The sequence below is a fragment of the Syngnathus typhle genome, linkage group LG1 (assembly GCF_033458585.1).
Source record: "Syngnathus typhle isolate RoL2023-S1 ecotype Sweden linkage group LG1, RoL_Styp_1.0, whole genome shotgun sequence".
Classification (NCBI taxonomy): Eukaryota; Metazoa; Chordata; class Actinopteri; order Syngnathiformes; family Syngnathidae; genus Syngnathus; species Syngnathus typhle.
In genome coordinates this window covers 10,228,791-10,349,543 of record NC_083738.1, presented here as the reverse complement: position 1 = coordinate 10,349,543, position 120,753 = coordinate 10,228,791, and the positions used below count along the sequence as shown (strand labels likewise).

The following is a 120,753-nucleotide window of genomic DNA, read 5'->3' as shown; positions in this document are numbered from 1 at the left end:
ATTAATCAGTGAAGCACTGCGGCATACCAGGACCAAGACGGCCCCCCCGGTGCTGGAGGGGAACTGGAGGCGAGGGTTATCAAAGAGCGACGGGGCCTGTGGATCTAAAGGCGAAGTGGCAGCACATCAAACAGCAACAAGACAAGAGGCGGGCTGTGGTGTGCTGGTAGATGGCAGGTTTGCCCTGTGAGGGGTCATTTGGGTCCCAAAGGCGAGAAGGACTCAGAGCAAGGAAGCAAGATGAAGAGAGGAGTTTCATTGTGGTATGTTTGAGAATGAAACTCTTGAAGATCTTTTTGGGTGTGTGAAAAATGAGGAAAGTATTTGCATATGCAGCATAGTGTCTTCAATTAGGATTTCAAATTAGGTGTTCAAGTGAGGTTTGAGGTTTAAAGTTTGGCTTTCACATCGTGGTTTTAAGCAAATATTTGGTTCCTAAGCAAAAGTTAGATTTACAAATCTCAAACCGGGGTCACGATTTCAAATGTATGCCAGATGCCGAGATGAGAAATTGCATTATGGATAAACAACTCCACTGACAACTCTTATTTAGTAGAAGGGAAGTTAGTGGTGTTTGGGGGGTTGGTGTTGTGCGGTGGGTGCATCCAGCCTACCAAGGAGTGCAAGTGCGTGTCTGTGCATGAACACAGCAGGACTGCACGTAAGCCAACTTTCTCCCAGGGGGCTGTTGTTTGTTTCCTTGCTGTCACATCCGATATGAGCAAATACTCCAAAGGGATGCAGACAGACACCTCGTTGATGACGCTCAACTTCTGAGGTCACACCGCTTCTGTGGGGGATGGAGAAAGGAAACAAAAACAATGTTTAGATGTTATGCTAAATAGCTGATTATTCATATTAGTTGTTCTATGTCCAAAGCTTTCCCTGCAGTGATTGACTGATATGGTGGTGAATTGTGCAGGTGAAAAATGGATTTCCATCCATTCACACATGAGGCGACAGACGCCCACGCGCGCCTCCCGAGTCCCGATGCTGTTGAGGGAATCTCTCCGGGAGACGTTGGGCATGCAAATGAGGACGTTGGGCTAATAGCATTTTATGACCTGCTACGTTTGTGGAATGACAATCAGCTCCACTGTTGACTGTGAATGAGGAAGGTTTCTTAATGAAAGTAACTAAACATGCCACAAGGCAGTCAGGGAAGGTTTTAAGCTGGAGTTGGGCTTTGGCTATTAGGGCTCCAAGACAGGCTTTGGGTTTTAAAGGCAAACTAAGAGAATTAGGGCTAACTTCTGTGAAATTAAAAGTTCAAGCAAGGAGTAATGTTTCCAATTTGTGATTCAAGCCAGGGATAAATGTTCAATTCATTTTTCAAAACAGCTTTTAGGTTTTCAGGCTCATCTTAATTTAGTTTAGGTTTGAAGCCAAAATTACGATTTCACCGGGAGGTTTAAACCAAGGGCAGTTCTTGAGTCTGTGGTGTTGACGTACTGAATTCCCATGACTGTCTATCAGTGGAAGGCGGTACCCTTTGTAGCTGGTGCACTCAAAGTCCAGTCGGGAACAGTTGGAACGATTGGTTGGGATGGAACAAATCATTTTTCAGGCAAAGGGGTTGCTGTGTTTTTGTCATTAAAATATAATAACGTTTGAACCTAGAATGGTACATTTTTCTAGCCTGTTTACAAAGGATACACATTAGTAATAAAGACATAAATTAATAACATTTAAAATTTTAGGGGCGCTAGTGGTTGATTTAGGAGTGTGGTCCCACAAATTAGCTAAAGATGCTAATGGTCTCAAGCCAGGGTTACAAACCAGGCTCAAGTTAGGGTTTCAAATTTGGGTTTCAGATAGGGTTACGATTTCAAAGGATCGGGTCAGGATTGGAATTTGAAGTTAGTGTTTCATTTTTCCATATACACCGCTGCTTTCCAAATGCTGTGAACTATTTATCCAACCAAACCATCCATCCAAACCAATCCATCCAACCCAATCATCCATCCAGCCCACCCATCCATCCATCCATCCATCCATCCATCCAGTTAAAAAATGGATTTCCACCCATTTGCACATGAGGTGACAAAAGCCCACGCAGTCCATGAGATGCTTTTTCAAGCATCTTGCTGAGAGTCGTTGCGCATACAAATGACTATGACGACGTTGGACTAATAGCATTTTATGACCTGCTACATTCGCAGAATGATAATCAGTGAGGAATGTTTAATCATTAAAGTAACACACTGCCCAATGATGTTCTTCTGAGGCAAATAATGAGTTTACAGGAGCATTACTGAAGATTGAGTTCTTTATTGATCCTTAATGGTACTAATGGTGATGAATGTACAGGTTAAGAGTCATGAAGCCCTCAAAATGTTTCTCGGGTTTTCTCCCGGATTTACCAAATCCAATGAAAGACCTGTTTTTTTACACATTTATCAGTGAATTTTAGACCAGATGACAATGTTAAAGCCTAAAAATACACTGCAGTCTGAATATTTCTTACACGTTCAATAGACAAAAGCTATTCGATTATTTCTGAGGTTGGAGTTGAGTCAGCTGAGGTCTCAATGAGTACAATACAACAATATACACTAACTAACCAACTAACCAACTAACTAGTAAGTGTCATTTTTACTTATTAAAGCTATACAATTGCAACAAAAGAAGGATGATTTTATCTTGGGCGAGATGTGCGAAGGGCGGCGTTGCTTACAAACAAATAGGTCGATTCGATGGTCAAAATTTACAGGATTTCTGTCAGACACAGGTTGCAACCCTTCTTAAAATACAATTCATAAAATACATGTTCAATGTTCAAAACGCATTCACAGAATGAAAGCATCTTCCTGTTTCTTAATGTCAACAGTAAAGTTAAGTGGAGTGGCCTGCCTTCATTTTCTACTCTCCTTTCAATTTAGTCTTTATTCTTGCAGCGTCTATGTTGTTTTCAAAGATCCGTCCGGCTCACCTTGGGAAATGAAAAGATGTTTCACTCGCACATAGACAGGACTACACGAGGTAAACAGTGACAGTCTACTACAGTCTACTTCCTGTCTGAGGGCTGCATGAAAGCAGCTGATTTATTTATTATTTATCCTCCTTCTCAACTCCGAATCACATCTGAAGATGAATGAGATGTGCTTGTGCTGCCGACCGGACACATCTAAATCGCAGATGAGTCCAATGCTCGGAGGAGACAGATGTCTTCTTGCGACCCTGTCGCTAGCTGAGCCACACAAACATGCACGCATTCGCAAAATGCGACTTATACTCCGGAGCGACCTATATATGTTTTTTTTCACGTTATTGTTCATTTTATGGCTAATGCGACCTATATTCCGGAGCGACTTTTAGTCCGAAAAATACGGTAATAATATTCAAAATAATGATTAAACGTTTAACAAATAATAGTATACAAGATAATGATTACAGATCAACAACCCACAACATAATGCAAGGAAAACTGTTAAATACAAACACACACATGAAACATTCTCACAACCAATCACTCACACCTAATGTTCCCCTGAGGCATTACAGGTGTATGAAATATGACATCAATGTCTTACAGTAGAAGTCCATATCACAAATATGACGGCACCATCGTACTTTAAGGGTGAAAATCTGATTTGAATGTGTTAGCCATTGCAGAGGACAAGGCATGATGGCATCAGCCTTTCCTGACAACATCAAATACAAATCTGCTTCCTCTTTAATTGCCGTCTTTTGCAATTATGGAGATTGTCAACAATGAATCTCCCTGAAGAGCTATCTTCACCCATCTTCTGGCACATTGATGTTGAATATCCCGCGGAGGTCGAAGCAACACCTTTGTCAGCTGCAATCAGGAACTTTCACCAGAGAATACAGCAATTGCCGCAACATTTCAGCCTCGGTCGGTGCTCTATTGGCCATTCTTTTTAAAGATGGTTTGAATTATGACACGCACTTGAATGGAGCACAATAGACTGGCAGAGTGGCACTATAATGGATCGACTACTTGTCAGTACTCTTCACGCTGTCATTCTCCTTCTATGCAGACTGAGCACATGTATAATTCGCAGTAGTGCTGTCACTTCGTTGCTGGGAAAACATGAATGCCGACTGACACCGCCAATGGCAGTTCGTCACTGAATTACTCCCTGGGCGAGACTTCTTCCAAGCGCTCCCCCACCACCGTAAAACAACACTCACTTTATTTCACACAGACATTTTCTTTCTTAGAACAGTATGTGTGGCAAAATATTTTAACAGCCCCTGTAAATGGAATTGCAATTGAACTAGATATACCACAATGTAACTCATATACAAAACATCCCTCCATGAATTATAAATTTAAATAAACATGCCTTTACACGCTAACTATATTCCTGTAAGTGTCATTATAATGTAAAGAATAATTTAACCATTCATCCATTCATTATCTGTACCGCTCCTCTGCATCTGTCCTCACGGAGGTCGTGAGAGGAATAATTTGATAAATAAAGATAATAATAAATATTAATGTAGTAAATGTCATAAATGACATTACTCTGTCTTTCAAGGAAAGACAAACGATTAGCTCCAATGTAATGTCAGCACACCCCTCCACCCTTAACAACCCCTCGCCAGTGGTGGGTGGGCTAATCCCCATTGTGCTAATTGAGAGAGTCACCTGTGAGATGGCACCATAATAACTAGTCGGAAAATCTAATGACTAATCTTTACAGGCACAACGATGAAGTGATTTCCAATGATTTCCTCTTAAATGTTCTTATTTATAAGGCCACAGACATGGGAAAATAAAAAACATAATACAAAAATGTAAATTAAGTTATGTAAGTCTCAAAGGGCTTCACATGTACAAAATTGACAACATCCCCTGTTCTTAACTGAAGAACCGTTTTGCCAGTGAATTATTTGAGCTTTTTTCACAACCATGGCAACAACAAACACCATTTTTTAAATGCGTCAACCCGCACCTCTTTGCAAGCTTCTGTGAAAATGCCAATACTTAGTCTATTTCTTCTCTGCACAGATTTAGACTGTGTCTTGCGCCAGACTTCTACTGTGCATGAAAATAGCCGCTTTAGTCTCTCCAGTGTGTGCTGGGTCTTACCTGGCACATGTTCAGAGAAACCTCAACTGGTAGATAATGTGATGCCCGAGTCACCTCGTCTAGCTTGTTTGTTCAATATGAAAAAGCAGCGGCTCAACTTTGACCACCTCCCAGATGACCGAAATTCTCACCTCACCTCTAAAGCCCCCACGGCACTGAGGGGGAAACACTTGTGACTGTTGGCTAAGGAAGAGAATGCAAGTTTGTATCAGGGTTCGTTCAAGGTGGCAAACCTTCACCAGACGTTCATCATCCTTTTTAGTGTTAGAGTTTAAAGTCGCGTTAGAAGAACAAAAAGGCCAGCACACGTTTTTCATCCCAAGATGCCGTTGCCTCCAGGAAAAATGTGTTTTGGAGGGTTTGGCATTTAAAGCAAACAGAAGTCTCAGGGACTCCTGTGGGATGATTATTGTTTCAATGGGTTGGGGGTTGAAAGGAGAAAAGTAGGGGCTGACATGTTGACTGAATCTTTCCCAGAGGAACTGGGTGGTAAGAAGACATGTTTGCTGCCAGTCCTTTCCACCACCACAGCAATATTAGTGTGAATCAATCAATAGTGAGCAAAAATAGCGTTGGCACCAGATTTCTTTTTGTCGGGGAAAATGTTCTCGTCACCACAGGTGATGCCACAAGATCGAGTATTTTTTTTACTATTTTCTGTGAGGATGCCCTAGTACTGAAACGCTAAGTCCACACTTTGTCACAATTCCATTCTCAATGACTTACAAGTTTTAATTTCAGATAGTTCTCCACCAGATTATGCTATTTCCTCCCTTCAAAGCATGTTTTTTTTTCCAACACCAAAACGCTATTACAATGTGCTTTTAATGGCCATAATTTCTCTTCATTGAAAATCATGCGGCAAAATGCCGCAACTTGAATTCTTTGGAAGCCTTTGCCAATGAAATGATAAAAGCTTTATGGATAAACAACGATGTCAATGTTCATGTAAAGAACGATATCAATGTTTTATTATAGTGTCATTGAATGAATGAATGTGATTGTGTCCAGCGAGGAGATTTTTCATCTGGGATAATGTGGAAAAAAAAGCTCAGTTAAGCTAATATACTTGACTCTCCATTCTGAATCATGTCAGGCCTTTTACCATTTTTGACAGGGTGCCGCTTTATTGAAATGATCATTTCACTTTGGAGTCCACACACTTTGTCATGAAATTCTCTTTTTGTGGATCTTTTTTATTATAAATATGCATCCCCCCAGCCCAACTGAGTCCCTAAAGTGTGAGAAAAACAAAGAGAAACAAAGAGAAATGAACAATTCACAGTGACAGCCAGTATTTGCAGTTAATAAAACTTTCACTTGTTAAATTGACAAAACTGTCAAATCCGTAATTGGCCCATGACTAAACCTAAGATTGCCTTAAACCTAACCCTTACATTCCTACTAACCTTACTCCCATTTCTTGTGTTTCATTTCTGAAACAATTTTGTACATGTTTTGTCTTCAAGAACTCATGCTATGTTTTGTCTTATGTTGCAAGATGGAAGCTGGTAAATCAAGTCAAAAAATTTACACTGCCATGTTCTAAGCGCCCCCATTTGCTAAACACGGTATGTAATTGAAATATGAATTAAACAAAAAAGTCCACCCATTTTTCTCCATCTCAGACGGCTGCCATTTTGCCCTGCGCTGCCACTTGCTGTCAACTAACCATTACATCTCAGTGTCACAGGGCTCAGACAACAACCATCACGGCTCACCAGTTTTCTGGTTTTGCTCACGTGACATTGGTTTGGTTTAGCGGTAAAGTGGTCGTCTCGACCCAGAGGAAGTGTCCCTGTGAAAGACATTGAACCCCCAGTTGCTCCTAATGTTATGACATTAGAGGTTGAATGAGGAAGCTGTGAGTACGCAAGGTGCCCCAGTACGACAATTGAATTGCGGTGTTTTTACGCCAAGCGCCGTATGCTTTCTGTGACCATACTTTCTGGTGCATCAGGGGAGTGGCAGCTCCATGCACCGTAACGGCCAGTGTGGTGCATGATGGTGCCAAACACGCTACACCTAATGTGCCCCGGCACCAGAATGAGGACGCAACCGTTTTTACAACCGAGCGCAGGGGCACCTGTCTACCGAAAGAGGGGCCCTGCATGTCAGGTGCAGTGGCCTAAATGTTGACAGGCCTGTGACTGACAGTCAATCCCACTGCTCTCACTCATTCTTTTTCCCCACCAAATCAGATGGGATTAGCCCACTGCGAGCCCGTCTGGAATATAACAGACGGATGCGAGCGCAGAGAGAGCGGATAGGACACCTTGGCCCTTCTGTCTCGTGTAATTTAAGCCTAAATGAATGGACCGGCGGTGCCAACGGCATCCGGCATACTAATAATAACGCCGGTGTCTCGTCGGACGCTGGGCCAGGGGAACGTCGTGATGTCATGCATTATGCATGTATGCAAATAGAAGGAAATGGATTACATGAAAAGGCACGTATGGTTCCCTAGCTTGAAGGTATGTGCAACAGGGGAAACGAAACCGACGTCCTTAAGGCACAACACGCCTACCGATTGTTCTATGAGTCAAAAAGTTGGTGACGCCACCAAAAAGCACAGCGGACTCGGCGTAACAAGGTTTTCACAAGGTCAAAGGGTGTGCCCAATTAGGTAGTGAGAAAAGGAAATATTAGTATTTCAAGCAGTATCTCAATTTTACGGTTTCAATATAAGGTTTAAAGACATAGTAGTTAGCGTTTCGAGACATGAGGGTTAGGATTTCAAATAGTCTGGGTTAGGGTTTCAAGCTAGGATTAGGGTCTCAATGTATGGTTTAAAAACACGGTTACTTTACAAAAACTCCAATTAAAATTGCATGCAATTAATGGAAATTTCCTATTCTAATCTCTAGTTGCTGATTATAAATGACCACAAGATATGATACTTGTTCGTCTGTTCTGTTGCTTTTGCACCAGACTGTATCTGGATGACCACTTCATGTCTTGTGATCACTGTAACCATGACAACCACACAATCCTGTTTGATGTTGACCAAGAAGACATGACAAGTCATGATGCACGTAACCTATTTTACTATGTCCTTTTCGTAGTTATACTGAGTTTCAGGAAGGAGTTAGGGTTTCAAGGCAAGGTTAGAGTTTCAATTGTAGGATTTCAAGACAGGGTTAGAATTTCAAAGCAGGGATTTGCGTGAGGTCAGGGCTTCAAATTACGTATTGTTACAAAACAAGGATGTTTCAGTCTGGAGTTTCAACTTTGTAACTTGGGTTCTCGGTTGCAATACTTATTCAAGTCCTACCATTGGTCTAAATTTGAAGATGACAATATTTTGAGGTGAAATATTAGAATTATTATAACATACTTCAAAGGTCAGCATTGTGTCCATGACCAACCCATTCATTGACATTATAATTATTTACCTCTGAAAGATCAGGCAAATTTGTTATTTCTTTTGTGTGAATCAATACCCAAGAAGATGGTTTTTGAAACAGGGTTCAAAGGAAGCATTGGGGTTTCAAAATAGTGGGTCAAGCCAGAGTTAGAATTTGAAATTAAGTGTTCTGAAATAGTTGGGGTTTCAAGTCCTCATTATGGTTTCAGTTCAGGGTTTCAAACCTTGGTTAGGGATTCCAAATTTGAGTTTGCGGCAAAAGTAGCAGCCCTCACAGAGAAGCCATCTTGGGTGTACGATGGAATGTACACGGTGCTTCTCAAAATTATTTGGTAGTGCCGTCCCCCAATGTCGACTAGCCACACCTCCGAGTCATCCCATTGTATCTGGACCAACTTTATGCAGTGAGTCTCATCCTGGAAGTTGGCGTCAACTCTTTGAATTCTCTCAAACTATTACCGTTAACATTCGAAATGCGTACTATTTATCCACTGTGTCCTCAGCCGCTTTTCTCACCACCTTGTCGGTATGTACTTTGCACTGTTGTGCGTGTTCCTTTTACAGTGATTGCACCAGTGTTTGCGCGGACATGCCCTGGCAATGTGCTACCATATTTGTAACACACAACGTTTTGATTCTTGCTGCCCTTTACTCCATCTGGCTTTGCGACAGATTACACTCTTGCCGTCATCATGTTATCTTCAGACGCAGTCGCGTGCATGTTGTGTTTGTGTGCGTGTTTTGGAGTTGTTTTTTTCAATCCGAGACAAATATATCTGCTCAAATTCCATATTCAGTTAGATTCTCTGTGGGCGACTTTTGCAGTCAGCTCTGAGTACAGGTTAATCATTCAAGATTTCCCTCTCCCACCATAGTGCCCTCGAAGAATCTTCAGGGCCTGGCGTCTGGCACGTCACACATGACAGGCTCTTGTCATCTAGAAATTGAATGAACACTGCGTAGGCCTGAGCCTTTTTCTCCCCATTATCGTCCTCATCCTCTGCAGCGGGTTCGTTCGGGATGGTGTCCTTAAGCCCCTTCTGGCAAACTAGGTCACCCATAGTTCATAATTTCTCTTGTCACCATCAAACACGAGTCTCGCCCAGCAGCTACTTGGCACAGCGCCGTTGTCCTCGTTACCCTTGTTGGTGGATTGCTCTCTCCTCACTTAGTTCTCAGGTGCACGCTGTGGACGTTGCGTCTTTCACCTGGCAAGCCGATTAAACTCACTGTGTGTCAAGAGTCTGGGCCCATAACTTGCCAGCAGAGTCGACTTTAGCACAGCGACACAACAGCGCCCGTCTTTGCTCTTTGCGTGAACACCCGATTCCACAGGTACACGCGTTTTATCGTCGTCGGTGGGATTCATTTCACAGATGCAATGTATTCAGTCATTGATGAGCTCACGTGACAGTGACTACCAGGTTGCCATAGTAACAAACAATGGTGGGACAAACCAATGTGAACAAATAATAAGAGCAAAAGAGCACAAGAGTTTCAGGATAGCATTACTGTTTGAAATTAAGGTTTCAAACCAGAACCAAATTGGATTTTCAAAAATTGTGTTTAATATTTCAAATTAGGATTTCAAAGAAGGCTTAATGTTTTTAAATTAGGTTTTTAAATTTAGCTTGGAGTTTTATCATGACAGAGTCAGAATTTCAAGACAGAGATGTAAAATTTAGTTTTAGTTCGTTTTATGTATTGAAGTAGGATTTCAAGCCAGGGTTAGAATTTGAAGCATTTTGTGCCACAGGTCTGGTTTCAAATGAGGGTTTTAAATCAGGCTTTCAAATGAACGTTTAGGGCTCACTTGTGTGACAACTCACATTTAATTCAAAGATCTATGTTTGTCTTTTTCTGTTTAGCGCTCAGTGAAGCTAACACACTTTTCATGTTTTTGTTGCAAGTCTTAACATCTCCTGGGGATGACTAAAGAAAGCAACGCCTTCTTGCTTGTGTGTTGCTTTAAACAAACACACTGCCTTTTTCTTCTATGGAGTATAAGTCCATCTTTTTAGTTGTGCTCAGGCCTGGGGGAAATGAAGGTGATCTATGTACCTGCCTCCTTTTCATCCTACACATTCCCCCGCTCTGCTCCCAGTGTCTGGTGTAGGAACGTGGACAAAAGCTGACGTCGTTCACTCATCCCTCCGGTAGAGGTGCATTCCAGTTTAGCAGTGGAGACCCTGGAGACTGAAGCTGAGATTTTAAGAAACAGCTACACGTGTGAGGTATAACAAACAAAAAACAGGGGTAGGGTTGGGGGAGGTAAGTCAGCCATCTTCTCGCTGACCCTGTCAACTTCACGCTCGGACTGTGCAAATCAAGATGGGTATTGAACACGTTGGCAAGCAGACAGCCCACGGCCTACAGGTGTTTTCATCCACCTGTTGTTTACTTGCCTCTTTGTGGGCCGAGATGCAGACTTTAACACCCACCATCACAATTTCTTGTGTCGAAAATTACCTTTTCAATACCAATCATCAAGTTTTTCATACTAAACATAATATTTGTATCAAATGTCCAATTTCCAGACCAAACATTACACTTTTTACACAATTTGTTTTGGTACGAAACACATTTCATGCCAGACATCACAGTTACCAATCATCACCATTTTCAAAGCAAATGTAAAACGTTTTACACTAGACATCAGTTTTTGTACCAAATGTCAAAACTTCCTCAACCAAACGTAAATAAATACACAGAATATATACGATAGGCCTCATGTTCAAAGATTGTCTATCTACCACATGGCAGGAAGTTTTGATTTAAAGCAAACATTATTTTGACCTGGTTTTGAACAAGTTTATTTTTCGGCTCTGATATCACACTTCTGCACCACACTTCAGGCGAACCAGGTATAGCTTGTGTGAATTCATCACACCTATGCTGAAAACCACAAGCACATGCGCGAACATCCTTTGCTATCGCTGCAGAAATTGAAGTGTTTATTATGTCTTCCTTTCTTTCCTCGATCTATGTTCTTGTTTTGAGTCACTGGCTCATAGCACCTGGAGATGTCCATTTCCTCTCCATTTTTGGCATGACTTTTTCTATTGAATTACTTTATCTCAGGCAAAGTCCATCCCTGGCCTATCGGGTGGAGCTTCTCCTGATAAACTTTCATGTAGAGTGGTAATAAAATAGACATGTGATGTCTCCTTTTTAAATAATTGCGCCATTGTATATTCCCCAGAAGCGACATTACGTGGTGCATAAATGCAGGTGTGCGTGCATATGTCCTTGCATGTGTGTGAGAGCGGTGTGAGGTGACTGGCTGAGATTGCTATCGCCATGATGGATTGCTAAGTGTAGCTCTAAGCTAAGCGTGGCGAAACGATGTCCCACACTGTATTCCTGCTCTGTGTCTGCACTACTTTTGCTTTAAATGAGACGAGGGAGGGTGTAATCGTTGTGTACCACTTGGCCATGGAGGTCGAGTATTTCCATACTCAACATTTGATACATCTGTACAATCTAATGGCTTTCAGTCGGGAAGCTACAAGACATGGAGGGAGGAATTAACATTTGTGTTACTGTGACTAAAATTTGTAGTCGTGTAATGCACCATTTTTCACAATAAATGTTTGCTATGAAAAGGGGGCCACCCAAAATGCTTGGGGCCCATAATTGTGATTGTGAGTGCGAATGGTTGGCCGTCGATGTGTGCCCTGCGATTGGCTATCAACCAGTGCAGGGTGTCCCCCGCCTATCGCCTTAAGACAGCTGGGATAGGCCAGGCTCCAGTATGGCCGCAAACCTCGTGAAGAGAACCAGTTCCATTTGTTAGGAATTAGGTTAATGTCTAGAATGAAAAATGACAATAGTACGAAAAAGCTTATTTATTCATCCTTTATAAATGAATTGTGTTAAAAATGTGTTGAAAATTATCAACTGGTTTGGTAGAGCTCTTTGTCACAACTCACTAACAAAAAGTGGCAATTAAACAGCGTCAATGCCACATAAAAGATGTCAACTTTGAAATCACATTACACGGCATGTGTGTTTTATTATCATTCTTAGCAGCTACATTGTGTGCAATCCAAAAGGGACAAAATGGGATTTAGCAAGTGAACGCTGCGATAAAAGGCGGCGGTGCAGCGAGGAGCACTCGTAGTGCCCGAGATAAGGCCGGCATCTTAAAGGCCGCCGAGAAGAGCACAGATAAGCTTAATGAGCAAGAAGCAGAAGCACATTTAAACTCGACGCCTCGCCTCCGACATCAATATATGAGATGCTACGCAACATTCATCATTCATGTCACAGCCCCGCTATGTTGACTGAAAGAAAAACAAATGGGAATGCAAGTGCCTGCATGATATCACCATGAAAGACCTCAAAGTTCTGCCAGACTTTCATCATATTTGTAATCGTTTCTTTCAAAGTGCAAACTCTCACAAAACATCTATTACTTGTGCATACAATACTTTAATTCAATATTTTTTTATTATTATAATTAATGAGGCGGCTCGGTGATGCACTGGGTAGCACGTCCGCCTCGCAGTTAGGAGGGTGCGGGTTCGATTCCAACTCCGGCCCTCCCTGTGTGGAGTTTGCATGTTCTCCCCGGGCCCGCGTGGGTTTTCTCCGGGCACTCCGGTTTCCTCCGTCATCCCAAAAACATGCTTGGTAGGCTGATTGAAGACTCCAAATTGTCCCTAGGTGTGAGTGCGAGTGCAAATGATTGTTTGTCTCTGTGTGCCCTGCAATTGGCTGGCAACCAGTTCAGGGTGTCCCCCGCCTACTGCCTGATGACACCTGGGTTAGGCTCCAGCGCGCCCGCGACCCCCGTGGGGACTAAGCGGTTCAGAAAATGGATAGATGGATATAAGTAATGAAAGTAGTTAAGTGGTCAAATAGTTGACGTGTAAGTATAAGGCATTTCAAACATGTACAAATGTGTTATGTGTGGTATGAATCAAAGCAAACAGTTTGACGTTTGGTGCAAAAAGTATGAAATCAAGTACAAAAAGCTTACAATAAAAATGTGTTATTTGGTGCAAACGTTAAGAGATTTGGCATGGAAAAAAGATGAAGCTTGGACTCAAGCGTGTGATGTTTAGTTTTAGATGTCTGCGGTTTAGTACGACAACAAAGTTTGATATTTGGTATGACATAATTTGGATCTTTGAAAATATGAAAACAAATAGTTTTGTGTCTTAAAAATGAAATGTTCAAATTGTTGTACATTAATTGTAGGGCTTGATCATTTTAGAATTGATTATTCAATCGATTATTCCAGCGATTACTAATATTGAGATACGATTTTATTTGTATTAAAGTGCAAAAGGTCTTTTGCTAAGTAACCAATTCATGTTGTTTGTTTGGTATTATTTAATAATGTAAGAAAAACAACTAAACAATGATTAAGCAAGATCACACAAGAAAGATGTATGGTCATTTATTGTGATGTTGGGTATGGAGTGGTGTGATATTAGGTAGCCAAAGTTGAATGTTTTATAAATTTGATATTTTGTATGCAAAAAGGTGACATTTCTAACGAATAGTGTGGTGTTGGTACGGAAAGGTCGAAGTTTTGCGTTGAAAATGCTGGATTGAAAAATGTTTGGTGATTTGACGATTTTAAAGTGGGACATTTGCTACTAAAGTGTGACATAAATCTCTTTTTTTTTTTATTCATTTTGTATGTCATAGTTTTGTTACTTACAAAGTAAAAAAGTTAAATTCAGCGCAACATGCACCAGTTTGGTCCTGAAAGCCCTCACGCATTGGGATATATTTTGTAACATTTAATTTGCCGTCCAAATTGGTGACACACACAGTGCAGCCCTACATAAGAATCTATCAGTGTTCAACACGGGGCCTAATTTTCTTTGGTATCTCTAGAGAACATATGGGCAAGGCTTTGTGTGGCTTACATGTGTTCGAACTTCTCTTCATGTTGCTCTTCTAATAATCCAGCAGATAAGGGCATGCTTTTGTTGTGCTAAAAAATATATAATGAGCAACACACAAGAGTAGCAAAAAAAAGTTAATGACTTTTTTTTTGTGAAGGCAGACGTTCCCTTAGCACCCCTGTCATTAAACGGGAAATAAACTGTTGTTGGGATTTCAATTGGCGAGACCAGTTGCAAAGGCAATGTGAAAATAAGCAACAAATGTGGTTGATTGTGCCGCTATCCAAACTGGTGCACGACTTTACAATAAGTGAACCCTCCCAAAGGGTTCATACAGGACCTTTAAAGAGATTATTAATGATTTTATAAGATATTTATAAAATACGACTACAATTTTTAATACTGATAAAAATTGTGAAACTTTACCTACTGAACGTAATTTTTGTTGTCAAAGCAAATGTTATGTTTGTACAACAAATGTAAAACACTTTGTGCTACACAGACAATTCTTCAATTTTGTACAAAACTTTTAGTTTTTGTAATGTGAAACTAAAATTTTTCACACAGATTGTCAAACCTTTCCTTCTGAACCTCAAACCTTTTGTGTAGTATCAATCTTTTTGTATCAAATACAAAACCTTTTATACCAAAGGTTAAACTTTTCAGAGTGAATGTCTGCAAAGAAAAAACAGAAGCTGAATGTTTTGTTTTATTGTTGAACTTTTCATTTTGAATGTCAAACATTTGGTGCTTTTCTGACTTCATGCAGAAAATCAAAGTTTTAGTACCAATCAAACTTACTCAGACCTACTGAACCTAAAAATATTCCTATCAAACATGAAACATTTCAAGATGAAAGTCCAACTTTACAGACAAAACATAAAATTTCCCATACTAAGCGTCAGACTTTTGGTATTAAACAACTTTGGTAGTGACTGTCAAACCTTCCCGACCTCCCTTCGTAAAAAATGTTACGCTTGGTTTTGTATCGAATGTCACATATTTTTAGACAAAACTTGGTGTACAACATACTTGAGTTAACCCCTAAATGAAAACCATACCATCACTACATCTTTCTAAGACAGATGTGATTCTACTAGTACAACGCCTTAGTGACTATCAATGGCACTAACGAGTCACCCAAATGTTTGTAGTCTCTTCTCTTCTTGCTTCCTTCACGAGCACTCAATGGCAGTTGACTTGTGTGAACACGCTTATCGGCCACCCTCAGGCCACCCACCCTTGTTAATCCCACAAAAATAAAAAAGTTGTCATGAAATGGAAGCACAGCAAAGGATTATAGGAAGGGAATTGGCATCATCCACTATGTCTGAGAAGCGAGAAAATATTTTTGCTCAGGTGAGAATTGAAAATAGTAGCAGTGTATGAATTACCAATCACGGTAAAGGCCAAACCGAACGAGAAATGGTTTTAATATTAAACACATAGCAACATGATCCATGTTGAGTTTGGTGGGCGAGTTTTCCCACAGCAGTCATCCTCGCACACAGTGTTTTAACTCGTCCCGCACGGGAGGCATCTACTGTCTTAATGCCACCCCTGTGAAACACTGGCTTTCCAGGTTCACACCGAATGCTTTTGGTACTGGGAATTTTCCATCCATCTTAATGGGAATACTCTGAGGCTTTGAAAAAGAAAAAAAGCTGCACTCATTCTTGCCAAACTAAAGTAGAACTTTTTTATTAGTCCCATATTTTCAAAAATTTGATTTGAAATGTTTATTTGACCGTGTTAGCTACTTCTTCAACGGCAACTATTTTCAAGCTAAAGGAAACCTTCCGTCCACCTTTTGCTGTTCTTGATGTTAAAAGGAAGAATATTTGTGTTCTCTGAGGACATGAAATAGTAACAAATGCAAAATAACTTTTTTCCCAACATTTAAAGGGACAGTGTGCAGATTTTTTTTCCATCTTGGGCTGAACTAATAGAACACAACAACCTAAGGTTGAAGAGCGTGCATTTTGACCCACATGGTGCACAACGTTGTCTCAGAGCAACCACACTTTGCAAGCCTACCACCAATTTCCTCAGCACAGGTGAACGCAAATTGTCATCACAAAAGACTTTTAGTATTTTTCTCAAGGGATGAAGTACTTTGCATTTGTTACACATGCTGTAGCCATTGATCCAGCAAATCCATGATCATCTGATTATTTCCTTTGCGTATTCGAAGCAGAAACTCAGCATCCTAAACTCAGCTATTACTGGAGGTACCTTTATATTTAAAAAAAAATGTACACTGATGTGATACAAATGTGTTTGGTAGATTATTCAAATTTATAGTAGGTTTTTCAAATTAATGACCATTAAAAAATCAAAACATTTTACACACTGTCCCTTTAATACCACACTTTTCATCCCAAATGTAAAAATGTTCAAACAAATGTCATGTTTTGCAAAATGATAATACTTTTTATATTAAATATCACACTTTTCTAACCAAATGGCAAACTTCTCATAACAAACATCAAAATATTGGGTATGACATTGCCGTACCCAATACATAACATTTTTTATCTGTATCCCAGTCTGTACTCATCCGCAACCAAATTTAATTTGATGCATCCAGTTGGCGAGAAATTTCAGGGTTCATACATGCCGGACATGTTGCAGATAAATCAATGGCCCAAATATGACAAGGACACAGATGGTAGATAGGAAGTGACAGTCTGATCTTTTCACTGAGGGTAAGTGCATTTTAACATGGTCAGCAGCCTAACTTGTAACCCTCTTACAGTGTTGGAACTGTCTGGACAATCCAAACAATTAGTGGATATTCTTTAAAAGGAAGCTCCTTCAGTAAGCAACTTCTACTTTGGAATTTCCTCTCAAATGAGACATCAAAATGTCTAAAGGTCTGATGCTCATTCAGAGAATTTGCCATGGATACAAGAGTTTTTTTCGCCCTGCACTTACATACCATTATTCCGACTGCCGGAACCTGGAGGCAATTCATAACCCGTCTACCACTGAATACTACCTAATGGACTGAAACGCTTGCGTTGTTAAATATTGCTCTGCTTCCCCTTTTTCCTCTTAATTGCGCATTAATGGCAGGCGTGCTGAGCGGGTCTGTAAATAATGAGTCTTTTGGGAGAGGAAGTTCACGGCAGGCTGGCCAATCGATTTCACCTCGAGTCGAGGAGAGGGCGGGAGTGGGGAACTGCCCTTTGTCAGGTTTCTGCTGGTGATTGTTCACCGGGCTAAATGTTAGTATGACTGAATGCGAGGCCAATGAGAGAAACAGGCTAATCAAAGTGGGTCGTGTTATTTGTACAATGGGCCGAGATGAGCCCTGTTTTGGTGATGACAAAGTATTTCTGGAGTCTTATCACGGACCTAATTTCAGCCAATGTCAAAGGATAACTTCGTGGTATACATTAGAGGTGTACGGATATTAAATACCATGTCAGTATGGTGCATTTGAGGTACATAGTACATCAAATATAACGGAATAACAGCTCATATGTTGAAAAAGAAGGACGTTGCTCATATCTCAAAGCGTACGTTTTAGCTTCCTGATAACACCCCCGCAAGCAGTTTTCACTTTCTTTGGCGCCATACCGAGGGCTAGTTTTCGCGTGTCCGGTGTGAGGTCAGACCAGCGGGAGGGGGAATCATGCTCCATTCGTTCTCACAAGCTTCTTTGTGCCGTCTCTCAGGAAATAGGCAAGTTTGTAAAACAGGTTTCCACTGTAATAATCCGCCCGTTTGAAGCGGAAGAGGGCAGCCGGGTGGCTCGTGTTGCGGTTTACTCGACAGGGAGGTCGAGCCTCTGATGTCAGCGGGGGCCCATCCAGGTGGTGGGTCCACCACGGTCTCCTCATCAAGCAAGTCACGTCGACAACATGAATGGAATCAAAAAGAGGTCGACTCGGGATGTCTCTGCCACTTTCCATATCGAGTACTATCGGGAGGTTTACAGAATCCCACGTGTTCCTAGTAGCTCACATGTATCTTTCTTATGCAGACCCCTTTCTTTGGAGGTGGGGGGGCGCTGGCCTCCAGCTCAGCTTGTCTGATGCAATCTCTTCCCAAACATGTCTCCAGAGTGGCATCTAAGAGCAGATTTCCAGGTGTATTACAAGCATGCATACAATTGCTGGAATTGGTAAGTGAAGCGGTGTATGTGACAATCTCTGCTGAAAATCATTTTTTTGCTTCATTAGTAGCTATGTTGTTGCCATAGGCAAGCTTGGATCGCCGTTTCAACAACACAGTCAATAGTCTATCATCAGCTTCAATAGCGTTTGTGTTGTTCCTATGGCAACCCCAGATAACCCATTTATTGACCACCTTCATATAAGGCAGTGCTTCTCAAATAGTGGGGCGCGCCCCCCTTGGGGGGCGCCGTGCTATACCTGGGGGGGGCGCGTGTGACCCTGGGGAACAGGCTTTTTTTTTTGCAGTACTAGAATAAAGTGTAATTGCGCATCTTCCCAGCAGGGGGCAGTGGCGCTCTCATTGTTACTTCTGTGACGTTTGCGACAGTGCAACATTTTACGACTTACAAGACAAGTTAGGATAGTCACGGTGGGGAGGGGGGGGCGCGAATAGTTTTCTTCTTGCTAAGGGGGGGCGTAACAGAAAATAATTGAGAAGCACTGATATAAGGGGAACCGTCTGGACACATCTTGTGTGACTTCATAACTACTTTGATCATTAAATCTGACTTGGTGATTATGTTGGAATTCTTTCGGTGAACCTGATGCTTGAATAGCATCTCTGTTGGTGCCATGGTAACCTCAGCTTACTACTTAACTTGTTTTGCGCACCATAAGGTGCTTCACGTTAAAAGCCGCAGGGGCATTTTCTGTATTTAATCAACGCAAAGGGCGCTCCGCATTATAGGGCACATGCATGCCATGACTTTTGGTAAACAAAGAAAAACATCACGGGAGCAAGACTGAGTTCGTTGGACTTCATTCTACTATTTAACCATGTACTCTACTGCACTCACATTATTGTTAATCAATAGTTATACGCAAATCTGTCAAAGTCTTTATCTTCTGTATCCGAATTAAACAGGTTTGCCCTTAAACATGCCAAGTTCCCTCTTGCCATTGTCTCATAATTGTCATGCTGCTCTCCGGCAATGATCCCGCCTTTCCAGAAAGGTTGAATTGTGCCTCGTAAGCATGTCTTTTTCTCGATGCCATTTTAGAGGGTTCTTATGCTGTTTGCGTTGCACAAACTGATAGTATTTATTTATCAATCGTGGCAGAGGTACGTGCTCTAAATATTCCATACAGTCCTCTGATTGGTTCACCGTCCCGGTCCATGTCTTTTACATACAACGTAATCTCCTCTGATTGGATCACCGGGTCTACATATAATGCCTACATATTATGTCCCTGTGTGGTGGCAGCTACACAACAACATTTACAGATTTCAAAATTTGGCCCACACAAAAGGCGTACCTTGGTAAAAGATGTTTTTTGAGAAAATTAAAGGCTTTTAAGTGCACCTTATGTTACGGGAAATACGGTTCCTACTTCTTAACCCTCTTTTATACTGACTGTACCAGCCTGGACGTATCTCATTTTACAGGTCCCACGCACCAATGTTTTTTGTAAAAGCTTCTTTACAATCTTTGATGTCCTTTTATCGGGTTTGCAAGATAAACTAGATTGGAAATGTGCAGGATGCCCCTTTTCATGCTATTTTTGTTGACTAAAAATGAGCAGGATGCCCCTTTTCAAGCTATTTTTGTTGGCCGGAAATGCCTATTATGCGAACAAGTCCATATCAAATATTCAAAAGTATTTCTCCAATCCTCCAATTGGGTCAGTTTTCCTCTAAATTTGTTCGGAATAACAGTTTTCCTCAGATGGGTTGGTTCCCTATATTTGAATATCTTGTGGCCACGTGTCTCTTCATTGTGTTGACTCAGTTGAAGTTTTGTCCGGGGAACTGCAGCCAGCCACAGTGCACTCTGAGTCGACTACAGCAGCGCACAGGCCCAGGGTCTCCTTGAGGAAAATTTGTCCTCTTTTATTTTTTTATACATCTGTCTCCATGCCGTGACCAACCAGCCACCCAGCGACCCCTTTGACTCGAGGTTGACTGATCACGAAGCCACACTCTCCATAGTATGGTTCTCAGTCATGCTTTTCTTTAAATATTCCTCCATGGTGAAGCCACACAACCTTATGGCTGCCCGAGAGCACACTAATTGATTTGTCTCATTTAAAAACCGGAAATGTACTTGTAGCATGTCCCAAAGCTACGTTACGATGTTGAAGCCGTCCTCCACAAAATGAGGTCAAACACAGCACAATCCTGGTTCCGAAATGCTTCGGAAATTATCTCAAAATCAACTGAAGCAAGATATTCAAAATGTTAGCTTTGCTCAAGGCGCAGGTGCTATGTCCTTCAAAAAAAAATTGTGTTTACTTGGCAACCATATTGGAAAGAAATATTATATTATATATATATATAAATATTACTTTGCAAAGAACACCTGCTATATCCCTCCTGAATAAGAGTGGACTAACCTGGATAACACAAGTGTTAAAAGTAATCTTGCCTTCTGGCTATATTGCTCATGGAAACACTTTTGGTCAGAATTGATGTTGAAATCCTTTTGATGGTCATGATGCTTGTCTGGTCTCTGTTGCCACCATGAAAACCCCTAGATCCACTGCTTTTTAGCCCTCTATAATATTACTAAATGAGCCTGCCATGGACATCTTATATTGAAGTTAATTAATATTAACTTCATTTTATTACTACGTTGGTCATGAAAGCTGATTTGGGTCCAAAAGATTTGAGAGCCCCTGTTGCTGTCGCTAGGACAGTATGTACAATACAATGATCAACTTGGTGGCATGGTTGACATAGAAAACAGAATGGAAGTTGGATGTTAATTTTCGCGAGCGAGTACAAAGACGCCTTTTCCCATATAGCAGACCTGTGACAAAGCTGTTTCCGTTCAAAGAAGTTCAAAAGAGTTCCACGTACTGGAAGCAAATAAAGAAGCACACGCGCAAGCTATTATAGCCATCCACAATGAGGAATTGTTAATGGCCACCGTAGAATGGTCACCTTCCTCTTCCTCCGGGTGTGTGCGACACTTCATTTTACGCATGAGCTCTCATGGCAAGACAGATGATGTTACGGCAGAGCTCCAGTCAAAAAAAGTCCCGCTGATCAACATTAAAATGGGTGTACATGACTGTCATGTCATGATGCAGGAAAAAAATCAAACAAAATTAACATTTTGGTTTGAAATGGCTTTTCAAGTACTCCTGGAAACTAGGAAAAATTCGCCCCAAACACCAGTTTCACAAACAAAAATGAAATTGCACGATCATATCATTCATATAAGGGAGCACAAAAAATGTTACAATAAAAAAAGGTGACAACAATACAAGTAAATCCACTGTTTTAACCAATATTTAATGTTTTCTGTTTTGTTTTTTAGCCTCAGCAATACACTGTGCGTAAATTGTTTTTTCTTTCATTTGTGCGGCTCTCGGCGGCCTGGTACGAGGTGCCCCGGGGCCCGGTACCGGTCCACCGCCCGGTGGTTGGAGACTACTGATTTAAGGAATTGGCCATGATGTCAGCAGTGAGACGGATAGCAAATAGCCGCGGCATATCCAATGATGCACTAGCAGAGCTCTAAGCATCACAGTGTCCTTTTGCCGGGGACACCCTCATGTCAACTGTGACTGAACACCTTCGTTCCCCAGAATTCTCCGCACAAGTCAGCAGAAAATACGTAAGCAGGATTATTTGTCAGAGCCTGTGTTCATCTGCAAAGCAGACGGCGTGACGGTTCCTCCATTCGCAGGAATTAAATGCCTGCAGACTATGCTCACTTCGTTCCATCTAATCCACAGACTTGGCGGCGGTATCTCATGAATGCAGAGTGACAATTTGTAAACAGTTAGGTCAATAAAAATGTCATTAGCGCCCTATTAGTTGTCACGCTGGTGTTTGTTGAGTCACTTAGTTTGCGTAAACATCAGACTTTCCACTGCAGAGCGGTTTCACGGTGGGATTGTCACAGTTGGGAACGACGTACGTATATAAGATCAACCTGCTATTACTTTCAATGTTATTGTATGTTTAGACTTATATTTAGGGCAAGTGGTCGTATTTATGTTTCCCTTAGCAACAGAAAATTTGGTAGGCGTGTTAATCATTAGTAAATTTAGTAAAAATCCGGAAGCCATGGTCAACAAGACACAGGAAGGATGCTGGATTAAATTGGGCCATTTTAAATGGTAAATGGACTGCACTTTTATAGCGCTTTTTCTACACCACATGGTGCCCAAAGCGCTTTACAATGCCTTACATTTACCTATTCACACATCAATGGGAAGCAACTGTCATGCAAGCCACTGCCAGGTGCACACTGGGAGCAATTTGGGGTTCAGTGTCTTGCTCAAAGACACGTCGACATAAGGATTGATCCCACAACAAGTTGAGAGGCGAACACTCTACCACTGAGCCCCCTTTTAGTGAATATTTGCCATTTCCAGTAGTCTATCAAAGACAAACATGCTACAAAATGTGAGCCTTACATACTAGGCAGACACATAAATGGGGACAATTTGAAGTTCTTATCTGAGTGTTGTTGGAGCATGATGAGGAAAACCCGAACAAGAAGCCGAGTCCAAGCCCCTGGAATTTATCGGGAAATTCAGCCCCAGTAGCTAAAAAATGCAATTTCGTAGGCTTGTCTAGAATTATCAATATACCAACTAAAAAAGCTCAAGAGGCCATGAACAAAAAGACACGAGACGTTTGACATATTGGTTTGAATTAAAGAGACTCTTTTAGCACCATTTTCTGGGATCTCATCCTAAAGTACTCAAATTAAAGCAAAGCCTAAATATTTTAAAGATAACATAAAAGCCAACGTGACCTCAAAGGGAAAACGTTTGCATTAAAAAAAAATAAAAAATTCAAGTATCCCACATTCACTTATTACTATGCTGCTTTGAAGACTAATCCATCATGTCGCAATGCCTTAAGGCAGTGCTTCTCAAATAGTGGGGCGCGCCCCCCTTTTTTTGGCAGTACTAGAATAAAGTGTAATTGCGCGTTTACTACAGCAGGGGGCAGTGGCGCTCTCATTGTTACTTCTGTCACGTTTGCGACAGTGCAACATTTTACGACTTACAAGACAAGTTAGGATAGTCACGGTGGGGAGGGGGGGCGCGAATAGTTTTCTTCTTGCTAGGGGGGGGCGTAACAGAAAACAATTGAGAAGCACTGCCTTAAGGAGTGGTTCCATAAAAATATATGTTCTGTATATTGGCCCGCATACACATTACTAATCTCAGTAATCTCATTTGAATATTGAGGTCGGCTATAACAAACACATTGAATTGAAGTTAGATAATAAGTTAAACATATTCTTGTGCTCAAGGGCACATGCAGATCACCTAGGCATCATCAGCAGAAATAAACAACATAGATTTAACAAAAATAATCACCTCACAATACGTGATTATATCCCGAGGCGAGCACGGGCAGCTAATAAGTTTCCGGCCTGTGTTCTGGACGTCTTTGTTATATTTGCACCTAATTATCTATTGCGTATCCATTTTTGTTGTTACATTTTCTTCCCTAGATAATATTAGTTTTGTCATTAATAACGACCATTTTTAAAATACATTTTCAATTATTTAAAAATAAGAAGTAATTTTTGTGCTGAATGTATGAATGTCTTTTATATTTGAATACTTGCTTTTATTTTATAAGAGTTAAGATAAACAACACTTAAAAATTAACTGTCAATAATTGACAGAATCTTTAGGATTAAAATTAGAGGAAAATTACCCCATTTTGAATGAATGAATGAATGAATGAATGAATGAATGAATGAATGAATGAATGAATGAATGAATGAATGAATGAACAGGCTGACGCAACCAACTTCCCTTAGCAATAGGAAATTTTATCAGTATTTCTGTCATGAGCAGGCCCACAAAAAAAGGTCCCAATAAGCCATGTCTGGAAAAACACAGCAAGTCTGCCATTTCATTTCAAAGCAGCCATTTTGGGGATGTTTTGACCGTTCATTTAAAATTTGCAAATGATCCCCCTATAACTAGTTTCCCTTTGCAACATGTACTGTAATTTGGTAAACATGTCTAGCCTCAGTTGGCTCATATAAAGTCTCAAATATCCATGTCACAAAAGAGACAGGAAGTTTGCCAGTTTTGTTTGTACCTTCTTCGTATTTGGATCTTTTGCAGGGTTTATTCAATGACCAAGTCCTCCTAGATATTTGGTGCCCCCTACTGACAAAATGTGTACTTATCAAACCTCTTCTTTGCTGCTTGTTTTTAAATGAATCTTAAATCGAATCCCAAAGACAAAGGTGTTTGGACTGCGATATCGATCATGGGAGGTGACATCTTCCCAGACAATCATCGCGCGGGTGGTCGCACTTTGAGTTTCCTTGCTATTCCAGCATCAGGAGATGACTCACCGTAGGCAAGATGAAGAGCTTTTTCACTCCGTATGGCACCACCACTTTGTTTCTGTCAGCGACAAGGACCAGCATATCATGGCTGCTCAATAAATCAAGGCCCACCTATTTAGAGTAGGTACTCCACCATTATCTGGTACTAGGCTCATGGCAGCATGGCAGGGGTGGCATTAAATGACTTCTGGATGGGGGGCATCTCTGTTGAGGAGGGCGGATTCTGTTGTCAAGGAGAAGTTGGCCTGACTGTGTTTTAAATTTTCCAAATCAGTTCTGTGCTGGCATTTGTTCATGGAGCAAATGTAGGGCTTATTGATCAGGGCAGCCAACAAGCGGTAATGATGTGTTATTAGATTTGACAGCTGTTTGGATTTAGACCACGACTGCACTAAAGACTTTTTTTTTAATCTCAGTCCTTTTTCTTCTAAATCATTCTATTCGGCCAAAAAACAACAACCTAAATTTGATTTTAAAAAATTGCATTTTATGTAAAATAAGAAACCATTCCTTCATTCTCCCCACGAGGGTCACGGGCGTGCTGGAGCTTATCCCAGCAGTCATCGGGCAGTAGGCGGGGGACACCCTGAACCGGTGGCCAGCCGATTGCAGGGTACACAGAGACAAACAACCACTCACACTCACACCTAGGGGCAATTTGGAGTGCTCAATTGGCCTACCAAGCATGTTTTGGGGATGTGGGAGGAAACCGGAGTGCCCGAAGAAAACCCACGCAGGCACAGGGAGAACATGCAAACTCCACACAGGAAGGCTGGAGCCGGAATCAAACCCTGCAGTTCTGAACTGTGAGGCAGATGTGCTAACCAGTGCTCCACCATGCTCTGTCTCCCCCTAAATGGCATTAGCTCATTCTAGTTCTCATACTCAGGTATTTTATTTCTGATTACATTTTATTTTTAATCTTTACATTTGGAAATAGAGCTGTACTTTCTATTCTTTACCTTATCAAATTGAGATCATTGTGTTTTTGGAATGATGACATGTTTGAAGCCAAAAATAGAAAGTGGAAAGTCAAAACAGACTTTGAGTTTGGTTGAGATTTAATTGGTTGGTTGGTTGGTTGGTTGGTTGGTCGGTCGGTTGGTTTGTGATATAAAATCACTTGTAATAATTTGCTTTTTTTTCTTTGCAATGTGTGCGTGTGTGCGTGCGTGCGTCCGTGCATGTGCGTGTGTGCGTGTGCGTGTGCGTGTGCGTGTGCGTGTGCGTGTGCGTGTGTGTGTGTGTGTGTGTGTGTGTGTGTGTATGCAAGTTGTGAGAGAAACACTCATGCTCACTGTCAGCCTCATTAGCCTGTTTATTTGTGATGCAGGGCCACGTAATACACTGCTGCCATCTATTGTGCTCTCAACCTCTTTTCCTAGCCAACAAAAAGCATTTATTTTAACTGGTGCAAGGTTTTTTATTTATTTTTCTGTACTATTTTAAAATGTAATTTTAAATACTAAATGCCAATAATTTACTAATAATAATTTGTTCAGTAATATATAATAAAATACATTAGATTTAAAAACTGTTATTTTTAATAAACGGACACAGATACAGCTATATATAGAGAGAGAAAGAGAGAGAGATTTTTTTTTCAAAATTATATTCATTCTGATAATTAGATAGACTAATGTTTTTTTACATTATAAATACGTAAATCCTTTCATGATGAAATTAAATGAAAAATAGCAACGGTTTTCATTTAAAAGTACAGTATGACAATAACTGATGGAAAAAGACATTTCAAAGAGATATAATAGTAATAAAGGTCAAAGGTATTACAAAACGCCAATAATACATTTTTAAAACTCAAAAATTCAAAATAAAATATTTGATAACCGTTAAACGAAGCACAATATTTCAGATAAAATCAAACACATTTTAAAATTACTTTTTAAGTAGATTCAATAAAAAAAATTTGTATTAAAGTCCAATAGATCAACAAAATGGCTGCATTTAGAAGTTTGTTATCACTTTGACCTCTTCCAACTATTGCTCCCCTCTATTCATTTTTCAGGAATGTTTTCTTTGCTGCTGTTATTCGAGCATGAAGGAAAATTGCCTTTATCAGACTTCCTCCCTCATCTTCAACTCTGCCCTCTCCACTCTTTTCATACTCCCCACCACAAAACTCTCTCCCTAACAGCTCCAGTTCCAGATTGCTGTACTGTAATTCTTTTCATCCATCGCACTTTCATCATGCCTAGGTGGTTAATTTGGCCAAGAGCTCCCAAGGTTCCTCTACTACTTATGTAATGTTGGTTACAAACAGGGCCACAGGAGCACTTTCGGGGGGGAGCAACCCGCCCCCATTGGGCCATTCAGAGATATGTATGCTCGTCGTATTAGCCATACAATCTGAAAATATGATCTGTATATTACTCTCTTGCTCTCTCTCTGTCCTCTCGCTCTCTGTCCGTTTATTCATTCATTCATTTATTTTTTGGTTCATTTGTATTTTTGTGTATGTCAACTGAAAATATTGTTGACCTTGACAATAATGGAGAATATAAAATATAAGAAATAGAAAATAACAAAATACATTCATAACACTATAATACAAGTACATTAATTTAAACTAATTACATCCTCAAATAAATTTACTACAATAATAATAATTATACCATTACATTAATTTTAAACTTTAATTAATTTAAACTAATTACATCCTCAAATATTGTATTTTATTCATATAAAAGCTATACAATTAATATTGATGAAATTGAATATGAAATAAATAATGAGTAATGTCAGAAGGAAAATTTAAATGTAAAATATAATTTAGTATATCGAGTCACACTGCATGTATATATAATTAATGTGCATTTGCAACATTCGCTCACTAGAAGACGCTATTGGTTTATAATATACTGACTGGTCGTTCTGCACAAATATCTCAGCAGACAGTGACTGCTTTTACATAGTCAACAACATAAAGCTCGTTGTGGTTGCCTTGGGAACCAACAGATGGCCTGAAATGGCAAGGACACACATGCCAGTTATAACTCAACGAGACAGATTTGGCAAATGCATGATACAATTTATTATTAATGTTTTTTCTTGGTTTTTTTTTCCTGTTCTTTTTTGGGACCAGGTCTTGGGTAGTGATGTTAAAGGCATGATCATACAAATGAAAAGCTTTCGATCAGTTTTTTTTTTTTTTAAACTAAATCATATCCAGAGTTCATATAATCCCATGTCCAACAGATTCATATGTAAATCCATATAATACGCACATTTAGACGGCTGCAAGTATTGTAATACATCCTGAATTTAAGTTATAGTAACAGATTCACAACTAACTTAATAGATACACAATTTAAACCAATCAGAACCTGTTAAGATCCAGATTTTAGATCGATCCCAGGATTGGCTCATGTGCAGCAGATGCATAGCTACAGTAACTGGATGCAAATTTTAGACTGATCCCATTCACAACAGATCCATAAATCATTAATTAAATCCAAAATTTAGACTGATCCTGTATGAAGTGGAGTTTACGCAGATATCTTGTGTACAGCAGCAGGTTCAGAATTAGTATTTCTCATTCAATACATAACAGATTCAAGTCAAGTTTATTTATATAGGCCTAAATCACAGACAAGTCTCAAAAGGCTTCACACGTATGTACATATTCATACAGATTCACGTACAGATTCATAATTTATTAGGTTTACAGTTTAGACAAATATCTCCCCCCAGACTGCGTATATTTTACCAAAGTGTGTAACTCACACAATTATGTCGATGCGAGAATCTGTGCAGCCCAAACAGCCTTTTCTGATATACCCAGGAGAATATCCCCCTGAGTGCAGAGTCTGAGTCAAGCCTTAAAGGCTTTTTGCTCCAGCATTCTGACACATGATTTGGCTCCACTGTGAGGTCATTGAAAGAACAGGAGTATAATATTCAAGTGTGCGCATGTACCTAATGTTATGTCCAGCTAAGGTATGTACACAATCTCTCACACACACACACACAAACACGAACGCATGCGTTCTTGCAGAGACTTTGTAAGTGCGATCAAATATGGCGGCCGCCATCTGTTCTCACCAGTCAAGCTGTCCTAGCAGCCCCTCAGGCTGACACTCCATCAACACACACACACACACACACACACACAAATGCACGTACACACACACATATCCCACCACCAAAATATGCACGCCAGCCCACTGAGACGTTATCATTGGCACTCAGCAAACAAAGTTGTAATTCTAAACTTCTAAACCTACTTTTGCAACACAGGAACTTGAAAACATTGTTCTGCGTATGTCACATGACTGAGCACTCACGGTACAGCAATTCTAAACTATGCACAAAATGTAACCTACTTTATGTTCAAATGAATGATGGTACTCTTCATTTGATAATTTTTCACTTGGATCACATTTGTTTCTTGTTGCTTCTTGACATCAGATATATGATGATGAGTTGCACATGCAGTTGCACATGCAGGCCAGGATCATTTAGTAGGCTCTGGGTCCATCCCCCGTGAATAAAGTGGGTGTCGATCAAATGTAGTATGTGAATTGTGTCATTTGTGGTTGTGAAACTTTATCACCCCTCACAAGGATTTTACCTGGGACCCCCCTCATGATCCTAACTGCAAATAAGCATTCACTACCACGTAGGAATTCATAAATTCATTTTCTAACCCAAACCCCGTCTCACAGTTTGGAGAGTGCAGGTTTGATTCCACCTCTGGCTCTCCCTGTGTGGAGTTTGCATGTTCTCCCCTGCATGGGTTTTCTCCGGGTCCTCCGGTTTCCTCCCACATCCCAAAAACAAGCTTTGTCGGCCGATTGGGCACTCCAAATTGCCCCAAGGTGTGAGTGTGGATGGATGGATGGATGGATGGATGGATGGATGGATGGATGGATGGATGGATGGATGGATGGATGGATGGATGGATGGATGGATGGATGGATGGATGGATGGATGGATGGATGGATGGATGGATGGATGGATGGAAGGAAGGACGGAATTTGTCCCAAATTTGTATCCATGCTTGCAGTATTACAATTTCAAGTCCTTTTCTGAAGACTACCAAGGCAGGAATTAAAAAAAGCCAAACGAGATGAATGAAGGAGGGATTAACCTTGTCGCGAAGCCATCTGCAGTTATGTTATGGAGGTCAAACGGCCAATAGAGAGCGGGTAATGAGTCTGGTTTCATTATCAGTTTAATACCATGGTGTGTCTTCAAAGTGTCTGTGGTCTGTCACCAGATGATTTATGGTACGCGCCAAACAAGAAGACGTGGACGGATCTTATAGGTCGTGCCTGATGACGTAGTTTTTTTTTTTTATTGTTCTCCTTCTCAACTTGTTTCATCAAAAAACAGTGAACCCCCCCATCCCTCCTCGATATTTGTAAGGCGTAAACACCAACATGTGCCCTCCTCAACAATGTTGAAATGAAAATGTTTGACTTTGTGAATTGTTTGGAAAAAATGCACTGGAAGTGCACTGTATGTTGCCTTGGCAACCCAGAAAATACACTTGCGCTTTTTAGTAATAGCCACTAAGCAAAGCGAAAAGTCATATTGCAAAGACTCTCCGTTAACAACCCGGGCTAAATTTAGCCTCTCTATAGATCTCAGAATTAAGATTTCAAGTTCTCGTTTCAAATTAAGGGTTCAAAGATTCAAGGATTTTAACAAGTAAGGTTTCAAATCACGGTTTCAAGACTAGGTTAGTGCTTCAAATTAACGTTTCAAAGCTTTGGTTACGGCAAGGATTACGATTTCATATTAGGGTTTCAAGCCAGGATAAGGGTTTCAAATGAGGTGAGTTTTTCAAATCAGGGTTTCAAGTTTTAGATTCACAAAGTAGAGTTTCATGCGGGGTGATGGTTTCAAACCACAGAGACAGTTTCAAGTCATATTAAGATTTTCAAAGATAGCGTTTCCAAGCCAAGGTTAGGTTTTCAAATTGGGGTTCACGATTGTAACGAGCTCTTTAATGACCGCCTCGGCGTGTCGTAACCTTGCTCGTCCTTGCGCTTGCTCCTCCTGCTAGATGCACCATGTGGAATCTCTTTCTACTCATCTGTCTTCCCTCCGCCGCCTCTTCCATATTCCACTTTTATCTCTCGGTTCATGAGGAGACTTGCTGCGGGATCTCAGATAGCCCTCAGATAAATCCTGCCTTCAACACACAGAAGTGGCTTTAATTTAGCGTATAAAGAAACTGTAGATAGGGTTAGGCTCTAATCCTAACTGTAAGGGTTTCAAATAAGCAGCCAGGGCTTGCCCTAGGGCACAATATGTTACCTATCCGACATCATGCTTTTATTCTCCCTTTTCTATGTACCCTTACGTTGTGTTGGCCCCACAAATAAGAAAACAAACAAAAATGCTCTTAGATTCCGACGTGAAGTCTTATTTGACTTTGGGATCGTTGGAAGTTTGCACTGTCCTGTTTTGTGAGTAGCTGTTTGTGACAACCGTGAACAAACACACACACATGCACGCACATGCACACACCCTCTCACACACAGACCTGTACCTCATTAATTTTCCAATTTACGTCTGTCCTCATGGGTGCCCTCGGCATCCGTCAGCCAATTCTCCACCCGGATTGGTCAGGCCCGACCGTAACAGGTGGACACTTTCTGTTGAGTTTCTTGCTCAAAGTCATTATGACTCCTCTTGTTGTTGCATGCCATGTTGTCATGTTGAGCTTCTTCTTCACTTTTCAATGTTAAGCCATCGTGTATTTTTATGTCTTTTTATTTTTATTTTAACCTTTATTTATCCAGGCGGGACTACTGAGAACAAATTCAAATTTGCAATGCTGATTTGGCATGGTGATTCATTTACAGAGCCCCAGACATGACATGGGAGAAAAAGAATTAGAACTATGGCTTCAACATATACTGTACAACACACCTGCAATGTATTTATTTTTTATAATTTTTGATTTAATATTTCACTAGCACTATTTGTCATCCTACAGAAACAAGGTTGATATGCATACATTTTAATCATTATTTTACATTTGTAGTGTTGGGTTTATGTTTTCAAACAAAACAGTGGTGCTGATCTTTTTTCCATTAATTCTATTTAAAATCATTTCAATAGTGAAAGTCACACAAGTAAAAGGAGTTCCATGTTTGGTCACAAATTACGTAAAGCTACCACTCTATTTTATTTTTGGGCTTATGTTTGATACTTTGTTCCAACTGTTAGTCTATTAGGTGACATCTTGCCTGATTTCTAAACTTTTCATTCTCGTCCTAGCGATGGTTTTGTTGTGCTAATGTGTGGCCGTAAAATTATTCAATTCTTTTTGTGTCACGTCTGGGGCTCATAACTAAATGACCAAGAGCTGGAGAGCATGTGAAATGAAATGACAACTCAGTCTCTCTGTCTCTCTTTCTCCGGAGGGCGCCGCCATCTGTCCCCTCAACACATGGAATATGTATGATTGCCCTTCTCCGCACCCACTTCCGTTCCAGCAAGTGCACTATTTCTTTCCTGTCCATCATCATCAGGGTCAGTGATGCTCTAAAAAAAGACGGACATAGATATATGGAGTCAAATGGCATCGTTAACGTTAATCTACGTAAACGGAGGAATAATGCATCAAAGTTTGAGAACCCTGGTACTCATTTCAAAACATATACGTAACTGCCCAATTTCCCATTGGAAAACAAAATAATTTATTGAATATCAGAAAAACAGCTCTGCAGGCTATGCAGAATTTCCCCTCATGGCAAATAAGCTTGGAATCCTGTCAAAGAAACATTGGGTTGACACGCCGATGAAAAAAACATTTTTTATCTATTTTTCAAAAGTCAAAGTTGGCAAGTATGGCAGACCATTACAATTTAAACCAATGTGAAGCATAGGATGTGTTATCTTTAACATACAGTACTACTACCATTCCGGTGAGCAGGAGGCAACTTCTGGTCACATCATCGTCATCAGCATCTACATCATCATCATTAGCAGCAGCAGCAACTTTGAAGTGACGTGAACTTGCATAACTGCCGCAGCACTATTTTGATGCCATAAGCATTTGTCCCGGGGTTGCTTTTCTGAGGGGATTTTCATCTAAATGATGACACAAATCTTCCCGTTTAGCCGTGCTGCTTCTTTTTTCAGTGCTTTTATCTTTTTTTAAACTCCTTCTGTCAACACAGAAATCTAAAGCTCAAAATCCGGTTGAATTTGCAGAGCCAAATGTGTGAAGAAACTAACAATAAGTATCCATTTATTTTGCTTCCTTTGAGTTTATTTCGATCAACCTGTCTGTCTGTCTGCCTGCCTGCCTGCCTGCCTGCCTGCCTGCCTGCCTGCCTGCCTGCCTGCCTGCCTGCCTGCCTGCCTGCCTGTCCGTCTGTCTGTCTGTCTGTCTGTCTATTAAAGCCCTGATTTGAAGCCTTAAATCCAGACTTGAAACTAACTTGAAACCCTAACCCAGGTTGTAAACAGTCATATAAAACCTTGGATTGAAACCCAAATTTAAAACCTAACCTAATATGATTTTAAAGTATTCACCACTACTTGAAACCCTTACTTGAGAAACCTTAACTGTGATGAAAACCATATCCTGATTTGAAACTGCTCAAAATTCTAACACAGGCTTGGCTTTTTGTATATTTTTGTGTAAAATCCCCAACCATTGTTTAATACCTCAACATATCTTGAAACCCTAATTTGAAATCCAAATTCTGTCTCTGTTTGTGTCTATGTATGTCTATGTTTTTAAAACCTAACTCTTTTTGAAACAAAACCCAAATCTGAAATCCTAACTGCAATACCTAATCCTCACTTGAATCTTTCACCTCAAATCCTAACCCTTGGCCAGAAGCCTAACTTTGAAACCCTAACCCTCATCTTTGTATCTATCACTGTTCTGTCAAAACAAGCATGGAAAGATTTGGAATGGGATTCAGCCAGGGTTAAGAGAGACAATTTGATATACCATCAAACGGGAGGAATACATAGTGTTATTTCATGAGAGGACTTTACGAAGGTCTTTACAATGTCTCTTTGTCTCTCCGTATAGAGGCTGAGATGGTGAATAAAGACAAGAAGCCAAGCTCCAAAACTGGGTGGGCCAGTTTCTTCTAAATCTCATGCCAAAAATAATCTCTTAAATCACTTCATATTCTTTGAGTGGCATGAATGTTAATGCTGAGTCCTCACATCATTTCTACATATAGACAACCTAATATATAAGTACCAATGTTCAGCTTGCTCAACTGTCACTTTATTCTATGTATACCTAAATTATAATGCCTACTAATTGACAATTGGAACAAAGTGGGCAAAATAACTTTGGGTAATGAGAAACATGGTACTTCACCAAGCAGTACATTTTCATTACACTAAGTCCACCAAGGGTTTAATGGGTATAATATCAAAGACCATCGCCTAAATGAATCAAAGCATGATTTCTGAGAGTATGCTAAAGTTTCCCTACAAAGAAAGAAGATGGAGCAGGTCACTGCAGGCTAATAGAGGACAGAAGACAACAAGCCAACAGCGTGTCGGCAGGAAGCCTTGCCAGGGTGCCCTGGGGGAAGTGGGCATGCAGCGACATGGCAGAGTGTGCGCTGATCTATAAAGTTTGAGCTCACGCCGCGGGAGAAGAAAGAATGCACGTGAGCAGATTGTTGGAGGAGTACATCAACGTGACTTCATGTGAGAGATGCACAAGACAAAGCCAATGGACATGCTGAATGGAATCAAGATTTACATGACTTTTCTGTCCAGCGGTCACAAGTACTGCCAAGTCAACAACAGTGACAGAAGACAGGATTGCAGCAGGCATGGGCGATTATCAATTTCAACATTTAATGATAGTGTATTTCATGTTCAATGTTAACGTGACATGGTGAACTGAAAAGAAACTGACTATGCAGAATCTACTTTACAGTTTCACCCCAATTATTATCTCTTAAATTGTGTTTGGTAGTACAACTAATCGCTGCTATTAGGTGACTTATTCTATGTTCCAGACAAAATCGAATAAACACAAAAACACTCCTATGTGCTAGCACATGTCGAGTCCCAGCACTAGCGATTAGCAAAATGTCGGCGCTTATAGCAGAGAGGCATCCAGACATGCTTGCCGTCACTGCGGTTTAGATCCATGCACGGCATGAAAATTGTCATCGTGTGTTGGTAAACGTTCAGAAAACCTCCCGTGTTGGTTTTTCGTGGCTTGTTGTTTTCAAATAATTTCTCAAAAGGGAGGTCTTAATAGCGTGGTTTTAAATTAAGGCTTCAGGCAAGGTCTCGTCTTTTAGTTTTTTTTTAGTAACATACTAGCATTCTTATTCTTGACTGGCAAACAAGTGTCCAAAATTTGACCACAATACAATAGAAAGAAAGAAAAAAGGAGAAGAAAAAGCCATTCATTCATCATCTTCGAACAACCTCAAAGACTTCAAAGTTCCTCTGGAAGCGATTCCCGTAGCTATCACATGTCCTGCTGAAATGCTGCATGATTTTTTTTTCCTTGCTTGTGTCAGAAAATGAAGCCCTCAGATCATCGCCACTAAGAGGATTATAGTCACGAGAAGGCACCAGTATCTGCGGATCACGTTTTGGAGAACACTATTAAAATCCCACGTCATTCTTCTTCATTGCCAAGGACATGCAAGGAGCAGGAGATGTCGAGGATGTTGAGGGCAGGAAGGACAACACCCCTGCATGAAACATTCATATATCATATATATAAATACGTATCAAGACTTTGATATACACACAAGATTAGGGCTTAAAATCTGGGGGTTTCAAGACAAGGTGAGGGTTTCAAATGAGAGGCTCGAGCCCAGTAAGGTTTCAAAAAAGGCTAAGAGTTTGAAAATAAGGTTCCAAGGCAGGGTAAGGAGGAATCGAATAGTGCCGCTTGCTACAAATGTCACCGTGGTATAGATAGAAGCAGACCGCTTTGTTTACAGCATTAGCATTCCTGGTCCACCTCAAATGGCGGTCATAGAGCACCTTCCTCTGGATTTGCTTTGCTTGTTAGCAAGAATTTGAAAGCATGCTACCAACACCTACGGTACATGTCAAAACCTACACGCAAAGCCCAGTAAACAAGGTTGTCAGTAGTCTAACGTGCTTTTTCCTGACACATCGTGGCATCATCGCAGTAATCAGTCGAGGGGATTGTGTGTAGGATTTGCTTCCATCGTCATGTGGATTGATGCCAACTTTCATCTCTGAATGAACTCTATGATTATCATCATGCAAATGAGGCGCTCATATCGTTAAGTGTGTCACCAATGTAGGCGAGGGACACATCAGCGCACTGCGAGAAGAAAAGAGCGCTTTGTTTGAACGTCACTTTGAGTCCTACATGCTTCCTGCCCACCTCATCGCTGACTGATTCAAACATTCCTCAACATCATGACGCATGACTCATCACATCCTTTGTTCCGCTACGGGTTCTCCTTGGCTTCCTCCGTCCTGCTTCGTCAGTTTTCCAACATGACCGGTGGGGTAACTTGAGTTAATGAGTTGACGGTGTGAGAGGTGAGAAGACACACTTATCTGTGGCCTACGGTGATAAAAGCAAATCTAACGTGTCAGACCCTTGTGTATTTGTGTTACGCACATGCCAAAAAGATGCTGGCTGGTATCGTTTTTGGCTACGAAGCTCGTAGACCCAAAGGACACGTGGTTAATTAGGGCCTCAAGTTTCTGATAAATACTGAATGACTGCTGCTCTAGAAGCAAATGTTAACGATGCATAGTTGGGTAGGCGCCAAGATACAAATTGATAGACACTATCTATCTATCTATCTATCTATCTATCTATCTATCTATCTATCTATCTATCTATCTATCTATCTATCTATCTATCTATCTATCTATCTATCTATCTATCTATCTATCTATCTATCTATCTATCTATCTATCTATCTATCTATCTATCTGTCTATCTATCTATCTGTGTCTGTCTGTCTGTCTGTCTGTCTGTCTGTCTGTCTGTCTATCCGCCTGTCCATCCGCCTGTCTATCCATCTGTCTATCCATCTATCTATCCATCCATCTATCTATCTATCTATCTATCTATCTATCTATCTATCTATCTATCTATCTATCTATCTATCTATCTATCTATCTATCTATCTATCTATCTATCTATCTATCTATCTATCTATCTATCTATCTATCTATCTATCTATCTATCTATCTATCTATCTATCTATCTATCTATCTATCTATCTATCTATCTATCTATCTATCTATCCATCCATCCATCCATCCATCCATCCATCCATCCATCCATCCATCCATCCAGCCATCTGTGTAACTACACTCTAAGGTCACAGCACTGACACTGTCCATCAGAGCACCTGACTAGACACCTTAACAAGAACAATGTAGCAGACACTGTAAACTCACATCAGTGTAACTGCCATCGTAGCTGTAATTGTAATTTTAACAGTAATGTAACTGACTGTAACATCATAACGTCAACTGACACTGCTATAGCGATTTAACAACTATGTGCAACATTTTTTTTTTAATCTGCCGCTGTTACTGCCACTCACATCATCTTCCCTTCTGAGTCTATATACTTGTGTTGTCTATGGTAATGCCACCCACCAGGTGTCACACCAGCTGCCGTACTGCGTACGGCAGTGGTGCCCATTGTAACATATGTGTACTTATAATGATTTGATACTAAGCTAACGATTTCACGATTATTATCACAAAAAATGGTATGTTCCCTTCTAAGCTCATACTGTTTCCGTTTCACATATTGTCGCTATCCCTTTACTTATGTGAATAATGCAGGTGTCTGATCACGTTTCCACACTTTTCTTCATCAGGCTTAGTCACGTGTCCAACATCGTGTTCTAAAGCTTTATGTGTGTGGATATGGATAGCTTATGGAGTCCATTCATCCCATAAATCCAGATGTGTTTTCTCTAATCCTCTTACTGCACGTTCAAGATGATCTACGACATGACATATGTTTATGTTTAGTCAGATGGCTAAGGATATTTTTTGTGTTTTATGGGGAGGAATCCAAACACTATCCAACTGATTTTATTAATGTCTTGAGTTGAGCCTGCGTTTTCATCTTTTAGATTTTTGCCTTACACAAAAACACATTTCATCTCTCAATATCACGTCTTCTTTTTTTGTACTTATGTTTTTGTCTTGTGTGAGATTGAGCAACAGGGTGCATGTCAGGACAGCTCCTGTTTTGTTTGAGCCCTCCCTTTTTTCGTTGATGTGCAGAGGAAACAAATGGCTCACATCGGTTCCGCATCTGTTCATCGACGCCCTCCGTCTGTCTTGGCAAAAGAAGGGAGGGAAAAAAATGGTGTTTCCGCCTTCTAAGCATGTGCAGACTGGTGATTTGCTTCAGCAGTGCAAGACATATGAGCGTGAAAATCATCACTGCTTTTTTGATATCCAGGATCTGCATTGCCTTTGATCGCCAGAGTCTGTAATGAACATGTCAAACGTTGCCAGACACTGCAATATCACAAAGTGGAGGGAACTGACATCAAATCAATGCACTAACATCACATTGTTTACTTAACAGGCACCGACACTATAACGTCATCTTGGCAGACACTGTAATCTTACATTCCCCGCATGTGATAAGGAGATTTTGTTTTGTTCCAACAAAACCAAGATTGAACATTTTGGCCATAATTGGAAAAAGTATGTCTGGCACAAACTCAAGGCTTATCACCAAAAGTAAATCACACAGTTACTACTACAGTTAACTACAGTTAAGCATAGTGACGGCAGCTTTGTGCGTCGAAGCTGTTTTTTCTCAGATGGAACTGGGGCTTTAGATAAGATTGAAGGAAAAAATAAAACATTCAAACACCTCGAAATAAAAACAAAAATGTGAGAAGAGGCCTCTTATAACAGCTGAAATATAATGCGGGTATGTCGTAGCATCTCTATTTTTCATATCACAAAGACATGGCCTTTCAAAAAGGCTGTGTAGACTTTTTACTGTCATTGACTTTATAACTGGGGCTGTTATGTCATTCAATCAATGCCGCAAACATTGGAAATGTCTGGAATTGGGCCAAAACCTTTTAGTACGTCCAAATTTGACCAATTCATATTTTTTCAAATCAATATTATGGGCCACTTCCCACGAGAAGTTATTTTTGGTCATTGTTTTCATGTGTTGAAAATGGCTTGCACTCTTTAGCCTGTATTGGATTGAGACGCCAGTTTTTACGCACATAGTGATTGTTGGTATTTCATCAGGGCTTCTAAATGGTTGCAACCAGTTGCAAACGGTTGTAAACAGTTTTTCTTGTCGGAAATAATTGAAACTTTGCGACAAGAATTTTTTTTGAAGACTATTAATATGGTTGCCGAATATCAGGCGAATGTCTTTGCAACCGTTTACGACGTTGAATGAACACTGACAAAAAAAATAAACATTCATGCCGTGTGCAAACTTTTGCTAAACTACACTGCTCCGTGAGATATAGGCGATGATGAAATGTTAATGGGTCATGTTCTTCTGTCTGATGCCAGCCAAACACAAAATAACAATCGGAATTTTTTACACTGTAACATAGTCCCAATACAAAGTTGAGAACAATTTACGTGCCCACACACAGGTTATGTTTGTGCCTTTAGATCGAATCCCTCTTTCAATAGTGCATGTTTGCATTCTAACAACCTCACGCCTTTACCATCCAGATATGTTATCACATCCTTTATGAGGTGTTTTATTTGTCATGTTTATCCTTCCGCTTTGACCCACTAATGCGTTTAAGTGTTCTTTTCATTGCTTTCCTTCTCTTTTGCTTTGAGTTCCCAGGTGCATGATAGCTCTCACGAATGTGCACACAACTTTCACAAAACCAGAAGATGAAATATGAACGTTTTATTACACCGATTGATCATTAAAATAATCAAGTTTGAATTGTGATTACTGTCCTATAAATGTTGAAACAGTTGTTTGTTCGTGCTCACTGGCTCTGCATTCACGCAAAAAGCCTTAGTGACAAACATCATAACACTTTTAATTACATTGTTGCCCCGAGCATTTAGAACCACCCACTTCCCCGTGAATACCTCAGCCACTTTCCCACACACTTTTTTGCATACCTCTCTTTTATATCACCTCGGGTTGCAGATGCATGTCGGTTCCCATAGAAATTTGGCAAGTAGGACCGTTTGATGATGATGAAAACAATTATATTAATTTTCAAAACAGTTGTGTCGACATTACACGACGCCTGCTGAAACAACATGAGACAAGGAAAACAGTTCCAGACCCAAAAAAGAAAATCCATGATAGAGGAACCATATAGAGAGACCCTACCTACACATCTTAATTTAAAGCACCCAACATAAAAATATCCAAACACAAAAGCAGCGGCTATTCAAACACAAAAGCAGCGGCTATTCAATGTTGTGTCAGATGATTCCATGTTAAGCGAGTCAGAACGTGCCACCGACGATTACTACCCAATGGTGACGCACATCTGCAAAATTGGTTCCAAAAAGTAGACTAGATTTAGGACTCGGTAAAAGCAGGTCTAAGTTGTGGCGCAGGTGGTTTAACCTGTTGGTGTATTTGATCGAGGCACAGGCAGACACATATTTGGGGCTATATCTTATGTGTAGTGCATGTCACTAGATTTCATTCATAAATATGACACCAGTGCGGAACAATCCCTCTGAGTAATTGTAGAAATGTAATAAATTATAATCATGATGTGCCTCCCATAGGGTTCACAATTGAACCCCTAAGTACAAATAAGCAATTTTTATGGTTAAAAAAGAAAAAAAATAATAAATAGATATGTAAATGGTCCAAAATGGTAAAGGAATCATGTTTGTACCTTCTTTTACATGTAACTGAAAGTTTGACTCAAGACTGAACGAGTAAATGTCTGCAGACAGGAGTGCAGCTTTGATGTAAACAAGCAGTCCAACAAGCTTATGTGCACAGAGATATGGTTGGGAATGGGATGCCTCAGTGTCTACGATCTGACTCGCAGGGGCCGCTAATTCTTCAAAAGAGCTTTTTGTGTCAAATTTCACTAGCGCTGCATGCTCTCTAAAGGCTTTGATCAGATATTTACTGACTTAATCTTTTGCCTCAGCCACTTAAGTACGCCTTTTGTCACATAATACCACGAGATTAAAAAAAAAACGTGTTAGAGGCTGTTCTCTGTGTTTTAGTATTTTTTGCAAGAAATTTTCTAAATGTTCTGGTGAAATTGTAACTTTCTTCTTTTTGTTTACGCCTGCTGGCCACAGTATTAAGTAGATCTTGAACCTATACACAACCAGAGCTGACAGTAAATTCAGGATGTACAGACATGAGAATAGTTAGTAAACCTTCAAAAAATTATATTGGTTGAGGCCGCTTGATTTCTTTTTTCAAAGTTCAGGCTCCAAAGTTAGATTTACTAGGTAACATAAATGTGGTTTAGCATGAGTAGAATCTGAACGTCTCAAATAATGAAATTGGAAGTGAGCCGTTTCAATTTCGAGCAACTACCTCGTGGCATGAGATAGACAAATTTGTCAAAATTGCAAACTTGGAATTTGTCTTTTTTTTAAGCAGACATTTTTGAGACGTGTTTGCTATTTCAGTGATCCTGCAAAGAAAAGTTTGTCCAACTTAGTTTTCCGTCGTTAGATCAGATTTAGCATCACGAGTTGACCCACAAAAAACTTAACCTTTCAAGCTGTGATTAAAAAGTCACTGGAAGGCTGCCATTTTGCCTTGAAGTTGACGTTTTAGGGTCATTTCTGCCATTTCCACCAATTGATCAGAGACAAGCTTGTCCAGACCAGTTTTAATTAGCATATGCCGAAAAGACACTGTTTGGTTGAATGAGACCATTTCTGACGCGTGTCCATAAAAGCATGCTTGGATGAGTTTGATGTGAAATAATGACCCCACTGTCACCTTTAGAATAAACGATGAAACAAATTATGAAAAGCGTTACTGATTGATTGATTGATTGATTGATTGATTGATTGATTGATTGATTGATTGATTGATTGATTGATTGATTGATTGATTGATTGATTGATTGGTTGGTTGGTTGGTTGGTTGGTTGGTTGGTTGGTTGGTTGGTTGGTTGGTTGGTTGGTTGATTGATTGATTGATTGATATTTTAAAATGTTGGAGTGAGACCCTCTGCTGCAATGTCCTTCAGGGGTGACATGATCATATGACAGCTGGCATCTCCCTCTCTCTGTCACACACACACACACACACACACACACACACACTTGATGTAGTAAAAGCCCAGTGAAGGCTGTGGTCCGAGGGTCCCCGTGTGAAGGCTCAGGTCTTCGTCTCAAGGCCATGTCTTCAGAGGTCCTCTTGTTACAAAGACTACAGTTGTTAATATGAACGCCAGTAATACAACCACACATTCTCATAAAAAGATTGTTGCAAACCTAACTGCTTTTTTGTTGTTGTTTCTTTATACTCAACGTGTAATTCTCTTTGTGTTATGTTTATTTTGACACTGAACTAACTTGGACCCCTTGAAGCGTCTTTTTTTTTATCAGTTGTTCACTATCTGTCAGACTGTGGTGAATCAGCACTCCAGTGACACACGGCTGATTGGGAAAAGATTTTATTCAACCGATGTCAAAGTGATGTCTCTCCAAAAGTTTGAGTGGCCCCAAAAGCAAAGATGTTTCAGCTCTCGACGGCACAGATGTTCGCCCCAAAAAAGCCCTCGCGCTTCTTGCTCTTGCCCCTTGCGCCCCTTGCGCGCCCCGCGCCTTGCGCCCTCGTTCTTTCTCTATCTGTTCTCCCCCATCATTTGGACCTCGTAAGACAACAGCTGCGGTCCGAGTCTCACTCTACTGGTTACTTCCGATGCCCTTAAAAGGGCATAGACATAGGTCTTCCTGGTCACGGACGAATGGCCCTTCCATATTCTAAGTACCTACACATTACTGAAACTAGAGCTTCTCTGTATCGCAAAAATAGCTTAGGGTCTTCTCACTGCTGCAAGGTCGCCATTTAAGGTGACATACAGTGATGCATAGAATCCAAAATTTACCTCAAGACCACTGGTTGTTGTGAAGTATTTGAGTTGAGTTCTCTGCCTTTATAAGGCCGGCACTCGTATCACATGCTTTTGCTTGCAAAAAAAATGACCTCTCTAAAATCTCATAATGCATTTTATTAATAACTTTTACATAATCTTTATCCATCTGTATCTCTAGCTATTAAATTGTGTGACAAATGAAGCGTTAGATGAGTGTTTTCTTTGTCATATCCACACACATTTCATGTTTTCCCATGAAATGGACTCCGTGTGCTCCTCATCCCTCTTGCGTGGTGATTGGCCGTCTGGTGGTGCATGTTAATGAACTGAGGGGGGCAGCGGGAGGCTTTTAAAAGCAGCAGCAAAGCAGGCAGGCAGGCAGGCAGGCGAGTGAGAGTGTGTGTTTGTGTGGACCTCCTCCATCCCAGACCCTTCATAAGATCCACGCTGCCAGTGGAGTTTCAACTCTGACACTTTTGACGCTTTTCCCCCCACCTATTCTTTTGTTTACAGTGTTTGGATTTGGGATTTTTAAGCAGGTTGAAGATATGCTCCGGTGCACAGTCGTGCTTCTTTTGCTGGTGGTGGCCTTATATGTCCTGAGTACCGAAGGTAAACTTAATGAATATGTTTCATTTTTGCTTTATAATGAGATGTCAGTGTTTTGATATTTGGGTTTTAAGTGTGTGTATACCATCAGAAAACATGGCGAAAGCTTGCCAGTTCACTTCTTGTGTGTACAAGCCCTTTCAACACCCAGTTGAATTGATTTAATTAAAGGCATGGCACAGGGGCGCATAGAGAGCGGGAGCCAGCGGGCGGAAAATTAAATGTTTAATAGACGTGGGAGAGATTAGAAGAAGCACTTTTTTTGAGAATAGTTGCTTTGAACAATCAGAGTATAGCAATGTAGAAAATGTTGTTTGGTGGGCAAAACACAAGCTCACCAGACCCATTTCATACAGTTCAATCATTTGAAAAAAAATCTGCTTGTGAAAATCGTAGCTTTTAATGACAATATATGTACTGTAAATAGCCCTTAAACATTGTATTTATCCCCTAGTTTGTCAACTGACCACAAAGATGAAGTTTTATTGTAATTTTCAACGCATCCCTTGGCGTTTTAATGGTCAGTGGCTAGCCCGTTTATCCATCAAGTGGTGACATTTTTTATGAAGTGTATTTTACAGTAATACAGAGCACCTGTAATCGCTGACCAAAGAAAATCCTTGTTGTTAGATGGATGGAATTAATTTAGCGGCAAGGAAGTAAGCCACCACTATTTTATTCAATTTGTGTTTTATGTTTACATTTAACCTAGAATCTTTGTTGTGACTGTCCATAAATGTTTTACTGATTATTTAAGCAGTGAGGCAGTATCACATCACATCACATCACATAGTATCACTTTACATTTATTATAGTTATCTTTTTTTTTCATTTTCCGTATATATATTTGGATATATCCCCTACACATTTGCAGTTAACCCCTTGGTTGTTGTTTTTAAGCTGCATATTAAAGATTTTATTCCCCACCCTCAACATCCATCTGTGGAGCAGTTAATACTGAGCCATGCAACTTCTGCAATTGGAACATATTCTGGTCCCAACAGTTTTATGATGGAATAGTAGTTGTATGAATTGGAAATTTTAATTGGGGAAAAAAGCTCACATTTTTTTTCACCTCAAAAATAACATTTTGATAGGCCTTTGTTATCATGTAGTGTTTGTGTTTTGGCTGTGAGGGATGTAACAGCTTTGTTTGTGCGCAATCAAACAGATGTTAGCAACCTTGGCTCTCAACCTCCGCCCCGCCACAGCAAACGAAAATAAATCAATTTTATTAGGAAGTCACACAACTGTCAGTGAACAAGGGTGATGTCCCCTTGAAACCGATGAATGATGACGACTGGACAAAAATTTGGATACCCCTGCACACCAATGTGATGTACATACTATCTGCTATTAAACATTGCAAAGGCAGATATTGTTCATGCAGATCAGGTACTTTAGGTACCGAGTGAGAGTTCACTACAGTTAAATATGACCTCTGGGGGAAAAAAATGAAATTGCCTACTTCCTTACGTACTACATAAGAGGCAGTGTACTGCCATTACAAGATAAATGGATTTTCTAAAGACAAGTTTAAAAAATAATATCACATGACACCAACAGCAGATGATTTTTATGAACCTTTTTTGTTCTTATTGTTCTTTTCGATAGCCTACAAGTGCCGGTGCACCAGAAAAGGACCAAAGATCCGTTACAAGGATGTGCAGAAGCTGGAGCTCAAACCCAAACACCCCTACTGTCAAGAAAAGATGATATTGTGAGTATTTGTTTTTTAATCTCCCTCATTTCTGTTGTTCATGTGAATTAAAGGGGAACCACAACTGGGGGGATGTTATGTCAGCTTCTCAAGCCAGTTGCGTAAGATGTGCACTTGGCTTCCACCTGCAGGCCAATTGTGACATCACACTCATAAAAAATCGAAAAGAGCCAAATACATTTTAGACAACTTAATGACGTTTTTAAAATGAAGACAAATTGTCAACTTGCTTAATTACTGAGAAACATATCACATAAATGAAAATGAGTTGTTAACATAAGTTGAAATATATTCTTCCCAATATTATGACAATTTAAATATATAAATTCCCATTTCATTACTAAAGTAATAATTAACAATGTTAACAAGTTGCTTCTATCATACATTTCCTGCTGTATTGATGATTTTGGGGATTCAATTAAGTGTAAACTGTAGAAAATACTTCCTTTATATTTACTTTTAACAATTTTGTTATAGATCTTTTCCACCATTTCATGAGAATCTGCAAAAATAATATTGTTGTTTAATTGCTAAATATGCTACAATATACATATTTGTTACAAAAGAACAATTTGATGTTTTTATTACAAAATGGCCAAGTTTAAAATTTGTACTTTTTGTTTGTATTTTTAACCTCTATATTGAGAAAAAAAGTCAGGCTTTAGCTTGATTAGGTGCATTTAAAATGTCACTTCAAGTTATGCCCATATTTCACTGAGAAACAAGTGTTTGCGCACAAAATATTTTGTCAGGGTTTGCAAAAAGGTTGGAAACGGTTGCAGTTTTTCTCGTCGCAAATACATTTTGAACATTCAAAAACTGTTGACGACTACTAAAACTGTTGGCAAATATCTAGCGAATGTCTTTGTGACCTTGAACGAACCCTGACAAAGAATCAAAATTCAGGCTGTGCGCAAACCCTCGCCAGCCTTCACAGCTCGGTGAGATATGGGCTACCATGTGTGTGTTGTATACAAATAATCCTCAAATACATCAAATTTTCAGTGGTAGCGTATCGCTTGCCATCTCTGCGGAATGCTCGATTAGCATGTGACGAGGGGGCCGCCACCTTACTGGTGCCCAGTGAAAAATGAGTCTCTATGTGAGTTTGAGGCAAAGGCACTAAATGAGAGAGAGATTGACAAAAAGAGGGGAAGAGGGGGAGAGAGAAAGAGAGGAATAAGTGTCTTTTTGTTGATTTTGCAGTAGTTTGGCTCACATGGCTTGTTTGGCTTGTTTAGGCATTCTAGTTGAAAAACTGCTCAACACCAGCCAGGAGGGCCTGAATGGTCTCTCTTTAACCACTTTTGCCTCCATTTTTTTAAACTTTACATGAGAGACTGCAGTTTTGACTACATAACCCCCCCCCCCCCCCCCTCCTCAAGAAAGGGGCAAAGTGTTTCAAATTGGTCTTTTGCCACTTCCATTTGAAGTTTTCTGTCAGACTAAAAAAAAAGCCCGAGAATTACAAGTTGTGTGTATATAAATAGATGAATAAATAAAAATGTGTTCTTTTTGTTGTAATCCAATGATCGAGAGTGAGGAAAATCAAATGACGTTGGGAATGAGCACGACATGTAACATTCGTCATCTCATTTTGGTTGATGAAAATGAAGCGACATTTTAGCGTAGTTGATTTTTCGTGAATCACATTTCGTCTCATTTTTTAGTAGTCAACAATTAGGCATTACAGATTTAGTTACCATTTGGTCTTTTGGCATTTTGGTCTCATCCCGTCTCCCTCACGTAATTGTCTTTTTGCTGACAATATTTTGACCTAGTGTTTGTTGATGACAACACTACCCTGGACACAGAAACCAATAAACTTAAAATACCAACCACCCGTGTCTGGAAGAACCTAACCTTCGAGATGGCTGTGTGCTATCATCAGCATTCTCCAACATACATCAAGCAAGAACAAAAGGAAGTTTTCACTTGTGATCTCTCCGCCGCATCTAAGTTGCCCGACATGGAGGTCCTGGAGCATGCTTGCCTCCCCACCGTGTACACGTTGCAAAAGCAGCGCTGGATCGGTCGGCCATGTGCGTCGTATGGCAAATTCACCTCTGGCCTAAGACCTCCAGGCTGCCCGCAGCTACGATACAAAGATGTCTGCAAATGTGACATCAGGCCCCGGCCATCGATACGGAGAACTGAGAGGTCTTTGAGGCCAACCGCAGCAGCTCACGCTGCCTGCTCCACAATCAGCTGAACGGGGCAAGGACAGGATCACACACCAGGTCATTAAAAAGACGACCCCGTTGCAACCAACCAAATCTGCTATATGTGTGGCGGAGGCTGCTACTCCAGTATTGCTCTCAACAGCCACAGACGATACTGTACAAACTGCAACACCAAAAACTTTGAGGGCCCAGTTTCCATGGTCAACTCTGATCAAATAAGTATGCATATATACATTTACAATATGTTCATGAAGCGTGTTTTAATAAATGCATTGTGAGTACCGAGAAGTAAATCTGTTTAGATTTTTTATATATATGTATGCATATGGTTTCTCTGTACGGTGGACTTTCACCTAGTCAGTGAACATAAAGAGGTGGAAGTGTACTGTGATGAACAAAAGCGCAAGTACACTCACACACACACTCATACAATGCATATCATGCTGTGAAACTAAACGGTCCAGGAAATAGATTCAAAAAGCCTTTAATCTAATCCTATGATCAATGACTTTCACTAAAAAATACAGCCCATTTGTCTCCAAGTCAACTCATTTAACATTCATGGCAGTTGGATGGAGAGGGCTGGGCATGCTGGGTGTTTTTCCCACATTTTTCTCTCCCTTTGGCCAAAATGTGCCACATGCCAGGCAAGAGGTTACAAGCAAGCCGGGTCCGTTCATGGAGTTCTCATGTGAAATTGTTGAACGTATTGTTATATAATGTAATAAGAGAGTTAAATGGCGGCCAAAGAATTGCCGTTTATCGTCTTGCATACAAAAGAAAGAATGTTCTCAAGCTTCTGTGTGTGAGTGTGTTCTGTGTAACTAAATAAAACACAATGGCACTTTCACATAGCAGCCAATCATCAGCATGTTTTGATTCTCACGTACGTATATGTTTAGAACTATTTAAAATTAATTTTTGGGCTTCATTTCTTAACAGTGGTGCATATTCAATGACATAGAATATGACAGGACACAGTACGATACAATTGGATATGAATGTCTGGAAAATATGATGCAATCAGCCATGATACCAGACAAGACAATGCAATCGGATACCGACCATGAGCTAGGATATGATGCAAAAGAAAAAAAAGTATATGATACAATACAATGCAACTGGATACAATAGCACAAGATACCATTTGACATGACATTCTAGGATACAATGGGACTGGTGTGATATCAAATGATAGCATGCAATCTAATTGGTACTGAGGGATACCCAACAAAAGAATATGATACCATACAGGAGGATAGGATATGTGGCAAAAGATGTGACTCAAAAGAATCATTCAATCAATGAAACTTTGAAACTTTCAACTAAGAAACTAAAAACGCAAATCAATGTGCTTTTATGAGTCAAGACTCACCACTTCTATCAGCCTACAACGATACAGACCTATGTGATCTGGTATCATATGATCTAATATCTGATACAACAGGACGGGATATAATTTGATGGATGCCGTACAAAAAGAAGCGATATCCTATGATGGATACAAAACTAGATACAATAGAACAAAATATAGTACGATTTAAAACAATTGATACATCCCTGCAGGATATGACACCATAAAATATGCTGTAATACTAATTTAAATGAGATTGAGAGATTTCGTATTTAGGTTTGTCAATGTGAGCATATTTACTTCCCCATTTCTCAACCAATTCAAACCATTCTAACTTCGAACTGCTCATCTCATCCAGGACATGAATGGAGCTGTTTATTCTCTTCACAAAATCCCCATATTTTCACAATGAACTGCACAAATTGACGTATTTTACATTTTAACCTCCTCCATCCACACTTTTCGATCTATTCAAACGATTCCAATTTCAAAATACTTCATTCAGGACTTCTTAGATGTGTTTTTCCCCATATTTATAAAATTCCCACTTTTTCACGAAAGGCCACACCTACAATGTTTTTTTGTTTTGTTTTTACAATTCAAACCATGCCAACTTCATAGCTCACATTCTACATTTCAACAACTCAGTAGATTCCACAGAATTCACTATTGTTTTTTTCTTCCCCATTCAGCGTGACGATGGAGAACGTGGCTCGCTTCAAGGGCCAGGAGTACTGTCTTCACCCTAAACTGCAGAGCACCAAGAATCTGGTCAGATGGTTCTACATCTGGAAAGACAAGCACAGGTGAGATCATTTTATATTCAAATTATGCTGTATTACCATCTATTTGATAGTAAAAATAATTGGAAATAAACCCCTTGTAATTATCATGCATGGGATGTAAAGATTTTCCAACAATTTGTACATTCTCAATGGGACATTTGCTACAAAAGTACACACGACTAAGATGCTTTTTAAAATCACAAAACAATTACAGGTCAAATTTTTCATTCCAGAACTATGAATCATAGCAGTTGTATCAAAACTCTATTGAAAATAAATAAATTTTAAAAAAGAAAATGCTGTAAACCAGTATCCCCACCAAGGAGCAGAGATGATACCGAAGCCAACTAAAAATGCAACTTTTTAAAAATCTTATTTTAATCTACTTTCCTTTCTCCTTGCAGGGTATATGAAGCCTAACACATTGACAACTTTTCATCACAAGAAGAAGAAAACGTTTTTTAAGTCTAAATAAAAGAAAGCAACCACCACCGGAACTGTTTAAGATGTCGCAAATTTTTGCAGTACATCATTCTCTTATTCTGTGGAAGCCATCAAGAGTTAAACTTAACAATACGTAATTACATTACTCTTGAATGTTTTTGTTTTGTTTTCGCCACACAAATATACCTGCACATATGTATGTACAACATTCATTACTCTTATTTTGTATGCATTCCAATTTCTAGTCCATTTTGTAAACATTGATGTCTATTAGCATCTTTATAGTAATGTGTGTAAAGTGGCAGCATTATAGTTGTCTTGATATGTGATTTGAATGTTTTTTCGGCCTTGGTGGATTGACCAATGCACCATTCAACGTTCGATTGTGTGTATACAAAATAATAAGCGCCGCAATAAAATGTCCATAAAGAGCAAATTGTTTGATTTAATTTGTAGCGCCACATTTAAATGTTCTTTTGAAGAGTTCAGATGTTTCCAATAAGACAATAAAAAAGTTAGGAGGGACATTTTAATTGGAGATATTTTCTTAAACAAGTTCACTGCTTTTTAAAAACAAACACCACAAGTGGCAATGTAAAATGGCTACCAGCAGGTTATTTTTATGCCTAATACACAAACACACGTTAACACACGATTAAAAAATGTTATTTTTTCCTTCAGATGGCATACCAATTCACATATAGTTCCATTTATTTATATAGTATATTTATATATATTATATTTATATGTATTATTATAAATATATATGAATATAATAATAATATAAATATATTATATTTACATGTATATTTATACATACCCCTCCATGAGTCGTCACCTTATCGTGGTGGAGGGGTTTGCGTGCCCCTATGATCCTAGGAGCCATGTTGTCTGGGGCTTCATGCTCCTGGTAGGGTCACCCATGGCAAACGGGTCCTAGGTGAGGGGCCAGACAAAGCACGGCTCAAAAAGCCCCTTATGATGAAGAAGAGATATGGAAACAGATTTCCCTCGCCCGGACGCGGGTCACCGGGGCCCCCCTCTGGAGCCAGGCCTGGAGGCGGGGCTCGAAGGCGAGCGTCTGGTGGCCGGGCCTGCGCCCATGGGGCCCGGCCGGGCAAAGCCCGAAAAGGAAATGTGGGTCCCCCTTCCCATGGGCTCACCACCTGTGGGAGGGGCCAAAGGGGTCGGGTGCAGTGCGAGCTGGGCGGCGGCCAAAGGCAGGGACCTTGGCGGTCTGATCCCCGGCTGCAGAAGCTGGCTCTTGGGACATGGAATGTCACCTCTCTGGCTGGAAAGGAGCCCGAGCTGGTGTGCGAGGCAGAAAAGTTCCGACTAGATATAGTCGGACTTGCCTCCACGCACAGTTTGGGTTCCGGTTCAAGCCCTCTCGAGAGGGGCTGGACTCTCTTCCACTCTGGAGTTGCCCACAGTGAGAGGCGTCGAGCAGGTGTGGGTATACTTATTGCCCCCCGGCTGGGCGCCTGCACATTGGGGTTCACCCCGGTGAACGAGAGGGTAGCCTCCCTCCGCCTTCGGGTGGGGGGACGGGTCCTGACTGTTGTTTGTGTCTATGCACCAAACGGCAGTTCAGAGTACCCACCCTTTTTGGAGTCCCTGGAGGAGGTGCTGGAGAGCGCTCCTTCTGGGGACTCCATCGTTCTACTGGGTGACTTCAATGCTCACGTGGGCAATGACAGTGAGACCTGGAAGGGCGTGATTGGGAGGAACGGCCCCCCCGATCTGAACCCGAGCGGTGTTCTATTATTGGAATTCTGTGCTCGACACGGATTTTCTATAATGAACACCATGTTCAAACATAAGGGTGTCCATGTGTGCACTTGGCACCAGGACACCCTAGGCCGCAGTTCGATGATCGACTTTGTAGTCGTGTCATCGGATTTGCGGCCGCATGTTTTGGACACTCGGGCGAAGAGAGGGGCGGAGCTGTCAACTGATCACCACCTGGTGGTGGGTTGGCTCCGATGGTGGGGGAAGATGCCGGTCCGACCTGGCAGACCCAAACGTTCTGTGAGGGTCTGCTGGGAACGTCTGGCGGAATCCCCTGTCAGGAAGAGCTTCAACTCCCACCTCCGGCAGAACTTTTCCCAGGTCCCGGGGGAGGCGGGGGACATTGAGTCCGAGTGGACCTTGTTCCGCGCCTCCATTGTTGAGGCGGCCGACCGGAGCTGCGGCCGTAAGGTCATTGGTGCCTGTCGTGGCGGCAATCCCCGAACCCGCTGGTGGACACCGGCGGTAAGGGATGCCGTCAAGCTGAAGAAGGAGTCCTATCGGGCCGTTTTGGCCTGCGGGACTCCCGAGGCAGCTGACAGGTACCGGATGGCCAAGCGGAACGCGGCTTCGGCGGTTGCTGAGGCAAAAACCCGGGCGTGGGAGGAGTTTGGCGAGGCCATGGAGAATGACTTCCGGACGGCTTCGAGGAAATTCTGGTCCACCATCCGGCGTCTCAGGAGGGGGAAGCAGTGCAACGTCAACACTGTTTACAGTGGAGATGGCGTGCTGCTGACCTCGACTAGGGACGTCGTGTGTCGGTGGGGAGAATACTTCGAAGACCTCCTCAATTCCACCGACACGCCTTCCATTGTGGAGGCAGGGCATGGGGACTCTGAGGCGGACTCTCCAATCTCTGGGGTTGAAGTCACTGAGGTAGTTAAAAAACTCCTCGGTGGCAAGGCCCCGGGGGTGGATGAGATCCGCCCGGATTTCTTAAGGGCTCTGGATGTTGTGGGGCTGTCATGGCTGACACGTCTCTACAGCATCGCGTGGACATCGGGGACAGTGCCTCTGGATTGGCAGACTGGGGTGGTGGTTCCCCTCTTTAAGAAGGGGGACCGGAGGGTGTGTTCCAATTACAGGGGAATTACACTCCTCAGCCTCCCTGGGAAGGTCTATTCAGGGGTGCTGGAGAGGAGGGTCCGTCGGGAGGTCGAACCTCGGATTCAGGAGGAACAGTGTGGCTTTCGTCCTGGCCGTGGAACAGTGGACCAGCTCTTCACCCTCAGCAGGATCCTCGAGGGTGCATGGGAGTTCGCCCAACCAGTCCACATGTGTTTTGTGGACTTGGAGAAGGCGTTCGACCGTGTCCCTCGGGAGGTTCTCTGGGGGGTGCTTCGGGAGTACGGGGTACCGAGCCAACTGATAAGGGCGGTTCGGTCCCTGTATCATCGATGCCAGAGTTTGGTCCGCATTTCCGGCAGTAAGTCGGATTCGTTCTCAGTGAGGGTTGGACTCCGCCAAGGCTGCCCTTTGTCACCGATTCGGTTCATAGTTTTTATGGACAGAATTTCTAGGCGCAGCCGAGGCGTTGAGGGTGTCCGGTTTGGGGACCTCAGCATCGCGTCTCTGCTTTTTGCAGACGACGTGGTGCTGTTGGCTTCTTCAGGCCGTGATCTCCAGCTCTCACTGGAGCGGTTCGCAGCCGAGTGTGAAGCGGTCGGGATGAGGGTCAGCACCTCCAAATCCGAGTCCATGGTCCTCGATCGGAAAAGGGTGGAATGCGCTCTCCGGATCGGGGATGAGATCCTGCCCCAAGTGGAGGAGTTTAAGTATCTTGGGGTCTTGTTCACGAGTGAGGGGAGGATGGAGCGCGAGATCGACAGGCGGATCGGTGCAGCGTCGGCAGTAATGCGGACTTTGTACCGGTCCGTCGTGGTAAAGAGAGAGCTGAGCCAAAAGGCAAAGCTCTCAATTTACCGGTCGATTTACGCTCCTACCCTCACCTATGGTCACGAGCTATGGGTCGTGACTGAAAGAACGAGATCCCGGATACAAGCGGCCGAAATGAGTTTTCTCCGCAGGATGTCCGGGCTCTCCCTTAGAGATAGGGTGAGAAGTTCGGTCATCCGGGAGAGACTCGGAGTAGAGCCGCTGCTCCTCCACGTAGAGAGGAGCCAGATGAGGTGGCTCGGGCATATCATCAGGATGCCTCCTGGACGCCTCCCTGGGGAGGTGTTCCGGGCATGTCCCACCGGTAGGAGACCCCGGGGACGACCCAGGACGCGCTGGAGAGACTATGTCTCTCAGCTGGCCTGGGAACGCCTTGGGATCCCCCGGGATGAGCTAGATGACGTGGCTGGGGAGAGGGAAGTCTGGGAGTCCCTCCTGAAGCTGCTGCCCCCGCGACCCGACCCCGGATAAGCGGAAGAAGATGGATGGATGGATGGATGGATGTATATTTATATATATATACTATTTGTGTTTATTTGTACTTGTATATTTATTTTAGATTTTGGCAGTTTGAGTCCTCCATACCCAATAGTTTGAAACATGGGGAATTTGCACTTGTTACACTTGTGCACTTGATGCACTTGCATTTGTTATTAGAAAACTAGAAATGGGTTTCGATTAAAACCTTTGTCAAACAACTACATGCGATTTAAAAAAAATACTTCCACACAAAAGTGCTTAGAATCAATTTGTCCACCATATCACAGTGTAAATCGTTTGCATTATCTTAGCATGTCTTTTATAAAATGTAGAATAATAATTTGGGTGTCAATAAAAGCAACAATGACAAAACAAAGGTCACTGTGAAGTGCAACTACAAAAATACAGAGGACTCTACAGCATTGCCTTATAAGACGTTCATCCACTAGATGGGAGTGTAGAGCTACTGTGCAAAATGGGTCAATAAAGACCCTACGAGAATTTTCTCGAACACTATCTTCCCATTGACAAAAGGACCCCCAAAACCTAAGTAAATAAAAAAATTGGAGTGTGTTTTTTAACAATGAACATACATAACACATTAGGCGTTCATGAAAGTAAAGAAACAAATAAAAAATACATTAAAATTTTACACTTTAGGCAGTTCGAGAAATTAAGTAAATCTGCACCCATAAAGACCGTATAGTATTAAAAATGATACTGGAAAATGAAGTTCCCCAACGTTGAAGTTCAATCAATACTTATATTCCTGAAAATAAAGTAACATTTTCCCCCAACGACAAAATGCTTTTAGAGAACTAAATAAATGGAAGTTACAGTCACGTATCTTTCCACAAAATATAATTCTTGAGTTATAGCAACGTTTTGTGGCCGTGAACAGGCACAATTTGAAACGGACCAAACAAAATGTTTACAGATCTACCTCAAGAATTTTTTTTTTTTGAAAAAACAAAAACCAATCACCACATAAATCAACCTGTCATACCCGCGCACGCACACGCGCACTCACACACTCTCACACGTACTGATTTAAACTAATTTTAAAAGCACAATTCTCAGTTGCATCCAAAGAACAGTCAAGCAACTTTGTGCCTGCCTAAGTGACGTCGGCAACGTGCGAGTCCCTTTACTCGACAACAAAACTAAATAGAACATTCAAAGCCGCAAAGTAATCACAAAACGAGTCGAATCGTGCCGCAACACGAGGAGGGGGCGGGCGGAGACAGTATATTTGGCAGCTGGCCCCGCCCCTCTTCTTGTGTTGCTGTTGAGAGAAGGGGGCGGGGTGAGTACAGATCTGTCCAAGGAGGGGTGTGTGAGGAGTGCTCGGCGACGACGACCTGCAACAGTAAAGCGGGCATTGAACAGAACGGGCAGCTGTTCCAGTTTTTTTCTCTGGGCAGCATCTTGAGTGCGATGAGCCTAACACGTCGTCTCTAGCGCCCGCTGTGATCCTCCGCGTATTTTCCTTCGTCATCCAACTCACAATAGGAGCCATACAGACAGCGGGCCATCCGGCGAAAGCAAGCCGGAAATCGATGCTCATCGGCCCGCGTCCGTGCTTGTTTTGACCTGGTAAGACTGGCGTTAGCTGCCCATGCTAATAGCTTAGCATCTCCGTTCAATATAACCGGAGGCTAAGGGTGTCAAACGCCTTATTACGTTAAGTGAAAGGTTGTGCATGATATGAATTAATACCTAGTGTTGTGTGTTTATTTTTGCATTGATGGTGTGGTTATTCTTACTGTGTGAATAATGGATGGATTGTGGGTGCATATGCAGAGCTAGCTGCTAAATAGGTTAGCCGACAGAGGTTAAGGTTCGTTCCATCACAACTAAGCTCGACAAAGCAGAATAAAATGTATAGCTGTACAGATACAAATTCTGAAAATTTTATACTGTTTAACAGTTGATGTATTTTGAAAGATATGTTTTTGACGTTTCCTGTGCGTTTAAACGCCATTTTTTATTACACCTGTCACCTTTCAGTATTAAAGCTTTTTTGTATTAATGCTTGTTACTTTTGTCGTCCGTTGCCTTTGCGGCAATGCATTGGGTTATTATTATTATTATTGTAGTAGCTGCACATGCACGCAAGTCAATCGCTTATGGCTTAAATCGTATGATGCGAGATGTTGTTCCTGGTATCTGCTAGAGCAGGGATTGTCAACCGGTGGCCCGCAGCTCTCTAGTGGTCTTTGGCGGTATTGCAGGTGGTCCGCAAAATGGAAAATAGTTTTAACATTTTTGAAAGTAAAATTGATTTATTATTTAGACTTGATTAGTTTTGTGAATCATTTACCCATCCAAATTATGTCAAATGTAGCTGAAAAAATCTGCCAAAGCAGTGGCCCCCTAGTTGCTTCTTGCAACTGCAATAAATGGTGGTCCCTTGGACAAAACCAGTTGAAACCCCCTGTGCTATAGCATCCATCCAGCTTCTGGGTAAATGTTGCCTTTACCCTCCACATTTTCTTTAGTTCTTCCTGCAGCCCTATCTCTCCAGTTTTTTTATGTTCGTTTTTCCAGTTGTTGCTCTTATTCCGTATTTCTACTTTTATCATAACTGCTGTGTATATATATATATATATATATATATATATTGTATATATTACTGTACAAAGGTCTGAGGCCACTTATGCCGCCATAACATTTATTGTTTTGGCCATGTCACAATGATCATAAAAACTAGATTGCTGTGAAAATTCCAGACCTCAACTAAGAATGAACTGCCTATACATGTGAAAGCAATTCATACTGTAGAGCTTGGCATTTGGGTTCGTTCTTCTACAAAGTTTTATATATTCATTTCTGTAAACCCGCTGTGTCCCATTAGTTATTGTTTTACTACTCATATTAATGACAACGAAAAAGAATCATATTTATGGGTGTAACAAAAAACAATTTGAACCATCGGTTTTAATCTAAAAGTTGTAAATATAGCGAATCAAATGAACCTTTGAATACATATCCATCATCTTTTATTGGAGAGGTATTTCTTTACCATCCTTCCACTAATGACAAGTTCTTTTGTATGTAAAATGGAAACAAGAAACATACCATCTCAAATTGAGGTGTACCGTATCAAATAGAGATGTAATGCTACACCTATTTAATCTATGTGTCTGCCCCGCGATAGAGCTGCATCGGACGGCGCCGGACAAGTGCACATCGATACATGGCACCTCTGTATATTGTATGTGTAGCCTTTGGTATGAACAAAATAGTGAAAATGGAACAGACCAAAATAGGCCTCGCTACTTAATTTACTCAAAAACCTGCTTACCATTTTAACCCTCTGAAAAAATTATTTACTGTCACATACAACTGTTCGTTATACATAACAATAGCATGTAAATTTAATGTCAAAAAGTACAGTAAATACTTCTATGTACAGTGTGGCATCTATGTCGGAGTTCACCTTTCGTGACCTCGCCTGTTTGTCAATTTTTATGGGATGTCATCGTATCCTGCTTTTTAAAATGTATTCATTTATTTGACGGCGTTAGAATGGTAAACATTAAATGCTATTAGGGTCCACTCGTATATAGATTTTTATCGACATATGGTGCTCAAAGTCTCTTGCAGAAACTCGTGCTGTCAGTGGTTTTGATACTTAAGTGTGGAACTGCCAATCTGGAGTCAAAACCTTTGACCAGCAAATACATTTAAGTTTATTTGCAAGTACTTTAGAAAGTACATGTATGCCAAATCCTAAAAATAAACAAAGGTAAGCATAAGCACGTGTTTTTTGGTTAATATTTCCATACTTCTGTATTTTGCGGCTGACTCGGATGAGGTGTTCCGAATCACTTTTTTCTGGTCCGTTTAAAAAAAAAAGAAATTCTCTTCACGTTCGGTTGGATTTGTTTGGTGATGCAGTTTTAATCTTTCTGGTGATGCATATATATTTTTGATTGTACTCATAATTAGCATTGTTTTATCCAGTCAGCCCTTCCCTGTTGTGGAATGTTATGTGGTGTGTCAGCCAAAAGGGCTCAGAGCCACAAAAACATCATGACTCAGCATTTTAATTTCTGCAATTAAATGTAATTAGCATGCCAAGGTTGACTTTCATGTCTTGACATAAGTCTTTTCCCCCTTCATTTTTATTTTTCATGTTGCATCATCTATTTGCATGCCCTTCCCCCATCAAATTTGGATGCCCAATGGGAATATTACAAATAATCCAAAGGTCAAAGGGTGCCTTGTATAAATTGTGCAGACAAGTGGGCTTTTTTGCATAATACAGTCCCATAAATACAAGTGTAAAGAGAAGTTTAACCACTTGAGCGTAAAACCAATCACTCTTTGAAAGAGTGACCCTGAAGATGAGATTTAAATTTAGGTGATCGAAACCAGGAGTAAACAAGAAGTAGGTTTAACGGTTTAACTGACTTATGACCAAGGAGCAAATAAAGCACAATTTCGATTCACCCCTTTCAGCATGGATTGGGAAAAGTCATACATTTTGAGTAGGTTTCCCAATGCACAGATATAATGTGCAAACAATGCTGCTGCCTTTTCTTGCTGCTCTTTATTGACCATCACTTTTGCCTGTACCACAGATCTCCGTTATGGAGTAGAAAAGTCACAATTTGTTTTTCAGTGGACAACGACAATACACAAGCAACGCTGCGGCCTATTCTTGCTGCTTTCTCATCTGAGACGATGACATTGTTTATTGACTTCCTCCCCGTTACTCCCTCTTTGCCTGCTTGACTGTCAGATGGAAATTTCCACACCCGAGCAACACCACCAAGTTTGTGCCCCTAAAAACAAAGCCCGTCGTTCTCAGGCAGTAACACCGCCTCTCCACTTATTTCCTAAGGGCCCTTCCAGGCCATACTAGACTCAAATAACACTGGACTTGGCCTGTCATTTCCATCAGTGTGCCAAGAGGTGGGTTGACACTGCAACTGCCTAGAAATACATTAAATCAGTGACCAAACAGACACAGAAAGTATTTAACCGATTTAAAATGGCAAAGATGCTGATACCATGCTGCACCCAAAATAAAGAGCCAAGACTCCCTTTTGGCTTTTAGCCTGTTGGCGAAATGTCATTTTTATGAACCTACCAGGGCTTGCTATCGAGGGAGTCTACGAGGTGATTATATCCAATCATCCATCCATCTTCTTCCGCTTATCTGGGGTCGGGTCGCGGGGGCAGCAGCTTTAGGAGGGACTCCCAGACTTCCCTCTCCCCAGCCACTTCATCCAGCTCATCCCGGGGGATCCCAAGGCGTTCCCAGGCCAGCTGAAAGACATAGTCTCTCCAGCGCATCCTGGGTCGTCCCCGTGGTCTCCTACCAGTAGGACGTGCCCGGAACAGGAGGCATCCTGATGAGATGCCCGAGCCACCTCATCTGGCTCCTCTCAACGTGGAGGAGCAGCGGCTCTACTCTGAGTCTCTCCCGGATGACCAAGCTTCTCACCTTATCTCTAAGGGAGAGCCAGGACACACTGCAGAGGAAACTCATTTCGTCCGCTTATATCCTGGATCTCGTTCTTTCGGTCACGACCCATAGCTCGTGACCATAGGTGAGGGTAGGAGCATAGATCGACCGGTAAATCGAGAGCTTTCCCTTTTGTCTCAGCTCTCTCTTCACCACGACGGACCGGTACAGAATCCGCATACTGCCGACACTGTCAATCTCGCGCTCCATCCTGCCCTCACTCGTGAACAAGACCCCAAGATACTTGCCTCCACTTGGGGCAGGATCTCATCCCTGATCCGGAGAGGGCATTCCACCCTTTTCCGACCGAGGACCATGGACTCGGATTCGGAGGTGCTGACCCTCATCCCGACCGCTTCAAACTCTGCTGCGAACCGCTCCAGTGAGAGCTGGAGATCACGGCCTGAAGAAGCCAACAGCACCACGTCATCTGCAAAAAGCAGAGACGCGATGCTGAGGTCCCCAAACTGGACACCCTCAACGCCTCGGCTGCATCTAGAAATTCTGTCCATAAAAATTATGAACAGAATCTGTGACAAAGGGCAGCTTTGGCGGAGTCCAACCCTCACTGGGAACAAATCCGACTTACTGCCGGAAATGCAGACCAAACTCTGGCATCGGTGATACAGGGACCGAACCGTCTCCCAGGTCGGACCAGCATCTTCCCCCACCATCGGAGCCAACCCACCACCAGGTGGTGATCAGTTGACAGCTCCGCCCCTCTCTTCACCAGAGTGTCCAAAACATGCGGCCGCAAATCCGATGACACGACTACAAAGTTGATCATCGAACTGCGGCCTAGGGTGTCCTGGTGCCAAGTGCACACATGGACACCCTTATGCTTGAACATGGTGTTCATTATAGAAAATTTGTGTCGAGCACAGAAGTCCAACAATAGAACACCGCTCGGGTTCAGATCGGGGGGGCCGTTCCTCCCAATCACGCCCTTCCAGGTCTCACTGTCATTGCCCACGTGAGCATTGAAGTCACCCAGTAGAACGGTGGAGTCCCCCAGAAGGAGCAATAAGTATGCCCACACCTGCTCGACGCCTCTCACCGTGGGCAACTCCAGAGTGGAAGAGAGTCCAGCCCCTCTCGAGAGGGCTTGTACCAGAGCCCAAACTATGTGTGGAGGCAAGTCCGACTGTCTAGTCGGAACTTTTCTGCCTCACACACCAGCTCAAACTCCTTTCCAGCCAGAGAGGTGACATTCCATGTCCCTAGAGCTAGCCTCTGCAGCCGGGGATCGGACCGCCAAGGTCCCCGCCTTTGGCCGCCGCCCAGCTCACTTTTCACCCGACCCCTTTGGCCCCTCCCACAGGTGGTGAGCCCATGGGAAAGGGGACCCACGTTCTCTTTTCGGGCTATGTCCGGCCGGGCCCCATGGGCGAAGGCCAGGCCACCAGGCGCTCGCCTTCGAGCCCCACCTCCAGGCTTGGCTCCAGAGGGGGGCCCCGGTGACCCGCGTCCGGGCGAGGGAAAACTAGATCCAATTTTCTTAATGGTCATAAGGGGTTTTGTGAGCCGTGCTTTGTCTGGCCCCTCACCTAGGACCCTTTTGCCATGGGTGACCCTACCAGGGGCATGAAGCCCCAGACAACATGGCTCCTAAGATCATAGGGGCACGCAAACCCCTCCACCACGGTAAGGTGACGACTCACGGAGGGGTATATCCAATCATGTTGATCATTTTTTCTATTGAGCAAGGTTGTCATGAATGCTGTGGACCCCTGCATTAGTGCAGCTTGGCATTCTATACTTCAACTCTTTGTGGTTTTTGGGGGGTGAGCCTTGCGCCTGTTATTTGCAGAAAAGCTTGCCACTTGACGATTCTCTGTAATGTAGCAAAATATGCAAACATTTATTTTCATGTAACTATATAACACTACATATCTTACACTACGCCTTATAAATTGTTTCATGTGGCTAAATATAACAAGACATGGACGAATATCTTGTAAATTGAAGGGCACCGGGAGTGCTGTTGACCATTTCGCCATTGTAGCCAAGGGTGGAATCAAATCTAAGTCAGTTATTGCAGTGTCGTACAAAATAGTATCCGGCGGCATCCTAAAGCTGAGCAGACGTTCTCTCTAGCGCAAACAGCTTTGTTTTTTATCTATGCGTTCTGATGTGAGAGAGGAAAACCGCTGTCCTCTGTCCGTCCTTTTTTTCTTCTCCAACTATTTTATCCGTCTTCAAAATGTCTCGGACGGATAAACCGTTCCATCCCTCAGTGCAATATACTCAACTCGTTCACTGCCAGGTCAGTTCAAATGAATCTTTTGACATCTCCTTTGTTTCAATTGACATCTCTCCTGTTGGATTCATGTCAGTCCACTTGGTGCAACAGCTCTCCAAAGTGTGATCGCTCCTTTGTAAGATGCAGACTAACGAGCCCATCTAATTTGATGCATGAATTAGTTTTGGGGCTGAAAATTTACAGGGTCCTCAGTTGCATATTTTTGCCCTTTGCTTAGTCTAAAAATTTAACCGTTACTGATTGCCACAATTATTCTTCTTGATTTCCTACAGTGTTTCTTAAAGCCAGAAAGTTGCCGTTTGAAGTGACTTTAGTTTTGCGTCATGTGTGATCCTTTTTTTTTTTTTTTTTCTTCTACAAAATTAAACAATGAATGAACATCCGCCGAGGCCGGTGAATTCATAATTTTTGTCAGGGGTTGTATATCTCCTCTGACCTTGTATAGTTGTACAGTTGTTGAATGTAAACTTTTACAAGCTGGTGTCATTTGAAGGAAAAGCAGTTATGGTGGCCGTCGGAGAGCCCCTCTGTCCCACGCTAATCAGCTTTTGCCCAGCTTAGCATGGTGTCATGTCGTTGCGGCTTAAAAGTTTCCAGTCGGAGATTGGTTGCCACGTTAGATTAAATAGGTTTTTGAATGACGTGTGTCTGTGTTCCGTCAGTCAATGACGCTTACTTGGTCTTTATTACATTCATGATTATTGTTAGTTTTTAGTTGTTAGTTTGGTTCGTGAGGAAAATGTGCGATTGTGAACTGTGACACAGTTAAAAAAAGGCCTTATGGGAGGAGGGTGATGTTATGTTTCATTCCATCAACACAGATAAGGATCAAGCTCATGTTTTTTTTTGGGTGCATGACATTCACAGATGCACCTGTCGTGAGCTCATGTTTTCGCACTTGTGCGAACTGAGAAAGTACTGTGTTTTTAATGCCAACAAAAGTATTGGCTGGTTTTGCTTGCCATTTCAGCAACACTAAAAATCCTGAATGTTATTCTGACACAAAGGAAACCTTTTGTTGTAAAAGTAAACATGCTTAGATAAAAAAAAAAAAAAAAAAAATCATCATCCGCCAGGAAAATTCAGGATGGCAATAGCACTAAATAGCAGGAGAAAGGAAAAAATATATTTCTATCTGCTCGTTGCTTCCGGTTGTTGTACACTGATGTTGATACCGCGCCTTCATAGTGGCGCAAAATACGTAGCTGCCGCAGAGGGTCATCAATCGCTCAATCAACATACAGTAGCTGGAGCTTTATGCTGTGTTCAGCTATATTGGGTACTCTGGCTGAGCATGGCAGAAACTGAGCTGGAAGCGTTTGCCACGCAATTTTGAACGCAGGAAAAAAAAACGTTAACGTCATGCAATTGTGGTGATTGGGCCTCTTATCCATTCATAAAACAGCATGAACAATAGAAATCAATGTGGATGAGAATAAAGTCTAACTCTCTAATGACACCCATCTTTGTTGTTGTTACAATTATGCTTTCCTTATGCAACGCCACATACTTGCCAATTCAGACACCATGTCCAGATCTTAACTGGTTTTTACATTTGTCTCCACCCTCTACATTTATCTCCTTTCATTTTCTTGCTCTATCTACAACTCTCCTCCCTCCCTGTTTTCTTTCTTTTTTAGCTCGAAAAAGGAATCCTGCAAGAAGGATTAGCGGTCCGTCAATGAGGAACTACCGGCTCATCTTTTGTCACAACCTGAAGCAGCCATAGATGGTTCAGTGTTTCGCTGTCTAGGGAGGAGCGCATAGGACACACTTTCACTGCTACACGGTAAGTGAAAACACGCACACACATGCACACGCATGCCATGAAACCAAACAGTGAGGTGACTGAAATGTTAATTTCGAGTGTTAATTATCTATAATGCCCAAAACCATCAATACAAACTGCTCCACCTCTCATGTTTGGATTACTACAGCATATCTAGTGCCCGCAGCCAGTTACAAAGTGCAAAGGAATGCGTCTGACACAAACAAGAAGACCAGGAAACAGCTACAATGAAAACACTGTTGAGAATCTCAATCAGCCAAAAAAAGGACTAAATGCAATAAAACAATATAATAAAGTACAGTAGTTCAGAGAGCTGGTATCCTCTCAATGCATGAGCCTTAAAGTCAAAGAAAAGCACGACAATGGACAGCAATTTGCTGGCAATTTCCTTCCATGTAAGTATAACTCAATGAAAAGCAGTTTTCTTTTCTTTTTTTTCCCCCTCTCTTTAAAGTCTTGTCCCATGCATGCAGTGAAGAGCTATTAGTTTAGATTTTTTAGATCGCTTCATCTGTAGTAGGCCAAATCCAGCCTGTGTCTACATTTAGACCGGCCCGAAGCATTGTGTCGTAAAATCAATAACATGTGGCCCGCTGGCACTGTCGCAGGGACCTGCGCACCCCAGAGCGAGCCACAGATATGAATCTCATCCGAACGGGAACAAGCGCTCATGATTGGTTGCGAGCGCGTCTACCCCGCCGTCCCTTCCCAGTTCACGCGCACACAGGTGTCCGTTTGTAAGATAATCAGTGACACAGACACTTCCTCATTCAGATGTCCACACACCAAGGACTAAGGCAACGATAAAATCAGAGACGCTGCAAGTGACGCTGCACAGGGAAAGGCAAAAAAAAAAAACGCGGACTACTGGTGAGAGCTGTCTACGTAGTACTAACTCTACATACTACTGCGGCGCGTCCGTGCCGCCCACTCGCAGTGATTGCAAACAACTAAAAGACTATGGATTATTATTTTGTGATTTAAGGGTTTTCCACTGTAGTGACTGACGGCTTGTGATTTTTTTTCTTTTTCGGTCCTCTCCTAAGACGTGAGGTCTCCACGTGGTTGTGGTGAGGAGCAGGAGAGGGGACCATGAGGAAGAGCATGTCTCCGTTGCCAGGCAACGAGGGCGGGGGCCCAGCCGGCACCGCCCGCGTATTTGGCGTGCCCTTGGAGGAGGTGACGCGAACGCACACACCTGGCGGTCTCGAGGTCCCGGCGCTTGTCAAGGACATCGTGGAGTACATCGAGGAGCATGGTGAGATGTGTGCGTTACGGTCTGTCTTGAAGCTGCAACTCGTAATTATTTAAACAAATAATTATGTTATTTTGTCAATTAATTTGATTAAAAAACATGTTTTAAGCCTCTATGCCACCCGGTGGCAAAGAAAAGTGTTTTTTTTTTTTTTTTAAGGTGCCAAATGTTGCATTCATTTCAAGATTCATTCAAGGTTGCAAACTGTTTTAGTGATTTTTCTTGTCTCAAGGGAACTGACAAACGTCTGACGAATGTTTTGTGAACCTTTGCGACCTTGAACGAATCCTGGCGTGAAGGCATGCCTTCCAAAACGCTCAATTGTTCACTGCACAGTGCGATTGGAGCTTTAAGGATGTTATGCCAAATCGACAGTGCACGAACATTGGTTATAAGTTATATTTTAGAAGTTGCGGGGTCTCAGCCACTGGGTTTGCAAGGAAAATATTGTGAATTAATGTTGGCTGGATGTTGTGAAGTCTGCTGGTGTTATCTGGTCTGCATGAAAGTTTGCCTGTAATTGAAGAGTAGAAATTGGTCACTTAAGCAACAGCGCATCTAAATACTCGTACGTGTGGACACTTCTTAGTTGCAAATTTGGACGAAGCCATAGATTGAGAATTCTTTTCACTTTTTGGCCTTGAATTAGCAGTAGTCAAAACATCATTATTGACTACATTTTGTCTGTGATCTTATGAAAAAAGTTGCCAACGTTTCGGAAACATAATAGCATTTGGGGCCGAAAACAGTTTGGCGGATTTCCCTTTCTTGTGATCATTAAGTTAAGATGATAGCAAAATATAAATACCAGCCCACTGGGGCTTCACCTTATGACCATATGAGGTTGTATAACAAGTCTTTAAAGCCCCCGCTGGCATGGCTGGTGCGTGAAATGGGCCGTTGCTGCGAGTCAGGAAGTCATTCAGCCTGTGAAAAGGCTTTAATCTCATATTTAGTGTGCGCACGGGTATTAGCATCATCTTAGCATCAAAAAGATCTCTTATATGGGAAGCATGGAAAATGGCTGCACATCAAGTGATAAGTAAAAAAAAGTTTATAAAACAATTACGTGCACGCTACACCTCATAGTGCATCATTTCACACAGGTCATGCATGATGAAAAGTGCATTACATGTGTATATTTTAAAAAAACAATGAGGGCAAAAACATGTTAGGCATGAAAGTACCTGACAAAATAATCCACAGTCCATAAAAAGGCCACAGAGGTTAAGTAATGCCACGATACCAAAGTTTTTACTTTGATACTATAATTGCAAAGAGTACATTGATACTCATACAGAAACAATACTACTGCGAAAACATACAGTTCACTCCCAAAGCATTAGAAAGTAGGCGATTCAAATACCCCAAACATTTTTTAATGGTCATTTTTGCATTGCACTAGTGATCAGACAGTAAAGCTCGTCCAAAAACAAAAATGTGGATTTAATCGTAATGGACTGTAATGACTGCTGCTATTGTTAGCATTGTGCTTTGTCATCCTGTCCTTTGTTAACTCAGCCTGAGAGCTTCACCAAGCCTTAAGACTTGACCTTTTGATTTTGCAACCCGAGTGAGTTTTTTTTCTTCTTCTTTTCTTTTGCCAGGTCACCTGGATTTGGAGGGTCTCTTCCTAGTCAACGGCAACGCTGAGCGTGTGGGCTGGCTGCGGCGTCGCTATGACAGTGGCGAGGAGGTGGCGCTAGACAAGGAGGCAGACCTGGCGTCGGCTGTCAGTCTGCTGCGACTCTTCTTGCAGGAGCTGCCCGAGCCCGTCATTCCGGCGCCCATCCAGGGATCCATTCTACAGCTTCACCAAGGTAGGCCTGACATACTTAGAGCAAATTTACTTGAGGCGTCTGCCATTTTTTACAGTTGAAATTCACTGTACAACTGCAAATAATCCACACATCGCAAGGATCTAACATCGGTAGGAAGGGGCCAGTTTCAGTTTCTGACAGCTGAAGAACAAAAATATCAGGATACCACGGTATTGCAATTACAGCGCTGAAATTAACTATTTTGAAACATTTAGGTACAGAATTTTTTTAGCATTAAATGCTATTTTGTTTTCAAACATTATATAGATTGTAAAAGTACTTATTTCTAACAGTGTAGAGCAGCAGGGATGTGTTTTGACCACAATGTTTTTGGATTTTTTTAAAGTTAAAAAAAAGTTGAAGTCCCAATGATCGTCACACACACATCTGGGTGTGGGGAAATTTGTCCTCTGCATTTAACCCATCCCCGTGGGATTTTAATCCATCCCCTGGGGGAGAGGGGAGCAGTGAGCAGCAGCGGTGCCGCACTCGGGAATCAGTTGGTGATCTAACCCCCCAATTCCAACCCTTAATGCTGAGTGCCAAGCAGGGAGGCAATGGGTCCCATTTTTATAGTCTTTGGTATGACCCGGCCGGGGTTTGAACCTTCCAGTCTCAGGGCGGACACTCTACCACTAGGCCACTGAGCTGGTCATTGTACACGTTAACCATTATTAACCAGTGACATTTTTTGGGGGGTTGATTTATTTTTTTGTCTTCTTTTTTTAAATACACAAACGGAGACTCAAGAACATTCACTGCTCCAACTCAATTCCTCGCTTAACCTCGTGATGCCCTGTGCATTGATGGTTGAAACCAATGATTTGCAGAAACAGTTCATGTTGTGTATTTATTTTTTTATCCTAGTCAGCAGTCATGTGGTATTAAAATAAAGACAAAACTGAATGGGACCATCCCTATTGAGACCAGTGTTATTTGTGTTTGCATGCTTAAAGTGGTACATTAAAATAAAAATTATCCCCAAATATAAACATCGCTGATTATTTTGCCTTTTAAAGGGCCATAATAGGCAGGTCGATTCATCGAACGGCCCCGAATAGGCTGCTTTTGAAAATTAACGAGTGGTGAGCTCGCTGAGCCTCTCAACGCAAACACTAGAATGTTGTTAGGGCATCAGCGAGAATTCCCGACCGCGCCCCATGTTGAATGCAAATTTGAGTTGCATTCAGAACTTGCAACTACTGAAGTTTTTTATAGGAGTTAAAAATGGCTTGCCCAGTTAGGGCACGCGTCGCATTGCGGCCAAAGGTAGAATCCTGGCTTTTTGTTGTGTCATCGCGGCTGTGTGTAGTGAATCCTTTTCATGGCTGCATGCGAGTAACTACTTTGTTTTCTATTTCTCTTTCTTCCATTTCTCCTAACTTTGGCGTTTGGCATATACTCTTGGTTGCCAATACCTTCTCTAGCATGCTATAATAGCGGTGGCCATAGGCAGCAATCCATGAGAACTGCTACTACTAATTATAATTTTTGTTGTAGTTTTCATTTGTCTCTTCCATTGCTTCTTTTTTTTTTTCTTCTGCCACTGGCACTTCTTTCATCGCTGATTGTTCTTCTTCCATTAGCGCTGCCGCGTCCATCTCTTGGCAGTTGGCAAATACTTACTGTGCATTGCCGGAGGTTGAAAGAAATTGCGGGTAATGCACAGAGAGTCAACACAATAAAACAAGAGATGTAGATTTCTTCTAATGGTCTGATAATCACCGCTGGTATTGCTAACGTTCGGCTTCATCTTCCTGTCCTTTTATTAACTCTGTCATCATTTCACATAATCTACTCTAATCCCCATGACGGCCAAGGGGGACTCGTTTCAAATTCTGCCTATTTTGGCCTGTTTTTTTGCACTTCGTGTTACCTCTTACAAGATTATTTTTTTCCCCTCCTCTTTACCTCTTACAAGATGATTTTTTTTGCTTGTTTTTCCATGGGAATGTGTTCAAAGCACAAAAATACAATGGACTTCTGTTATTAAACCTATTGGAATCGCTCCCACTTCCTTTTAAGTAACAGCACTAATTAAAATGTGCAGTCACTCCGGCAATGCTTTTGCTTTTGCATTTGCCCCTTCCTTCCTTCCTTCCTTCCTTCCTTCCTTCCTTCCTTCCTTCCTTCCTTCCTTCCTTCCTTCCTTCCTTCCTTCCTTCCTTCCTTCCTTCCTTCCTTCCTTCCTTCCTTCCTTCCTTCCTTCCTTCCTTCCTTCCTTCCTTCCTTCCTTCCTTCCTTCCTTCCTTCCTTCCTTCCTTCCTTCCTTCCTTCCTTCCTTCCTTCCTTCCTTCCTTCCTTCCTTCCTTCCTTCCTTCCTTCCTTCCTTCCTTCCTTCCTTCCGTCCGTCCGTCCGTCCGTCCGTCCGTCCTTCCTTCCTTCCTTCCTTCCTTCCTTCCTTCCTTCCTTCCTTCCTTCCTTCCTTCCTTCCTTCCTTCCTTCCTTCCTTCCTTCCTTCCTTCCTTCCTTCCTTCCTTCCTTCCTTCCTTCCACGTGACGAAAATTCATATTCATGTATCCATGTAGAATACAGCAGCGAGGACGAGCTGTGCCGCAACCTGAAGTTCCTGCTGCAGCAGCTTCCACAACTCAACTACGGCCTGCTACGCTTCCTGTGCCGATTCTTGGCCAGCGTGGCATCACTGCAATGTGAGAGGTGGAACGTCGGTGCACTCGCTGCTGTCTTTGGACCTGACATCTTCCAGTAAGACACCCATCTTATAGACGCATGCATGGTATTATTCACATGTTTGATATTTATTATATTATGCAACTTGCATACTTGTGGAATGGATACACACAATGGCCAAAAATACTCCATGTTCCAAATGAGCGGACAGATTGTGATCACTTGTCTTGCCAGGTATTCATGATAATCGCCAGACAGTGAAAATAAACAGAAAAACGGACATCAAATTACAGAATTTAAAAAAAAAAAATCTTGGGCAGACACAGATTTAAGGAAAAAATTCTGACTTTTTGAAAATAGAGCCTTTATTTATCTTTTTGAACAAACCAAAAATTGGGGAGGGCGATCAACTCCTCAATTTATGAATATCAATTTCATAACAAGCTAAAACATAATAATAAGCAAACATTTAACATTTTAGTAGTTTCAATCATCAAAAATAACTTTTCCACTAATAATCATTAATATAACTGCTAACAGGAGCATTGAGAACTCAAACGGAACTGACAATAGACAAAAGGAACATTATTGTTTGTTTGTTCATTTTTCAAGACTTGAGGATATGTTTAATGCCGAAGAAATTAATAAAGTAACAATTGACCGTGTCATGACCGTATACACATGCTTTTTGAAATTTAATATACTGATTTTTAAAATGCTTTCACTGACATACTTATTTTAAACTATTGGGTAGTCTTGTGAAAAAATGCAAGAAAAAATGTACACATTTTTGTATTCTTCTTTTAATTAGTTTTCCACAACATTCCAACTTTGGGAATTGGAGTTTATGCTTCTTAACCAAATTACAAATCTAACGACTTACTTTGACACACAGTTGTCTTCTGCTTTCATCCATTAGCAGTCTGTCGACAGAAGGCGAGGATCTGCCTGACCAGGAGTCCGTTAGCCGAATCCTGGCCGATCTGCTTGACAACCAAGAGGGCCTGTTTGATTCTGAGGACGACGACGTCTCTACCACCAACGACTACAGCTCCATCAACGAACAGGTAAGAGACTCATTCGTCCGCTGGTTACTAAAAACTTTAAGAGAGATAGTGGGAAAGAAATCGGACGGAAAAGAGACTGGTACTTGGAGGAAGACTGTGATGATACTTGGAGGGAGAAAACTAAAACATGTAGTCAATTCGTCTGTTAATTAGTTGTGTATATAGGTGATTGTCATTTACAGACTTGGTTATGGTAGTGATTGTGTAGTTACTTCGGTATTAGGGCTGGGTGATATATTGTTATTTTATCGAAATCCACATAAGCTTCAAGATATTTGAATTTGAAAGATATTGAAATTTTGACGATATCAGTCTTGTGACCTTGCCACACTTGTGTTGCATGTAAAGTTTAGTGTTGATAGCCAGTCAATGACAATTATTTTGCAGAGAGAAGGAAGAACGCGCAGACGCAGCTGCAACTTAACAGCAGAAACACACATATTGTACATTATAGCAACGGGATATGTATATTAGTTGCCAATCTTGAATTAAAAAAATATATAAATATGAGAGGCATTTAATTAATCAGTTATTCACAACTTACTGAGACTCACTAGCTTTGACCATGGTGGAACAGTTAAAACTAGAATGCTAACTCTGGCCTCCGTCCTAGTTGGAACATTTTTTTCCCCAAAATTCAGTTGTTAAAATCCCAGCGCATGGGGAGTGCCTGCAGATAATTAGCCCAAACTCATCCTCTGCTATTTGATGCGTTTTGCACCCACCCCAGACAAGCGATGGAGGCCTCGTCTTCCATCTTGTCCACCTGCTGAGCGAATGCGACTATTTTTAGACATGTTATGAAACTGCCTCCATTGCGTTAAATGTCTCAGCTAAGTTACATCAAATGAAAAGGTTGTTCAGTGTCATGGGTGAAATTGCAAAGTCACGGGTGGAAGATGGGCGCAATTGTTAAGTTCATAACGGTTTGTGGAGGTAACACTAGCAATAATGATAATGTACAGTCCTGCCCTGAATGATTGGAAGAGCAATTCTTTTGTTTTTGTTGTTTACCGAAGACCGATTTAAAGCTGAATACAAGACAAAAGTTAAGTCTATCTTTAATTTCACATTATTCACTGTACTGTACCAATGGATGCAAGTAACTCAAGATAATTCCCCTGTTGTTTCATGTACACCTGGGCAATTAATCTATTGTATTGTCAGGTTTTTTTTTTAACGTAAAACCGTTTCCGTGGTTTACTCCACCTGTCGACATGCACTGCTTAGACTAACCACAAGGCCGTGAACAGAGTACAGCTTGTTTAAGAAAGAAGTTAGTGTTACCAACATAGCCATTTCCATTTCTTGCTAAAAAAATAAATGAGCGAAATCATTTTCACACTTGAATTGTTTGTGGTCAGATCACAGAGCTGCTGGACGACGACAAGTGCGAGGCAGAGTGCGAGGAGCTGCCCCAGGATAGCGAAGACTGTGCCGCCTCCTCAAGCTCCCCTCAACACACTTGCTCCAACGACCTCGCCAACAGGTGAGCGTTTCATGTTGTGGTCATCACTCACAAAAACACCTCATTTAGAACAATAGATCACACATTTTGCTATACGAATTAAACGTGCGCCAGCCTTGGAGCATACAAAGTGAGTGTGCTTCAAGAAAGAACCAAGGGTATACATGTCTCACTGCTTGCATTCGCGTCCATTCTTAATCTTTTCAGCGGCTTCTAAGGTCGTCCCGATGTTCTCAAAATGTTTTATTCTATTTTAATGCGTAGTGGACACGCCGACCTTGACAACTAAACAGCGTGTGCCAATTCAATCCATCCATCCATTTTCGATACCCGTCGAACTTTGATTCTGAAGTCCTCAATTGTTGCAGTACTCTCTTAATTTTTTGTGTAAGTACAGTGTTGGCAGTGCATTAGATATTTTCTCAAGTCAGTTAATTTTTTAGTCAGCTAGTCAATCATTTGGTTATAATTAGTCAGGTTATTTCGTCAGTTAGTTGGTTATGGGTTGGTTGACTATTTAGTCTTTTTGTTGGTTGGTTGGTTGAATAGTCACAGTTGCTTATTTAGGTTTTAGTGTTTGGTACTGTTACCCAGTAACAAACAGATAATAATGAATGGGATGCATCAGGAAGGGCATCCAGTGTAAAAACTATGAGAATCATAAAATCTCTGCCACTCTCTGCCACTGGTTTTGGGGGCAATATGAATTGCTGTGCATGACGTGGCAGTGTTGCAAATACAGCTTATTAAATGCACAGTAGCATTAATATCTAGTTGAAAAATCAATTTCGGTGTTTAAGGCAGCAGCTTGTCCTCACTCTGGGGTGTCTGAAGCCCTCTGGCGGCCACTCAAATCTGCCATTCCCAAGGCTGAGGCCACGATTGGTCAGGCCAGGGGAACAGCGACCCTCTACTCTGCCTCGGGGGTTGATGAATTTGTTTACTTTTCCATTGGCCTGCTTGCAATGCACATTACTGCCACCGAAAGCACTCTGCAACTTACTGAGTGACACCATATTTATAGTATCATATAGACGTTTAATGGGTCAAAGTAGCCACATGACAACTCTCATGTACGCCAGATAAGAGCCTTGTCCACACATGGCAACAAGAAGACCCTCCTCCCGGGATGCCAAGATCTGATCAGCTGATTTTTAAGATGATTAACATTTGCTGTGGCTGTTTCTGCTACACTCAAGACTAAAGCATGTTACTCACAAAAAAACATTTGATTTTCAGTTGAAAAATGTCTTTTACATCATCATCGATTTAAAGTCCGCTTTCCAGGCACCGCAGGGTTGGACTGGGTTCTCGATATGGCCTTCTTCCACCGGGAACGGTCCATGGTACATGCACTATAATTGCATATTTATACATAACGGCAAGCAGTATGGCTCTTCCATTGAGATATTTTTAAAAACTTTTCAAAGGGACTGACTCCTTCGATCTTTCAATAGTAAATGTCATTTACATAGAATTACACCGAAGCTCGATTTGAAGAAAATCATGAATTGAGTAAAAATCACAACCTTTATCAAAAATTGCAATTACACGCTTATCCTGTCCGCTTTTGTGGAGGCTATCCCAGTTGACATTGGGCAAGAATTGATCCCTGTGCACTTTTCATTCTTTTCCAATTTTCCGAGCATCATATGGGTCCCTATTTGAACCAAAATTAAATGATTTCTTCCTTGGCCCAAGTCAAGTCAGATTTATTTTTACTATGCCCTTCATCACAGAAAAGTCTCAAAGGCCTTCTCATGCCCACAGTTGAAAATACCAATAAGCTCCCATGATGAAATTATGTGGACGTCCATTTGATCAGATGAAGCGAGTAGTGTTTGTGTAATCCTGCTGACAGACAAATAAGTGGCAACATGTCCTTCCTGAGGTGACAAGGGAGGAACTGTTTGTCTGCGTGTCAGTTTCTAATTGTATTGGATGGACTGTTGCGATAACTTGCGGGGACATTTAATTAAACAGTACATTTCGTGGTCGACATGGTCTGCGTCTTTGTGGCTAATGCCTGCTTTGTGGGCCAACAAAGGATTTGTGCTGGATTTCATGTGGCAGCTGCAGGAGTTTAAAGCCTCACTGATCAGTATCTTTGCAGCTCATGTGATTGTTTTGTTCTTGTTATTGTTTGCTAGATGAGTCAGATGGGGATTTATGCTGTAATGTAGGCTTTCGGGGCCATGGCCGACATTAGCAAAGAAAAAAAAATAGATCACCACTGGCATGCCGCTTGAGGATAAAGTGTTCAGTATGTGTCTTTGCTGTAATCCAAGGAAGGGCAGGGTCATTCATGGCTGCACACACAAATAAAATATCATTACTGGATATCATAAAATGGCATAAATCAGCCAATTAGCAAGATCTATAAGATGATCATTTGGTCTAAAAGATGAATATTTTCTCATTTTCATGTGAGCGCACAAATATTCACATCTCGTTTTCCCTCACTGACCTTCCGTTCGTGACATTTTTGCCGATGACAAACAAGGCAGTCAGGAGGACATTTGAGCTTTTGGCTGTGACACTGAACCAGTGCAAGGACACCCATAAATGTCGGCACTCGCGCCAAGGGCATGTCTCAAAAGCGGCTCTCAATGATTACTTACAAGCACATGGTACCTCTAAATTCCAATTGGAGCCTATCCCAGCAGTCATCAACGGACATCCTGAACCAGCCAGCCAATCGCAGGGCACACAGAAACGAACAACCATCCGCACTCGCACTCATACCTACGGGCAATTTGGAGTGTTCAGTCAGCCTACCATGCATGTTTTTTGGGAAGTGGGAGAAAACCAGAGTACCTGGAGAAAACCCACAAAGGCGGACGTGCTAACCAGTGCTCGCCGTGCCGCCTGTAACGTGAGAATCAAACAAATAATTACTTCAAATACAAAAATGACTTCCATGAGCGTAAAGGACTGCACCCATGCGGTTTGACAATGGTTCATACAATTTATTGATAGTCAAAGAATGACGTCATTAAATTATCAACCAAATATCGAAAACCCTTGCCTCAATTTGAAAGGATAAAGATGAAATTTATCTGTCTAAGGAAAATACTTGATCTTCTAGGAATAAAGTATTTTTGATTTCAATTTTTTTTTTTTAAGTTAGTATTCGAATATTGATGTGTGGTGTTGGTTAATGAGTAGAGCATGTTGTGGTTGTTGTGAGTATGCTTCCATGCGCACTGAAATATCAGCTCTGTGGCACATTGCCACAGTAAAGCCAGTTAGAGACATCAATCTCACACAAACAGCTAAAAATAATCAGGGTACTGCACTAAGAGCTTGTACGTCTCAACAGCTGTCTGTTGTGACCTTGTTGGTGACAACTTTTGGCAAATATGTATTTTTATTGTAAATCTTACAAGAATGGAGCATAAAGTTTAAAAAAAATTAAAGTAAATATTAGTTATATGTATAATGAGTAGAAAGTAGAAGTAGAAATTTTACAAGAATACTCAAATTTCTCAAGTAAACATTTTTATCTTATTTTTTATCTTCTAAGATTAAACTTGACATTTAATGTAGAAAAATGTATATATTGAAATTAAAATTCAGTGAGGATAACGTCTTATGGGGCAAAACAGGAAAAAATATAAGTTACAAAAACTGTATTTTTTCAAGGAAAAAAATATTACAATAAAAAACAATATATGGTGATTGGTGTAGACGTCTTAGAAATCATAATCTTACAAGAGTCTCTTCATGGAAAAAATATTTTTACTTTAATGATTTGGGGAAAATTAAGCTTTTGAGTGATATTTGCGTTTTTAGACTTTGAGAATAAGTCAAAATTCAGCAATGAGAAAAGAGTGGTTTTCACAAGTGCAATTCACAATCCACCCAAACGGCTTAATAGCTAATAAAAATGACATCTTATTATTTAAGGCCTGGTCAAAATTTCATTTCTACATTTCTTCCACACAGAACCTACATTTTGACAGCCTGAAAAAGATCAGTTTTGATATCTGAGTCTTCTGAGCGTGTATACATTTCAAAATGCTGCCCTTGCATTCCTGTGTTAACAATACACAAATATCTTACTGTCAGGTCTAAGTACCATAAGATATTATTTTATACACTGAAAGAAGAGGAGAAGACAACCAGTATTCCTTTTGCTCGCGAGGAGAATTATGTAGAAGGCCCAGTTACAGTCCTCCACCAATTCTGGACTCCTCTTCCGCAATCTCCTCTTTTTATTTTGGGTTGCCTTGGTTACAAAAGCCGTTGCTACACTTAAGGAAGGTGTTCTGTTCATAACTAGTGAGGGCCTCTCACAGTTAAGAAAGGAAGGGAGTCTAAGAAAGGGAGGGAGTCTAAGAACTCCCCGGAGCCAGACAGAGATCTTTGTTTAAGCAAATATATGAGGCCTCCGGTTCAGGCCAACCAGCGCGTCTGCAAAAACAATTATTCCAACACTTACCTGAAACGATATTGCGGTTATCAGAGTTCTTGCGTGGACACGGCCAGCTAACAACAATGGTGCAGTACGATAAACACGATGTGTCGCCAGGCCTTAACATCAACATGCTGGCCAACAGTCAAGTAACATGACAAACTATTAGAAATGTCTTTTTGTTATTTAAATAAAGAAATCAAGCTATGTTTGTTTGTTCAGTCCGACTAATTATGTGGACTGACTGTACTGTGCTGTCTGCATGGCAACAGAAGAAAACCGACCTCAGTCAGTCAAGCTACACACAACTTGACTTTTGTTACCACACGCTTTGTGCTAACACTCTATTTGTGAAGCGCGAGAGCAACTGCTGAAGCGCGAGAGCAACTGCACATGCAAAGTTGAGAGTCTGTAGCTGTTGAAGAATTGTTCTTCAAAACAGGCCGATGTTGACCAGCATGTTGGTGTGAAAGCCTCGCAACAAGTGTTTATTGCCCCGCCATAAACTGCAGCGTGGAATGGGAGGCCTCCTATTTGCGTCGCATTTTATCGACCTGCGGAAAATGTCATACGGCGAATCCCTTATAGCAGTGTTTCCCAACCGCTATTAAGCCAAAGCTCATGTTTGGCGACTGCAAATTGTCATGGCACGCCGCCAAACTAGAATGTTTGCAGAAACCTAGCTCGACTTATTATCTAAAAGTATGTAGAGCATATAATAAAGGCCCTGCAGCACATAGTGAACACAGCTGGTAAGATTATTGGTGCTTCACTCCCCTCCCTGAAGGACATTTACATCTCCCATCTCACCCGCAAGGCGACCACGATTGTGGGTGATGAGTCACCCCGCTCACTTTTTGTTTGATCTTCTGCCCTCTGGGAAGAGGTACAGAAGCCTGCGCTCCCGCACCGCCAGACTCACCAACAGCTTCATACTCCAGGCTGTTAGGATCCTGAACTCTCTCCCCCCTTCTGCGTAGCGTCCTGTACTTTGGCGCTCTATTCTGACTGTCTGCTGTATGCACACTTGCTCCATTTTTTCTCCTCTTATTTATTATGTTATTTGTTTATTTAGTTATTTATTCATCACTCTTATTTATTCATTGTTTGTGCCTTCTTGTTTTTATTTTTTGTGCTGTTTACTTGTATGTATATTGTGTACTATGTCTTGTCACCGTGGGATAGTGGGAAACATAATTTCGATCTCTGTGTGTGTCTTGACATGTGAAGAAATTGACAATAAAGCAGACTTTGACTTTGATAAGGGAGAAGTGCTCTTTTAAAATGAGCTGATTATCATTATGCATTAATCTGGAGTAATATTCTTTTTTTTTTGTTTTTACAGAGGATGAATATCATTCTGGGAGTATTGTTAATTGACAAATGTCGCTGCATTGATTGGGTTCTGATATCCGTTGCTTCAAGAGTTATAATTATTGAAGCGTCAGTGCTAGTTTTGTTAGCCTGTTCATGGCATTTTGCTTCAATTTTGCATTAAGATATGAGTCAGGCAAAACTATGCTTTTTGTTTAAATAAATGGTTGAATTTTTGTGTGTTTAGTTTTACAGTAAACTTGAAGTAGGAGCGGCTGTAAAAGCACTTTGCATCTTTTTGAAGAACTGTTCACTATCTGCAAAACAGTTGCTTGTTGTGCAGTTTGCTGCCACCATGTAGCTCCTGTTTCCCATTTTTGCTCGCAACGCCAACAAGAAAAATGCTGCTTTGTGAAAAACGTGTGGGTCGAAGCAGTCGCATATTGAGGTACCACTGTGTACTGAAATGATGTACAATGTACTTGCAGTTACGTTTTCTCCGTGTGTAATCTAAGCATCTTGAATACATAAATGCTTCTGTGGTCCTTCAGCTATCTAGTGAAAGGCCATTTAGTTGTTCTGCCTGTCACGATACATCAATGATATGCATGCAACAAAGATACATTCCACAATAAACTGCAGATACGTACGTATTTGTGAGTTTTCGAAGGTAATAAAATTTTGTCAGGGTTAGACAACACGTTCGCCAGTACATTTCTTGTACAGGTGTGGAAAAGTGTACAAAATTTCCTTTTGAAAAGAAAAAAACACTGAAAGCTTTGGCGAATGTCTGACATACGTTTGAACATTTGCGACCTTGAACCAACGCTGTTGTTAATGCAGATTTTGCTACCTTCGCCAGCAGTTGGAAATATTCACCCTTAAGTGGGATAATTTACCACAGCACAGCGGTTGGCGCACACCAAGGAACAGTGTCAGTTTCGGACAACTCTGACATTTTCCAAAAAGTACCACCTTTACCTCCCCCCCTTCTCACCCTGGCTTGCATCCCATCCTCGTGTGCTGAACTTTCCCGACGATGTTCTGGTTCCTCGCTGCGTGTAAGGAGATCCGCTAACTGACCCAGATAACATCGGAGCCATCTCCCTTCTGACCCTTACTTTCTGGTAGCGCGCTGCCTTCATAGGAATGTTTTCATTTCCATCCCACACCACTTCTCACTGAAGTTTAAAATCTAGATTGTTTTAAAAAACATCTAATGTAGTCCTGACCTAAAATCTTGTATATACCGTCTAAAAAATATGAGGGCTCATAGCATACATCTACATTGTAACTGTTCATTTATTTGCTCATTTACTGCACAAGTGTGAATTTTACACTGACTCTCATTACACTTGGGTGTATTACTCTTTTCATTGTCCTTGATTGTATTTTACACAATTTACTTTACTTAGGGGGCATTTTCCATTCTCTTACCGCACTAATGTGGATTTTACATATAACTTATTACATAAAGCGCGGGACTCGATTCAACGGTGTGTGTGATATTATGCCAACCTATTGGTAACAATTGTTTTTCACGCTGATGCATTTTAAGGGCAGAAAGAGGTCTGGATTGAATGGGTGTGTTGTCATTTCACAGAGGAAGTGGGCGCGAGGGGTACTTTTCATGACTCTCAATACTTTCACAAATCTCACTCGTTATTTTATCTCTGCAGTATGTCTGCGATATTGCAAGCAATGAAATCTGGGATTGATTGTAAATTGAAGAAAAATGACTCAAAGTGAGTCAGTATTTCACCATGCAGTTTGACCATAATTTTTGGGTACTACCCTTACATCCTACCAAATTTACATGTGCTTAAGATGGTTAATTGATGTGTGGGTGACGTTTAACAGTGACATGTTGGTCAAATGTAGACCACAGCCTACTGTTTATTTGTGATTTACTTAACTTCAGTTAATTATTTACATTGGGAACAGAAGTGGAGTTACCAAATCTTCGACAGAAGCTCGACAAGATTGACTTTATTGCTTCTCTTTGCATTTAAGAGTTCAGTGGGCTTTGCGACAGTGTTGACTCCCACAGAAGCTAGCAGTCACGCAGAAGTTTCTGTCTTACATCAGAACAATAACAGACAGACTGTTTTTCTCAATGAACCCCTCAGGCCACTTGTCTAACAACGAATCGAGTGACTTTTTGTAGTGGTATTGCAGAGTGCAGCAGTAGTTTTCTCTTAAGTCTTAATATTGATTTATCACCTAGGCATGTAGCCCATGAAAATATTACAGACGTCACTTGACAACAGTGGATTTTCACCTGCCCTTGTTCCCAAGCCAGTTATGGTTTTGCAGCGGTATAATGTACATTGCCGCAATTGTGAAATCATGCAGACTTCGTCTTTTTGGGAGCAAAGACTATTGGTTGCAGATAAATAAGTTTCTCGAGCAAAAATGATTATTGAAGATATCTCATGTATATTAATTGAACTTAAATATAGAAAAACAAAAGTTTTATTTAATTGTTTTTCACAAGTCGCTTTCTAGTAGTGTATTTGAATTGATTACCAGTGTCGGATCAATTCAACTTGTACAGTAAATATTTGAAAAGACTGCAGGCCAATGTGTACAGGAAAAGTTCCCAAAAAAGATCCCCAAAATGTATTGTCTGCAAAGATGGTATGACCCAGCCTAGTGTCAATCATTCAGTGAATACCCGAGGACTGTTGCGTAAGTGGGCAAGCAAACCCAAAAACTCCTGCTGTCGCTGCCTGCCTGCGACTCTTCTCTCTATTCTGATTGGCTTACACAACTTGAGTTCCCTCCCCAATTTCTGCTCCTCCTCCCCCTGGGCTGCTGGTGTTGTTGCCTGGTTACGTCAGGACTTTACTTAGGCAGCGCCACCGCCTCGGCTGGATGTAGGATGCAGCCGGGTGCTGACCTAAAAACAGCAGCTGGATTTTGTTCACCCTGCAGGAGGTCTGACTGACCAGCAAATAGACGCAAAAGTCCGCTCTGGATTTGTTGCCGCTGCTGTGATTGTTTTTGAGAAGCGTTGTAAAAAGTGCTAACAGCAACCATGAGGATGTCCTGTGATGTGCTGCTGCAGAGGTAAACGTATCAGTTTCATAACTCAGGAGTGAACAATGTGAAATTATAAATTATGCGCAAGTATGAATGCAAAGTGAATTTTTCTCTTCTCTCTTTTATGTATGAGATCATGAAGTTACATTATTAAGAATCCTGTCATATTTGTTGCATTCATTTGGTTATTTTTTTTTACCTTAAAATGTATGCATTTATTTTTTAAATGAATTTCTCATTGGTTAATTTATTGTAAAAACGAAAATTGAAAATACGGTATTGTATATGCACAATACATGATATTAGATACATATTTAACACGTTTGATTCATCCAATAATTATTTTAATATAAAGTAATGTTATCAAATAATAGATTATAGTTTTTATAATTTCTTAGTTGTTTATCTCAAATAATTGGTCATTTGATTTTCAGTTTGTAAAATGAGAAATTTTATTATTAGGTAGTGGGCTGAATAATAAAATTATAATAGATTTATGAGTAAAACATTGTTTTATTCTTATTATTGTAGTCTGCCCGTGCCCTTGTCACCACCCAGCGAGCACTCTGAGAGGAACAAACGAAGCCATGTACCCCAGCTGATTCTCAATGTGCCCCATGATTATTTATTTCAAACGCAAACATCGGCACATCTTCATGCTTAAAATTCCAAAACGTTTTTGTTGCGTGTGTGTGAAAGCTCAAGTTGATAAAGGCATCCAGAAATGTGCCCAAACACAAAAAGGTTCTGCCTTTAAAATGCATAGTAGTTACTCCCAAAATAAATTAAAGCCTTTTATTCTTCGACATCTCTGAGACTGGCAGCTGATGCAGAGTTTTAGACACGGCATGAGATTTCAACAATTTTTTTCCCGAGTTGAATACACCTGTAGCCACAAAATCAACACTCATTTGAATAATGAGTTGTGTCCCCAAGCCGCCAAATTCAAATCTGAGCATTTTGCAAGCCTTTTGCCTTTCATCCGCTTTTGTGGCCAGTGCACAACTCTCAGTTTTGTCCTCGGTTGTCAGCCTGAAACAATTGGAAAATTAGATATTTATACTACTGTAGCATGGTACCTTTCATCAAGGCATCTGGAGGAGTAGTTGCATTGGTTTTATTGCCAATGTTTTATGTGATGTGTTCTGTTGTGTTATGTTCTATATTTTCTAAAGCGCTCTCTTACGGCTGCAGCTGTTATGGAAGCGCTGTATAAAATAAGAAGAGATTGTTCGAAGTAACTACATACGTTTGTTTTCTATTCTCATCTCCGAATGGCATGGCCCATCTGTACATTCTATAAATCAAACATGTTTATTGAGCACAAAGGTTTTGCCGGTCCGGCTTCAGAGCATTGTCGTTGCCTCTTTCAATGAAAGGCAATGAATGCCTCACACGCAGTGAACAGATTAGTTTATGACATGTCTGCATGTGTCCTAGTCATAATTGCTTACTTGCTGACAGCAGCTCCTCGAGGTCCTGCAATAATCTCTCACCTTACACATGGAGCTTTTGGTGACGTCTTGGTTGGTCGGATGTGTTTGGATGAGCATTTACACTGCAGACAATTCGCATACAGATCCCAATTAGATCTACATATAAAAGAGGCCCAGGTTTCATTTAATAAAAAAAAAAAAAAAAATCATAATTGTACTCTTCACTCTTCAAATTGCATATGGGCAAAAAAATTGGAATTGCCTTGCAGTGTGAACCGCGCCTAAGTGCACTCCATTTACAATTTACTAAAGTACCCATAAGTCTTCATCCTAACCGACTGCCAAGTCATGTGCAGAGTAACTCCGTCTGGGGTTGACAGTCTGGCAAAATTGAGACACATTTACAGCAATGGCGCACAATAAAATTCACTTGGTTGAAAAAAAAATCCAAAGAAAAAGTAAAACAAGCATTTGATGATGCACGATGTCATCTGGGAATGATGCAGAATTCTAACATATCTCGGACATTCATCCTCATAATTGCTAATGCTGAACTGTATTGATGCCAAAGCCATGTCGAAATAGAAAAGTATTACAATGGATCCAAGGAAGTATCTTGAAGTGTAACAGCTTTACTTAGAGACAAACGTTGCATGTCAAGGAGGATTTAAATTTTGCTTGCATTACAGAGAGTATGGATGCATACAAGTGCACTAAGGGTGCACATTTTTATAATCAAATCATGTGTAAGGCTTTTTTTTGTCAGGGTAGTGTTCTAAGAAGTGTTCAAAGTCGTATTTGAAGTTTTGGGGATCATGGTATGTGGCCTAGTAATGCTACAAATTAATACAGGAAATTATAAAAACTATTTGGGTGGGACTGGTTCAATTGATTGTGTCTTTTTGCTTTTACTGTCTAATACATTTTGCATGTCGGAACACTATTTTGACATAATCTTGACTCCATAGCGTTCTCTCGTAGAGTCTTGACGTGTTACCCCACAGGTTAATTTAATAGAATAGTTAGCTTTGTCAAGAGGCCCCCAAGGACATGTCATTGAGTCTTTCTCAGTGTCATGATGGCACATTATCACGGGTTACGTAACGTTCTAGCGCTCGTTGATGTTGTCCCTACAAATGGAGCAAAAATCTCTTCAGGATATGAGCTTTGCTGGCAAGATGTTTGATGTACCGTTATTATGGCCGGAAGTGAATTAGGCGTCTTATGTACATAAGAGGTCATTTATATTGCACGTTCAGATTACCTCGTTAAAATGTGATACATTCTGTGTGTGTGTGTGTGTGTGTGTGCGTGTGTGTGCGCGCGCGTGCGTATTTTTTTTCAGTTAACACTTTGTTCCAAATATAATCATCCTTGAGTCCCTTGAAAGTACTACATACATCTTTATTAGTCATCTAATATTTTGTGACTTTTCTAAAATGTTCATATTTTGCTTGTAATATTTTAGTTTTCATCCAACATATTTTTATCTGTTTTTGTATTTTTATTTCCCTGTTTTTGTTTGGCATGTAGACTTTTTGTCTATTTGGTTATATTCAGATATTTTTTTATCCAATTGTCTATTTGGTTATTTTCAGATATTTTTTTCATCCAATTGTCTGTGCAGCTGTTTTTATACAGCAAAATAGTGCACCTTTTATAGTTTTTCTGTAAGTGTGCCTCTGTACACATATATTGCTATTTTTGCTGGCTATTGTAAGTGGATGAAATGTATTTCATGATCAACTTTTTCTTCGAACCCCCTCACCCCCACACACACACCTAGACTTGAGTGTGTACTTGAACTTGTGCGCTGCTCTAACATCACTGTCCTTGTGTCCATAAACGTGCTGCCCTGGAATGTGCCCCGGTTTTCCTTTGCAACCCTCTACAGTCATGTCTCAGCTGTGTAGAAAGAACATCTGACGTCAATAGCTAGCGAACACACGCCTACACACAGTCTCATATCTTACTATCAATACAGTAGCCCAAATAACAATGTGCCCGCCGAGCGTGGCGCCACTGACTTTGCTTATGTTGCCTTTGTGAGCATCCTTGTAACCATCCTTGTTCAGTTTCCTGTTTTGACTCCCTCGCGCACACATACTCGCCAAGGTCATTCAATTTCTGTCATCGCAGTCGACGAGAACAGGGTGTTCTAAGCACAAGGTCTTCTTTTTCTTCTCTGTGCAGCTCCCATCTCTCTCCTGTGCCCATGCTGCCTGCTGACTCTGCAGAGTGAGTATCCATGCACACGTAGACACGCACCAATGGTATAATTCAGTTACACCGATTATTTATATTATCTTCCAATTTTATTTGTAATATCATTCAACTAGCATTTCTGAATGTTTTTAGCCTTATATTTTTGCATTATTCATTTTAGTGTTTTTTGTGGATATAATAATTTTGCTTTTTTGTTATAATGTAGGATTTTCTATTATAATGGTTTCTGTTGATTACTAATATTTTTGTATTTTGTATCATTCCATATTTTCTGAGTATTTTTAATTGTTTTTAATATTTTCATTTTTTTAATTGAGTCCTGTTGAAAAATGTTCTGAATATTTTATCATAAGTTTCTGTTTTATTTTTCCACCACATTAATATGCAGTGTCGTGGCTACCTATACTTGAATATACCTGAGATTTTTATACTGTTTAGCCACATCGGTTTAAAGATTACATGACCCCTGTTTGAGCCCTCCATCACTCACCCCATTAAACCAGCCACATTACTTTGAACAATATCATGATTAGATTGACCACAACTTCCTTTTGCTCACCGTCATGATATGAAACATTTGTATTTGAATCATATTTCGGTGATTAAGGAAGAGTATGGTCAAAGTCAAAGGTGCGACGTAAGTGAGTCAATGACATGTGAAGACAGCAATAAATGTGTTAGGTCAGAAACAGGAGCTGTCAATCCAGCCGCATTACTTTCAACAATATCAGTATCATATTGACGTCCTCTTGCTCACGTCGTAGTATGAAACATTTGTATTTGAATTATATTTCTGTGATGGCGAGGAGAATGGTCAAAGGTGCGACGGAAGTGAGTCAGTGACGTGAAGACGGCTATAAATGTGTTTGATCAGAAGCGGGAGCCTTGTAAAATAAGGGGGAGGGGCAGGGTAAAGACTCGCATGACTGTCCGTCAAGTCCAGTCTTAAATGAAGGCTTTACATGGTATTTTAGAGACAGCTGCGTACACAGTATTGGAACACCACGTTTCCATCACGTGTACCAAGCCTGTGAGCTAAAGTAAACGAGAAGGACGATAAATAATACACACCAAAATCTTAGTAAATCTAAAGGCTCAAGTGTCCAAAAAAGGTGCGTAGGTAGACAAGCGGTGCGACCCTGCCTTTTACAGTCTGATTTGGCTCTTTAGCGTCAAAAGGTCCAACACAAGAGGTGACCCTAAAATAGATTTTGGTCAAAACATTCAATATGTCTTGTCTGAAAAGGAACCTTGACTGTGCATTTGAAAGTAAATGTCGAAAACTATTGATATCAGAAGCATTTGAGTGTCTTTTATGGAAAATGAAAACGCACTAAGTAGAGAAGATGAAAGTAGTAAGTATTGATGTATCCTGCCTCGTATGTGTGGCGGGGGGGCATTTATAATAACACATCCTACTATTATTAAAGGTAGTTTGAGCAAATTTGTTACTTCAGATATATAATGGAGTATCAAATGGGGTAGCCCTTTATCCTGATTGGTACACAAGTAGCTCTCCCATAAAACGTTTCGATTGATTAGTACATAAGTAGCGCTCATATAAAACTCTTTGGTGACCCGTGGCATTGTCATAGCACACGTAATGTAACACACATTATGTTACAGCACATGCTAGCAACATATCGCTACAAGTGTACCAGATGTAAATGTAACGCGTAACATAATATTTAACACGATGTGCAAAAAAGGAAAAAATTGTGTATTGTGTCTTCAGGATCATCGAGCGAACCATCAGGGCAGCGGTAGAGCAGCGTTTCTTTGATCTCAAGTCCTCCATTGACCAGGACATCAGCAACTTTGACAGCCAGCAAGAGTGAGAGACCAACATGACTTGATACACCCACCTTTGTGTGACACACATTCCCCTTATCCTTTTAACCTTCTTTCAGTGACACAGCGCAGCCTGCTGGTTGCCATGCTGAGTGCCAGCATAAAGTAGACCAGGAAGACACGCAGGTGAGAGTGGAAGTCTTGAAAGTGTTGATTGAATGAAGACACACAGTGTTCATGGCATCAACTACTTGTTCTTCCCAGGATGCAATTGGGCCCCTGGAGGAGGGTTCGGGAATGGAGCTGGACACCATCCGAGATCTCGAGAACAACATCAACGTCTGCAGGTAGAGGTTCATTGCTGCTTTTGGTTCGGTTTGGACAGCGTTTCTCGCGTGCCAGAAACACTGAAGGCTTCGCTGGCAGTTAACATCATCCATGTTTACAAATTGCGTTGCTACAGACAAGCGTGCGTCCCAAGGAAGCAAACTTAACAGAAAGTCATTTGTGTACCGCTCTGCTTGGCTTAGCTTATAAGCTAATTGATCGGCTGAGCCGCGTTGTGACTCACTCGTGATGACGCGTCATGGCTGCTGTGATCATTTGGTCATGGTGGTTAGTACCACCACCAAGGAGAATGAATACGTGATTCCAATAAGGCAAGTTCAACTGAACATTAAAAATCATGTGACATGTTCACACTGTCAAAATACGAGAACAGCTTATAATAATGTGTTCTGACTTTGGACCTGTATGCGCTCATAATACGTTTTTCCTCTCGGCCACAAAAGAACTTTTGGAAAACACTTTGACATTCAATGTTCTACTAAGCCAGTGAGTTCATTGGATGTGTTTGTGTTTTGCTTTCAGTGCGGACAATCAGCCCGGTGACAGCATAAGCTGTGTAAGTTAACTCACTCATGTAACAATGAAGAGTGCAACAAGCATATTGTAACACGTAACAAAGTTGAACAAACATGTAACGTTTCACACGACGTGATTATTGTACCACATTGAATTTAACGGAATACATGCGACCGATCGTATAACAAATCACGTGTATCAAAAAGTGAGTTGTGATGTAACACGTGATGTAACCACACCCACCATACAGTTTTGTAACTTCATCAGTTGCAGTTCATCAGTAATGCACATAACACATGTAGCATATTGTAGCACATGTTAACATCTTGTAAATTACGAGTCATAGCACACCAAAGGACATATGCAATGTAACACATCCCACATGTGATGCTAGAAATACACATGTAGCACCGTGTAACATAACATACCAATAGTTGAACACATAACATAACATGTAACTTTATTTAACATAGCGTAAAACGTAACACACATCCTCCCTTCTTCTCACCTTCCAGGACTCTTCTTTATGCGACCAGAATGCCAACACCAGCCAAAAGTCAAGCAGTGGCCACGCCCCCAACATCCAGCTCTTCCCCGACCACCAATGGGATGGTGTGTGACTAAACATACATAAGACACAACTCATCATCCTTGTGCTGTGAACTCCAGCCTCTTATTAGTTTACCTTTTGCATTTTTTTACTGTATAAGATAAAAAGTATTTGCTGAAAAAAGCTCACCAATTCGCGCTTACTAATGTTTCCCAAACGGCCTTCACTTTCTAAGGCGACATGTTAGCGGCAGGTGCTAACATTGGCTACTGGCCAATAGTCAGCAAGGTTGATTGGTTTGGTTTTAACGGTCGGTTATAGCCAAAGTGAGCTCTGTCATGAGACCAGAGCCCAGATGGACTATTTGAGCCGCATCCTCCCACTACTTTTGTAACTTTCTTTATTTAGGAAAGCTTTGTAAGCTTATCTCACTTTCTACTTACCTTTGAAGGAAAAGCCACAAGATATTTAATCAGTGAGCCAATTTAACTAAAGTTTATCTGAAAATAATTTGATACCCAGATACGTACGTATATGTATACCGCTGCTCATCTTTGTCAGTGATGTTACAGTGTCAGACAGGCCCATTAAATGACCTCCCATGATTGCTTGTAATGACACGGCAGAGCGCAGTTTTGCAATGACCGAATGTTGCCGGCCGGTTGAGCTTATCGCTCGTCTTCTCCTCCTCTTCCTCTCCTCTTCCTTCCATCCAAACAGCACCACCTCCTACATCTCCTCACCATCATGTCCACGTTCCTCCCATAGACTTCTCATGCATGCACCTACAGAAAGAAGGCCAAGGTGAGTGGTTGTTTCAGATGAGACCCAACCTCTCACCTACCCAACCGACCAACACGACTTCACCCCTCCATCCTTTCTGCCTCCCATCCTGCTGCCCACTGGGAACATTGTAAAAGGGCTTTGTTAGTTGTCCTGGTTCTTCCTTTTTCTTCTTCCCCTGGCAGATTTCCCTTTCTGTTCCCGCCCTAACTGTTCAAAGCCTCTCTTATCGCCTGAACACACCAACTGAACGTGTAAGAGCTGTCCTCCACTCCTGTCCTCCCGCAGAACCGGTTCCGGCCTTCAAGTCGTGGCAGAATGACAGCGAGAGCGGCGAGGCCCAGTTGTCCCCCCTTGCAGGCCGCATGGTTCCCCTCCCCCTGCTGCACCTGGAGGATGACGGGGATGAGGGTGGCGGCGAAGGCGAGCGGGAGGATGCCTCACCCTCATCCTCCCGCTCGCACCCACACCACCTGGCGCGCCGCTTCCTGGACTTTGGCGTGCACGGCGCTCAGCGCTTCCTGCAGCAGGATGGCGACGCCACCTCGCCCACCAAAGCCCACAGGTGAAAATACAGGCCAAAGAAAAAGACAATACTAAAGGTGTAACTACTGGTTGAACTCCATAACCTATGTCAAGTAATGTACTTTTTTCCACTGTGAATTTTGTACTACTGTATAGTTCTTTTAATAATTTGGCGCTCGAGGTGGGTCCGTAACGAGCTGCAATTAATAATTATGGTGTAATAAATTTTTTTTTATGATATCATTTATTATTTTTGCTGCTGCAATATGCCGCTGGCTCAGATGGAAAAACAAAAAAATATTTTAATATAATAAGATTACTTGATATGATTAATAATGCTGTGAACATTTACTTCAAAGCTAACTATACCAAAGCATCATTATTATGCCTATTATGCATACCCAGCCACATTTCCTCTTCAATGCTCTCATTGGCGGAAGGAGGTTTTGGCTCCACATCTTGCGTTCCATGGGCCCATGAATGCTTTCCTTTTTTACTTCCCACAATTGCTCTTTGCTCACTCTTGACCCGGTTGCATCCTCTTCAGGCCGAGGCGAGCGTCGTTCGGCTCCAAGGAGGCGCTGAAAGGAGGCGACCCGGTGATGCACCAGCTCACCAAGAAGCTTCAACACCTCAAGAAGAAAATCAAACAATTTGAGGAGCAATTTGAGAAGGAGAAGAACTATAAGGTACAAAGAGAGAACGCAATGAACAAGAAACACACAAAATGTAAAGCATATTCTCTACATTCCATTATTATTATTACCCATTTCAAAAAGTTGGAGTCCACCTGTAGTAAAGTCAATTGATTTGACATTCACTGTTACGTAACCCAAGTATGATGCCTTCATCATTCCATTTGGTGTGTGCAGCCTTCTCATGGCGACAAGGCAGCTAACGCCAAAGTCCTCAAGTGGATGACAGACCTCACCAAGATCCGACGGCAGATCAAAGGTAGACACTCCTCACATGTATGAGTATGTATGTGTGTGTGTATGTCGTATGAGCTGCGAGTGTTTTGTGCCATGGCCACACACAGACACAAACACGCGTGCAGGCCCACTGCATGAATGCAGCACTAACCAGTGGCTCTCACACATCCACCCTTCAGTGGGACGACTGTGAAATTGCAAACTCATGAATTTGTACCATGGATATCATTGCACCTGACACGTGGCGCCCAAGCTCACGGTTTCCCTAGGCGAGACGAGCGCTCCCTCCCCGGCGGAGACCGCCACATTTGTCTTGTGAATAACCCAAGAACCCGCTCTCCATTTTCCTTCCTCTCTCGACTGACCGACCGACCGACCGACCCAGGACGCCAGCACCACCTTTTTCCCAGGAGCACGCTGAGGCACCAGGCTTTGCTCCATTCACACAGGCGCCACCCTGCGCCACCCGCCCCCACGCCCCCCCCACATTGCACACTCGCCCCACACTTGGGCCCGTGTCACCTCAGTAAGTAGCAGAGTGCCCGTAAGTAAATGCGTCCACTGTCAGGTGGCACTGTGAGAGCATCCCGCTTCCGTCACGTGGACATGTGCTCTGTGGGTGTGTACGCGTGCGTGACTGTGTGTCATGTGTAGTCATGTGTGTAATGTAATTCAAGCTGTTAAAGTTGTCATTGGGGTTATTTATAACAAAGCAATTACATAATTCATCAGAACCACACCCAAACATTTGTCCATAATTTCTAGTTTCAAGCCTGGCTCAGGGTTTGAATTCTCGTTGTATTCAAATGAGGGTTTCAAACCTGCGTTTAGGCTCGTCAAGTATTGTTTTAAACTAGGGTTCCAATTTGGGGTTTAAATCATGGTAGGTTTTAAATGAGGGTTAGGATTTCAAATTATGGTTTAAATCCTAAGATTAGGGTTCACCCTAGGTTTTGCATTGTTGTCAAACAAAGATTAGACACTTTTTCATTAGCCCGGTTCCACTTTCCCTCTTTTTCACTTTTTCAGGGCCCAAGTGTTACAATTGTTCCACTTTTCAGGAATATCTCATAAGGGGTGATAAAGCGTCAGCGCTATGGGGGCTTGTCATCGCTGTCATCTGATTGACACTGCGCTGCACGCCACATACCAATCTTTTTAGAATCGATAATGCTATTAATCGTTTCATTTTTTATTTATTTTGGGGGGTGGGATAAAATGTTTGACAATTAGGTTTGCCCCGGTTGGTGTTATTTTTAGGTTGGTGTATTCTCACACACCAAAGTAAGCAATATTGTCGTTCATTTTTATACAAGCCTGGTGTAGTGCACTATCTTGCCACATACATGCTTCTCGCGGATATTTAGGCTGCTCTTATAGCTCGCAGTAGACGCAAGGACTCATTAAAAATATACATATGTACGGTAGAAGATCCAAAATGAAATGATATGCAATTAGAGATTCAATCGTGACTGTCACTCTCACCTGCTGCGCCTCTCTGGTGGCGGTGAGTGCACCGATGCTCTGCTGCTGGAACCATTACTGCGATGGCATGCAGTTTCGAGCACGTCAACGGCCATGAGTGAGTCCGCGACCTTTCACAACCACGGACGTGCATTGCATTGACCTGCTTTTTATTTTAGTTGTCCACATTTCCCCACAACAATTCACGTCACACTCTCATTGGGTCTCTGCGAGAGATGTTGACAACAGAGCTCACGTTATGGTTTCAAAATTAGTTTGTAAGCATGGCTGAAGGTCGAAACCCAATTTAGAGTTTTAAGGTAAGGACTCAAGTCGAGGTCAGGGTTGTAGCAGTCGTGTTTCGAGTCGTCACAATATCAATATTTGGGTCCAACAAGTTGAAATGTTACCGAGTCACGTGTGTGTACGCGTCAGTGTTGCGTGCTGCATGCATGTCTAACATGTTGACGTTGACATGTTGTCCATGTGCGGTCGACATCAACTCAAGCTCAAACGGTGTTTCACTCGGAACCTTTCCGACATGGTCTTGTCCTTGTTGTGGGTCGTTGGTGCAGATGCCAAACAGCGCGCCGAAAGCGAGCTGGGTCCTCAGACTCGTCCTCGCAGCAACACGCTGCCTAAGAGCTTTGGCTCTACGCTGGAGCAGACGACGGTGCAGCAGGCCTCGGCGCCACATCCCACCCGTGAAGAGACTATGGAGCTCATCCAGCGACGCGTGACCAGCAAGCGCCAGGAAGACGGCTGGCCCGACGACATCAAGGTGAGACACTTAAGCCTGAGTGCAGCCTTAGTGGAGTGAAGCCTTAGTGGCAGTGGCATCAGATGACATAGACACCGTTGTTTGGCGCTCACCGCAGAAGATGACAAAAGAACAACTATCCTGTGAGAAGACCGTCCTCCAAAAGAATCTGCTGCATTATGAGGGCCTGCACGGGCGACCGGTCAGTTCACGTGCAGTACAAACTGGCTTGTCGAGTCGGCCGGTGTGTGTACTAAAAGGGGTCCTCTTCACGTTTGGTGTCAGGTGACTCACGAGGAGCGTCTGGTGGTGAAGCCTCTCTACGAGCGTTACCGTTTGATTAAGCAGATGCTCACCAGAGTCACCATCACGCCGGTCACTGTGAGTATCGTTTAGATCAATAATAAAATTGTTCACATCAGTTGGTATGATTAGCTTTCGCATCAGTATCTGCACTTGTTAGCACTTATAGCTCCTTTCTTCTAAGTAACTATTATTAACCCCGGATGGCAGAAAATAAAGCATCTCTTCTAATAAGCATCGTTATGACAAAACGCCGACGAGGGGAAGGAACACCTACAGAGAGACCACAAGGAGCCAGTGCTATTCGCTAAGCTAACGTTGTGTTCCCAAAGACCTTTGATTTCAATCTATAGTCATAATTTGTTGCATCTTTGGCTTTAATGTCACATAAGCTGTTTTAGAATTTGCATATTAAATTGAAAGTTAGAACTGTAGCTACGGTTCTATGAATCCATGCTGACCGCAAGGTGACAGAGTTTAAAGCACTGCCTGCCCAGCAGGGATGAAATCAAACTTTTTCAAGTAGCCCGAGCATATTTAGCATTACATGTTTACATGTAACCCCCCCACCACCGCCAGGTGTCTCCCTCCAGTAAGAGACGGAGCCAAACCCTCCAGCCAATCATTGAGGGAGAGACGGCTCACTTCTGGGAGGAGATCAAAGAGGAGGAGGAAGAGCAGAAAGTGGCAGGAGAAAAAGATGACCACAAAGAGGAAGATAAGAAGGAGGAGGAAGATTACAATGAGGAGGATGAAGAGGAGGAGGAGGAGGAGGAAGGAGAGAGCAGTGGAGGAGAAATGCAAGCTTCAGAGGTCATCATGGCCATGGAAACCAGCGCAGGGTCCATGAGGACCAAGATGGAGGAAGGCTCTGGGAAAATGGCACTCGACCTGAGACTGTCCAGCTCCAACGCCTCGTCCATGTGAGAACATGCATGCATGCACGCACATAAAGAACTCATGGTCCAGATGATGGTGACATCACTTCCTGTGTATGTGCCTCTTAGGCCAGAGCTGCTGGAACAGCTGTGGAAAGCCAGAGCAGAAAAGAAGAAATTGAGGAAGACCATCAAAGAGTTTGAAGAGAAATTCTATGAGCGGAATGGCAGGTACGTGACATAGGGGTATGGTTTCAAGCATTTCAAATGTGTGTCAAGCCAGTTTCCTGGTTTTAGTTGAGGTTTAGTTTAGTTTAGTTTAGTTTAGTTTAGTTTAGTTTAGGGTTTCAAGCATGGTACCTAAAGAAAATTCAAACAATATTCAGTGATCCCTCGCTATTTTGCGGTTCGTCTTTTGCGGCCTCAGTGCATCGCGGGTTTTTAAGAATATTAAATATTGCGAATATTTTGGTGCTTCGCGGCTTTTTGCGGCGTCATTTGGAGCGCGGGGCTTTGTATGCCCATATGATTTTACAGCATACTAATGGCCGGTAGAGGAAACGAGACCAATGGGAACATGTTGATCTGTATTCTTGCCGCTGATTGGCTTAGAGCTGTAAGAGCAGTTCTAACCACGCTTTATCTCAGCCTCCCACTGTCGTGCTACGTATCCACTCTTCCACTTTATTCGCGTCGATAGAATCAGCAGCACAGGTGGCAGGGATCAGCAGTGGTTAGCGCGCGCATTTCCGCATTGGATCTGCACAGACCAGCATGTAGTTTGTTTTTGTGACTTTGTGAGTATTGTGAAGATATTGACTCTGTCGCGGATTTTCACCTACCCTGTCTTGGACCCAGTTATCAGCAATGAATGAGGGATCACTGTAATATCAATGTGTTGTTCTATCGTCAGTGGTTTCAATTAGTCATACATGTATGTCAAAAGGTAAACAGCATTAATAGTAACATTTAAAAACAATCAAATGTAGTTGCTTTATTTTCATTTTGTTTGATTTTATTTTGTTTTTGTCCTTCGACCTCATTAGGAACGTGCAGAAGGAGGACCGCGAGCCCATGCTGGATGAGTATGGAGCCTACAAAAGACTCAAGGCCAAGCTGCGCCTTCTGGAGGTGCTCATCAGCAAACAAGACTCCTCCAAGTCCATATAGACACACACACACAAACACAAAGCAACTCCTCAACTGACCAAATCTCCGTTTGATTGACAGCGCCTCGACTAATCCCCAGCTCCCTGTGTAGCATCCAACCAGTCCAAGCATTGCTCAGTCGTCACCAGGCCCTCAAAGAGTTGTCGCTCTTGATGCCTTGGAACTTTTTACTCGTCCTTTTAACACAAAACCTTCAAGATTATTTTGTGTTTTGTTGTTGTTTTTGGGACAAAACTCCCCCAACACACACAGTGGTGATGGTTTCTTGCCGGCAGGTCCTGTGAGGAGTTATTGTAAAGCTCACAAAAGCCAGCATTTTGGAGGCAAAGGCATTTGTGATCAAGGGGTTTTAAAGAAAAAAGAAAGAAAGAAAAACTGTTATTTGCACAGCGTTCTTCAGAATGCAGCCCTGTTTGTTTGCGTGTGTGTGTTGTAAGGATGGACTACTGTTATTTACTACTATATACATATACTAATATATGTATGTGTGTATGTGTGTGTGTGTATAATGCACATACATTGTGTAAATACTACCACAAAAAGGATGAATGTCATCAATGTTTAAATTATTTCATGGTCACCCCCATTGGTCCATTTTTTTTTCATATTTCTGATGCCTGAGTTTTTTTTTATCATGAATTATTGCTATGATTTCTCATATCTGACTTGTTAGTGTGTGATGACAATGATTTTTTTAATCTTCTCAGTGTACAAAGCAGCTTCCGAATTTCGTAGTGTGTGCGTGATCCTGCTTGTCCTGTGATGTTTCAGAGATTTAAAAGGAAAAAAAGCTTGCATGCTACAACATAGTGACAATGACACGTTTTATTGTTTCTATTATTTGTGCCATAAAAAAAGCAGCAATAATAATAAAAGTGTGTGATCATCTACACATTGAATTTGAACTTTTTTATGAGTGTGCACGTGTGTCAGCCAGGGAAATTGCCATTATGCTTAGTGTATCATTTATCTCACATGGCCACCATTTTTAGCGGCACAAACACCCGACTTACAATAAAGTATTAGTGCTTTTTGGTCGTTTTTGCTCCAGTCGTCTTTTTTTGTGCATATTAAACCTTAACGACAGATGTATATTGTCAGCATTACACTTAACAGCTCTTATGAAAATGCTACATAATTAGTTTTTATATCGATACTGTATTAAAACACTCGAGGTGTGTAAGTTTGCTGAAGACATGTATGTGTTTATCGTGGTAGTAGCGCCATCTCCTGGCTACAAGAAATACATTTATTCTTCGATGGGTTTTTTTTAACCAGATCTGAGCTCACCTTCCTATTTACTAGTGATGTGCATTTCAGTTCTTTTAAATGAACTAAATCTTTAGAATCAGTTCACTTAAACGATTCGTTCAAACGAATCGTTCAACGAATCCCCCCCCCACACACACACACACACACTGATCCTTGTTTTGTTGTTTTGTTGTGTTGCGTTCTTGCAATGAACTGGAAATGCAAATCACTGACTCACTGACTCGTTCACTCACAGATCCGTTCTATTAGTGAACGGGAAATGCAATTCACGACTCGTTCGTGAACGGGAAGTTACGTCATTTTCTTCTTCGTTTAGTTTTATGGCGAGGTGGCACCAGCTTCTATGCGCATTACCGACACCTACTGGCTGAAGTCATATGAACTGAAAAAAGAACGAATAATCCTGAAATAATCCGTTCTTTTGAACGAATTGTTCACTTACGAGCCAACAATACTATTTACTCGAAAGAGTGCCCTGACCTAGAGAGCAGCGCATAAGCCTGAATGACATCACAGTCATGCAAATATGGTCCATTGGTCCCTTTGTTCAGTGGCTTTAGGTTGTCGTTTTTTAGGTCGGATAAAATTCTGTGGACCAATAAAATAATGGTGAATAGGAAATGCAGGAGTCCTTTAAATATTTTTAATCTGTGCAGATTTACATATTTTAAATCATTCAAAATCATCTGAAGCACGATGACATGTGGTACAAAGACGTCACTTTTAGCAGTAATTACAATATAAATGCAAGCCCTGTAATAAATAAGCATAGTCTTTCTATAGGTACAGTGCATTTTGACACTTCTTTTGTAATATTAGTATAAGAAGCACAATATATAAAAACTTCATGGACCACCATTTTGTTCATCAGTAGTATGTGACGTCAGCAGTGCTTCTTTTTCACCTGGTTTGCATACAAACATTTGTTTACAACTTTTTGAGTATTCAAAATACATTTCAATATGGTTTTTTTGTGTTTAAGTCCACTAGAACATGAATGTAAACGTGTGTTGTTGCTGGTGGTGGTCCAGTTGGCATCGTCTATGTCTTCCATTCGGAGAGCCTGAGAAGAAACGTGTGCTGGACACCAAAGTGCATATTTGTTGCTTGGGTTTTTAGCTGGAGCACCATCCTCCGCAGTGTAAACAGCAACTCAATCCAGGTCCAAAACACTGACGGGATAAATCCCGATTGGCTCCTTTGGAGCAGTAATGGCGGAGGCGGCATTCGGGATCTTTGACTTCTCGCCAGCGACAAACATCAGCCATTTTAAACACTTGCCATAGTCAGAAAGGTTTGTCGATGACTGCAACTCCTGTACGCAGCACAATGAGCAGAGTGGGGTTGAGGGCGGAAGGGAGTGTGCACCTCAGATTAAATAAACCTTTTATTATTTGTTGGACGAAACAATTGCCAAGAGCAACTACAATTGCCTGGTTGAATAATTTAACGCTGCAACTCCAATAAACACATTCCGAGTGTGAAGTTAAATAAAAACGACTTGACCAATGTAAAAGTATCAATGAATGTCGACGCTCCAAATGAAGACTTTTTCTGGAAGGTAATAATCTTATCGCCGTGGTGAACGCTCACGAGGCGGCACGTCAAAGTATTACGCTTACACCTGTAATATAACAGAAAAGTCAAATGTCTTTCATATGCTTTATTTTAGTTTTCAAAACGTAATGCCCTATCTCAAATAAACATGATTTGAAGTTTGAAAGTACTTATTAGATCATGAAAAACAATTAATCATGTCAGGGAATTTGAATGAACACCTTATTAATAGTTATTATTTCAATTTCAAAATTATTATTTCAATACTAATTGACCACTAAAAGAAGTGAAGAGAGGAAGTTTCTCAAACAGCAGCACCAGTCAGAAACAGGAAGTGAATAAAAGCTGTGTCTCACCTGCATAGCTGCGTCCATTGCTCATGTTGGTGGGAATGAGGCTCCACTTGTCCACGGCCGGGTCATAGAACTCCACAGAGGAAAGGTTGCACGAGCCGTCGTCACCTCCGATCACGTAGAGCAGACCATTGATTGTGCATACGCCTTAAAAACGGACACGCACGCAACAGAGCAACAATGCTACATGACAATGTTTATTTGACATTGTTGTGAGACGACGGTGTCCTCTCACCGGCATTACGGCGACACATGTTCATGTCGCACACGGGCCTCCACGTGTTGCTGGCTGGGTCGTAAACCTCCACGCTCTTCCGCACTAAGGGCCCGTCGTGGCCGCCGGCCGCATACAGCTGCCCTCCCAAAACCCCCACACCTGCAAAGACATGCGGGTGTGTTCATATGTTTCAAGTAGGATGACATTGTAGAATACACATGCAGTTGAAGTGAGTGAATGTGTGTGCTTGTGACTAAGTTGGTGTTTTACCTGCTCCACTGCGGCGTGTGCTCATGTCAGCGACGTAACCCCATTGATCAGAGACAGGGTCATATTCCTCCACTGTACTGAGACACTGACGTGAAGCTCCGTCGTAACCTCCCACAGAGTACAGCTTACCTAAGACACGTGCTTTACACATAAGTTATGTGATCTCTCTCGCTGAGTCACACATAGAGGTGTTCATACCGTCAATCACGCCGACACCAACGCTACTACGGCGCGTGTTCATGGACGTCACGTACGTCCATTCATTACTTTTTGGGTTGTACACTTCCACTGTGGACAGACCTGTCCGCAACACATGAGGACATGACACTGGACAACTTTCTAAAAGTCTACTACGCATGAATCTTGATGTCGGAGTTGTGCGCCAGTCACTACTGCTATTCAAAAGATGTTTAGTGACCACATGACAGTGAGTGAGTGTCCGTGCGTGCTTGTGTACCTATGCTTCCATTAAAGCCTCCCACAGCGTAGAGCAGCCCCCCCAACATGGCCGACCCCAGTGTGCTGCGTCTCTCCTGCATGCTGGCTACAGGGCTCCACTGATCCCTGGCGCCGTCGTACACATCCACCGTCCTTTCGCGCAGAGAACTGTTGAAGCCGCCAACCGCGTACACTCTGCCTGCTAGCGACACCACGCCTGTACATGCCCCCCCCACCCACACACACACACACACACACATATATCTTATCTTTTGGATCGATATATATTTCTTAGTTTCTTATTTTCAATCAGAAAAAATATCTTAGAATCCCTTTTTTTATACATTGTCATAATAGGGTACAGTGTGGAAAGTTTCCCATGAATCCTTCTTGTATTCGCAGTGGAGTCTATGACTACGTTCACACTGCAGGGTGTGATGCCCAATTCGTATTTTTTGTTAAAGCCAATCTTTTTATGTACACATTGACTTTACGCAACACACCCACACACAGACACACACACCTGCTCGGCAGCGTCTTGACGGCAGCTCGGCAACTTGATACCATCGATCTTCTTGGACATCGTAACATTCAACACTACGGATGGCTTTGGGAGCCTGGCCGCCCACCACCATCATAACCTGGCCACACACAACGGTAAGCTACAGATATGCACACATACATGCACCTAACTGGGCTTGTGTGAGCACCTTAGGGATGCTGACAGGTGTGCGTGGTCGCGTCCTGTCTGTCTTGATGAGGTGTCTCTGGTCCGCAGGAAGGAGGTGGTACTTCATGGCCTCGATGAGGAAATCCTTGCAGATGTTGTTGTTCTTGATTAGTGCCTCTTCTTCTACTATCTGAAAGGGACCCATATCTTGGCGAAGGGTGCGATAGTCTATTTACATTGTTTGATTGTTTTAGAAGAGAAAATGCTGTGATTATTTTTTTGTTTCTTAATTATCACCCTGAACATTTTAAACAGGCACTGCACAGCCACCTCACCCTGGCTGCAAACCCCCACTTTAAAAAAACGAGTCTTTGGTCAAAATAATAAAGCTGTAATGATTTCCACAAACATTTAAATTTTCAATTCAGCTATTAGCACAGGCCATGTAACCTATCCAGCAAAGGGGGAAAATTTAAAAACATCAAGTGAAAATGGTTTGTCTGGTCATTCACACCTCATTTCTAGCGTGGAAAGACTTCTGCTAACTGTGAACGCTGGGCTTTGACCCCTGAGTTGGACCTGCTGAGTTGGGTTGATTCAAATTCTGACAGAGGTACGAATTCCCTAATTTCTGGTGGGAAATGAACACATCACCAATTGCAGCACAACATACGGCTACGCAGGCTCGATGGAAGAGGAACTTTTTTTGTGTGTTTAAATATTAATTTTGGACACAAAAAAAAAGAAAAAGAAATAGGAATACAAACAAAATAGGACATATTGTAAAGAAAATGTTTGCCTTGAACAACTCTTTAACATAACTTCAAAACCCATACCACAAATGTATCCTTAAGAATAAATGGCTTACAAATTATTTGATCTTGTAGCAGAAAGTTTCTCCTAATAGTTCTTGTTCAAACTTAGATCCTCCCTAACATACAAAGCTTGTCTCTTAGCGAAAGGGGTATCACTCCAACCTATTTACTTCACACCAACGTATTACCTACTTAGGGAATATCTTGTGGCATCTTAGGGTATTTCAGAAAGAGTACAAAGAACTCAAATAGTTCAGTGTTTCACAGAATAGCTAGGATAGGTCCCGCAGAAAAATAACACCACTAGTTTAATTCATGAGTAGTGAATCTGGAATTTGCAAAAACGTCAACTGAAAGACCTTCTGTTCATAGGTTTGAAGGTGTGGATGTTGTGTTGATGTACCTGAACCAGATAGTCCCTGGAGAGCAGTGGCAGGCGAACGTGCTCCATTAGTTTGGGCATGTGCTCCACACGGGAGCTGTCTTGTTTGATCCACAAGATCATCGCTTCAAACACCTACGACAACCAGCAGGGGCGACCAAGAAGAGCACAGCTAAATCAGTAAAGAGTTCTATATAAACAGGTAAGGGGTTTCAATGTAGGGTTTAAAGTATGGGCGTTTCCAGTCTATGCACCCCTAAACTGAGTCCCATCACCCCTAAAAGTTAAGATATCCCAAAAAGCTGTGTGTTCTTTTGTAGCAACTCAGAACAGTGTAAACCCATAAAACTGTTTTTGGAAACACGGCTCCCTGGCCGACTACATCAAAATGCTTTTGCTCCATCGAATCCCTCCCGCCACGCACTCTTATCTGCACAGAGCATTACGTTGCCTTCCACTGTTATGGTGTGAGTAAAGTTCATCTTTCATTGATTCATTCATTCATGAATCCCCAGGCCGTTTAGTCAGGCTCCATTTTATATGATTTTTTGTGTGTGCGTGTTCTCACCTTCTCTTCGGTGGGTACGGTGAGCTTGTCGCTGGAGAACAGGCTGCATACCTGCTGCAGAGACAGAGATGCAAACTCCTCACACTGGACCACCTCGGAGAAATGCTGCTCTGTGAGACGTAAAAACACAATTGATCAGATTTACAAGCGCATGATATGCAGTTGAAGCTCCAAATTGGAACCCAAGCCACTCTGACAGCAAATGTATAATGAAAAATGAGCAAATAAAAATCTAATTACTCATGCACAAAAAAATAAAGTCAAAGAGAAAGGAAAAATACTGAAAGCAGTTTTGCAATAAAGTTGCATTTCTGGCTCCTTATTTAAAGTGACTTTTTTTTATGCATTTTTGGTTGTTTTTAAGAAGATGAGGTCTATTTCTTCAATATTAGTAGTACTGTGTTCTGTGGTCTACGTTGAAAGTTCCATTTGTACACAAGTAGCTCACCGGCGTATGCGTGCGCCTGTCCAACAAGCTGCGTGCATGTGTGCACGTCTGCAAAGGCTCGGATACCCAAGCAGTTGGAAGGATGAAGCTGAGACTGCAGGAAGTCACAGCATGCCTGACGCACATCCATCAGCTGGAGGAGGCTCGCTGCTGGCAGCAGAACCTGAGAAAAAGAAAATCAAACAAATAAAAGCTTTCTTTCCACATGACGCAGAAAAATGTAGCATGTAGCTGTCATTGTGCTTCCTTTTCAGATTTTGTTTGTGTGGAGGTTACACAAAATAGTGAATAGAATCCAAGGAGGAGCAAGAGGGCATCACAAACAACCACCAGACACTAATTGCATGTTAAACAGGGCCAAGTAAATAGGACGGCTATCCACTAAACACATTAGTGATGGAGGTGCACTCGCGAATGAGGCGCGCAACTAACAGTGGGAGGATTTCCTGTCTCGCTCCATGAGCACACTTCCTGGACTAATAATGACAGGAAGTGTGCAGGCTGTGAAGACGAGATCGCACGTGCGTACACTGCTGGAATGAAAAAAAATTTGGTGTGTTTTTAAGCTGAGAGGTTGAGGCTCTTCCATATGGAGCCAGCAAATTTTAAAAATAGTGGGTTCCCTGCACTAGGAAATTACATATGTATGCCAATCAAAAACATGATGGACAAGAACAGTTTCCAAACCTTACACTGATGATGTTACTACCGTATTTTCTGCACCATAAGGCGCACTTAAAAGTGTTTCATTTTCTCTTTTGTATGGACCGAATTCCAAAATCGGTAAATGTTATTGTGTGGTTGCCGCCACACAGGGATGTAATGTATAGGCGTAATATGAAGACCAGATGAACCAATCAGAGGACATTACATTTTACGTAGACCGGGGCGATAAACCAATCAGTTCACTGTACGACCTCACCTGAACATTGTCTTCAGTGACTTCTATCTGAGCCGTGTAGATGTAGTCCACCAGCTTGGTGAGGGTGGGGCCATCCACCTCACCAATTTCTACTCGCTGGGCCTTACTCTCACTCATGTCGCCTACATGTGCACACACATGTACAGACACATATACGTACACACACACCCACACACACACACAGGTAAACAAACACATGACCATCAAAGCATACAAACAGAAAGGAGAGAGTACCTGTGAACATGGCACAGAAGTAGGGGCTGGAGGCTGCCAGGACCACCCGGTGCACAGCCACTGTTACATGTCCTGCAACCAGCTGGACATCACAAAGCATTTTCTTCCTGATGGACGCCGAAAATGGAAGTTGTTAGAGTTTCGTCTTTTATGGCAATGCCTCAAATTTGGTAGCAATAGGAATAAACTCTTAGGACCACTTTGTCTATGAAAAGGGTCAAAAGACCAATTCTGTGCCAATTAGCAATCTCACTGGTATGATTGACACTTTTGTGGGTCTACTAATGATAGACAAGCCTCTTTTTAGAAACTCAACTGAGCCTTTTGAGCCTAAAACTGTAACTTCGGAGCAAGATTCCCTCCAGTCTCTTTTCAGGCACGGCATTTGTAGACTTTTTTTTGTAGGTCTACTCATGATAGGCATGCAAAACAATTGCCTGATTTTATGTTGCCAACTGAAACCGACGCTGACTCTCTGGAGCTGACATAACTGTTCTGGTTTATTGTTGTCGCAATCAGATAGGCTAGGTTCACGCTGCAGGGAGTGATGCCCCAGTTCAGATTTTTTTACGTTTTCGTTCGATTTACAAAAACAATTGTGATGTCTAAGTGAACGGAACACATCAGCGATGAGACACACATGGACACAAAGTATGACTTCGAGTAACACGTACAGTACAAAAGACAACATTACGTGTCAGTGTTTACGGAAGTAAGCAAAAAAAAAAAAAATCTGTTAAACTACTATTACAATATACATCCAAATACATTAATTTAATTTATAACCATTTGTTATTTATTGCCCGTGTAAAATCAACTTGCAACATGTGCAAACACATATGGTTAAAACAAAAGAGCTGCAGCTTCATGGAGTAGATGAAAACAATAACATACTTTCTAAGGTCATTCATGAGCTGGAAGGCTTTCCTCATGTGCGTATGGTTGAAAGTCAGCGTTGTGCCATTTGCCGCCATGGACTCCTCTTCTTCTGGCTCGGCATGGCACATGGGATGCGATGGGACGTCCACACTAGGAACGCATGACACGACGGCTCTAGAACCAAGACAGAGATTTATTTTATTTCCACAAATAGTTACCACAGGTGCTAATTTACTCAACTGCTGATGGGGAGAGTCATTTTCGAAAGGATGTTGGCAGTAATAGAGTCTATGTCAACTGAAAGAGGAATTTAAGAATGACGGCAGAAAAAAAACATGGAGGTAAACATTGCAGACTTCAGACTTTGTACTCTTGATAAAAATGTTTACCAGATTTCATGTGAAGTTTAATTCAAGTAAATGTCCCTCAAAAGGATGCTTCAAAGCAAAATGGCTCACTTCCTTTCACATTTCGGTATGGCTGCTTGACATTTTTTTTTACTACTCAAAATTTCATCCATCCATCTTCTGTACCGTTTTCATCTAAGTGTAATTGCCTTATAGAGGGGAGCATTTTTTAATTTGTGTGAATGGAAAAAAAATGACACAAATGCTCCAATAACGTTACAATAATGCTATTAGGCTGCATTTAATTCAACATCCAACACGGTTTCTGGTTGTTGTTGTTTTTTAGTACAGAGTATAATGTAAATAAGGCAATGTTAAAACAAAATTGACAAAATGCATATAAATACACCATTGGGAGCACGGCATATGCACGAGTGCAAGCGACCAGAATGATACTACGTCTGCATCAATTTGAACCCGAAAAAAACCGTTACCTTTGAAAATACTTACACCTTGACTCACATCCTTAAGTTTGAGCCATTGGCTTTCATTATTTGTCAACATTGAACGTGTTACCCAGTTGCTTATGGGTCCAATCCCAGTTGGGACATTTGACGTAATATTTTTGTTGGGGGGGGGGGGGGGGGGGGCTTTTTTGTTGATCAAGTTGAGCAACGTTAGCTATTAGCACATTCACCTTCACTGAACCCACAGCCTTCATTATTTGTCAACATTGAACGTGTTACCCAGTTGCTTATAGGTCCGATCCCAGTTGAGACACTGGACGTAATATTTCTGTTGAAAAAAAAAATTCTTTTGGGGGGGTTCAGTTGAGCAACGTTAGCGTTTAGCACGTTTAACTTTACACAACCTGACAGGAATTGTCGATCGGCTTTTTAATGTTGGGCCGTGTCTAGAAAGGAGCGTTACGAGGAGACGTGTCCGGAAACAAAATGAAGTCACATTTGGGAGCAACTTAGCACGTTAGCTCTCGTCATCATCATCATAATCAACAAAATGCTAGCTTATTAGTGGGAGGATGGGGGCTTGTACCCCAAGCAGTAAGCGCGTTTTCTTTGTACCGCATGACATATGATTTGAGGACGTATCGTCAAAATGAGGTAATATTGGTGTTATTTGGAAAGACATAAACAAGTATGGAGGGGAATTATGGTAAGAACTCACCCCGGCGACACATCGTCCATCCTGGCGGAGTCCCCAAACGCAACACCGCGGGAGTACAGCTGCCCACGGACACAGAGATCGTCTATTCCAGTTTTGGGACCACTCTGGCCACTTTGTTTTTCTTTTCTTTATTTATTACGTACGCTGAATTCCGTTACATATCGAAAGACAAATTGAGTCAAAAATATATTGTACATATATACACATTTTTCGAAAATTACATGAAACCACATTACTTACTCAATAAATAACAGTTAACATACTAATTACTGATTTTTCATTGTAGTGTTGCATATTGGTCACAAATTGTTGATGCCACAAACAAACAAAAGCAAGAGTACTTGCGACTTGAAAATCTTGTACAATCTTTTAGATTTACTTTTGTATGATTTACTTTACGAAATTGATAACCGTAGTTTGTGCCCTAAAAACAGCTTCATTGGCAAGTAAATAGCTACATAAAGTCCAATTGCATTAGCATGTGAAATAGGTGATCACATTGTCGATTTATTTAGGGAAATAGGACGTGATATTCCGCTGAACCTATTATTTCAGGATTGTTGATCTTTTACATTAGTTAGTTAAATTTGCACTTAAATGTCAGTTATTTTGATTTTACTATTTTAATTTGCTACTCTGGGTTTTAATTTCCAAATGATAGTAGACTCCATTTTATTTAATCTGATGACATGCATTAACTGATTCTGAGACTGCAACACAATTAAATTTGCCATTTTGCTTACAATTCCAAACTATTTGGTATTTCAAGGCATAATGAATGCTGGAATTGAGACTGCAGCAAAGAAAAGTGCAATTTCTTTCCATTTTGTTTCCAACTCGAATGAGCACGATTTAAAATATTGAGTGAATTTTGGATTTTATACACTTTACTTGAGATATCATTGACAATGACATAATAACTTTGGACAAACTGACTCGCACTTTTTGTATGCAAGTTAGGTAAATGTTCGAGAATCAAAGCACGTTACCACTAAAACATTCTAGTTTGTTGTGGTGAGCCTACTTTCCCAACACCTCGAATTCTGCTCTTTACTCTAGAAAATAATTGCCACCTGTAGCACTCAGTGGTCATCCCCAAAATATTCTTCTTAATTGGCCGAAGGGGTTTTATACAATCAATCAATCTCCATCTCAAAAATGGCGATCGATATAAAGGGAGATACTGCCCCCTGGGCGGCACTAGTTAAATAGCACCCTTTAGAAAATGTACCTTAAAAACGTTGAGATTTTCCGAACATTAAAAACTTTAATAAAACCAAACATATGTATGTGCTAAACAGGATTTCAGAACAGTTTTAATCTAAACAAACATTAAATCAAAGCTGACAGGGGGGGGGGGGGAGGTTTTGTCTGCTTCAGAAGGAAGAAACACAAAGTCAAGCGATTCAACTGCCACGCTGCCTACAAGTCGACATAAAAACTCTGAGAGAACTCAGGAAAGAAAACCAAAAACAATCAGACGCAAGAAAAAGTGACAAACGTGTCCGTAATCACACAGAGCGAATGACAATGTTTCATCAATAATTCACAATTCTGTTGTAGTAATAGCGTCCGTGAAGAGGAACACGATGGACGGGGAGGAGGTTAATGGTGGGTAGACTCATTCATTCGTCGGGGGGAATGGACACTTCTCCCAAACTCAGAAGAGGCGAGGAGAACCCCCTTTACCCACCGCCTCCGTGGTGGTATGTATTAAAGTTCTCTGGAAGTCTGAACCCCCTTTTCGCCCCCACTCCACTCCCGTGACCGTATCAAAAGTGGAGGGAACTTTAATAGCCGCCTCCGTAGCCGCCTCCTCCTCCTCCTCCTCCTCCTCCCCGGCCATAGCCGCCGCCTCTGCTGTACGGGACACCGCTCCGAAACGAGGTATAGCTTCCCCCTTTCATGGCGCCGTAGCCGCTTCCCCCTTTCATGGCGCCGTAGCCGGAGTGCTGCTGTCCGTAGCCCTCCCCGAAGTCCCCGTTGCTATACCCGCCACTCATGCCGCTGTCGTAGTCTTCGTAGCCCCCACCGTAGCCTCCGGAACTATAGCCGCCGCCGTAGCTTCCTCCACCGTAACCGCCGCCGCCACCTCCGTAGCTCCCGCCGTAGCTGCTCGAGCCGTAACCGCCTCCTCTTCCTCCGCCGTAATTCGACATTGCTCTGCCGCGACCGCGGCCACCGCCACCTCGACCTCCGCCGGACATCTCCTGCTTGCTCATGGCCTTCTTCACCTCCACCTTAGTGCCGCTGATAGTGTGGAACTTGGTGAGCGCAGCCTTGGAGGCAGACTCGCTCTCCTCGAAGAAGACAAAGCCGAAGCCCCGCTTCCTACCGCTCAGCTTGTCGGTGATGATTTCGGCCTTCTCCACCGCGCCGTACTGAGCGAAGTAGTCGCTGAGGTTCTCGGACTCCAGATGATCCTTGACACCACCAACAAATATCTTTTTGACGTTGGACGACGCGTCTGTGTTGCTGGCCTCCTCCCTGGCCACGGCCCACTTGAGCTCCACGTTGCGGCCGTCAACGACATGTGGCCTGGACGCCATTGCTGCGTCGGCCTCCTCCGCTGTTGTGTAGGTTATGAAGCCAAAGCAGCGCGAGCGACCTAGCATCTGGTTCATGACCACCACGCAGTCGCTGAGGGTGCCGAATTGCTCGAAATAGCCACGGAGGCCATCGTCCGTCGTCTCCACGTTCAGACCTCCGACAAAAAGCTTTGTAAGTTTGGACGACATGACTCGATTCGAGCTAGGGAAGGTGCGACACACCGTCCCTCTCCTTCTTCAATGAGCGACGAGCGGGGCGGGACGTTTCGACTCGCGCTTTCATAAAACGTTGCGGTTGCTGATTGGTCAGTTTAAAAACTGGCGACATCTCTACCGCGTCGATGAGCCAATCACGTTCCGTGAGACTTTGCTTGGCGTCGCAAAAGACGTGGGAGCGCGAGTCCTTAGCCGCCTCGATTATTTCAATGCCTTTACGTAGAGCAAATGTTGCTGCTGTACACTCATCTATCATTAATAGTCGTACATTAGGCTCCAACTTAGAATAACAAGTGTTCATTCGTTCACGTTACATCATGAGCATCAATTGATTTTTTTTTTTTTTCAAAAGTTTTACAAAGGGGAATCAGAATTGGGTTTAATACGATTACTACAGTTACATTTCCTTTTGGTATCTTACCGTTATTTCATTTCCAGTGTAACTTCACATTTATTCTAGTCCCAAAATAATGGTTTAGCCCATGTATGACATGGTGCGACCTGCTACACAACAAAGACATATAAGCAAGTACGATACGAAATGTAGACTTTCCATGTTCACATTGTACTTCGAAAACTTGCATTTAAGACATCACATCTCCAGATTTGTAGCCCTAAAGCAATATAACAGAACAGCAACATCCTCCTTGTGTAAATAACTGACATAAGGACATCAGTGTATTGGTCATAATTTATTCTCAGATATATAAAAAAGATTGTCATTAAAAGAAGATTGTTATGATGTCGAATCTCCTTGAGCACCACAATCTGTAATACAAACAACGACACGATTAAAGCTTTTAGCACAACGGTTGTCTTTGATCTGGCAAAGCACCACTAGTTAAGTCCCGAGATCACCTGAGAAGACTGCACCATGCACCAGCCGGCTCTGCTCCGCACCGGCACATTAGGGGGGTCGTTTGCCTTCTCCTTTGCCCAGGTTACCATTGCAACCTGGAGGGGGAGGGAAAAAGAGAGAGAAAGCAAATGAGATTGTGTGCAAATAGACTTTGGCAGGAGACACCAGAACACCACCACTTTTGTTGCCATAGTTAGTTTTTAAATGGTGGGGAAAATTTGAATCCCCTCCTCCCAAGTCATTAAAAACCTAATGAAATCCCGACCCACCCCTAATGGCGTTTTACATAAGGATTAGCTAGGATTTAAGAGGGTATAATATTCTTCCATACATGGTTGACCAACACAGAGATAAGATGGGTTGTTTTTACATACCTAGTTGGCTGGATGTTGATATCCTAAAGAGATATTTCAGACTCCTATCACAACCGACCCCAGGTAATCAACAGGGTCCTGACGTAGCCTACAAACAAACTGCTACGGCTATTTTGGCTGGGATATCCTACTGGAATACGTGTAAGAACACCTAAATGTAGGGATAATCAACAGGAATGAGCAAAAATGATGTGTCCACATAAGATAGTATATAAATATATATATATATTCATAAATGCGATATGGTTATGGTTAGTCACATTTAAGTAAGAACATGGTCAAACCCTACATAGCCTACATGCATTGGCTGTGGGCAGACGTGTATTTTTGAAATACACCCACCTGACTTTAAAACTGGGAAAACTGACCTGTGGATAAACTTGATTAATGAGTAAAGTAAAACTAAGCTATGTGGTATAACCTTTTATTTAAGAATGAACATACAGAATAAGTTTCTTCCAACAGTAATGAATTGTTTTCTGAAGAACATGAAAGTACACAGCATACATTTGGATATTGCGCTACAGGCTGAATGGGAGGAATAACAAATCGACGCAAAATCGCCGCTGAGACGCCAGCTAGAATGAAACGCCAGCTAGAATGAACGCGTGGTCGGTTGTAGAGCATAAAGAGAGAGAGGGGGGGGGGGGTAAACAAAAGCAGTGCGTCTCCCGCCATCTTTACTGGGGGAAAACGTGAGTCTAGTCACAAAATGGCCTTGTGACAACAGTTAAAAAAAATATTTAACAGATCAGAATGTGCTCACGCCCACACTGGAAACAAAAAAAATGCATCTAAAATAAGCATAATAAAACAAGCCTACATTCAGCTTTTAACAAAGGGTGAACGCAAAAGGGTCTAATTGTTTAGACGTCAGCTACACGAGTAGTACATACAAAATGGTGATAATCTGTAGTTTTTATACTGTATGTACTTTAAGTGTCCTAATTTGTTTGAATTTGGTATTTTTTGGGAAGTGACCTTCCTACCTGTTACGGGGCTTTGAGGTCTTCATTTTGTTTGGGGGTGGGGGATGACCCCCTCCACCATTAGTGAGTTTTGACTTTTGACGTCCAAATCCACGGCTGGAGGTATGGTCTGGAGGGATGTTCGGATGACTTGTCTGGTCTAGTAGCCGCTGTAGCCCCCCCTGGGGTAGCCGCCGCCACCGCCGCCGCGTGAGTAGGGGGCTGGGTTCCGCTGGCCGCCGAAGGGTCCCTTCATAGGACCGTAGCCAGAGGATTGTTGGCCGTAGCCGCTGCCGAAGTCGCTGTAGCCGTTGCCGCCACCGTAGCCGCCCTGGTCGCCGTAGCCACCCCCGTAATGTCCGCCGTAGCCCCCGTAGCCTCCGCCGCTGTTGTAGCCTCCACCGCCATTTCCGTAGCTGTAGTTTCCGCCATAGTCTCTACTGCCGTAGCCATTTTGGTTAGCCCTCATGCCTCGGCCGCCTCTTCCTCTCGGGGACATGCCGCCCCTGTTGGCCGCCTGCATCTCTTGCTTGGTGAGAGCCTTCTTTACCTCCACTTTGTGTCCGTTGATGGTGTGGAACTTAATCACGACGGCCTTGTCGGCGGCATCGTGGTCGTTGAAGTACACGAAGCCGAAGCCCCTCTTCTTCCCAGTGTCCTTCTCGGAGATTACCTCCGACTTCTCGATTTCGCCATACTGGGAGAAATACTCGCTGAGGTGTTCCTCTTCGATGTCGTCTTTCAGTCCACCCACAAAGATTTTTTTCACCTTGGCGAGAGCTTCAGGTTTGTTGGCATCCTCTCGCGACATGGCCCGCTTCACCTCGACTGTGTTGCCGTCGACGGTGTGCGGCCTAGCGTTCATAGCGGCGTCGGCCTCCTCCGGCGTCGAGTAGGTGACGAAGCCAAAGCAGCGGGAGCGTTGGAGCTGCTTGTTGACCACCACCACGCAGTCGGTGAGCGAGCCGTACTGCTCAAAGTGTTTGCGAAGCCCGTCGTCGTCGGTGTCTACGTTGAGGCCGCCGACAAACAGTTTACATAGCTGGTCAGACATGTTTCAAAATGGAGATTTACTATTACCGCGGAAGAATTGTTCGCCACGGTGCCTCAAATCTCAAAATGGTGGACTGGGAAACCAACGCAGTTACATTTATAGTGAAGCACCAGTTACGTCACGCACGCTTCGACTTGGGTACCGCCCTATTTCCGTTTTTATTTTGTTGTTAAAGTCAACGTACCCTTTAAAGATGATTAAAGGCACCTCGATGAATTGCCTTTATGATTTTTTTTAAGAACTATCGTATGACATTTTCAAAAGTCAACTTAAATTGATTGGCTATTTAAGTAAAGAGATAATGAATGATAATTTCTTTATTTTGACATTCTAGTTTAGTTGACCTGGTCTAGAAACCATAATTTGCAATTTTAACCATAGCTTGAAAACCATAACTTCAGAGCCTAAAGCTTTTCACTCAATCTTGAAACTGCAATTTCAAACTCTTCCCAACTCTGACATGAAATAATAAATTGACATTGTTTGTAACCTTAACTACACCCTACTTCTTGGATGAAACCATCTCCCAGTCTTCAAGCCTTTATTTGAAACTCTAACTGTCTTTAAATCTTAATTTGAAGTCTTAACCTTGCATTGAATTTAAACCATATTTCACAACCCTCGTTTGAAAAGCTAACCCTGGCTAGAAACTGTACCCCTCATTTGCTCTCATAAGACTGGGCTTGAAACACTAACCAAAATCTTATTTTAAAAAATTAACCCTTTCTTGAAACCCTTATTTGACACCATTTGGGGGATGCACAATGCACACACGAGTATTGTACAATCAGCATTAGAATTTCAAAGGGGTCCTTGAAAAAAATTCTCCCCTGAGCCCATAACGTACGAGAACTCCTGGTTTAAAAACAAAACGTTTGTAAAACATCTCAAAAATTGTTTCAATGTAATGTATAAGTTAATTCAATTTACTTCATTAGCATGACACGGTTCGAGGTTTACATATTATCTCTGACTTACTATGTCATGCCTCAATTGTAGGTTTCAGGTGAAAGAGACAGCAGAAAATTCAATGTCAAGTAATAAGCAAGCCACACCCTCAAATCACAGAGAGACACAAAGAAGGCAGCCAATTGAAAAGAAAGACTGGTAAAATCTTTATGAGGCATATTTATGACAAAACAATCATCTTCACCTACGTCTAAGAACAGAAACACACAAGACAACAGTCCACAAAGCAGCAACTCCTGGTTTGTCACAGTCCTTCAGTCAGAAAAGTTGAAATAAGAAGTCTGGTTTACTTCTATGTGGTGGGGATTTGAAAACGTTTTAAATCTCATGCTGAATTTTGTGCTTAGTGTTTATCATCATCAATCGAAATGATGGGAGGGGGGGGGGGGGGGGAGGAGTCACATCCCAATCCTTTTTTCATTCCAAAATAATACATATAAAGTATTGGAACACATACAATTAAACCAGTCAGAAGTTAGACCAAGAGTCCTATTGTTCAAGATATGTTGGGCCACTTGTTTGCTTCCGAGTGCACAAAACCAGGTCCCATGGGGGCGGTGTGAAAGAATGAGCCTGTTCGCCCCCCCAATGGCAAGCTCCTGTCCCCAATACCAAGTGTCTTTACAATTGTCTACCCACCTTCTAGTATGGGGAAATAACAGTGCCCTTATAGACATGTATCAAAACACCTCACTGGCCCCTCGTTTTATAATTTCCAAAGATTTGTCAATTTATTTGCTTTTTGTAACACAGTGGTTGAATTGTCAGGCAACATTATGTACCTCATTTAATTTTGTCCCACTATCATAGGACTCCCATCGCGAGTGAAACAAGTTCAGCCGGATAGTGAAAATGAATGTGAGAAACCTTACATAAGGCCAAAGAAACAAAAAAGGAAGATCAGTCATAATTATCGCCAGAGACACTCATGAGTTAGTGTGATCGCAGAAAATAAACGGTTGTTTTAGTGAAAGCAGAAGAGTTAAACCAGAGGAGCAAAATACTTGTTCAGTCGCATCCGCCCCCTACCCCCTACACAATGATGGAGGAGCTGTGAACAAAGCCTATCTACTATTTACATCTCTAATGCTGCCCTGATGTGGCCTTTTAAAGCCATGTAGGGAGGTGGAGGCAATGTCAGAGGCAACAATGTAGGCATGTAACATCATCCAGCCTCCAGCAAGAAAACACATACAGGTACTTTGCTACCTGGCAGGCATATTTGCCAAGCTAATCTCTGGACACCAGTCTTGAAGGAAGCATCCTGGTATCTGTGAGAGCCAATGGCCAAATGATCGGAAGGAGGTGGTTTGGGACACGGATGGGATGTGCATATGTAGTTTGTGTGTGTGTGTGTGGGGGGGGGGGGGGGTAATCTTGTGGCATTTTTGTTGGGTTACAGCGCCTGATCACATGATGTAGACCTTCTCAGCCTGAGAGAAGCTGAAGACTTCTTTGGTTCTGGGGCAAACTACTTTGTCGTCTTGGCGGATGGAGAGCAAGGACTGCCAAAGAAAGACACAAAGAAAAACATTTATATAATGTTTACCTGTGTAGAAGTACCTCTCTTATGTACTAGGGCTACAAAATTTTGGCAAAGAATCTAATTGGGATTTGTTTTCCCTCTCAAAATTCTGATTGGGATTTAATTGTTGAGATTTTTTTAAAGGACTTTTGGGGATTTTCCCCCCCAAACAAACTCAATTTATCTTTATTCTAAAAAGCATATATATAATATTAGATCGGGGATTGTCAACCGGTGGTCTGCGACCCTCAAGTGGTCCGTAGCGATATTGCAGGTGGGCCACAAAATTGGAAATGGAAAATAATTGTAATTTTGAAAAATAAAAGTGATTTATTATTTAGACTTGATTTATTATCTAGCTAATTTTGGTTATCATTTACTCATCCAAATTATGGCAAATGTAGCTAAGATTCCCAAAATAGAGGATGCAAGTAGCCTGTATAGGTCTATCCTTTGGTGTAAAATTAAATAATTAAATAAATAAATTTAAAAAAGCAGCGGCCCCCAACTTGCTTCTTAGTTTTAATGTTGGTCCCTTGGACAAAACCATTTCAAAACCTCTGTATTAGATGACTCTAAGATGAAGGCTAATGAAGGATTGATTACTATTAGACAGTTTGTCTGCAATTTACTACTTTACGTGCAGTTTTGTAAGCATACATCACAAACTACTTTTGAGATGTTTTACAACCGTTTTGACTGATAATTAAATAAAACATAAGTTTATAAAAATTAAAGCTTACATATTTTCACACACTAATATCGCACTTGCTAACGAGGAGTAAAATTAAGATTATACATGTTTATGGTGTAACATTTGATTACAAAAACGGGTAGATAAATATTGTGCATCTAATTGAATGTATATTCACCTCTAATGTACCATATTTACCTGTTTTATTGTCTTTGTAGCCATATTTAATGTACACAATCAGGTGCATTTCTAATCTACTATAAGTGTTCTACGTTACACACTTATGTATAATTTTGACCAAATTTCCTGTTCCCATTCCAGGTTGTGTATGTACTCACATTGTATCCATACACGTATCCGTTGGGAAGCATCATGGGGGGGTTGTTCTCGTTCATGACCTCGCCGGAGATCTTGCAAACGAGCCTGGAATTGGCGCAGTGGGCCATGGGCAGAGGCTGAGCCAACTTGTTTAAGGACTTGCTGCACACGGGGCAGTCAGGGTTCTTGGAGGTGCCATCCTCCTTGTAACACTGACTGGAAAAGATAATTAAGGTTCACACTTCTTTACATGTAAATAATTTAAGTATCTTCCCTCTCTTGCCATTAAAATCAGAAAAAGCCCCATTATGGGATCTCGCTAAAATGTAAACCTTTAACATGTGATATTACTAGTTAGTCAAAATAGCAATTATTATTATGTTTTACGTTACTTAGTAACATGCTACCAACACCACTGGTGATGTGGTGTGCTGTGTTGCTCATCTGCAGTAACCCACCCACTCTAAGAGCAGTAAGCACAAAAAAACGGTTTAAATCCCCCTACGTGTCAAGCCCACAAAAGGATACGGCGTCTTGATGGCCGACAGCCCGGCCTGTAGGGTAATGGTGAAGACGGAGTTGTTGCCCAGCTGATGCAGTCGATAGTTGTCGTACCGGAACTGCTGAATCAGCATCTTCCAGCGGGCCGGATCTAACAGATCCTGAGTGTCACAAGATTCTCACATGAACTGTTCGGGACCAGGTCGCATGACTCCTGTCCATCGTGTGAATGTTACCTTGTAGGGGGAGATGTGTGTGTCTGAGGGGAAGGCCAGCATACCCATCACCTGCCGTACTTCGTCCAACTGCCCCCCCTCGGCTTGGCTGAAGTGTTTCCTTGCATGTCTGGCATGGAATCGGCATGTGGTATTAATGAAAGCACTTAATAATACCAATATAGCAGTATCAGAATACCTGACGGCACTAAATAATACCAATATTGCAGTATCAGAATACCTGACGGCATCCATTCGTTTGTTCTGTCGGATGAGCTCGATGAACTCCTGGATTCTCAGACTGAACTCCAGACAACTCTGCACAAACAAAATCAGATCATGTCTATCAACGTGACGTTAGTGACACCTAGCAGTGAAATAGAGAGTCTATGTACTGCAATGGTAAAACATCTAAGTCAGGGGTGCTCATTACGGCGATCGCCAAACTACTACTGGTCGATTGCATGAAATTTATTATTAGTAATTAAAAAAATGTTTTTGTTTTTTTTCTCCTTCTATAGGCTAGAATCCATGCTTGATTCACATACAGGTAAGCCTGTCGGGAGGCAATCAGAATGAACCCCACATGCGCAATCGACAGTGACCACACACCCCCACCGCAGCAACGGCCGGGCATACACAAACCCAGCGCCAACGCTAACAAGCTAATCAATACATTATGCATCAACGCGTGCACTCGCTTTTTTGTCGTGGGTAGATCTTTGTGACATTTTAAAAGTAGCTCGTGAGCTGAAAAAGTGCGAGCAACCCTGATCTAAAGTGGTGAAATTTGGGGAAAGTTTTTTTTCTATACTTAAGTTATACGGGAAAGTTTTTTTTTTCTATACTTAGGTTATACAACTTTTATTTACCACAATTCTCACGTGAGGCTAACATATCTCCTGTTGACTTGATTACGTGTGTTATCTAGTGGACAGTATGATGGGACTCAGGTTCTGCTTACTTTCATCTTGCGAAGGCGAGACTTGTTGTCATGGCACCAAGCTAGGCAGGTTGCCGTCTCCTGCCTTTCCAGGGACTCCTCCACCTCCTTTGCTGTGAGGAACATCTCGATGTTGACCAAATCCTGAAAAATTCAAGACTTGAGTACGCATTGCCCAAGACTGGTGAGCAGCGCTTAAAAAAAAAAAAAAAAAAAAAAGGCTGACCTCGATGCCGCTCTGTCTCGCCAGCTTGACGGCTGTGTTGTAGTATCCACAGCGCAACAGGTGCTCCACCATCATGCGGTCCATGCGTTTCTTCTTCCACAGATTCACCGAGGCCGGCTGGTCGCTGCTGTGTTCCTTCAGATGCTCGATGCGCCGCTTGCACAGTTTGGCGCTCTCATCCTCTGCCTGGATGGACTCGGCTGCCTACAAAAAGATTGAAATGAGCAGGACTCATGGAACAAGTGTTATACAGTTCCTTCACTGCTTAAGTGGGGAAAAAAAAAAGCGATTAAGGCAGAGCTTGATTTACTAGTGATAGCGAATGGAGCCTCGTGAAGCATTGACAGCTCATTCGCAATATTGTCTCAAATGGTTCAAAGTGTCCAAGTTGGGAAAAACACTGACCTGCAGTGGACACATTTAACCATTGCAAATGAGCACACATTTTACCCATATGCTACTTTTCTTTATTGAAACATTCAATAAAATAATGGCTGTTTTTTTTTTTGTTTTTTTTAAAGGTGTGAAACCTAATGGCATGTCCATTCATTTCAAAAGCGAGCGCTAATTTGAGATACAGTGGAAACTCAAGTCACAGACAAAATTATTACGGAAAAATTACCTATTTGGTGCATACTAGATCTGTGCACCAGTGAGTCCTAATTTGTTCGCGCATTCGATTGCGCATGTCAAATCGATAAAGTATCAGTACTTCTACTTCAGAACAGAATGTGAGCACTTTTGCCACCTCTGGTCTCACAGAGCAAATGTGGTGTCCACATAAACAGGCGCTTGTCACCTTTCGTTTCAGTGCGCTGAGCTTCTCCACGACGCCGTCCAGCAGGGACACCACAGAGTCCACCACCGGGAAGCTGCTGAGCGTCTTCTCCAGCTCAGCCACCACCATGGTCACGTGACTCGTCTCCCTGTCTATATTTTTCTGGGCCGCACGGAATCGCTTGTTCAGTGTCTCGTAGGGGACCTGAAGAATGGCAAACGAAGAGATGTTTGAGCACCAAAATTTGTGTCAAGTCGGGATGAGCAAAACAGCTTCTAAAATAAAATCTGTTTTTTTCTAGCAAATATTTGATACATTTTAATAATGGTCACTCCTTGACTTATAGGAAAGCAGAATTATAATGATGCCATTCAAATATTTTCTTTCTCAAGCAACCATTGAGACATTATTTTCACCCCAGCATTAACTTGCACCAACTTTTACAGAAATAGCGGGGTTAGAAAACTTTTCTCTTAGGAGGAATCCCATTTTGATTTATTCAAACTGTAATATTTCCAACAAGCTGTAACAATTAAAAATAAGTGATTATATAGATAATACATAAAATAAATACATAATAGGGGTGCAAATCGCGGGTTTTGTCACGAACGATATCATATCGATACACAGAAGTACGATATGATATTTGCCGATATCTTAAAGCCTGCTGTGATTCATTCACGATACATCACGATATAGTGCTCTACGATCGATATAGAACAATATCCTGATTTATAACAATTCATACGTAAAATCAACAAGGTACTGCAAACTCTTTATTTAGGAAATTACAAAGTGCTTCCAAACGAATGACTTGAAGCCCAAAGGGGAGGAAATTTCCTCGTCTTCTAGGACACTAGCCATAGCACCAGCCCAGGAGCCGCGTAGTCGTCGGCTCCCCTTTCACGTGCCTGCTCTGCTCACAACACAACACGCCGCACACTGCTACCGGAAACAGGAAGCAAGCAACAATGAACTGGATTTCAAAATAAAGTCGCGTCTAATGTCCGAGGTCAAAAACGGGCGATATAGATCGATGTTTACGTTTAGCATCGATGCCAACAAATCGTAGAGCATTACATCGATTAATCGAACAAAGTTTTAAAAAAAAAAAAGACTCATCAAAAAATCCATGTATTTGTAAGTTATAAATGGTGACCATTACATATCGAAAACAGCCATCAACTGTTCGGCTCTGCAACGCATAGACACACGCACTCATGTAAAATCCTACAGGTTTGCAGCTTTGAAGCATTTACTGCAGGTCAAAGGTTTCCAACATTTCCAACGGATATGGTCTCTGACTTTGTTCAACATGATTGACACTCATGAGTTCCTTCCGTCCACTTCATTTTTTGTCATATACAGTACAACATTTAGAAGAAGAAAAAAAAGGCTATACTAACCTCACCTGTTCACTTATGGCACACTAGCTGCGGCGAACAAATATTTTAGTACCTGAATGTGTTTATTACATGTTTATTTTTCCATTTTTCAATACAGCAGAAATGCTCTGTGGGCATGTCTATCCTTGACCATCTCTGGGAACATGAGCTATTAAACACTGGACATTGTCTTTTATAGGTTTTCTGCCCGGCTCAGCACCATCATACAGACTAATTTCTACTCGAGTCTGCCTTAACATGAGTCGTGTGGAATAAATATTACTACTACAAAGCTCTGTGGCAGATATTGTGCTTCAGGCTTGCTTTTTTCATGAACATATGTGTGTAATTTGGATAATCATTGCAGCCCTACAAGGAATCACATTGAACTGAAAGGAGGAGCTTCATTTAGTCAAGCCATAACCTTGTCTAATAGAAATAATGCTTAAAGCATCAATAAGCAATTACAAACCTTTCAGGGTGGGCGACACTTACTTACTACACTTACTTTGGCTGTAGGTTTTGATACCTATCTTCTTCCACATGCAGCAAGCGCCATTCTTTAATCCAACAAATAAAAGCTAGGGACACTGGAATAGCATTCGACTTCATTTCAATGTCTCTCACACATGAATCAGCATGTTAGAGCAGACTGTAACAATTGCCACAAATTTCAACTACTGCATTCCAAATGCAGTTTGCAAGGCTATTTGTATAAATGCAGATTAGCAGCCGTGATGACAATCTGTTCCTGCAACATGCCTGCCCCATTAGCTACCACTTCTACTCCTAAAATGGATCCCAGTATCGCTACCCCCCCGTCAGACTGCAGCATCGACACAGACACAGTAGACCCAGCCAGCCCTCCTTCAACATAACACATACAAAGGCTGATTTAACATGTGATGCATGAGCTTGATCATGTACTTGCTACTCACAACGAGAGATCCAGATTTGTGTGCGAGGGGCGAGAATGGGAGGACGAAGATGATGATGATGAGGGAGGTAATCCGGGTTTGGTGTCGCAGCGAGAGAAGAGCGGCTGCTTTCATTTCCTCTCGTTGGCCATTTTGTGAGGAACATTCGCGGAGAACAGGGGTCGTACCAGCCCCCCTAAAACCGGAGCTACTCCACTACTCACGCCCCCCAACCAGACTAACACGAGTGATTTCAACCGATCTCCCTTTCAGATGGCTCGGATTTGTATGCCACGAATACTTGCTCTTTGAGCCCTAGATGAGCCCGAGATAGATGGTTCAACCGCGCTGCCGTTCGCTTTCCAGCTGACTGTCAAAACGTTTCAGCGTGACGCCATCTTACGACAAGAAACACATTCCACCCCGTCGTCCATGTTGAATAAAGGGGGGGGACGCCATGTTACACTGACATGTCATTTTGAAGTCTTTATTGTACAATTAGTAAAAAGGATGTCTCCACAAGTTTATCATGCGAAATCGTGGCACCTGTTATGTGGGTTAGACAGACGTTTGGTAGTTTGGCTAAGCTATCTCGGCTAACGTTGAAATCCCGTCAAGATTGGTGTCAAATTAGTCAGAAATCAGCGTCTCTCTCCATTACCCCCTGCTACATCGTGATAAGCGCCAAGGGGTCGCTCAGTGTCACTCGACATCGGTAGTTTACCTTGAGCGTGGGGTATTCTTGTACTTTAAGAGCCATGGAGAGTTGAGATGCTGTCTCTTGCACCGCCATCTTGGTTTTGTGCGTGGGGCTTTCAACTGAAGGCTTGTTTGTGTGTGTGTGTGTGTGCGTGTGTAGTGTACGTGTGTTTGTGTATGTGTGTCTTTTTTTCTTTTTTTCTAATGCGTCAGCATGGCGTCGATCGCTCGCGACCGCCATCTGAAGGAACGGTGGCAACATTAACACCGCTGACCAACTAATCTTTTAATTTGACTAGTGGAGCATAGGATAACCCAATGTTAAGAAAAATAGAGATCCATTTTAAAATGTCTGCACTCTACATTTTATTTTTTTTCTCTCCAATTCTCCCAATTCTGCCTTGAAATCATAACCCTGACTTGATACATTACTTTGAAACTCCAATCCTGGGTTGAAAATGCACTTTCAAACCTTGACCCTGACTTAAAACCCTCCTTTTGAAACCCAAACCCCAGCCTGAAACCCGACTCCAACTGCAAAACCCAGCTTTAAAACCCTACTGTAATTTAAAAACACAACCCAAATTTATAACTCGACTTTGACACTCCAAATTTGACTTGAAACCCTACTTTGGGACTTTAATTCTGATGATCAATGACCTTGCTTGGGAATCCCAATTGTGCCTTGAAACACCGTTTTTTAAACCCTAACCCTGTCTTGATACCTTACTTTGAAACCTCAAT

The 120,753-nt window shown here is 41.8% G+C and overlaps 5 protein-coding genes across 14 annotated transcripts; 2 read left to right on the top strand and 3 right to left on the bottom strand.

The window, feature by feature from the left end:
• The first annotated feature begins 43,128 nt into the window (after positions 1-43,128).
• Positions 43,129-50,300, top strand: cxcl14 (chemokine (C-X-C motif) ligand 14). Its single transcript, XM_061287178.1, has 4 exons — positions 43,129-43,381; positions 44,993-45,098; positions 49,328-49,441; positions 49,825-50,300. The coding sequence occupies exons 1-4, from the start codon at positions 43,318-43,320 to the stop codon at positions 49,838-49,840; spliced, it is 300 nt and encodes a 99-aa protein (XP_061143162.1). The 5' UTR covers positions 43,129-43,317; the 3' UTR covers positions 49,841-50,300.
• A 5,039-nt stretch (positions 50,301-55,339) lies between these two features.
• Positions 55,340-95,154, top strand: fam13b (family with sequence similarity 13 member B). Of its 6 annotated transcripts, none has more exons than XM_061280758.1 (24): positions 55,340-55,627; positions 63,414-63,562; positions 64,609-64,820; positions 66,425-66,637; positions 69,167-69,344; positions 70,192-70,336; positions 71,701-71,825; positions 84,210-84,254; positions 85,978-86,076; positions 86,153-86,219; positions 86,298-86,380; positions 86,904-86,937; positions 87,413-87,509; positions 88,168-88,251; positions 88,519-88,795; positions 89,303-89,444; positions 89,628-89,709; positions 90,073-90,213; positions 91,727-91,932; positions 92,030-92,113; positions 92,197-92,292; positions 92,794-93,137; positions 93,222-93,323; positions 94,139-95,154. In XM_061280758.1, the coding sequence occupies exons 3-24, from the start codon at positions 64,655-64,657 to the stop codon at positions 94,260-94,262; spliced, it is 2,934 nt and encodes a 977-aa protein (XP_061136742.1). In that variant the 5' UTR covers positions 55,340-55,627; positions 63,414-63,562; positions 64,609-64,654; the 3' UTR covers positions 94,263-95,154. The 6 variants fall into 6 exon arrangements, with proteins under 6 accessions (XP_061136742.1, XP_061136751.1, XP_061136734.1 ...); XM_061280767.1 differs by having other exon boundaries at positions 70,189-70,336; positions 92,033-92,113; XM_061280750.1 differs by having other exon boundaries at positions 70,189-70,336.
• A 1,009-nt stretch (positions 95,155-96,163) lies between these two features.
• Positions 96,164-105,538, bottom strand: klhl3 (kelch-like family member 3). Of its 3 annotated transcripts, XM_061280804.1 has the most exons (15): positions 104,820-105,538; positions 103,303-103,461; positions 102,409-102,515; positions 102,175-102,296; positions 101,253-101,415; positions 100,805-100,914; positions 100,258-100,371; positions 99,080-99,229; positions 98,893-99,010; positions 98,389-98,586; positions 98,130-98,231; positions 97,932-98,060; positions 97,680-97,820; positions 97,448-97,591; positions 96,164-96,849 (listed from the first exon to the last, which is right to left on the bottom strand). In XM_061280804.1, exons 1-15 carry the CDS (start codon positions 104,837-104,839, stop codon positions 96,821-96,823), a joined length of 1,806 nt encoding a protein of 601 aa, XP_061136788.1. In that variant the 5' UTR covers positions 104,840-105,538; the 3' UTR covers positions 96,164-96,820. The 3 variants fall into 3 exon arrangements, with proteins under 3 accessions (XP_061136788.1, XP_061136803.1, XP_061136798.1); XM_061280819.1 differs by lacking the exon at positions 98,389-98,586; XM_061280814.1 differs by lacking the exon at positions 96,164-96,849 and having other exon boundaries at positions 97,487-97,627.
• Positions 105,539-106,060: 522 nt separating this feature from the next.
• hnrnpa0a (heterogeneous nuclear ribonucleoprotein A0a) lies at positions 106,061-110,924 on the bottom strand. The gene is made up of 4 exons (XM_061295260.1): positions 109,949-110,924; positions 108,443-108,538; positions 108,249-108,352; positions 106,061-107,603 (listed from the first exon to the last, which is right to left on the bottom strand). Exons 1-4 carry the CDS (start codon positions 110,837-110,839, stop codon positions 106,610-106,612), a joined length of 2,085 nt encoding a protein of 694 aa, XP_061151244.1. The 5' UTR covers positions 110,840-110,924; the 3' UTR covers positions 106,061-106,609.
• A 1,006-nt stretch (positions 110,925-111,930) lies between these two features.
• maea (macrophage erythroblast attacher, E3 ubiquitin ligase) lies at positions 111,931-120,187 on the bottom strand. 3 transcript variants are annotated; one of them, XM_061280842.1, is made up of 9 exons: positions 120,035-120,187; positions 117,030-117,212; positions 116,231-116,434; positions 116,026-116,148; positions 115,303-115,379; positions 115,083-115,191; positions 114,874-115,007; positions 114,366-114,561; positions 111,931-113,313 (listed from the first exon to the last, which is right to left on the bottom strand). In XM_061280842.1, the coding sequence occupies exons 1-9, from the start codon at positions 120,101-120,103 to the stop codon at positions 113,218-113,220; spliced, it is 1,191 nt and encodes a 396-aa protein (XP_061136826.1). In that variant the 5' UTR covers positions 120,104-120,187; the 3' UTR covers positions 111,931-113,217. The 3 variants fall into 3 exon arrangements, with proteins under 3 accessions (XP_061136826.1, XP_061136818.1, XP_061136835.1); XM_061280834.1 differs by having other exon boundaries at positions 119,332-120,134; XM_061280851.1 differs by lacking the exons at positions 115,303-115,379; positions 116,026-116,148 and having other exon boundaries at positions 114,366-114,557.
• Between the last annotated feature and the right edge of the window lie 566 nt (positions 120,188-120,753).

Coding starts and splice junctions, on each gene's coding strand:
- cxcl14 (XM_061287178.1), top strand. CDS start 43,318: ATGCTCCGGTGCACAGTCGTGCTTCTTTTGCTGGTGGTGGCCTTATAT. Junction 43,382..44,992: donor ATATGTCCTGAGTACCGAAG/GTAAACTTAATG, acceptor TCTTTTCGATAG/CCTACAAGTGCCGGTGCACC. Junction 45,099..49,327: donor TGTCAAGAAAAGATGATATT/GTGAGTATTTGT, acceptor TTCCCCATTCAG/CGTGACGATGGAGAACGTGG.
- fam13b (XM_061280750.1), top strand. CDS start 64,655: ATGAGGAAGAGCATGTCTCCGTTGCCAGGCAACGAGGGCGGGGGCCCA. Junction 86,938..87,412: donor CCGGTGACAGCATAAGCTGT/GTAAGTTAACTC, acceptor CTCACCTTCCAG/GACTCTTCTTTATGCGACCA. Junction 88,252..88,518: donor CCTACAGAAAGAAGGCCAAG/GTGAGTGGTTGT, acceptor GTCCTCCCGCAG/AACCGGTTCCGGCCTTCAAG.
- klhl3 (XM_061280804.1), bottom strand. CDS start 104,839: ATGGACGATGTGTCGCCGGG. Junction 102,516..103,302: donor CTCATGAATGACCTTAGAAA/GTATGTTATTGT, acceptor GGCGTCCATCAG/GAAGAAAATGCTTTGTGATG. Junction 100,915..101,252: donor ACAGGCGCACGCATACGCCG/GTGAGCTACTTG, acceptor TACGTCTCACAG/AGCAGCATTTCTCCGAGGTG.
- hnrnpa0a (XM_061295260.1), bottom strand. CDS start 110,839: ATGTCTGACCAGCTATGTAAACTGTTTGTCGGCGGCCTCAACGTAGAC. Junction 108,539..109,948: donor GGGGGGGCTACAGCGGCTAC/TAGACCAGACAA, acceptor CTCCCCCTCCAG/GTTGCAATGGTAACCTGGGC. Junction 107,604..108,248: donor CAATACACTGATGTCCTTAT/GTCAGTTATTTA, acceptor CGCTCATTGAAG/AAGGAGAGGGACGGTGTGTC.
- maea (XM_061280834.1), bottom strand. CDS start 119,445: ATGAAAGCAGCCGCTCTTCTCTCGCTGCGACACCAAACCCGGATTACC. Junction 114,562..114,873: donor CTGTCGGCCATCAAGACGCC/GTATCCTTTTGT, acceptor TATCTTTTCCAG/TCAGTGTTACAAGGAGGATG. Junction 113,314..114,365: donor GATACGTGTATGGATACAAT/GTGAGTACATAC, acceptor TTTCTTTGGCAG/TCCTTGCTCTCCATCCGCCA.